This window comes from Pipistrellus hanaki (genome assembly GCF_964339955.1).
Source record: "Pipistrellus hanaki genome assembly, chromosome: 14".
In the NCBI taxonomy this organism is placed as follows: Eukaryota; Metazoa; Chordata; class Mammalia; order Chiroptera; family Vespertilionidae; genus Pipistrellus; species Pipistrellus hanaki.
In genome coordinates, this window is record NC_140516.1 from 6,596,257 (window position 1) to 6,740,435 (window position 144,179).

Consider the following 144,179-nt stretch of genomic DNA (forward strand, 5'->3'; position numbering starts at 1 on the left):
GTGCGGGTGCAGACGGGGCTGGGCAGGGGGCACAGCAGCACCGAGGAGCAAGGCATACCCGGCCCTCCCTGAGTCTGCTTCCCCAGATGTTTGAGCACCGCCTCTCCCCCAACTCCCCCATCTGCTGATGGCGCACTCTGCCGTCCGGGGAGCACTCTGCCGTCCGGGGAGCCCCGGCAGTTAGCCAGCCTCTGGCTCTGCCACAGCTTTCACCGCAGTGGAGAGGATCTCGGCTCTCCCCGGATGTCCTGTCCTCTTAAAATTCTCAGTTAACCTTGACGGGAAAACGGCTGCTTTCTGGAATGTTCTCCAAAGTGCTGACTCTTCATTGCTGAGTGTTTTGTCCAGCAAATAAAGACTTGATGACTCACTAAAATCAGAGCCAAGGACCCATTCCAAGAGGGCAGGAGGGCGCCATGAGGCATGCAGGTGGGCTGCCCAGAGCTGCCTCACCCATGGGTGCTGGCCTGGGGGGGGGGGCTCTCGGAGGCCCTCCTGGCCTGGGGAGAAGCTGTGGGCCCCTCGTGGCTCCAGCCAGGCCGCTGCCAGCCCAGGACCTGAAGTCTTGAGGAAACTTCTGGATTGCACTAATGAGGGGCCAATGACATAGTCCAATTTCTCTGCAGGCCGTGGCTTCCAGAGGCTGCTGTCACACGTGGCAGGCTGAGGGCCACCAGGGCCACAGAGCAGAGGAGGAAATTCCATGGAGCGACCCAGGGCGGGGTCACAGCAGCCGTCCCAGGAGGCACCGAGGCACAGGGTCCCTGAGCCCTGCTGGCTTCCTGGCCCCAGAACCAGCCTTTCCCAGCGGTCACATGTGGAGGCAGCTGGCCTGGGCACGCCCAGTGACCTGCATGCCTGCCCTGCCATAGGCCCGCCTGGCTTTACAGGTGGGCAGTGGGGGCCCGTAAAGGGCACGCTGAAGCTGGGAGTGGGCCTGAGCCCTCTCTCACACCAGGGGATGTTGGGGGAGGGGGGGAAGAGGGGGTAGGGGAATGAGCTCCACACTCGGAGGAAGAAGGGAGCGAGCTTGGCCTCGGAGCCTCAGTGCCCAGGGCTGATCTCTGCTTGTGAGGCTGCTGTGAGGACACAGGAACCCTGGCTCAGGTCATGGGATGAGGGCCGCAGGTGAGAGCGTCAGCTCCACAGGCTGGGCCCCGTGGCACTGCCACCTACTGGCCCGGAGGCCTGGCGGCTCTGCTCACCTCTCAGTGTCCTCAGAGGGAGGATCACAGGATTGATTTGAAGTCTGAAGTGATGGGATGTATGTGAAGCACCAAACACAGAGCTGGCCAGAGACAACGGCGGGAGAGGACAGTGGTTGTTGCTAATTGACAGTTGTCAGAAACACAAGACAGGGCCATTCCCACCAGAGGCCGAGGCCGGGCCAGGGCGGGGTGACTCGAAGCCTGCTCCCTTTGCTTTGTAGTCCAGCACCTCCTGCTAACCCAACATACAACTCCTGCTAACCCAACCACTGGAGGCTGAGGGATACACCCGAGGCCACTGTGCCACCACAACGCCTCCGGCCTTCTTCTCTAAGAGGCATAAATAAAGCTAACTTTAGTTTCCTGCATCCTGCCTATGGAGAGAACATTTTATGAAGGTTTGTCGATCACACACACAAGTGCAGGGACAAAGGAGCACACCAGAGAGATGACACACAATGGCTCGTCCTTCCCGTGAGCCTCCATCCCTCCATCCTTCCCACCCTGCGGGCCTCCATTGCTCCATTCCTCCACCCCCTCCCCCCCGTGTGCCTCCATCCCTCCATCCCTCCATCTCTCCCACCCTGCGGGCCTCCATCCCTCCATCCCTCCCACCCTGTGGGCCTCCATCCCTCCATCCCTCCATCCCTCCCACCCTGTGGGCCTCCATCCCTCCATCCTTCCATCCCTCCATCCCTCCATCCCTCCATCCCTCCATCTCTCCCACCCTGCGGGCCTCCATCCCTCCATCCCTCCCACCCTGTGGGCCTCCATCCCTCCATCCCTCCATCCCTCCATCCCTCCCACCCTGTGGGCCTCCATCCCTCCATCCCTCCATCCCTCCATCCCTCCCACCCTGTGGGCCTCCATCCCTCCATCCCTCCCACCCTGTGGGCCTCCATCACTCCATCCCCCCACCCTGTGGGCCTCCATCCCTCCATCCCTCCCAGCCCCTGTCCTACCTGGCATGGCCTTGTCACCTGAACCAGCCTTGTCCTGACTTTCCCACCTTTACACCTCTTCTCTCTCCTCCGCTGGTTCGGGCCCTGGGACCCCAGGAGTCCTTCCGGGATGCCTGCAGCTTTCTGCGTTCTGCTCTCGCACCTGGAGCCATGCACCTGCGGATGTGTGTGGACCTCACCACCCAGCTGTGAGAGGGCATTGGCCTCTCCACCTCACCTTCCTCACCATCCTTCCTCACTTGTACACACAGGAGCTGGAGCAGGACCGGCTCTGTCACATGGCCTCTCTGTCTCCATCTCCTTGTCTGTCCAATGAGGTTCCCCTCAGCCCGGACCAAGGGGAGCCTGGCTTAGCACAGAACATGCTACTGCCGCTGCCACAGGAGGGCCTGGCGTCCACCAAGCACCCGGCAAATGCTACTGTGTTTCCCCGAAAATAAGACATCCTCCGAAAATAAGACCTACTTACAGATTTCCTTCTGAGTGAAATATAAGGCATCCCCCGAAAATAAGGCCCCCCTAGGCTAAACATGAGAAATTTGGTCCACTGATTCTAAAAGAAATGGAATCACAAAAAATTCACCAGGAAATTCAGGAATTGGATTGTTATGATGATGTTCCAGAAGAGGATGACATGATTGTCATTGAATAAATGAGTAAATTCTTGATAGTGTAGGATTCACAGTTTGTCCGGTTTGTGTTGACAACTACCGTACTACCTACCGTATACAGGTAATAAATTTCCTTTATTTTCATTTAACAATAAATGTGTACCATATTCTTCATAGAAAAATAAGACATCCCCTGAAAATAAGACCTAGCGCATCTTTGGGAGCAAAATTAATATAAGACACTGTCTTATTTTCGGGGAAACAGCGTAGTGACCAAGAAGAGTGTCGCTTCTATGAGGAAGGGAGGGAGAGAGGACGGGGCAGCTGGGTGGCTTCTGAGCGTGGCCTTGGGGGGACAGGCAAGCGGGCAGGGGAGGGTGGAACTGAAACTGCAGAGATAAGGTGAAATTGGGGGCACCTGTGTGTTTGCATGTGCGTGTGTGTGTGTGTGTGTGTGTGTGCTGGGATAGGCTCTGAGTGCACTGTGAGGGTCAGAGAATAAGATCCCTCTAAACCAGTCAGAACCAGGTGACTGCCACCCCAGCACGCTGGCTCCCTTACTGCGGGCCAGGCCTCGGCCAGGCTCCGTGGAGACTCTGAAGGCAGGGCGTGCTTCGCGGTCCCTCTCCCAGAGCTGGGAGGGCTCTCCGCTCCGGTACCTCCGGAGCCAGGGGCCATCAGGTACCTCCGGAGCCAGGGGCCATCAGGTACCTCCGGAGCCAGGGGCTGATGGCCGATGAAGTCCCCAAGCCCCTGAATGGGCCCAAAGAGGCTTTGGCTGGCACCTCTGTTAAGCTGGGAAGGGAAGTGCAGGCAGGAAGAAGGGCGGGGCTGGGGGAAACCAGAGGAGGAGGATGGACATGGTGATGCCCTTGGTCTTGTTACTTAGCCTCTGTGAGCTCCAGCGCCTGGCCAGCAAACAGGGAGACACCACGCCTCCACTTCTAGTAGGAGGGCTGGGAGGAAGTTCCAGTCAAGAGCCTGAAAGGGGGCGTGGTGCATCGTGCTGGCAGGGATGGGGAGGATGGCGAGGATGGCGAGGAAGGTGAGATAGAGAGCCTGGCCCACTGGGGATGTCCGTGTCAGCCGGCCACGGGGAGGCTCCGTGGCAGGACCCTCATGACAGGAAGGCAGAATGCTGAGGCAGCCAGAACGTCCAGCCACCGGGCAGTTCCAGCAACGGCAATACCAGGACTAAGTGGCATCAGCAGGAGAGCAGAGCCAAGTGTTAAAGTTAAGTCCAGGTGACTTAGAAGAGTGCTTTCCGTGGAGGCAGCGAGAGGAAAGGCGTGCGGGTCCAGGCAGGCTCAGGTAGGTCCAAGGCCGTGGTCTGGCGGGTGAGGGCTTGTCTCCTCCCGAACCTGTGGCAGCTTGTCTCCATGGACCTGTGGCTTCAGACTGTGTGTGACCTCAGCGTTTCCCTTCCCTTGGGGGCATGTGCGGGAGAAGCCCCGTGCCCACAGTCACCGGGACGTTCCGTGGGGTCCTCACAAGCCCACGGGGAGTGCCTCCCCGCCCTGGCCCTCTGCTTCACCGCCGCCTGTACCACTGCTGAGGGGCACACGCCGAGCTGTTGTCATAGCTGCGCCCCATCACAGTTGAAGGGTTTTGTACTGTTTCCCTCTTCACTGCACCCCAAATTGGGGGTTCCTGTTGCTGTTGAATTGGTGCCAAGGAGCCCTGCGTGACAGCGCCAAATGCCTGGTGTCCCTTTAACTCCTCAGCGCCACTTGGGGAGCCTATAATGCACACATGTGAGCACACATAAGCATGCACACACATGTACATGCAAACACAGATGTGCGCACACAGTTATGCTTTTATGTAGACGAACCTCGGCTCAAAAATAGGTCCAAGTCACACAGCTACAGAGTGGCGGAACTCAGGTCTCTCACACCTGAGCTCTCCGCTGGGTGTTCTTTAATAACAAGTTTACAGAAACACGGGTTCCAGATATTGGGGCAATAAGACGAGAGGATAAAGGCCCGTTAAGCAGTTAGCCTAGCGCCTGGGAGCTGAAGCGCTAAATCAGCTATAACTACCAGGACTGGCAATTACTCTTCCTATTGTCAGCCTCTGGCGGAGGGAGTGGGGTCGGCCCCGCCCTCCCTCCCAACCAGACTGGGGAGCCCCGCCCGCCTGCGGTCCCTCAGCATCTGCTTGTCTGCGGCGCCCCCTGCCGACCGAGCGGAGCTAGCTCAGCGCGCTCGCCCCAAGTCTGACCACCGGCCTGGGGGGCGCCCCGCTCCTCCTCCCCCTCGCGGAGGAGGTCTCCCTCTCTGGGAGCTGGGGCTGTCCCCTGAACACACACACACACACACACGCACACGCACACACGCTCCCCTCCCCTGCTGGGCCAGCGGGGCTTGCACCGGCACCGCTTACTGTCAACAAAGGCCCAGCGTCCGGGCGGATGACCCGTTAGTTGGCGTCGTAGGGGGGAACTGGCCCAGAGAGAGGACGCCGGTGCCCAGTCCCGCAGCCTCTGGGGGCGCCGGGCCGCGGGTCAGGCCGCGGGGAACCTGACAGTGAGGTCAGTTCCCACCGGGAAGCCGGCCCGGCGGCGGGCTGCGGGCCGCGCACAGAGATCCGGGACGGTGCCCCTGGGCCGGGCCAGGCGCAGCCGGGACCTGGTCCGGGACTTTCGGGTTCAGTGGGGGGAGGGAGGGTAAGAGAGGGGTAGGGAGCCTCCGGAGGCTGTGTGCTAGGAGAGCCCGCGGAGAGGGACGCCAGCGCCAGGGGCGGAGGCCCTCTGGAGCTGAGCTGGAAAACAGGGTGAGGAGCTGGGACTCTCGGGCAGGAGCCAGCGGACCAGCAGGACCTGTCAGGAAGCAGAGAAGAGAGTATTGCTGGGGAGGCAGCCCGGAGTGCACCTGCCGCTAGCGCTCACGGGCCGGAGACGGAGCGCTCACCGGGCAGGCGCAGCGGGAGCCAAGGGAGACCTACCGTCCTGACAGCCCCTCTCCCCCACCCTTCAGCCTCCGCGCAGAACAACACCCTGGGTGTGTTCAGAGATCCGCTAACTCCAAAACGGAGCAAGTGAAGCTTTAAAAGCAGGAGTACCGATTGTAATATCTGTTTTCACAGCAAGATCTGAACTCGTGCCCGGCAGAGGACATGGGTTCTCAAACAGCGCGTTTGGAAACACTGACTCTGCTGGGCAAGCAAGGAGACCTGAACACCTCGCACTGATCATGCTCTTACCAGGTGGCAGTAAAACCAGAGACTGAGAAAACAATACTAAAAGTGCATTTTGGCCCTGGCCGGGTGGCTCCGTTAATTAGAGCGTCGTCCAGTGTACCCAAAGCTTATGAGTTTGATTCCCAGTCAGGGCACATACCTAGGTTGCAGGTTTGATCCCTGGTTGTGGGCATACAGGAGGCAAACAATCGATGTTTCTCTCTCATATTGATGTTCTCTCTCTCTCTTTCTCTCTCTCTCCCTCTCTCTCAAATCAATAAAAAACATATCCTTGGGTGAGGATTTTTTAAAATTAATTTTGGAGGCAAAATTAATTTCTTCAAAGAAATTTATAAAATGTTTGAAACTCAATGATAATAGGTGTTTATATAAAAACTAGAAGCCACTGCCCAGACCTGATGGGGGCCGATGGGGGCCGATGGGGGGCTGGAGGGCTCCAGGATATGTCCAGTCAGTCTCGCTCAGTCCCAGTTGGCCGGATCCCAGCAGCAAGCTAACCTACTGGTGGGATCGTCTGCCCCCTTGTGGTCAGTACATGTCAGAGAGACTGGTGGAACAGTCGAAAGAAAGGTCGAATGAATGATCCAACACTTAGCATATTACGCTTTTATTGTATAGGGTGATGGAGTCGCACCCTAGCTGGTTTGGCTCAGTGGACAGAGTGTCAGCCTGCGGACTGAAGGGTCCCAGGTTCAATTCCGGGTTGCGGGTAGGGGGCATGCAGGAAGCAGCCAATCAATGATTCTTTCTTATCACTGATGTTTCTCTCTCTCTCCCTCTCTCTTTCTTCTCTGAAATCAATAAAATGTATTTTAAAATTTTTATTAAAATGATGGAGTTCAGCAAAATTGGTATTTAAAAGGAATTTTGTATTCTCAAATGGACTTGTAATAAACAGGGTGAAAGGGGCAAAGGAGAAAGCTAATGGCAACTTGGGTTGAAGAGGAAATAAGAACACTAAAGTGAAAAACTCTTTAGAAACCGACTACAGTAAGAGCATGACCTATGGGAACCAATGAGATATGTCCAATACGTATTCAGGGGAAATTCTATACTCCTGAGTTTATAAGCAAATACTTAAATATACAAAAGACATAATCAAGCAAATAACACGAAAATCTCTTTTGAAAAAGAATAGATAAGACACAAACTAATTTAATTTTTAAACAATATAATAAAAATAGGCTTGATAAGTAAAGCCCCAAACCCATCCTTTGAAAACACCATTAAAATAAACAAATCTGCCTGGCCGCGGTGGCTCAGTGGTCGAGCAATGATCTATGAACCAGGAGGTCACAGTTTGATTCCTGGTCAGAGCACATGCCCAGTTGTAGGCTCACCCCCCAGTAGGGGGCATGCAGAAGGCAGCCAACCAATGGTTCTCTCTCATCATTGATGTTTCTATCTCTTCCTTTCCCAAATCAATGAAAGTATACATATTTTTAAAAATCAAACCTCTAGGGGCCAAGCAAAAAAAAAAAAAAAAGAAAGAAAGAAAAGGTACACATTTGAAAAGTGAGGTTAAAAAGGTGACACGACTACAGCTATAAAGCAGATGCTTTAAACTACGAGAAGATAAGTACAACTTCATTTTGGCCGATTTATCTGGATGAAAGAAAGATTTTCTTGGAATATGTATGGCACTGAAATGGCTTACCAGGAGGGAGAAAAGAACAGTAAACACAGGAAAAAACTAAATAAGTAACAAGGTGTCAGCGTGGGCCCATCTGCCTCCAGAGGCGGGGTTTCTGCAGGACGTTACCGCGTAGCAGGAGGATGCAGGATGCTCTCAGGCCTTCCTACAAGACCAGCAAACTGGACAAGGATGTGCCACACGCACACACCGCAATGATATAGAAAGAGCTCCCACGACACTCGTAATAGCCAAAGGCAGTTTCCAAATAAAACAATCCTATTTGTGTGTTTTTAAAGACTTACATGGAGGAGAATAATGGTGTGTGACAAAGTGCCTCTAGAAGGAATTTGATCGGAAAGATACACACGGGACAGACCAGCACCGTTAGCAATGAGATGAGAGTAAGGTGAGAGGTTTGGGGGAGAGTTAACGAGGAAAGTTATCTCTACACTATCCCTATCTTGCTGGGATGTTTAAAAACTAAATGTACTCATTTGTTACTTCAAAAATATTAAATTAAACTACAGGTAAACCAGTCAATAAAAGTAAGTAAGTATAACTGCTAATAATGATAATATTAATTTGAAAAGAGAAGAAACACTTTAATAATCGCTAATTAAATACTTTTAAGCTAAAGAATAAAAATTTAGAACATTTGTGGAAAGAGCTTTTACAATAAAAAGATATTTAAAATAGAAGGTCATTTTCGTAATTAAAAGAGGTAGGAATGATTCAGCCAAACCTAAAACCATAAAGGAAAATACAAAATTTGATTATATGAACATTTAAAACCACTGTACAAAGAAAGGCATTGTGGACTTGTCAAAGGACAAGAGTCATAGTAGAGAAAATATTTATAAGGTTTATAAACAGTCACAGCATTCATATCCGGAATATGAGGATCTTTTACAAAATCAATATGGTATGAAACCCAATAGGAAAATGAACAAAGGATATGCACAAATCACAAGAGATAGAAGGATGGCTAATAAACACTTGAAAATGTACTAACGCCCTCCAGTTATCTAATAAAAATGCAAATTTAAACAATAATGAGATATTTCTTGTGCCTGCCAGACGGGCAAAAATTAAAACCATGAGCACAGTCACCACTGGCAGGAACTGGGAAAATTCTGGTCTTTTTCAGATATTTTATCTACTGATCTCTTCCTCTCTTCCCAGCACTCAGGTAAATGTGAACGCTTTGCCTCATCTCTATCCCCCTTTAACCCTCCAGCTCATTGGCCCCTTCCTCACCTCTTCTATAAGAACCCCCAACGTGATCTTGATTCATTCACTTGTTCTTCTGCTCCATCATTTCGGCACTTACATTGTTCATACCCAATATCCCCTGCTGGTTCTTCTTCGTAATTATGAGGCCTGTCTAGCCTCATAATTGCAATATCTTCCTGAGGATAGTTATTATTCACAAATGCTTTTCTGTCTATTTATCTGCTTCCTCTGGTCTTCAGTTTGTGGTCTTTCTCCGTGTTTACTTTTCTTGTGTCTCAGTTTTTCCCTATGGCCACTCACTTTCCCTGGGCAAGGTCAACTACCGTGGTTAGTCTAGCACTAGAGGCTTAGCGCATGACATTCGTGCACGGGGGTAGGGAGATCCCTCAGCCCAGCCTGCGCCCTCTCGCAGTCTGGGACCCCTTGGGGGATGTCCGCCTGCTGACTTAGGCCTGCTCCCCAAGGGGTCCTTGGCACTGCTACAGAGGTGGAAGAGGCTCCCACGTTGAGCGTCTGTCCCCTGGTGGTCAGTGAGCATCATAGCAACCAGTCGTTCCACCGTTCGGTCTATTTGCATATTAGCCTTTTATTATATAGGATACTTGGGAGGAGGGACAGAAAGCTGTATCCCCAGACAATATTTTTCATATAAGTTTAGGGAAGGTGGCCAGGGTACTACTCCTGAGGTCAGAGTAAAGGGTGAGATAGTATGGTACAAGCATTCTCTTTTGCTCATCCTCGCTGGCCTATTCTGCCCCTCAGGAACTTCCCGTCCTTTTAGCCTAAGAAGAGTAGACTCAGGAGAGCAGTGTGGGCAGGCAGTCACCCCAAGCGGTGCAGGTAGGACAGGAGTTGCTCTAGCCTGACCCTGAGGGGGCTGAGTAGCCTCTTCCACTCCGAAATGTGCCTCATCCCCTGTCCTGACCACCCTGGGCTGTGCCTCCCCAGGGATTTCTCAGGGGTTTTCATCTTAGTTTCTGGGTTTTCATCTTATTAGGAACCAAAAGCAAAATTTAAAAACATAAATCTTCGTTAGATGTCTTCAGTGGGTGAAGAAAGTGGGGGCATGCTGACATACATTGCTGTAGGAATATACATCGTCATGCCCTCCTCAGGGGACATTGTGGCAACACAGGCTAAATACTTGACAAATTGCCTGGGCATTCCATGCGAGGAAGGTGTACACTCGCCTGTAGACTCCTTCCCGCTGAGGGTGACTATGTGCACTGAAAACATCCTACCAGACAAGCCCAGCAGGACTCTGAGGCGGACAGAGCACACAGGCTGCCCGGGAAGGACAGACTTGAGGAGTGACCCTGCACTGAGCTCTTGGGTTTTCTTCTCCCATTCTCTCAGTCCGGTTCGTCTGCTAAAACAGAAACACCAAAAACTGGGTGACTTAAACAAGAGACTTTCTCTCTTACAGTTCTGGAGGCTGGACAGTCTAAGATCAAGGCATTGGCAGAAGAGGGTGGGGGGAGAGAAAAGGGAAGGACTAGGCAGAGAGTTCTTAAATTTGACATCAAAAGTATACCCACATGTGAAAAAATTGATAAATGGGACCACATTAAATTTAAAATTATTTTGCTCTGCAAAAGATCCTGTTAAGATGACAAAAAGACAAATTACAGACTGGAATAAAATATTTGCAGATCACAAATCTAACAAAGAACTTGTGACTAGAATATGTAAGGAATTATCAAAACTTCACATTAAATAAACAGAATGGGAAATATACAAAAGATATGAAGAATATGAAGATATACATGACCAACAAGGATATACAGATGGCAAAAAAAAAAAAAACACGTGAAATCACCATTAGCCTTGAGGAAAGTACAAATTAAATCCACAATGAGACACAGCTATTAAAATTGTTTTTTAAAAGTGGTTACACTGCCGAAACCGGTTTGGCTCAGTGGTAGAGCGTCGGTCTGCAAACTGAAAGGTCCCGGGTTCGATTCCGGTCAAGGGCATGTACATTGGTTGCAGGCACATCCCCGGTGGGGGGTGTGCAGGAGGCAGCTGGTCGATGTTTCTCTCTCATCGACATTTCTAGCTCTCTATCTCTCTCCCTTCCTCTCTGTAAAAAATCAATAAAATATATATTAAAAAAAAAAAGTGGTCACACCGAATGCTGGTGAGGATGCAGAGAACCAGAGCTCCAGGTGTTGCTGGTGGGAGTGTGAAATGTACAGTCACTCTGGAAAACAGCTGGGCAGTTTCTTTTAAAACTATAAATGGACTTACCATATGACCCAGAAAATGCAATCTCAGGTTCCTATACTGGAGAAGTGAAAACTTATACAGAATACTTTATACAGAATATTTCACATGAGTATTCAGAGTAGTTTTATTTGTAATACCCCAAAATGGGAAACTACTCAATGCCCTTCAATGGTGAGTACTTAAACAAGCTGTGGTACATTCATATTATAGAATATTATCCAGTATTTACAAAGAACAAACTATTGCCGAAACTGGTTTGGCTCAGTGGTAGAGCGTCGGTCTGCGGACTGAAAGGTCCCAGGTTCGATTCGGTCAAGGGCATGTACATTGGTTGCGGGCACATCCCCAGTAGGGGGTGTGCAAGAGGCAGCTGGTCGATGTTTCTCTCTCATCAACGTTTCTAGCTCTCTATATCTCTCCCTTCCTCTCTTTAAAAAATCAATAAAATATATTTAAAAAAAACAAAAAACAAAAAAACAAAGAACAAACTATTAATACATGCAACAACGTAAATAACTCAAGAAAATTACGCCGAGTGAAATAAGCCAATTTAAAAAAAGATATGTACTAGTAGTATATGATTCTGCCTCTGTGAAGTTGTGAAATAACATAATTAGAGATGGAAAACAGACTAATACTTGCTAGAGATTAGAGCCAGGGTAAGGGGTGTGTGGCTATGAAGTAGTTACATGGCCATAGCTGGTTTGGCTTAGTGGACAGAGCATTGGCCTGTGGACTGAAGGGTCTGGGGTTCCAGTGAAGGGCACATGTGCAGGAGGTAGCCAATCAATGATTCTCATCATCATTGTTTCCCTTTCCATCTTTCTTCCTCTCTGAAATCAATAAAAGTATATATTTTTTAAAACTTAAAAAAATGAAGTGGTAGCATGGGTAAGCTACCACTTGTAGTAATGATATAGTTATGTTCCATGACTGTGGTGGAAGGTACCCAAAGCTATACACATGACAATGTTGCACAGAACAATACACACATACACACAAATGTGTACATGAATAGCTTGTGAAATCTGAGTAAGTTCTGTCGTTGAGCCAAGGTTGATTTCCTAATTTTGATATAATATATAGTTATGTCAGATGTGAGCACTGGAGAAAGCTGGGGAACGCACAAGGAACCTCCCTATACATTTTTTTATCAAAATTCTTGTGAATATATAATTATTTAAAAATAAAATGCACTTTAAAAAATGACCTCAGGACCTCACTTGTAGTCTATTTTAAGGAAAGAAAAGGGGGTGGGTTTCAGTTTAGGGGAAATGAAGTAAGCACATTTCACGCTGTTTCCCACTGACATGCAACTCTGAAATCTAGACAGAATGAACGGAGGAATTCGAGGTGTTTTAAAATCAAGTGACAGCAGAATTGTGGAAGGAGACAATAATTCAAAGTTAACTGAGTGGGTGCTGAGTTTTCCCATTTCCTTTCCCCACAGTCTCACAGCCTATCCTCAGGCAGCCGTAACCGTGGAGACGGGCATACGCCGGAACAGAGCCCAGCAAGGCCTTCCCCTCAGGATGAGGAGCAGAAAGGCGTCTCCAAATGCCCAGAGACCAAGGCATTGTCCTCCCAGCCCCTCTCTTCCTTATTCTACATTTTCATGCCCTAGTCCCCTGCTGCCACAAGCACTGCCTTTTCTGATTGGGAGCTGGCTCCAAGTAGGGTGGGTGGGCTTTTTTTACCTATTGTTTTTACTCTTTCTTTTACTGCCTTGACCCTGGAAGTGGGCACAGTCTTGATATGGAGTGGGATAAAGAAATCCCATTTCTCAGGTATAGGGCTGTACAGGGAGCACCAGGGACTGGGAAGAATCAGGAAAATAAAAGAGTGGGAAGATTTCAGGACATTGACTCCTGGGCTCTCCTCTGAGACGTGCTCGTGCAGATCCAACCCTAAACAGCATATCTTTTATCCTAGACCCGAGACATCAATGTCCAGGTCCCACACAGACCCTGGGCAGCACACACAGGGGACTGACCCAATTAACGGTGCCAGGGCAGTGTAGATGGAACTTTGTGACCACAAACCATAGAAGGCTGGTTGTGACTTGTAGCTAAACAATGATGACAGAAATATGTATTACATTAAATGCTTTTATTAGAAAAGAAGAAAAATCTCAAATTATTAATCTAAGCTTCAACCTTAAGCAATTAGAAAAAGAAGAACAGAATAAAATCACGGAATACAGAAAAACAGAGGCATAAAGAGGCATGAAATGGAAACCAGAAATCAATAAAATTACTAAACCTTCAGCAAGACTGACAAAGAACAAAAATAGAGAAGACACAAATTACCAATATCAACAACGAAAGAGGTGATAGCACTAAAGACCCCAAAGATAATAAACAGGTTGTAAGGGAATCCTAAAATTAATTATATGCCCCCAAAATTGACAACCTAGAGAAATCAATTCCCTTCAAAACCTGTCAAATTTAATCTGATAATCCCAGAGAGCTGATGAGTAGGTGAAAGCTACCCTCACCTCCTCCGGACCCCAAACCAGATATACAGCTAAATTATAGAGCCAGCAACTTCAATAACCAACAGAAGGCCAACTGAACTGAAATATTCTAACCAAGGATTTACAGAAGCAGCCACTAGAGACTGGTAAGAAAGGTGGACCTGGGAAGGGCTGAGAAGCCAGAGGGATATGGTAGATTCAAAATCCCTTTCCCGGGATTCCTAGAGCAATGCAGATGGGAAGAGGAGCCCACATAGCGTCTGGTGTCGAAAGTCAGTGAGGACTCAGGTCTAGGTCTCCCAGATGCCACCTTCCTAGGGATGAGCATTCCCATTGTTACGGCACCAGCCTGGGTGTGCACTGCTAGGTCCCCAGCTTGACACATACTTGGGTCCTACAGGGGTGTCTGCTGTCTGTGCCCAGCAGTGACTTCTTTTTCTGGGGAGGCTCTTGGCAGAGACTCGGGAAATGACTAAATTGTGTGGCTTTGGAAAGGCATAGATGGCGCTCCTCCCCTGACCTCTGAATTGCGTGGCCAGCTCTGTCTTGCTGAGTTCAGCCACACCTGGACCAGAGTGCTGTGCAGAGCTGGGACTTTCTGAGTGTCTCCTGGGGAAGCTTTTATCTAGGAATCAGATGGGCATTGCTACTTCGCAGGGTGCTCGGGCACTAACTTCTCTGCAATCCCAGCCTACGCTACCCTGGGAAGGGGAAAGTGTCTACCCCCTCCTATAGGCTTGCAGGCACCAATACCCAAGCCCTCTGGGCTCAGTTCTGCAAAGGGAAAGGAGAGCAGCTAAGAGCTGGGAACTTCAAAGTGCGAGTCCCTTGAGGCTATTGTCGAGGATGGGGATGAAGTGCTTAGACCTATTTTGCTGGCTGGGCCAGCATTACCCCAATGGGAGGCTCTTTTGATCTGTCCCCCTGAGCCCATTGGCTCTGTGTGGCTGAGCTTGCTCCTGTGGTGGGTATAGCTGGATGCACCCTACCTACACCTTCAGTGTGCTCCTCCTGGGGAAGCTAGAGTTGGAGACACTGACAGAGATAAGTAGGCCCTGGAGCAGGGGCTACTTTCTCCTCCTTAAATGCCTGACTGCATGACCTCCCAAGTAGACCCTCTAACCCTACCTACCCAACCTCGTTTGATCTACCCTACTGAGCTCACAACCTGTGGAAGGGTCTGTAGGTAATGGCCAGCCTGGGCCCACCCTACAGTCTTTCTTTAGAAGGCTCTGAAGGAAGACCAGAGCATCTCAGGGGAGGTGGAGTAGCTAGCTGACAGGTGGAGGCAGACCTCAGAGAGCCTCAGTCCTTCCACAGATCTGCCCCCAGCTCTAAGCTGGAGAAAGCTGATGCTTATACACAGATTGGCCCCTCCCACACACATCTGGGCCCAATAAACACAGCCACAAACAGCATGGTAGCTCCAGTTAGCCCAAGGCCTATTAATCACAATGTGTGACATCAACCTAACCTGAACCACACCCAAGTGGACACAAAACTAACACAACCAGTGGTGGGATTCAGATCACAACCGAGCTCAACTCAACTAGTTAAACAAGTGGCACATCCAAAAGAGGATTCCAGACCCTGCTGAGAACTACACCTCGGGCCTGCACTTCATGCACATGACCGAGGTTTACCCTTATAGCAACTAGCATGAAGGGTTAATTTTCACCCACAAAAAGACCAACAGCATTCAAGATGCAACTACAACAAAAGGATATACATAACCCACAATATTCCTGGAGCACCAAGCTCATGTTATCTGGAAGATTGTGCCATGGAACGCAACAAGACACCTACATCATATAGCCATTTTAACAAATTTGGAAGTCATAGCAGATCTACCTAATACTGAGAGAAAATGGAGAGACAAAGAACTATGCCCCAAATGAAAGAACAAGATAAATGTCCAGAAAAAGAATTAAGTGGAATGGAGGTAACCAAAATATCAGATGCAGAGTTTAAAACAATGGTTATAAGAATGACCAAGATCCTTAGAGGAAGATGGATAACCAGTGAGAACTTAAAGAACCAGTTCAAAATGAAGAATACAATATCTGAAATAAAGACTACAATAGAAGGAATCAACAGCAGGCAAAGGACTGAATAAGCGATTTAGAGGACAAGATAACAGTAAAGCATCAAAAAGAGAAAAGAATTTTTAAAAATGAGAAGTCTAAGGGATCTCTTAGACATCAAGCATACAACATCCACATCACAGGTATACCAGAAAAAGAAAGTGAGCAAGGGATCAAAAACTGAAGAAATGATGACTGCAAACTTTCCCAACCTAGTGAGCAAAGAAGTCAGAAAAGTTTAAAAAAACACACAACAGTCCCAAACAAGATGATCCTAAAGAGGCACACACCAAGACACATCATAATTAAAATGTCAAAGATTATAAGACCAATAGATTCTTAAAAGCAGCAAGAGAAAGCAATTAGTTACCTACAAAGGAGCTCCCAAAGCCTGTCAGCTGATTTCTCAACAGAAGGGTTTGGCATGAAATATTTAGTGGTGAAAATCAAATACCTACTACAAAGACTACTCTATCCAGTAAAACTAGCATTTAAAATTGAAGATGACAGCTGGGACCGGTTTGGCTCAATGGATAGAGCGTCGGCTTGGGGACTGAAGGGTCCCGGGTTCGATTCCGGTCAAAGGCATGTACCTTGGTTGCGGGCACATCCCCAGTAGGGGGTGTGCAAGAGGCAGCTGATCGATGACTCTCTCTCATCGATGTTTCTAACTCTCTATCTCTCTCCCTTCCTCTCTGTATAAAATCAATAAAATATATTTAAAAAATAAATAAATAAAATAAAATTGAAGATGACATAAGAGCTCCCTCCACCCAAAAAAAGCTAAAGGAGTTCATTGCCAGGATTGCAAGAAATGTTAAAGGGCCTGCTTTAAGAAGAAACAAAGAAAAAATAGGTATAAAGAATAAAATGGTAATAAGTACCTTTTAATGATAACCTTAATTATAAATAGATCAAATGCTCCAATCAAAAGACATAGGGTAGCTGAATGGTAAGAAAAAGTTGGTGTGGCAATGCTTATATCTGACAAGACTTCAAAACAAAGGTCATAACAAGAGACAAAGTAAGGTCACTACATAATAGAAATGGGATTGATCTAATGAACATATGTGCACCCAACATAGGAGCACCTAAATACAGAAAGAAAATTTTGTTGAAAATCAAGGAAAAGATCAACAGTAATATAGTCATGGTAGGAGATTTTAATAACCTACTGTCATCAAAGCACAGAACTTCCAAACAAAAAAATCAACAAGGCAACAGCAACCTTAAATGGCACTCTGAACTGGATGGATTTAATTGATACAGAACATTTCATCCCAAAGCACAATATACATTACTCTCAAGTAACCAGCATGAAGGGTTAATTTCGCCCACAAAAAGACCAACAGCATTCAAGATGCAACTACAACAAAAGGATATACATAACCCACAATATTCCTGGAGCACGAAGTTCACGTTACCTGGAAGACTGTGCCACGGGGTGCAACAAGACACCTACATCACATAGCCACCATAACAAGTTTGGAAGTCTCAAGTGCACATGGAACATTCTCAAAGGCAGACCACATGTTAGGATACAAAACAAGTCTTAAATTCAAGAATACTGAAATCATCTCAAGGATCTTCACGAACCACATGGTATAAAAATAGAAATCAACTACAAATGATTGAGGTCCTCAGAGTTTTGTATGGGTTGTAGCTATCAATTTTTACTACATAAGAAATTAGAGCTAAGAAAAATTTAATATTTTAAAAGAACAGAAAGTTTATTATATGGCAACATAAACAGCATATTCTTGTAAAGATATTTTTGAAAGCAAAACCATTTGTAGGAAAGTAACAGTTATACATTTCCGCAAGTCTCTAAGTCTGGCTTCACAGAAGCTGTTGGATTCTCCCCCCTGTAGCTGGGTTGTTGCACTATTGCACATCCTGTGGCCTGCAGGAAACTCCGCTGTTCTGTACCATTCATCCTCCTCCATAACTTTACTTTAAAGTTAACTTCAAGTTAACTCCTGAAGGTGATAAAGTATCCACAATCATCAGGCATCCATCCCTAATGAAAACCATTAAGCCAAAACTAAAATCTAATAATTTTTTATGTGCAAAAAACTTAAATGTGAATCTGCAAAACCACCAATTATATTGCTTTCTTTTTAAAAAATATATTTTTATTTATTTCAGAGAGGAAGGGTAATGGAGAGATAGAAACATCAATGATGAGAATCACTGATTGGCTGCCTCCTGCATGCCCCTTACTGGGGATTGATCCCACAATCTGGGCTTATGCCCTGACCAGAAATTGAACCCTGACCTCCTGATTCACAGGCTGACGCTCAACCACTGAGCCGCACTGTCTGGGCACAAATTATACTGCTTTAAATCTTGGCATAACCTAGATGTTGAGAATAAATAGGTATCCCATTAGCAGATTTCCATTTCTCTTCTCAAAGGCACAAATGAATCCAGCAAAGGGGTCTTTCCTGGGCTCCAGTGCCCCACCTGTCACTGACAAGCGCTACAGCACGTGAAACCACCCGTCCCTGCAGACCCAATGACAGTCTGGAGCTCATTTCAGCTGCTCCTTCGGCCCCTTCAGGCTGGACTTCTGATTTCTTTTTTCTTTCTGACCCTGAATTCGAAAGAGCTTCTTCCTGAGGTCCTTCTGCCGCTTCAGTTTCTCTTCCTCCTCCTTCTGCTTCGCCTTGAAGTGTTCTTTATTGTGCAGATGCCGCTGCTCCTTGGCCTTCTTCATCTTCTGACTATGCACTGTACTCAGAGCATCCAGCAGCGCAAGGACCTGAAAGGACAAAGCCCAATGAGCATTGTGCGTTCTCACACTTACTGCGTGCCTGCCTTCTGAGGGCCACAGTATCAGCACTGACTACAAAACTGGGATCCACTCATGATACAAATGAACGCTAAGCTAGTGAAATTTATTCTGGATTAGGAAATTATAATTTGCATGAAAATATATGTAGGAGTCTATTTATTTAGCAAAATACTTTAATAATGACCTTCACCACAAGTGACTACCTTCATTAGTCACTCTTGGATACTATGTACAACCAATTAACACAGAGTGATTCGTCAGCTGTGTGCCAACTCTTCCCACCAAAATGCATGAGACAGAGCAGGGCTGAACAGAGGAGGGGAAATGGACTCTAGTTTTCCTCTAACTTCCAGTTCTTAGGGCCCTTATTCTTCCTGAGGAAAAGTGAGAATACAGTGGAAATGCCAAGTGTGTAACCGAAAGCAGTATTTTCACATCTAAGTACAACGTGCAGTAAGCCAGTCGTTAACAGTACCTTTCTTTCATGAGGCTCCCGGATGACGGCCGGTCTCCGCCTGTCCTTTGGTATCTTGCCTGCCTTTGCTTGGGTCTTAGGCTTGGTCTTAAAGGGCAGGGCCTTCTGTAAGGCTTTCGGAATGTGTAGTGAATTAAAATGTTTCTTTTGCCTCACAATCGGCTGAAAAACAAACAAAAAAACAAAGGCTGATATAAATTATGATCTACATGCATTTAAAACTTGCATAAAATCTTCTCGATGGATTGTTGAATTTTTCCACAAGATTGGTAACACCAGAATCTGCTGACAATCAGAAATAAGGATTCAATCATACATCAAACATGGACTGCCTCAAAAGACATGCATAACTCTAGGCAAAACAGAGAAATATACAGAATATTTGCAATTCTTCCAAGAATTGAAATGTGCCTACTTCTACAATATGGACGATGGGAATCTTCACAGAGCAGATAAGAAGATTCAAAGTCTCCTCAAATGGAAAATTCTGCCCTTATCTGGGAAGCACTGAGGTGTTTTTTCTAGCCGAACAAGAATAATCTTGCTGTTCATCTTTACTATGAGCCTCTCTGGGCCTCAGGACATAGTTCTTCCTCAGAGCCAGTGTCCCCACCCAATTCTCACTGAGAGGTTGAACTTTTTTTTTTTTAAATATATTTTATTGATTTTGTACAGAAAGGAAGGGAGAGAGATAGAGAGTTAGAAACATCGATGAGAGAGAGTCATCGATCAGCTGCCTCTTGCACACCCCCTACTGGGGATCTGCCCGCAACCAAGGTACATGCCCTTGACCGGAATCAAATCCGGGACCCTTCAGTCCCCAAGCCGACGCTCTATCCATAGAGCCAAACCGGTCCTGGCAGAGAGGTTGAACTTTGTTCTGTTTCTAATGGAAGGCCAGCTAGAAAACTGAGATTTAAACAACAAATGAAGGCAGTATAGACTCTACATTCAAATTTTAAGGTAATCACAATTCTATGCTTAAATTCAGATGACTAAATTTGTTAACTGTCTCAGAACTAGTTAGTAAGTAGAGAGTTTTGCCCTATATCTTTAAAAAATATATATATTAATTTCAGAAAGGAAGGGAGAGGGAGAAAGAGATAGGAACATTAATGATGAGAGAGAATCATTGATTGGTTGCCTCCTGTATGCCCCCCACTGGGGATCGATGCCACAATCCAGGCATGTGCCCTTGATTGGAATAGAACCTAGAACCCTTCAGTCTGCAGGCTGACCCTCTATCCACTGAGCCAAACCAGATAAGAGACCAGATCTTAAGAGAGAGAAAGAAAATACATTTCATGTATAGAGAAAGAGCCAGTGCCTGGCTGGGAGGAATGCCCTCAGTTGCCCTACATCTTTACCAAGGTCAACATCAACTATATAAACAGTATTTCTGCTATGTCCTTAAATTTATTATTAAAAATATCATCTATAATAATATTCAATATTCTGTTTTAAGAAACTAAAATACTTTAGAATGAAAGAAATAAGAGAAATCACCTTCTCAAAAAGAGTAAGCACCACAGGCTGGACAAGAGATGCCAGGAGCTGAAGTGCAGCATATTCTAAAAGACATGAATGTCGCCGAAACCGGTTTGGCTCAATGGATAGAGCGTCAGCTTGGGGACAGAAAGGTCCTGGGTTTGATTCCGGTTAAGGGCATGTACCTTGGTTGCGGGCATATCTCCAGTGGGGGCTGTGCAAGAGGCAGCTGATCGATGACTCTCTCTCATCGATGTTTCTAACTCTCTATCTCTCTCCCTTCCTCTCTGTACAATATCAATAAAATATATTTTAAAAAAAAAAAAAAGACATGAATGTCATACGGTTCAAAATCTTATGAGCTATTTTATAGAAAAAGTGATGACCAAGCGTGGCCGGTGTGGCTCAGATAGCTGAGTGTCAGCCTATGAACCAGGAGGTCATGGCATATGCCCGGTTGCAGGCTTGATCCCCAGTTGAGAACCTGCAAGAGGCAGCCAATCAGTGATTCTTTCTCATCAAAATCTTCTCCCTCCTTTTCTTTGAAATCAATAAAAACATATTTAAAAAATTTTTTTTAAAAAGATATGAAGAATAATGCCCGGGAACCTTCTGTCTCAGGCAGAGAGCAGACTGATACCTTGAACTACAATCTTATTACAAAACAATTAAATATCCTGCATTAAAACAACTCTTTCAAATGTATTGTTAACCTGCAAAGAAAATAATGAACGTTTTGAGACCAAAATCTACATGAAAATGAGAATCCAGACAGGTATAAGAACTTAAAATAAAAGAAGTACTGACGAAGCCAGACTGGCAAGGATATGGACCAACCAGAACTCTGGCAGCTGTTAGCTGGAGCCTCACTGGGTCTGACTCCAATACTATAGGCATCATACGCTGAAGCAGAACACATGCTGCACCATAATCTGGTGGCCCCACCCATGGTGACCTCGGCAACAAAAATGGGTGTTCCTACACACCAAGCAAGTCGTACGTATGTCCTCAGAAAGCAGTTATAATGGCCAAATAGTGGAATTAAAGTCCATCAGTAAATAAACTGACATCGTCATATGACAGAATTCTCCTAGATAATAACGACAAATGAATGTCTGCTATACAGAAGAACACGGGTGAATTTCATAATACTTCCGGAAGAAGCCAGGCCAAATATATGCTCTATTTTATAAAACTAAAAACAGGCAGACATAATGTACATGTGGGGGGTCAGAATCAGACAGTGAGTGCTCTGAGGCGGAGGAGGAGTGACTGGGAGAGGTCATGGAGGGTCTCAGTTCTGCTGTAATGTATTGCTTCACCCAGGTGATGGCAAGCTGAGTGTGTGAAATCACTGAGTTATACACTTCTGATCTGTGTACTTTTCTGTATGTATGTGAATATCTCGATAAAAACTTTCCCCTAAACCCACATTGCTTCAATAAGAACTAGCACATTATTTTTAGAAGTAATAGTGTATATGGTGGAAGAACAGTCCAAAAGAATAGACAATGAAAAGTTTTAGGTCTATTTTCCAAATCACAGAAGCAATTATTACCGCTGTGCAGTTCTTCTACAATAGTCTAGGAACATACAGCACATTCATTCAAATGTAATGTTAGACTCTCTACTTGAAAATTTAAAGCACAGGAAATGTTACATACAAAGCATCTGGACAACCCATCTACAGAGCACATGTATGACGGTACCTTATACAGAGAATCCTTGTTGGGCTTCAGTTTGACACGATGGGCGAGCCGGAGTTGACCAGTTGTCCGCATTCCTGACCAGGTATCTTTCTCACCAACTGGTTTCAACAAAGATGTTACTGGGTTATAGAAGGCTGGAATGGAGACAGGATACCAAGTTCTCATGAAGACAATATCTGGAAAGAGAGGACATTTACTTTAACATTTTCAGAAGAAGGTTCATATCCTTATGAGTAACAAAGAACAAAACATTCATCCCAAACTTCTCACGCTGGTTGCACAGAATTTGAAGACAGATTTTTACCAAGTGAATTAATCTTGAATATCACAGAACTTTTACCGGTGTGAACCACATGACTTCAGATACAGCGTGACTGGGCACGCTGCAAAGATGCTCCAACTAGGAGAGTTGGAGCTGATCCCAGCTTTCTAAGACCTGAACTGCAGCGTCTAACCCACACGAGACGGAAATCAATAGAAAGGCATTTACCGCTCATCAGCAACTTGTCCTCAAAGGTGGCCCGGAAAGCGCCTTCGGGAGCTCGGAGCGCTTTCTTGATCTGCCCCCTTATTCCACTGACAGTGCGAATCACAGCACCTTCAAATTTGGCCACTTCTAAGGCAGAATTAAACATTCCCTACAGGTACACATATATAAAAAATACATACACACAAAATCAGATACTTTACTTCTTAGTTCATAACTACATCCTTGGTTATAAAACATAGAACTCATTGAAGGATGATAAAGGTAATAATCAAACTATTTCCCCCCTGAAGTGGAATTACTAGATTAAAAAGAATACAACTGCTTTATTTTCCCCAAAATAATATTAAGACTCTATTGTGGGCTCATTCATTATCATGCTTATCACTGATAACGAATAGAAGTTATCTTGTTAGTCTGAACTAGCCTGGACAGCCTCTGTTGTCTAGCTCATTTCCTATTACTTACTTAGGTGCACACACTCAGCAAATAAAGAGCTAGATAAGTGCTATATTATAAGAACATTTTATAATCATCTTAGCTCTGTTAGTGGAAGCACCCCCTCAATGAAAATTTGAATGTCATTCAAACCACCCTCCAATGTTATATCACGTGAGTATCCATCTCTTATACCCTTGTCGACAAATTAAGAACGGCTTTGTCTATTTTTCTACTGATCTGTCTGATAAGTCTATGATTTTAATTTTAACACAAACCAAAAAGGCAGGAAAGAAAGCCCAATGAAAGATTACACATATTAGCTTTATGACAGTCTCATTGGAAGTAATAGCCTCAATTACTAAATATCTCTATTGTACTTCACCTTAGCATTGCTGAGCATGTTTAAGCAACACAGAAACCAACAGAAAAAAGTACACTAAAAATACCAAAGACCAAGTTAATTTAAATTCCTTTTCTGAAAACATTAGACCTACATTTTAGAAGTATTTCACTGATCCTTTAATAATACAAGGAGGAGGCAAAAGTAGATTGTTATAATACAAATAAATAATATAATAATACAATAAACTGTACATTCACAACTGTAAACCTACTTTTGCCCATCCCTATAATATACGTTTATAAATATGTAAATATACAGACCTTAATGAATGAAGTATTCTTGAAAATTTTATATGGAAAACCAGTTAACTTTAATTTCTTCACAATTTTTATGGATTTATCCAAATCAAGAACAATTCCTGTGGCAGCTATCCGGAAATCAGGCTAAAAATGAAACCCCCAAAATTAGAATACAGGAATAATATCAGCAAGAGAACAACTACAATTCTCTGTGATACAGTAAATTAGCAAAGTGCACTTCCCTTACAATGAGCTAAGAAAAAAAGAATTTCTGAACATGCAAAACAGTATTTTAACAAAAGCAACCTGAAACTATAATGAACATAAGGCAAACTAATGTTGATGTCTTCAGTATTTTCCTGAATGAGGGTGATTTCTTAGTGACATAGTTTCACAACAAAGACTTATCTGAGATAAAAAGGAACATGGAAGTTTGGTTATAATGTTTAAGAAATTAAATTTCAGACCTCAGGGTGCATTCCATCTGTTCACTATTCTGTTTTCTTTTCTGATAAATGGGGCCAATAAAACCCACTTTGATCGATCACATGGAGTTGGTGTGAACATATTTTTCTAACCCAACATTACAGGGTGTAGCCTTATGTCTAGCTAGTATCTGACATATCCCCAAAACCTAGTATAGTACTTAGCACATGGTGAATACTGCTTACATATTTTTAGAAAACCACGCCCAAAAAGTGCATAAAAATATAAAATGTCCTCAGTACCATTACAATTCTTCTACCTCCCTCTTCTTTACTCTCACAATCTACTTAAAAAGATGCAGGAAGATTAAAAACAAACAAATTTATTATACACACTAAAAATGAGCAATTTTCCACTTAAATTATCATGCACACATTCCATATTTAAGATAGATCTCAAACACTATATATAAAATAAAACACCCGAGATATTTACTGTTGTGCCGTCGACAAACTGTACTGCCAAGAATCCAGTTCCTTGTGGAGTAATAGGACCTTGAATAAAACAGTAAAAAATATATAGTGAACCACAAAATTTAGAATCTTTTTACATGCATATATATTCTGATCCAAAAGAAAGAGAATTGGGATTTCATAAAATGAAAACTATAATGATAAAGCTTACATGTTTAAATTAACCTAAAGGCCAATTATTCTAATCACATTTTACCCCAAAAGGCTGCTCCACAATGCATGTGCTGAGGGGTGTATTTTAGAAGCCTTTGCCTTCCATTGTGGTCTTCGATATAATACAGTGGGATGGTCTGAAACCTCCTCCACCCCACAGAAAAAATGATTGGGTCTCGGGACTTGAGAATTTTCTTATACCAACGATGTTTCTTCAGACGCATCTGAGGGGAGAAGAGATTTCAGTAGATTATTCAGTCAAAATATGTCCCAAAAAAACTCACGATCATATCACACACAAAGGGTACCTACCTGTACATATCCAACACTGCCCTCACTATTGCCCAAACCACCCAAAATAATTGGGTAATGAGGGTCAAAGTTAAGAACGAATTCACAGGGGACATTCTCTATCTCAATTCGGACATACATCCCAGGTCGAAAACCCTCATATTGAACTCTGGCTTCATCATCTTGGTCTTCAAATTCTGCTCGGTTAAGCTGTATAAGAGAGGAGGGTACAACGCAGTAAGAAACCCACAATACTATCATCTTCATAAATGTAATTAATATATAAAAAATGAGCTATTTCAAAACAAACAATCTATAAACAGATTTAGACTTTATCCTAATTAAAAATAGCATATATTCTATCTTCAGTTTGTTCAGGATATGTCCCAATAATTTTCTTCTCTGCTGTTCAAACTTATCGCAAACGACAGCAACTCAAAAAGGAGCCGTAATGGTGATCAGCAAACACCCTCAATGTTCCCAGAACACACTTTCTCTTTTATTCTCCAAATAATTAGTTCACACTTATTCTCTTTTCTTCAGTCACCCAATATCTAACCGCTCACTCTCATTCTTAGCTGCTGTTTCCTAATTCACTCAAAAGTTAAGCATCTTCTACACTCAACCTCTACCAGGGTTTATACCCATGTCTAACCTTTCATTATAGGTCTACACTGTTCAATATGGTAGCCACAGATGGCTTTTCAAATTGAAATTATTGAAATTAAATTAAAAAAATTTAAATTCAGTTCCTTGGTCACATTTCAAGTGGCCAGTATCAATATGTGGCTAGTGGCTACAATACAGTACAGCACAGAGTTCTACTGGGTGGCTATATATTATACTAGAGGCCCAGTGCATGAAATTTGTGCACAGGTGGGTTCCTAGGTCAGTGATCAGGGTGGATCAGGTTCCCTGCCTCCTCTTTCTCTCGCCACCCATGTCCACTGCCATCCACCCCCAGTTCCCTGTCCCAGCCTGGGGCCTGGCCCCAAACAGGTGATCAGGACCTGTGGGGGTGCAGGGCGGCCTGGGAGGTGGCCTGCTGGCCTGGGGGAGGGGACCAGGAGGTTGGCACGATTGGGTGATATCTATGTATAGATACTGATCTGTTCAATTTCACTTATACACTAGGAATCATCCACTCCTGGACTTCATTCCAATATCTTACCTATTATTTCTCTCATCTTAAAATTTCCCTTTGACTCCACAAACTAGATTCCCATTTTTCTGCTTCTTTTGGAAGAAAACTGGCACAGAAGTTTTCTATAGTTGCAGTCTCCACTTCCTCCTCTCCCATTCCCTTAAATTCCCTAAAACCGGACTTTAACCCACACTTGATAAAAATGTTTGCAATCACATAAAGGCCTCAACATTCCTAATCTAGTGGTCCATTTTGTCTTAATCATAGTTAACACATCAGCAAGATTTGAAATAATGTCTCATTTCCTTCTGTAGTAGCTTCCATCATGCCTGGTATTCCCCTAGATTTCTTAGGTCTCCTGAGCACGGCTCTATCTCCACTGCTGCTCTTCCTCTGCCAGCCTTACAATGGGACACCCAGTGTCGGTACTGGTCCTCTCCTCTCCTCTCTACTCTCACTCCCTCGTCATCCCATCCATCTCATGGCTGTAAGCAGCATCCAGCTCTAAGTCCCTGGCCCCAACCCCTCTCAGCTTGACACTTTCCTTGTCTGAAAGAAAACCCAAACCTAACATCTTTACTTTATCTCCCCAGACAAACCTATACCAACTAAAGCTTTTCTATCTTACTTATGAAAACTCAGTTCTTCCAGTGAGTCATCCTTATTTTCCCTCCACCCCCGAATTTCACATACAGGAAATCATATTGGTCTACTTTTCAAACAAAGTATACTCAGAATTTGATTTTCTTTCACCTCCACCACCGCACACCTCACCATCCCACAGTGTGAGTTACTTTAATCTTAACAAACTCTTGCCAGAGCAACCCTCTGGTCACACACATGTATCCTCTGCTCAAATGGGCCCCATTTCACTGAGTAACTCAGTCAAGACCTTTACAATGGCCCATGAGGTTCTAGGTGAGTTAAACTGTAAATGCCTGAAGCAAAGCCTTCAGAACTAACTTTATATTTCTTAGTCATGGTCTGTATAAGGTCAGTAGACTGGAGACACTATGTTAATGACGAACCAGCAGATCCTTTTGACTAGATGAAGGTCTAGGTTGATCACATTTTCACAAATGATATACTAACTGGCATAAGGTACAGTGTGTTCCAGTTTAGACAGACTCCTGTGCCCACTTGTCAAAGCACTCGCCATCAACTGCGCACACATCTTTGTGTCTTTCAGAGTGAGATCAGCATCCCAGGCAGGAGGGCTAGACTATCTCCCTTTTAGCATCCCACATGCCCTCTTTGTCTCCATGTCTGACCTTAACTCAAAATACTCCTGAACTCTGACCGCGGCGAGTTTCAGGCAACCCTTCCTGAAGACACTGGTGTGTGCATCCACCACACAGGCCCAGAATCACCTGTCCATTCAAATGATTTTGTTATGGTTCTAGGGAGCAGTAATATGAATGCTAAGGCAGTGCTGGCATTTAAATAAACACTCTGCCTCAAATAACTACACAGTGAGAGCCCCAAAAGTGGCGGCAAGTGTCTCAGCCATTTCTGTTTCCTCACACTTAATTCTTGGGACAAAATAGGAACTGGTATCTTCTGATTTCTTGCAGAAACAGAGGACTGCATAAATAAACATGAATGCACACACTCATCTTCACCTCAACCTTGGAGTCCAAACGAGAAGGCACAGAGGTAGATCAGGGAGCAGAGAGCTAAAGGAGTTAAGGATTCACAACACTGTATTACAGCCCTGAAATGAGGCTGATAGGGTCTGAGTTTTCTTACCTGTGCTTGTCTATGCATTTCTCCTTTAAGATCATCAAAGTACGTGCTTTCTCCTTCATCATACTCTGCATCAAACATCTCCTTCAATTTTCTCTTCTTATCCAAATGCTTTTTCTTGGCACTTTCCTCTGCAGAGGAGTCAATTTCTTCCTTAATTTCTTCCTCTACATCTTCAGTCTTAAATTTCCAGAGAGAAAATTTTTTAAAAGTTTGTGAAAATATTTTCTTTAGCTTTAAAGCAGGCTTAAAAAGTTGATTTGCCAAAATCTAGGTTATGATCATCATGAAACAAAACACGGCCTTGAGCTCTAAATAACATGTATTGCTACAAGAGACATTTAGATCTGCATTACAATGAACTGCAATTCCTTAGTCTGTCTGGGAATGCCATATGTGAATAAAATAGCAGCAAGTGTCCCCACCCGGATACTGTTATAAAAAAATCTTAGGGAAAACAGAGAATTGGTTTTTCTAAATGGCCTTTTTTTGGAGGCTTAGATATGAATATTTTCTTCTTTTTCTCTTTCTATTGAATTCATTGGAGTGACATTGATTAATGAAATTATGTAAGTTCTAAGTGTACACTTCTATAATACAAATTCTGTATAAATTTTGTATATTGTATTATGTGTTCACCAACCCAAGTCAACTCTCGATCACCATTTATTTCCCCTATTCCTTCTTCTACCTACCCCCACCTGCTCAACACACCCTCACACCCCTGACCCCTTCCCTCTGGTAAATACCATACCATTGTCTGTGTCCATGAGGTTTGCTTTTTTTTTTAATCCCTTCACCTTTTTCACCCAGCCCCTGAATCCCCTCCCCTTTGACAGCTGTCAGTGTATTCTTTATCTATGAGTCTGCTTCTATTGTTTATTTTGTACATTAGATTCCATATGTGATTTAAGAACAGGAGAATGATGGCAAAAATAATGGTGGAGAGGAAGACAGTGACCTACGAGCTGAAACTTTCAATGACTGAAGAATCATAACATCAAGAAGAGGTAATAGGTGTCACTCCAAAAATCAAGAATAACAAGTAGCCCAGTCTCAGTGTAGCTCAGTGGTTGGGCATCAACCCGTGAACCAGGTCAAGGTTCAATTCCTGGTCAGGGCATACAGCCAGGTTGCAGGCTCGATCCCCAGTAGGGGGCATGCAGGAGGCAGCTGATTTTTTATTCTCTTCCATCACTGATGTTTCTTTTATTTTGTTGTTAATCCTCACCAGAGGGTATTTTTCCATTGATTTTTAGAGATTGGGAGGAGAGGAGGAGGGAGACACACAGAGAGAAACATTGATGTGAGAAAGACACATTGATTGGTTGCCTCCTGAAGGCCACCCAATCTAGGCCCGGGATCTAGCCTACAACCAAACTATGTGACCTTGACCAGAATCAAACCCGGGACCCTTCAGTCCAGGGGCCGATGCTCTAACCATTGAGCAAAATCAGTTAAGGCTCACTATTGATATTTCTCTCTCTCTCTCTCCCTCTCCCTTCTTTTCTCTGAAAATCAATAAAGACATTTCATATACAGAAAAAGAAAGAATAACAAGTAAACCAATAACCTTTGATGAGCTCCCACCCTCCATGTTTTCAGGAAGGAATCCATCCGGTCTCTAATCTACACGGACAACAAGATTAGAATGTGTCAAATAGGCCTATCTCAGAATATACTGACCCGTTACAGGACCAGTGGCTGACAGCGGCCTGGCGAAGTCATACCTGAGTGTCCGGGCCTGATGCTCCCTTGTGCACGTCCCCTGTTTCCAAGTCTTCAAAGTCACCATAGAGCTCCTCTGGGAAAAGAACATCCACATGACTCACCTCTGAAGAGGGTGCACATGACACTCTAGCACTACCAGCCCCAGGGGGACAGTGTGTTCTGCACCCAAACTTTACTGTTACTATTCCTATCACTATGCACCCCAGAAGAAGGCAGGACCGTTAGACCTTATTACACCACATGTTCAGTTTAAGTAAACAAGCCCAATCCACATTTCCATACTTTCCTTCAATACCCCACACAACCAAGAGCTTTTTCCAGTAGAGGTAATTGACACTGCAGCAGAGATGTACACAGGCGGCATGAGTGGCCCTGCAGATGAGATCCTCAAAAATAAAAAATTTCAAGTGACTTGAAAAGCCATGGCTTAGATAACAAGCACATGTGAGAAAGAATCTCACCAATAGCTGAACACAATGGTGACAAACCAAGGGAAAAATCTTAGATTACAAAAGAGTAGTACCTAAAACAGTGCTGAGCCCACATGAAGAGCCCATTCATTCATTCAGGTGTTTAATTATGAATATTACCCTTAAAAGAAATAGACAAGTTAAAAGTCCTCTGGGAGGCAACTTCAGAAGGTATTAAAACATCCAACAGCCGAAACCGGTTTGGCTCAATGGATAGAGCGTCGGCTTGGGGACTGAAAGGTCCCGGGTTCGATTCCGGTCAAGGGCATGTACCTTGGTTGTGGGCATATCCCCAGTAGGGGGTGTGCAAGAGGCAGCTGATCGATGACTCTCTCTCATCGATGTTTCTAACTCTCTATCTCTCTCCCTTCCTCTCTGTACAAAATCAATAAAATGTTTAAAATTAAAAAAAAAGAAAATAATTAAAACATCGTACATAATAAAAGAGTAATATGCAAACTGACCCTAAGGGAAGAACGACTGGGAATGATCCACTATGATGCCCACTGACCACCAGGGGCAGATGCTGAATGCAGGAACTGCCCCCTGGTGGTCAGTGGCTCCGCTCAGCCACAAGCTGAGCTAATGGCTGCAAGCACAATGGTGGTCTCCTGCCTCCTCTGCAGTGCTAAGGATGTCTGACTGCGGCTTAGACCCGCTCCCTGAGGGAATGGGCCTAAGCTGGCAGGTGGACATCCCCTGAGGGGTCTGGGACTGCGAGAGGGCTCAGGCTGGGCTGAGGACCACCCCCTCCAGTGTACAAATTTCTGTGCACTGGGCCTCTAGTTTTCACATAAGAAAGAGCCAAAGAACCAAAGAGCCAAAGAAAATATAAGAGATGGGAATATTCTATTGTAATAAAAAACAAAAAACAGGATATTTAGAAATAAAAAATGTACAAGATCTTTAATAAAGGCTTTACTTTGTTACCAAAGGGCACAAGGAATAACATTAGCTAACACTTTCAGGTGTTTTACATTCCAGACACCGCTCTAAGTACTTTACAGTCTTAACTACATTTTTTTAACTTGACCCAGTGAAGAAGGTATTACTGATATTATCTACTGAACAAATAAAGAGTACATGTTTTTGGGAAGGAAGACTCAATATCATTAAGATGCCAATTCTCCCTTCAACACAATTACAATACAAATAGCCACCAAGAATTTCTAGGCTGGAAAAAAATGAGTATACATGTTTCTTTTTTCTTCTCAGCTATCAATAATAATAAAAATTTAACCCTTTGCACTCTGAACCATTCTGGACATTGGCTACCAGCTACTCGACGCTACTTTGCGGAAACATGCGTTGAAATAACTCAATTCCCCGTAATCACTAATAAACTGCAATGTCCCCTGAGAGGGGACAGCGGAGTGCAAAGGGTTAATATGCTAATTAGACCAGACGTCCTTCTGGATGAAGTTACGGCTGCAAGGGAAGCCCGGGTCCCGGGTGTCAGAGGGAAGCCGGGCCGGCAGCCAGGGGAAGGAAGGCCTACTCTTACATGAATTTTGTGCCCCAGGCCTGTAGTGTATAAACAACCAACTACAGAAATAATAACTGAGTACAAACAATCGAAAACCTCAGGGAAAAAAACTGGAGAAACAAATGGAAATTATAGAACCAAAAAATACAATTAACAGAAAAGAAAAGAGCCCAGCCAGTGTGGCTCAGTGGTTGAGAGCTTGAACCAAGAGGTCACGGTTCGATTCCCCATCAGAAAGTATGCCTGGGTTGCTGAATTAATAATCAATGATTCTCTTATCATTGATGTTTTGCGCGCGCTCTCTCTCTCTCAATCAATCAATCAATAAAAAATATATATATTTTAAAATATATTTTATTGATTTTACACAGAGAGGAATTGAGAGGGACAGAGAGCTAGAAACGTCGATGAGAGAGAAACATCAACCAGCTGCCTCTTGCACAACCCCCACTGGGGATGTGCCCGCAACCAAGGTACATGCCCTTGACCGGAATCGAACCCGGGACCTTTCAGTCCGCAGGCCGACCCTCTATCCACTGAGCCAAAGCGGTCCCGGCCAATAAAAAATATTTTAAAAAATAAACAAAAATTTTTAATTAAAAAAAAAGGATACATCCCTTTACTTACCATCTTCTGCTAAGATCTTGGCAGCATCTTTATCCTCTTCCCACTTCCCAGTCACAAAGCAATCTCTGATACTGTCCATCACCTTCACAGAAACATCAGCACTTATTAGATAGGGAAAGGCCTATTACCCACTGACCTAATAAACAAACAGACATTTACTAATTCAACAGATTTTCAAAGTTTACTAGTGTTCTTAAGGCAATGCAATTAAACAGCATTTTTAACTTACTATTTGCTACTCCAGACTTATTGTGGTTGTTTGGCTTTCAACTGAATCATAATTTTGGTTATGTCATGTTTTTCATACACAACCTAATTCTCAAAAAGTAGCCTTGAGGCTAGCATGATTACAATGCATGCAAAAGCAAGTCTATTCTTTTACTCATTCCTTCATGCCTACACTCACTCACTAAACATTTACGAACACATCTATTTTATGCCAACAAGTTCTGTAGGCAAGTTGTTCCCAGATGATCCTTATTTCATTAAGCTTAATAATTGACTTAGAGGAACAATAGACCAAACAAATAAAATAAAAAAATTAGAACCTCCATGAAAAACACACAACTGACTAGGAACAGAAGGAAATGTCTTCAAAACAATAAAGGACACCCATGAAAAACTCACCACTAGCATCATATTTAATGACGAAAGACTGAGAGCTTCCATCATCAGGAATAAAATCAGGAATAGGAAAGTCTATCTGCTCTCACTTCTATTCAACACTGTACTAGGCGTGCTAGCCACAGCAATTAAGCAATAAACTGACATAAAAGGCATCCAGTTTAGAAAGGAAAACTGTCTCTATTCACAGGTGATATAATCTGGTTTACAAAAAATCCTAGGGAATCCAGTGAAAAACTATCGGAACTAATCAATCAAAGTTGTAAAATACTAGATTAATATAGAACAATAAATTACTTTTCTCTATATTAGGAATAAAAAATCCAAAAATGATAAGAAAACAGTACCTTTTATAATAGCATCAAAAAGAATAAAATGCTGCGTATACATTCAACAAAAGTGCAAAGCTTATACTCTGATAACTACAAAACATTCTTGCAAGATATTTAAGATCCAAATAAATGGAAAGACATCCCATGTTAATGGATCAGAAAACTTAATATTGCTAAGATAGAAACACTTTCTAAAGTATAGATTCAGTGCAATCCCTATCAGAATCCCAGCTGGTTCTTTGTAGAAATGGAAAAGCTGATCTTAAAATACAGAAAACCCAAGAGATCCAGAATAGATCAAACAACTTAAAAAGAAAACAAAGCTGGAAGATTCACACTTTTCAGTTTCAAAACTTAACCATGAAAGGACGGTAATCAAAACAGGATTGTGCTGGCACAAGGAATGACATAGATCAATGAAATACAATTAAGAGCCCATATATAAGCCCACATATCTATGGTCAAGTGATTTATTTTGCCCAGGGTGCCAAGACAAGGCAATGGGAAAGAAATAGTCTTTTCAACAAATAGTATGAGGACAACTGATTTCCATATGCAAAAGAATAAGTCATATTCATCTCACACCAAGTACAAAAATTAAATAAAACTGAAAATTTAGTTTTTCTGTCCCACTAGACATATAAAGTGCTCAATAGCCACACTGGACAGTTCATATATAACTTATTTCCATCATCACAGAGTTCTATTGCTATTTCTCTGTACCACTCTATAGGAAACACAGAGGACCAAGGAGCCAGATAAACTGCACACAGGGTTACAATGGAATTCATAAAGTCCATAATATGAGAAACTACACACCAAATACTTGGTTTCTTAAACAAATTAAATGGGAGGCGAGGGAAAGATGGGCGGAGAAAAGGAAAGTATATTTAAAGTTTTAAAAAGCACAGTGAGTAGCTAGTCGGGGTCAATAGGGGAATAAGGGGGACATATGTAATACTTTTAACAATAAAGATTTTTTTTAAAAAGGCACAGTGAAAAACAACCCCCCAAAAACCTGGTGAAAGAAACTATGGTGCTTATGATGCAAACTTGGAGGACGAAATGAAGGAGATGATTACCACAGAGTCATGTTCCTTCTGCAAGGGAGGGAAGGACCATGGCTAGGATGGGCACACGGTGGTCACAAGAGTCCTTACCTGGTACCCATTCATTAAGTTAACAACTATTTTATGTGGGCTTCTAAAACCTGTATTAAATTTTACCATAAAAAATGGTTATGGTTAATACACTTCATCAAGTACATAAATGCTATTCAGTAAATTACAATAGCCAATGTGATAATAAATGACTGGAGCACTCTGAGGAGTGACATTTTATGATCAAAAGTAGCCAGCTTGGGAAGAACATTCCAGAAGAGAAAACAGAGGGGAGTAAGCCTAGCAAGTCTGAGAACTGAATGAATTCCAGTGTAATCAGAGAGTGGTGAATAAGAAAGAAAATTTACCAACAGCGTAATACATTTATGTGTTTGTAAACAGCAGAAATTGCAATTGCTAAGGGACACTAGTGCATTCAAATTATAAAACAAAATATTTTAAATGTATAAAATTTATGTGCAATGCTTCAAATACTATCCATACTAAAAGCTGAGCATTTTCCTTTTCTCCATAACACAGGCACATGGTCTAAAAGTTAGACTCTAATCAAACTCAGAACATTTTACTGTTTAGGATGCATGAAATACACTCCAACATCTGGGAAAATATCCTGTTATCTTATAAAGTAACAGGTAGGCAACATTAAAATCACATGATCTTCTTTTAGAACAATTTTCTCATAAATTATTATTCACATTTTCTACGTATTATTCACATTCGGTCTTACCTCCTCTAAATCCCAATCATGGGGCACCTCCAAGTGAAATCGGGAGCAGTCCAAAGAGTCAGCCTTGTACTTACACTCTCGGGCAGGCTGGCTGACACGAAACAACCCTCCAAGCTCCTCCCCGGCCTCATCTTCTTCTTCATTGTCCTCTGTCACTAACGAGACCACCAAGATGGAAAAGGGAGAACAAGTCAGCACGCAAGAGGACTTGGGGCTGAGGGTCCCTGTTTGTGGCAGGAACGGTGGCGCCCCTAAGCACATTGAGTCAGAGCGAAGCCAGGGAACTGCTGCTTATCGTGCCTGGAAGACTTCTATCTCCCTGCAGGCAGCAGCAGAGAGTCCATTGAGGAGGGAGAGTAACGGGGGTTGGAGCAGGGAAGGGATTTACAGGCAGAACGTCCAGTTATCACAGTTTATCTGGAGGAATGCTAAGTCCCTAGTCACTAAAAGAACTTAAGCAAAAGCTGACTGGAAGCCAGTCCACAGCCACCTCCTGATTCGATGCTCCTAGCTCACATATACACTTTTGGCCTTGTTCTAATCACGTACTAACTAGGGACCACAATGTAAAGTTCAGCACTTTCTGTTTTCTTGGTACTAAATTCTATCATATAAGAAATTCTCATAGAAGACTTTGTATAGAGACAGAATGACACAATGAAGACTATTCTCATCAAAAGTTTTATGGCAAACCCAGAAAACTATTTCATAGGACCAATTTATGGTACTCATAAACTGAAGATTAAAAACATCTGACAAATGCAAACTATGACAGCAAGAAATACCGTATAGATATCACAAGTACCACTCAAACCTCCAACCAATTTCCTCACTGCCTTTCCAGAAATAGTCTAAGGAACAACGATGCTTCCAGATATGAACCAGAGCTTTTACCTGTCCCATAAATCAGCTTTTGGAGATTTGGCGTTGCTTGTTGCTGCCTCAGGAAGGCCTCAGCTGCCTTCCGGGAAAGGTCTTCCTTCCATTTGAGGGCACCTGGAAGGACCAATGCAACATCAATAAGGCTGTTTATCTGTTGTCTCTACTTCAAGCTCACTGCTCATTCACCCTGAAATCCTTTTTTGAAGTATAATATTTGAAGTTAAGAAATATCCAAAACAGCAGACTCCCATTTTATTTGTAAAACTAGAAGCCCAATGCACGAAATTCATGCAACAGTAGGCCTTCCTTCCCCTGGCTGCTGGCACTGGCTTCCCTCCGGCACCCGGGACCCGGGCTTCCCTCACAGCCCCCGGCTGCATCCAGAGGTCGTCTGGGTTGATTAGCATACTATGCTTCTATTATTATAGAAGACAGTCAGTGCCAAGTTTAAAAGGGCAGTTAAATTAAATTTAGGCATACCTGAAGTTTCTGTGGAATAATTACTTGCTTCCTTGTACTCTTCCTCCTCTTTGAGTAAGTCTTCTATATCACTGGTCTCATCAATTAAGCTCTCTGACGCCCGTTTCTGACCACTGACCGCTTGAGATGGCTTTGGAAACTTCTTCCTAACAAGCGCTTCGTTTTCTGAGTCCTTTTCCTCTGTGCTGAGAGAGGAGCTTCCTTCAGATTCATCTTCAGAGGCAAATGCCTCTTCAGCTGTGCAATGACCGGAATCTGAAGTAGTGAGGGCTGCTTTTTTCATTGTCTTCTCCAGATTCAAATGGTCACTCAGCCCATTACTGTGTAAAAGACCTGCTTTACTGCCTTTTCCTATAGTCTTAGGTTCTAAATTATCCCTCTCTTCTGCATCGGAGCCCTCTTCTTCACTGCTTTCATCAGCTTCCTCTTCTTCTCCTTCATCCCCTGAACTCCTCTCCAGGTCATCATCACTGTCAGCAAATGCTGGCAAGTCCATCTCACTGTCTTCTTCCATCTCAAGTCTCTGCCGTTTGGCACCTTTGTCAGCCATGTACACTTTACCGGTCACTTCAGCATCTTCTTCCTCTTCTGTTTCATCACTAGAGCTATTTTCCATCCTGTCACCTTCAGGCATTTCTTCATCGTCTTCAGGATCACTATCCCCAGACTCATCTTCCTCATCTCCAAAAATGGCTTTTCGACGTACTCGACCAGTTTTTAAATCCACCTGCTTTTCCTCTTTTGGCATCCACAGCCTGTATTAACAAGTAAAGCAAAATAATTCAACATGTAAAACAATCTGCTAATCTAGAAATGGCAAGTCAATAAATACACAAAGCAGAAAATACTGTCAAGGGACGGTTTTAAGTGACATAGCACAGAAAGGAATGATTTAATAAATACTAAAATAGTAAGCAAACTCATACACAGTTCCCTAACACCTTAAAAAAAAAAAAAAAAAAAAAAAAAGACAAATTTTAGGGAAAAACTGTTCAAAATGGAAGCGAGTACTTAATAAATCTTTTAGAAGACCAACCACTCCAAGCTTTCACCAGATGAGCTTAGGAAATGGCTAGCTACAGGTCCCAGGCAGGGAAGTACAAAGTGGCCGGGCACACCCTGTGTGTCAGCAGCCAGGAAGTGCTCAAAGAGCAAGAGAAATGTGCCAAAATGACACGAGACAGACTGAAAGGACAACAGAGGCACAGAAAGAATAATGATAATAACAGGGTAATAACAAATGAAATTAAAAAAAAAAAGTCCTTTTTTTTTTTTAAAGCAGTAGAAATGAAAGCTCCTTGTTAAAGCATGCCAGCTAACAAATTAAGAATATTGCCATTTTGCCCTGGCCGAGTGGCTTGGTTGATTGGGGCATCATCCCATATACCAAAAGGTTGCAGGTTTGATTCCTGATGGGGAGGCAACTGATAGATTTTTTTGCATATCAATGTCTCTTTGTCTTTCACTCTCTCCTTCTCTCTCTCAATGAAAAAATATCTCAGATGAGGATTTTAAAAAAGAAAAAGAAAAAATATTGCCATTTTGAAACCACCAATGCAATACTTGATAAAGAATCATCATCAACATGCTAAACCCAGCCCTGGCTGGTGTGGCTCACTGGGGTGTCACCCATGCACTGGAAGGCTGCCAGTTCAATTCCCAGTCTGGGCACATGCGGGGGCTGCAGGGTCGATCCCCAGTTGGGGCTGGGCAGAAGGCAGCCAATCGATGTTTTTTTTCCTCTCTCTCTCACGCTCCCTTCCTCTCTCCCTAAAAATCAATTTTAAAAAATCTTAAAAAACCACACAAAATTCACAAAATAAAAGCTTATAAAGCTATTTAATGTAGCTTATATAAAATTGTGAAAAAAATATTAAAAATTGTACTAAGATAAATTGTCTAAGTTAGATATACCAGTGTTTTTCAACCTTTTTTGGGCAAAGGCACACTTGTTTCATGAAAAAAATCACGAGGCACACCACCATTAGAAAATGTTAAAAAATTTAACTCTGTGCCTATATTGACTATATATAAAGTAATTCTCTTGAATAGGAATCAAATAAACACAAAGAAAGTATTTTATAATTACTTTATTATGAAATATTAAGTAAACAAAATAGTGAAAAATTATAAAATTCTTGTCTTGTCTGCACCTACGGCACACCAGGCAACATCTCGCGGCACACTAGTGTGCCGCGGAACAGCGGTTGAAAAACGCTGAGATATACCAATAACAGTGATGATTATATAAAAAGACTTCAGAAAAAAGAAATGCTCACAATATACACAGAAATTTTATACAATCATGACTGTAACTACGTTAGAGTGTCCATGTAGACAAGGATGACTAGAATACTTAAAAATGAAAATGGCTAATAACATTGACTGTAACAGGGATCTTTAATACTTGTTTTCTGCATCATGCTAGTTTATGTACAGTATTGCATTTAATAATCATAACTCCTATGAGATGATAAAATTGAGGCTTAGAGATGCTTTTCCCAAATAGAAGAACTATTGCACTTAACTTAGCTAGCTATACCATCTGCTAGCTAAGAGGCAGATAACATTTTTTTTCCCCATTTGTATTTATAACTAGAGGCCTGATGCACAAAATTCATGCAAGGGGCTTGGCCCTCGCAGCTACAGCGCCTTGTCTCAGACCTCACAACCCTGCAACACAGGCTTTGTCCAGAAGGTCATTCGGCTGTCTGGTCTAATTAGCATAGTATGCTTTTATTATAGACTAGAGGCCCAGTGCACAAAATTTGTGCATGGGGGACATGGGAAGGGCGGTTGGTTGGTGTCCCTAGGCCCAGCCTGCACCCTCTTTCAATCCGGGACCCTTGGGGGATGTCCAACTGCTGGTTTAGGCCCGATCCCTGTGGTCCTAAACTGACAATCAGACATCCCTTTCCCAATCCGAGACAGCTGGCTCCTAACTGCTCGCCTGCCTGCCTGATCGCCCCTAACCGCTTCTGCTCAGCCCCCGCCACCGCAGCTTGGTCCAGGACATCTGGAATTACATCTAAAAGGTCATTCAGCTATCCAGCCTAATTAGCATATTATGCTTTTATTATTACAGACTAGGGGCCCAGTGCATGAAATTTGTGCACTGGGGAGGGGTCCCTTAGCCCAGCCTGCCCCTTCTCACATACTGGGAGCCCTCAAGGGATGTTCTACTGATGGCTTAGGCCCGCTCCCAATGGGGAGCGGGCCTAAGCCGCTGTCTGATGACTGGGCTGATCAGGGAAAGGCGCCAGGCCCATTACCCCGCTGCTGCAGCCACTGCCAGTTACGGCAGCCACCATGGTATTTTCATCACCACAGACTCCAGTCCCTCCATATGAAAAAATAACTTTCTTTAGGCACTTTTAAGATGTGTCTTTCATGGGATATAATATTTCTTTATTTTTCTTTCTATCCTCACCTGAGGATATATTTCCATTGATTTTTTCCCCTTCCCTCTGATCTCAGACTCGGCCCCTTTTCAAGCCTAAGCCTCTACCCAAGGCTTTCGGCTTGGGAAGGGGACTCCCCACCCCTCTAATAGCTGGCTGAGATTGACCTGGGTGCCAAGGAGGTTCCCGGGACCCAGATATATATGCAAATTAACTGCTATCTTTGTTGGGTTAATTTGCATACTCACTCTGATTGGCTGTGGGTGCAACAGAGGTACAGTCAATTTACATGTCTTTCTATTATTAGGTAAGATAAGCTATAAACTAGATAATCTCAATCTTCTTCAGAATGATTTGTATTGGGAGTCACAAATTACTACAATAAAACTAAAACTACGTACAAGGTATACAAATTCCCAACCCAGACTGAAAATAATTTGTATAAGCCACACATTAGTGGAAATCACCCCACAGGAGATACTACAATACAATGTAAGTAACACTTTCAGAGACAAAATGTGTGGATTCTGGACAGCCATGTGCATAAGCTCTCTGACTACTTGCTGCACTATTTTGACCACTAAAAGGAAGCTAAGTGGCTCAGGTCTCCTAAGAAGCAATCTATGAAAAATGTTTTGTGATAGCTGAGGAATATTCTGGGTCTGTTAAAAACAGAATTCTCCACATTGTTTTAAGAAATGCCATGTTAAAAAAAAGTCATGTAATGTGACCTAGGGAAGAGCCCTCAGAAACATATGCACATACAAAGCAAAGCAAAACAAAACGCCCTGGAATGAATCCCACCAAAATGTGTTATGACAGCAGTTTTGGGTGATAGAATCTTCTGTAGTAACATTTTTTAAAATTAAAAATAGAAAAATAGCAAACTTACCCTTGATTATCTATATCCTCTGACCCCAGTGGTTTGGAATCAGAAAAAAGTGTCACTCTACTTGAAGCCATCTTGGCATCAATAGTGGAATGGGTGGAAATGAGACTCTGGACCAGTTCATGGGTGGGACTCTCCTCATCCTGCCAAGGCAACCAAGAAAAGGAAAGTGAGGAATGTGAATAAAGACACACTGGTTTCAATTAGTTTCTCAAAATTACCCTAAACACAGCTCCTGAAAACCCTTCCTCCTGGCTCAAAAAGAAAAGAAAATTCTTATTGAATTCTGTCTTCATTAAACTTTTTCAAAGTTCACGGAGTACATAGCCTGATAACCTAAATATTTTGCTAGAAAAATTTTAGGTGCTGAAGCTACAGAATGTACTCACTTTAGCCCAATTAAATCGCATTTCAGAACGGTAAAAGAAATAAAAGTCTGGAGTCCGTTAAGAAAAAAATTGCTATCTTTGATGAAAAATTTCACTTCAAAGAATTTACTGCAAAGGAAGATCCCTCCCAGTGAACAAAGCTATTGTACATGTACAAGGACTCGCTGCATCCCTGTTCAAACTAGGGGACAAGCGGCGAGCCCATCAGCACTCCGAAGACTGCTTCAGTAAATGAGGGGTCTTCATACAATAAAATACTACACAACTGTCAACAGACAGAAATAGCTCTACAAATACTAACAGGGAACAACAGATTCACATATTCCTAAGTGCCAAATCTTGTAAAAGCATTTATAGTTAGATCCCATATAATATTACCTCTCTTTCTCTCTCATACACACAGATACATTATAGCATTTATAGATAACATATAATAATCTAAATAAACATTATATGTATAAAGAGAAAACAAAAGACCAGAGAGAGTCGGGGCTTAAAAACACACTGATTCTATATAAGGAGGTGGAAGTCAGGCCCCACGCTGCCTCCAGAGCTCATGCTGGGAGGTGTGGGATCCTGTGCACCTGCAGCAGGGAGGGACAGGGGACATGCTTTTACTTTCTGCTTGGCGCGGTTAAATATGCTGCCTATTTACAACAGGCATTATCATAACTATGAATACAGATTACAAAGCTCCAATTGTATTAAGCCTGTGACTGTCCTCACCGGTTCCTGGAAGCCGTGGCTGCCACCAAGGTCCACGTAGACAGCATCTTTGTCATACAGCACCCCGCCAACTCCAGAGAGAGGCGCGTACACCAACTTCTCCTTTTCATTCAAGCAGCGCTTCTTCTGCTGTTCAGGAAGGGCACAGGGGTCTGGTAGGAAACTGATGTCACTCACAGCGAAATCTCCTACACCTGGAAGAGACAGGACATGGCTTCAGCTGACAAACCTGCCGTCAGCAGGAATGGCCCCCGTCGGAAGGAAGGCTTCAGCCACAAGGGCATCCTCGACACTGGCACTGTGTCTCTCCAGCTGACAACAGAGCAGAGGAGACGAGGCAACTCGGTGTTTGCTGGCCAAAGCAGAGCTGAGTTACTCTTAAAACCTCCAGCAAGGTGGCTCTCCCTTGTTTGGCCAATTTGAAGTTTTCCTCAGAAGATAAAGAATACCTGGCATGTGAATTTGGCTTTTATTTTTCAAATGTGCTCCTCTTAAATAACCATAAAGAGACACCTTTCGGTCGCACTTGGCATTTGTTCGGATATCTTCTGGGTTTGTCAAATCTTCCATCCTAGAAAAATAAAACCCAATCACATGGCAGAAATGAATGGCAAAGCTTGTGTACTCCCCTTCATGTGTCATTAATTCACCACCTTCACTAGTTCACTCAACACGTTTAGATAATTATAGAAAACACAGAAATAAGGAAGCACGGCTCACCATCTACCAGAGGAAAAGAAGCAAACACACGATTGCACCTTAGGCTCTATGAAATATACATTCCATAGGACCGCAGAAATGGGAAATGCATGTTCCTGTGGTCAGGGAAGGACAGGCAACATACCCAGAAGGAACCCTTTATGGAAGAGGATTAAGCTTTGATGTGGGTTTTTTTAATGTGGGTTGGGTGCTGGCAGGTGAAATAAGGATACTCCAGGCTGAGAAAACAATATGGGAAAAAAAAAAAAAAAAAAAAAAAAAAAAAAAAAAAAAGGCATAAAGGAAAGAAAACACAGGACACACCTGAGTGACTGGAGCACCAAGTAAAGGTTGGAAAAGCAGGATGGAGCCACCTTCTGTACCCTTAAATGCTTCAAAATCCTCTCATTTTTCTAAACATTTCATACTTTATTCTCAAAGCCACACCATTTTTATGTTATGAAAAAAAGTAGATATTTTCCCTCAACTACATTTCTCCCTCCACTATTCATAAAGAAACACAAAATAAGCTTTATTACTGTTCTTTTTCTAACCTCCTTAGCTTTGAAATATCTGGGCAAGGAAGAAAAAGTGACATTCATTTTTACCTGTCTGCCAGGATGTAAGGGTGAGATGTCTGCCATGTCAGAGGCCTAAATTTCATAACTGTAATGAAACGGCCCAGATTGTGAATTTCTTGGTTTTGATATTCTCCATGTACCATTCCAGAAAGGTAGAACAGCTTGGCACCCTAAACGTGAAGAAAAATAAATTAAATTTCAACTACATTCTTGTCAATACTGCACTAAAATAAAGGCCTCGGAATAAGCAGCAAGGCTAAGAGAGGGACACTTCCAGCAAACCCCGGTGCCAATGCTTCCAGAACCTCCCCGGTCTCTGAGGAACCATCTTGTAAGGGCTTCGTAAGGACAGGACTGCAAACATTTACTGTCAAGACTGCTCTGCAGTCAGCAGTGGCACCTGTCTGGAGCACAGTGAGGCTCCTGGGCACCAAGCATCCTGGGACCAATGGCCGCATCAGTGTGAGGGGAGGGAGGAGGGACAGTGTGTGTGCACTCGTTCTTGGTCCCGTAACTACGAGAACCTTTGGACACTCTATTAAGTAGAAAATCCAAGACACTTAGAGCCAGACCCTGCCTGGTGCTGGGGGACAGAGACAAATGAGGCACACACTAAGAGTGTAGTCTGTCCAGAATAAAGACTATCCTGAGGAAGTATGCCAGGGACTATCAACAGACATAAAGGAGGCGAGTCCTGTAGAGATGCTTAAGATCTCCCACTCACGCAGTCTATTTCTAAAGGATTACAGGGTCAGTATTCAATAATCAATTATCTTCCCACCGGGTAGACTTCTGTCCAGAACCTGTGTTTCAATCGCTTCTTCGCCTTCTTCAGCTGCTTATTATACTTGAAGGAATCTAGATGAGTGAGAACGCCCATAATTTTAGGAAAGCCGTGTACTTGACAGATGTTTAGAAACTCAAATGTTTCCATTTCAAACCCGAAGCTGGCATCTATGAGCATCAGAACCTAGAAACAAAAGACAATTTATCAAGGAAACTACCCAAAACAGACCATCAGAAAACTAAGGCCTGCGGACCAAATCCCAGCCAGCACCTATTTCACAACTAAAGTTTTACTGGACTCCAGCCATCTTAATTCACTTATGTATTGCCTACATCTGCTTTTTTTTAATCCTCACCCAAGAATATTCCCTCCAATGATTTCTAGAGAGTGGGAGTGGGAGGAGGGGGAGAGATAGAAAAGCATCAACATGGAGAGACACTGACTGGTTATCTCCCACATACGCCCTTACTGGGGCTGGGGTACCTGCAACCAAGGAACGAGCCTTTGAGAGGAATCGACCCTGAGACCTGTTGGTCCATGGGCCTACGCTCTAACCACTGAGCACCGGCCAGAGCTCTACACCTGCTTCTAAGGTACAACTGCAAAGTTAAGTAGTTGCAGCAGAAACTACAACCCAGAGCAGAGCAATCAACAAAAACCAGGTTAAATAAATTATGTACACACAATGAAATATTAGGTCTAGTAATAATTAATGTCGTTTTCTAATACTTTTTTAAATCGAATTTATTTAAACAATACAACAAAATTTAATCAACAATATAGTTGCCGTTGTTTTCTACTACTTGTGCCCAACGCTCAGGAAGCATTTTAATCCCTCTGTTGTAAAATTCTTGTGATTTTGATGCAAAAAATTCGGTCAATGCATTTTTGAGGCATTCTTCATTATTAAATTTTTTTCCAAGAAGAAAGTTTTGCAAAGAACGAAACAAATGGTAATCGGAAGGGGCAATATCAGGAGAATATGCAGGTTGAGGGAGAACTTCTCATTCCAACTGGCGCAGTTTTTCAGCAGTGATTCTTGCAGTATGCGGTCGTGCGTTATCGTGGTGAAGAATTACTCCCTTCCGATTAATCAGCGCGGGTTCTTTTTCTCTTAAAGCTTGGGCTAACCTTTCCAATTGGGCACTATACACTGCACTTGTAATGGTTTGGGTAGATGGTAAAAGTTCATAATGAAGAATTCCTTTAAAATTCCACCAAACACACAACATCACTTTTTTTTGCATGCAAGTCAGGTTTTGGCGTGGGCTGCGGGGCCTCATTTTTGTCCAACCATTGAGGCCGCCTTTTCAAATTAACATACAGCACCCATTCTTCATCTCCGGTAACAATTTGCTCTAAAAATGGCAAACGGTTTTGACGAGAGAGGAGCGAACTGCAAATTGTGACTCTTTGATTACGGTTGTTGTCGGTCAACTCATGAGGAACCCATTTTCCAAACTTTTGGACTTTGCCAAGTGCACGCAATTGATTGGAAATTGTTTTTTGTGAACAATTTAAAGTTGCCGCAAGCTCTTGTTGGGTAATTTGAGGATTTTGCACCAAAAGAGCTTGAAGAGCTTCTTGATCAAAATTGGACACACGGCCTCGACCACTCTTGTCATCTAACGAAAAATTTCCCTCGCGAAATTTCTCAAACCAATGCTGGCATTTTCTGGCGCTAACTGCATCTTGACCAAGAGCACTACAGATGTTTTTTGCAGCCTCACTTGCTTTTCTTCCTAATTGGAACTCGTAAAGCATGCAGTGCCGAATATGCTCTTCATCCGCCATCTTCATAGCCCTAGTTTTGCAACAAAAACCAAACCAAACACAAACTTTTTCAAGCAAAACTTGTTAATTGCACTTCACATGTTCTGTAGATACGTGTTTGAAGGTTATGTCAATACAAGTCAACGCCAAGCAAGATTTTAAACGAATGTTGGAAAACGACATTAATTATTACTAGACCCGATACTTAGTAAGGCTGAGCTACAATACTTATTTACCTCCAAGAAATGCTAAGTGAAAAAAACACAAAGCACCTGAGTATAATAAACACCATGTGCTTCAAAAGGGATTATGTGTATGTATATACATTATCTGAAAGGATGCGCTGTGAGGGAAACTGAGAGAAGCAAGGAAACAGAAAACAAGCATTGTTTGCACCCAATAGTACAGTTTGAATATTTTACCAAATTGATGTGTTCCTTTTTAAACTAAAAAAAAAAAAGTAGCCGAAACTGGTTTGGCTCAGTGGATAGAGCGTCAGCCTGCGGACTGAAGGGTCCCAGGTTTGATTTGACTATTTTACCAAATTGATGTGTTCCCTTTTAAACTAAAAAAAAAAAAAAAAAAAAAAGTAACCGAAACTGGTTTGGCTCAGTGGATAGAGAGTCAGCCTGCGGACTGAAGGGTCCCAGGTTTGATTCCGATCAAGGGCATGTACCTTGGTTGCGGGCACATCCCCAGTAGAGGGTGTGCAAGAAGCAGATGATTGATGATTCTCTCATCGATGTTTCTAACTCTCTATCCCTCTCCCTTCCTCTCTGTAAAAAGTCAATAAAATATATATTTTTAAAAATGTATAGGAAAGGCTTATTTCTTAATATGTGTATGCTTTATAAATTATGGTTTGGGCCCAGCCAGCATGGTTCATGGTGTTAAGCATCAATCTGTGAACCACAAGGTCATGGTTCAATTTTGGTCAGGGAACATGCCTGGGTTATGGGCTCCATCCCCAGTGTGAGATGTGCTGGTCAATTATTCTCTCTCATCACATATGTTTCTCTCTCTCTCTCTCTCTCTCTCTCTCTCTCTCTCTCTCTCCCCCTGCTGCTCTGAAATAATAAAATTAGGACTTGGAATCTATATATATAAAAGATTAAGCAACCATGGCATCCAAAATTGGTCGACCAAACAGGCTGTGTGGGCGACCAGGCTGCAGGGGGGTTAGTGAGGGGCAACCAAACAACAGAGCAGCAGGCTGATGGGGCTACCAGGCCCACAAGAGGGGCAGTTGGGGGTGACCAGACTTGCAGGGGGGTAGAGGGGGCCATGAGGTGCAACCAGGCCAGCAGAGGAGGGTAGTGAAGGGCAATCAGGCTGGCAGGGGGGCGGGGGAGGCAGCTAGGAATGATCATGCTGGCAGGGGGTGCAGTAAAGTACGACCAGGAAGGTAAGGGGGCACTAAGGGGCAATCAGGTCGTTGGGGGTGGGGGGCAATTATGCCTACAGGAGGGGCAGTTAGGTGTGATCAGGCAGGCAGGCAGGTGAGCAGTTAGGAGCCAGTGGTCCCAGATTGTAAAAGGGATATTTGGCAGTTGGACACCCCTCGAGGGGTCCCGGATTGGAGAGGGAGCAGGCTGGGCTGAGGGGACACCCCCACCTTCACCCCATGCACGAGTTTCATGCACTGGGCCTCTAGTATTTTACATAAAAGAGAAACTAATGACTCATTTGCTAAGCTTTCAATCATTTCATTTGTGTAAGATTTAATAAGTTTATACTATTCTGTGCTGATAATATTTTTATTAATGGTAGCATTACATGTTGAAAATTTGAATAGTATTTATCTTTCTGATATTAAAATGGGATAGCCATAACATCGTATTAAATTATTTTTCATTTCAGAGGATTTCCTGGGCTAAAGAATAAAATTTTTAGCTCTCTCACCAAACAGCTATCCAGAAAGTTGAATGAAAAAAACCCCCAAACAACAAGGTATCTATCTATTACCACACATTTTCTAAGCAATATGGCTTAATTTTTTTTGGGGGGTGGAGGCTTTATTTTTGCACAGTAACATTTCTGTAAATGCAATGGAGGCTGCAGTTTCCATATGCTGAATACTGTAGAGATGTTTTATTTTAGACTCTGACAACTTCTCATGGGCAACCCAGAGATTTGTTTTATCATAATCACTTAGAACGGAGGTTCTGGCATCATCTAAGAGGAGAGTTCCCACCCTCTGACAAATCATTTAACTTCTGGGAGTCTTGATTCCATCGAAATTGGAGATAAGTAATAACTATTTACCTCTAAGGCATTCTAGGGGATTAGATGAGCTATATTTGTAGAAAGCTGTTAGCACAGTGCCCACTAAGGGTCCAAGAAATGGACCATTACTACTGTTTCATGTACATATTTATGCATCTATATTATGCATAAATTATTATGACCATCATTATCAAGTACATCTATTGCATCCCTCATAACACTCACCACTTCCTTAAAAACCGTAAGCCTTTCTTCTCTTCAACACGAGATAAATAACCCACAACCTGCTCTAAGTCCCCGTCAGAAACCCACTGCCCACACTAACTTACCAAATCTGCTACTTTAGCCAGGTCAATCATCATGTTAATGTCACATCCACATTCAATAATGGTGAGTCTGCGCTTTTTACCTTTAAGTGAAAAGATGAAAATTGTACTTTTGAAAAAATATATCTATTAATGCTAATTAACATTTTTAACTGCATCAAGCACCTTATACACTTATAAGCAGTATGCCAGAAATTCACTTTATAGGAGAAAATTGATAAGGTATATTTCATCTTGGTTTTCTTGCTATGTTCTCTAATTTTAAAATATCAAGACTACTCAAATGAATCAAGTGCTCAAACAGGTACAATCCTGACTAGAATGGACAGACAAGTGGATTTCATGATGACCCTGATCCTGCTGTTCAGTAATGGGCCAGCGCTTCTATCTCTATCAAAGCTTCCTGTGTTCCCACTATAGCTAAAAAAATCCTCAAACCTAATACAACAGAATGTTCGTGGAACAATCATTTCTAAAATAAGTGTAAAGAAATCATCACCATTACAAAACTGTCTTAAAGACAAAGAGAAGCCTCAGTCCAACTATAGCTGACCCTTGAACAATGAGGGAGTTAGGGATGCCAACTCTTGTGCAGTAGAAAATTGCATATAATCTTTGACTCCCCCAAAATTTGAGTTGTCCTTTGGTATCAGCAGGGATTGGTTCCAGGATCCCCGTGGATATCAAAAGCCAAAGGGGCTCAACTGCTTTACATAAAATGACTCATAACAATGCATCGAGTTGGCCTTCGCATATGCAGATTACCAACCACAGATGAAAAACACTCTTTTCAATCCACAGTTGGTTGACTCTGCAGAGTGAAACCTAGGGATACAAAAAGCCAACTATACACTTATAAGACAAAAAATCCAGATGGAAGTGGACCCATGCTTATTGTTGCTATAATGAGAAAGTTCAGATTCTACCACTGTCATTTTGGGAATTAGTTTCATCTTCCCTCAAATTTAGAAAGGTCACCATCTTCCAAAGCAGATAAATCTTACAGGAAAGAGGAAAACTCTGTTACTTCCACAAGAAAGGGAAATACTTGCTATCTGTTCACTGAAGGTGCTCACCATGACCACGCCAGCCTGTCCAGGCCAGCAAGCCTTTCAGAGGAGCATCCTAGCAAACCCATACTGCAGTCAGAATAAGGTATACATCTGTATCATTATTATCTCGAGGAATTTATCTTTTTCTGAAATTACAGCCAACTTAGTAAAACTACAAGAGAGGTAACATGAAGTGACAATATTACTTTAGCATTTACCAGAGGGGAAAACAAATTTCAACAAGGACATGCATGCTTCTCAGACGACACCACCTGCATGTCAGTCTGGGCAGCACCGCCTACCTGACACAATTGTCACAGGGCCTCGGATCTCTGTTAGCTTCTGCCTGGTGAAGTTCCGAATGAGGCACTGGATCAAAGTGCTCTTGCCAACTTTTGGAGGCCCCATCACCACCACCACTATTGGTGGGGGCTCTAGTGGAGTTCGATCAACCACTGGAATATGATGCTTTTTTGTCTTCAAATCCTGAGTCCTATTTGTTAATAAATAAATAAATAAATAAATTCATTTTCAAAATTTAAAAGGCAGTATTCCTGTATGTAAAGATTTTAAGGAGAGCAGAACAGACAATATATAGATACAATAAACATGTTAAAACTATTGGCGCCAATCCAAATAACCACTTTAGTAAATAGAAAAACAGATTAACTTTAACAGTAAAAAAATGTTGAAAACTATACAAACCTTAAATCTTATTGCTTTATTAGTTGATTACATTAGTTTAAAGAGGAAAAAAACAAACAAACATAGAGGCAGTATATCATAATGAATAATGAATAAGAGCAGAGGCTATCGAGTTAGATTTGGCTCTTCTACTGGGAGAATATAATTCACTAATGTTTAGCCCGGGCAGTGGTTAAACCTGACGATCACTGGTTCCATTCCTGGTCAGGGCACATGCCTGGGCTGTGGGCTCCATCCCCAGTGGCAGGTGTGCAGGAGGCAGCTGATCAATGATTCTCTCTCATCATTGATGTCCCTATCTCTCCCTCTCCCTTCCTCTCTGAAATCAATAAAAATATATTATTTACAGAAAAAAAAAAAAAAAAGAAAGAACCACTAGAAGTACCTAGCTAAACATACCTGTGAAAGGATCGAGCCATCCGCACGGCCGACTGGACCGCAAAAGCTTTGGGGTTTCTCTTCCGGGCATCTTCCTCATCGCCGAGCTGGAGGTCTTGCAGATGCCGTTTCTTTTTCTTCTCAGCTTTGGGCCCACTGTTTTTCTTCCTGTGTTTCTTCTGGTCCTTGGTCTCCATGGTGGCTCTTTACCAATTCACAAGTAACCTACATTGAATAAGGTGGGGGTGGAGGAAGCATTTTACAATCCAAACTATACCCAGAGAAAAACGGTAAATTTATTTCTTTAAAAAGAGATACTTACATATATGTTCACCCAAGAAGGGTAGGGACTACTTAATATGCCAAATTTCACTGCTCTGCTATAAATTAGTTACCTCTGCTTAGATTACTATCTATTCATCTTAAGTCTTTGCATTAGCATTGTCCATTTCTGCAACGATGGAAACATTCTACTACTTATTTTTCTACTCATTTTTAACACGGTAGTCACTAGCCACATGTGCCTAAGGAACTTAAAATGTACCAAGTGAAACTGAGAAATTGACATTTTATTTTAATTAATTCTAAATTTAAATAGTCATATTTGACTAGACTATTTGGACAGCTCAGCTCTAAATAGCAACTGAACTAATAAAGTGGCTTCCAAACTTAAAATATTTTAAAGAGATTTTATTTAAAAAATTAAAGCATTTTAATAACCCCCAACATGATAGCAGTATTACTTTTAGTTTGATATTGTACAATTTTTAAATTATAAAGACCCGCATACACTTAAGAAATAGTAATATCTACTAGTGTGAGATGACTGGTTGTGGATGATGCCTGGAAGACCACACATCTGCAGAAACCCTCTGGATTTCTGAGCATCCCAGAAATTCATGGCCCATAAACTGGGAACCACTGGATTAAGTTTTTTTTTTTTAAGGAAGTCTGGCTGCATACAAAAAAAGGGGAATGGGCAATCAAGTCATCCAATGAAGGTACTATTGTAGATTGAGATAACTTCCGTTCAATAAATATCCGTGTCTGCCTATGATGTGCTAGGCACTGTGCCAGGAGATGGCCACCATTAGATGACTAGTGGAGGAATTCCAAACTAATGTCTCCAGAGCCATGCAGTCAGGGCCACAGCAGAAGGTGCATTGTGGGAGATCGGTCCGATTCCCCCACACACAGCGGAATAGAAAGTCCACATATACCAGCATAACGTCAAGAATTATTAATCGGGAGTTAGGAGAGCTGGGTTCTAGGAGCACTTTGACACTAAACAGCTGTGTGATTTCACGACATGATTTTTCTACTCAGCTGGACTTTGGTTTCGAACTTGCATGTGCTTGATGCCTTTATCCTTTGGGGTGGCGGTTAGGTGGAGAGAGAGGAAACACTTTCTGGAATTAACGGGCCTGGCTCAGGCCTGTCACCGGCCAGGATTACGCCGCAGTGAAAAGCCCTCCCGCTCTCCGGGCCCCCTCTCTCCGGGTCCAGGCAACGCGAATTCCTTAGCCACTCCCCCAACCACTAAGGTGCACTTCCCAGGAGGTACGAACGGTGCCTGCCCAGCGCCTCAGGGACTCCCCGGGGGCAGGCTGCCCGAGACCGAACGAGGACCTGCCCGCGCTCTCGGCTCGCGAAGCTCCCGGAGCCCCCGCCACCGCCCCCTGCCCCTGTCCACGGCGCTTACCAGCTCACAGCGCCGCCGCTCACCCCGCGTGGCCCGCGCCGGAACCGGAAATGCGGTCTGCGCACCCACTCCACCCGCCGGCCGGAAACAAGGCGGGGACCGAAGAAAGAGACCGGCTGGGGGAAGACTTTCCGGGGAGAGCCGCAAGGAAGGCTTGTGATTGGCTAGCGGAGGCGGCCGATCTCCGGGGGCTGCGGCCCTGAGCTAAAACTATTTACTCTTCTGGGTTTCCGACCTGCGTGCGCTGCGAATGCCCCAGCGACCCCGGAGGCCGTGGCCACAGTGCGGCCTGACACCGTTCCTCGCTGCGGGGCAAACGCAGGAAGTAACAGTTCTGGTCACCGGAGTCCCCTTGCCATCCACGGCGGGCCTGGTGGGATATCACGGGGTGGGGGTGGAGGGTGAGGTGAGGAGCCGCTGTGGCTCGACCTCTCGCTCCGCCTTAGGGAGGAGGGCGCCTGGCGGGTCTCGGGCTCCGGGCGTGCTGTAATTCTCTTGCCAGGAGCAGCAGACTCAGGGCAGGGACCCACTGACCCGAAGTGGACTGCCTCGGCCTTCCTCTGATCCTGGGAAAGGACTTGCCATGGGAGAATGCAGCTTCTTGCCATTGTCTTCTAGCACAGGTTTGCCCATTCCCACCCGCAAGGGCTGCTGTGGATTCATCTGAGCCCATTTCGGGTGAGCTAGATGCCTTTGCCTACAGAGTTTGTATCCCCCTCTGGTCTTGGAGGTTTTCCTTTCAGTATCCTACCAGTGCCACCCCTACCTCCAGGACTTAGATCTGCCTCATAAAACCAGGCACACTGTAGTAATTGAGACCCCCTATCCTCGATGCCCTTTACAGCAAGCTCAAGTTCTCCCTCAGTATCCTCAGGCATTCGCTCTGCATCACTATACACTGCCATGCCAGGGAGGCTACCCTCCAGGGCACACACCTCCTCATCTGTGAAGAGCTTATGATTTTGTAACTTTAATGCTAGCCCTCATACTTGGAGATTTCAGTATACAAGTAGTAATCCTTCTAACATTTAGTTGGCTCCGTGTGTCCCACTCTTATATTCTAACCTGGCACAGCCTCGGTGCCCTGTGATCACACCCTAGAACACATGTGTCAAACACAAGGCCCGCGGGCCAAATCCAGCCCGCCAGGCCTTGCAATGTGGCCTGCACCGCGCTGTCATCACTGCACTCCGCTGTCGGTTTATGACATTGTCAGTTTATGACTGTTCAGTAAACCAATCGGCCCGCAATTTAGGCTGGATTTTAGATTTTGGCCCCTTCTCTGATTGAGTTCGACACCCCTACCCTAGAACATGTCAAGTCTAAAGTCTGCAACCCCGGAAGCACCCCACTCTGATGACCGCTTCCTATGTTTCTAAGTTATTCCCTCTAATGCTCCTAAACCAAAACTCCTGTAAACTAGTATCTCCAACTCACCTCTTACTAGTTCCTCCCTTGATGAGTTCTCCCTCCCTAGTGTGCTGCTAGCTTAAACTCATGGTCATCCTTTATGAGGAGCTTAACTCCCTCATCTAGTCACCTCATCGTATCTGCTTGGTAAAATGAGAACCCTGGAGAAACCCAATTCTCCATCTACATATGACAGCAGTGCAGCTAAATGTGGCTAGAGGAAAACAGAAGCATCCTGACTGCCCTCACTTCAATAATTCCAACATTGCTTGCTCTGTGCCATTCTTCCAAATGAGGATCTCACACCTCTCTTCAGTCCTTCCCATCACCTTCCCCTTCCATCCTACTTTACTAAGAAAATGCAAGTGGAGACTCCCACCGCTGCAGATTTCTACCACCATTTCCACCAATGCCTCCCTCTGTCCCCTGCCCGTTACTGTAGATGAGCTACCTGTGTCCAGGGCATCACTCTAGCCAGTCTGTTCTCTCCCCGACACCATCAGTTTTTGCTAGAGTATTCCCCTCATCATACAACATGCAGTTATTTCATCTTAAAATAAACTCCTCTTTACCCCATTTCCTATACCTTTTCTCCGTGTTTCTTTGTAGCAAAACTTCACTAAAGAATTGTCAGTATATTTTCCGGTTTCTCCTATTCTCTCTTAGATTCACTTTGCTCTCCGCACACCATCTACAGACCTGGGTTTTCCTTCTCAGTGGCCTTTGTTTAATCTTTCACTCCACTGGGTGCACTGACTCTAAGCCTCCTGGGAGGTGCAAGGTCAGCCACCACCTGTGCCCTGACTGGGGCCACCCAGCACGGGCTGGACAGTGATCTGCAGATGGCTGCTACTTGTGCTGGGCTTGCAGGTGCCCAGGAGAGTCCAAGATGGGAACCAATACTGGCTGCATTAGTTCCAGGCCTGAGGCCTCTTAGTGAGAGGTACGAGGCATGCCAAGGCTAGATGCTGCTTGTTTGCAATTTGTGAACCTTTAAGAGATTTTCAGGAAAGTCCACAGCAGGAGCTAAGATTGGCAGTTTGTATAGAAAAGCTACTGGAAACAACATGGGTAGCCTCAGGGGATCAAGGGGGCAGGGCCAACAGTATGAGCCAGGTTGATGGAGACTCAGATATGGCGCCTCCCTAAGGGCTTTGTAGGGGGAGGGCTTATCAAGGGAACTAGTGTCTCTGCCAGCACTTTTGTCTGACAGAAAGCTGCCCCTCCAGCTCTTGCCCTAATGCTGGAAAATTCAGTTCCTCCCCATATGTCCCTTGTGCCTTTGGAGCTGCTGCCCCAGTGCTAGAGTTCAGAGGGAGCAAGTCCGAGTCAGTACAAAGGCCCTTTAAGAGGAAGTGCTTGGGACTCTAGCAGCCTCAATTCCTCTCAGCTTCCATCTCCTTCAGTCACCCAACCCACTGGTATTTAAAGCCAGAAATTATAGGGTTTTTCTCATCCTGCCACTGGAACCCTGGGCTGGGGGGGGGGGATATTTAGTGTGGCGCTAGGGTTCCTCAGGGGGGTGCTCTACAGCCAAGATATACCTTCTGATTTTTATCTGGCACATGTGGTTGCGGGACAAGCTTGATTCCATATCTTCACCCCTCCTACCAGTCTCAATGTGGCTTCTTTTTTAGATCCCTAATTGTAGGACTTCAGTTCAGCTAGACTTCAGGCATTTCTGAATGATTGTTTTGTAGTTTATTTTCATTTTGATGTGGTTGTGAGAGGATTCCAGTAACTGCATTTACCTACACCACCATCTTGACCAGAAGTCTCTGTTAATTTTTTTGTACGTTTTACTTGAGTTTTGTTGAGTTCTGCGGTTCTTTATATATTCTGAATATAAGTCCTGTGATGGAAAGGGATTTGCAAGTATATTTCCAAATCAGTATCTTGGCTTTTTGTTTTCTTCACAATATTTTTTTTCCAGCTAAAGTTATCAACTTTTAAAACATTGTGTTTTTGGTGTCATGTCCTATAATTCTTTGACTCCTGGTTGAACTCGTGGTCGAGGGGACAATTTGCATATTAGCCTTTTATTATGTAAGGTATACACTGAGTGGCCAGATTAATATGCATTGAGATCATAATAATCTGGCCACTCCTTGTAGATTGGGAAATGTTGCTTTCTTTTGTATTTTTTGGAAGAAAGTGTGTAGAATTGGTGCTATTTGTTCTTTAAATATTTGGTAGAATTCACCAGGAAAACCAACTAGTTTCATATATTTCTTTGTCAAAATGGGTTTAATTATGAATTATGTGTGATTATAAAGAGATCTTTATGAAAGAGATCTTTATGTTAATGGAATAGTTCTTTAGCTTGATTGAGGTGGAGGTTACATGTGATTAAATGCATCCAATTAGCTTTGTGCGAATGCTAATATTCTGGTTTTATATTGTTACATAAGATGTAACTATTAATGGTAATTTGGTGGATGGTACACAAAACCTGTCTGCTATTATCATTTCAACTTTATGTGAAATCTAAAATTATTTTAAATATGTTTTTTATTGATTTTTAGAGAGTGAGGGAGAGGGTTAGACAGACACATCAATGAGAGAGAAACATCATTCTGCACAAACCCCTTTTAAGGATCAAGGCCACAACCGGGGCATGTGCCCTGACTGAGAATCCAACCAGCGACCTCTTGTTCCTGAGTCACTGGCTGAACCACACCAGGTGGGCTATAATTTTTATTTTTTTTTAGGTTTATTTTTTTAAATGTTGTAGGAGGTCTTGGTTGAGGTTCACTTTTTGTAATTATAAAGAGCTGCTGTAAACATTCATGTCCAGATTTCTGTGTGAATGTAAGTTTTTATTGCAATTATTTCATCTTGGGTGAATTTTGGTTGCTTGTGGTTTTTGAGAAATTGTTCTTTTTCATTCAAGTTTTTAAATGTGTATGCTGAAGTTGTTTGTAGTATTCTCATTTTTTGTAGTATTTCTTTTTTTTATCTACCTAACATCTGAGAGGTCTTTGGTGTCATTCAATATGTGTGTATACACACACACACACGCATTTATTTAATGTCAGGAGTTTATCAATTTTATTCACTTTTTTTTCAAAGAACCATCCTTTGTTTTACTTTCTACTGCTTTTTAAAAAATATATTTTTCAGAAACCAGCTGATACAAACTATGAATAAAACCATACAAAGCAAGGAAGCAGACAGCTGTACTCTATTGCCTCTTTTCTCTTTCTCTTCTCTTCTCACAGTCTTTGCCCAGGTGTCACACCGTTGCTCATGAAACCTCTGTGCGTAGCCAGTTACCTGTTTCAGCTTGTCATCATTCTTCTCTTCCCTGGCCTTGCACCCCACAAGGATTGAGCATTCAAGAAATGACCGTTGTGCCTTAACTGGTTTGGCTCAGTGGATAGAGCATCAGCCCGCGGACTGTAAGGGTCCCAGGTTTGATTTCAGTCAAGGGCATGTACCTTGGTTGCCAGCTCATCCCCTAGTAGGGGGTGTGCAGGAAGCAGGTGGGTGATATTTCTCTCTCATCGATGTTTCTAACTTGTATCCCTCTCCCTCTTTGTAAAAAATCAGTAAAATATTTTTTAAAAATAAAAAATGATTGTTGACCCAGGCCAATATATATATATATATATATTTTTTTTAATTTTTTAATTTTTTATTTTAGAGAAGGGAGAGAGATAAAAAAAATCATTGATGAAAGAGAATCACTGATTAGCTGTGTCCTGCATGTGCCACACTGGGAATTGAGCCCACAATCCAGGCATGTGCCCTTGACTGGAATCGAACCCATGACCCTTTAGTCCACATGCTGATGCTCTATCCAGAGCCAAACCAGCTCGGGCATATGGCATCTTTATTTTAAAATTCTCCATACATATGGCAGAAATATATTCACATAAAGAAAAGCCAAATACTACATTATAATGATTTTGTTGCCACTCCATTTGTTTAACAAAACAGTGGTGAAAGGTATTCATGCTGTGTAGGTGGGAGAGACTGCAATGCCTGATGCACAACTAATCAGGATTTGGATAACAATCAAGATGGGGAAGAAAAACAGCAGAAAGCTGGCATTGAAAGGGAAGTAAGAAAACCCTGAAGAAGTTGAAAAGAATTCTTATTTACACAATTTTGGACAATATTTAAGTGTGAGTATCACATTATTCAATGATGGCACCTTCAAGACAGCACCAACAGTTATTTACTGTGCATGGTGTAGCACTGGGTTACACTATGACATTGATTCATGCCCTAACAAAGAGAAGACAAGTAGTCGCTTACATATATTTGCACCGGAATGAAATCACATTAACCCTTCATTGTGCATGCTGGATTTTTTGAGATTGCAAACATGAATGCTGTTTGACTACTACCAAATGCAAGTACAGAAAAGGATACTTATTTTGCAAGTAAATGACAATACAAAGTGACTCCGGTAACTGCATCTATGTTGCCTGGACTTCCCTTTGTGCCTTGGGGAATGTAAATAAAACTTCAGTACATTGTGGAGAATGCAAAAGTAAGTTTAATAACCTAATAGATTTTGTTGAGAGAGGGTACCTCTGTGGAAGGTGTAACAGGCAGCAGACCAGAAGCTCCAACCAAGAATTCTATCAGAAACTTGGAATGTATACAGATCAGTACTGAAGGCTGATCATAGGACAAACCACACAGTGGACGGGTGGCACAGCAAATTTCAAAGCTGATGATGGTGTATTATCCTTCAATTTATTCAAGTGTTTTAAGATAAACAGCAAAGCTATAAAGTTACCAGCCAGGTTTCTGGTGATCACACTCAAATATAGCCACCAGTTTAACAATGATACCAACAAAATAAAATCTGTATAAACAAAATTGTTAACAGATATAACAAATATAAAATCAATAATCAGGTTGATATATTCTTTTAAAAAATGTTTTTATTGGTTTTTCAGAAAGAGGAAGGCAGAGGGAGAGGACAGAAACACTGATGATAAAGAATCATTGATCGGCTGCCTCCTGCACAGCACTACCAGGGATTGAGCCCACACCCAGGCATACTCCCTGACCAGGAACTGAACCAGCAACCTGTGGGTACGTGGGACAGTGCTCAACCCACTGAGCCAGGCAGGTTGGTATATTCTTTAGAGCGATTGCTCATGGACTTTACAGAGTAACTCTGCCAAACTCCATGGCAAAGAAAAACAAGAATAAATATGAAACCCCAAATTCATCATAATAAAAATAACAAAATTTTAACAAATTTAAATTATTATTTAATGAATCATGGGCCAAATGTCTCAATGGGCATTTTGGACAGGACCAAATATCAAGGACCTTTTGGCATGGACCAATGTCTCAATGGATGTTTTGGACAGGCTCAAATGTCCTGCAAAGATGTAATAAAAATGCTGTACCAGAAAGAATAAAGGTGAATTAAACTGCAGGAACAACTGGATTATTTGGAAGAATAGAGAGCTGCTTACCTCACACCACATATAGCAAGAAACACTACAGACGGATATATGAATAATGCAATTATACATGTCTGCTTCACACACATTAAAGGAGAGACATACCTACCACAGGACTCAGTTCCAAAAGGAATTTACTGTGACAACAAAGGAAAAACACAACTCTCAACTAGGAGAATACATTTCTAATACTGAGCCTTTACATAGGAATTTACAAGAATTAAGAAACACTGAGCTGCTTGTTCTCCATTGGCTCCAACCGGCTTCTCTGTGCCCTCTGGGGCTTATCTGCAGATGGCATCTGCTTAGGTTCTCCCTAAGGAGACACCAGCAACTTGGCGTCACAGTTCTGGAGGTGGCCCCTCCATGAGAGCAAGTCTCACTGGGCTCTGGTAACACTTGCTTTCATCCTTTGACCCTTTAGGATTTAGAATAGTGAAGGCTTCCTATGATGCTAGTCTCTAGGTGATTCAATAGCCCTTGTTTGTGGTCCACTGTAAGTCTGCTATTAAAATCTTCTAGAATTGTTTTTCACCAGAACCATGCTGACACAAGACCTACCCCATATTAATTTGTCAAAAGAAAGAATTCTTCCCCAGCCCGACCAGCATGGCTCAGTGGTTGAGCGTCAACTTATGAACCAGGAGGTCTCAGTTTGATTATTGGTCAGGGCGCATGCCCTGGTTGTGGGCTCAATCCTGTGTGAGGTGTGCTGATCAATAATTCTCTCTCACCATAGATCTGTCTCATCTATCTTTCCCTCTCCTTCCTCTCTGAAATCAATAAAAAATATCTTTTTTTAAAAAAAATAATTTGCCCTAGCTGGTTTGGCTAAGTGGATAGAGCATCAGCCTGTGGACTGAAGGGTCCTGGGTTTGATTCCAATCAAGGCCACATGCTTGGATTGCGGGCTTGATCTCCAGTAGAGGGCATGCAGGAGGCAGTCAATCAATGATTCTCTCATCACTGATGTTTCTTTGTCCCTCTCCTTTCCTCTCTGAAATCAATAAAAAAGTATATTTAAAAAAAGAAATAATTTCCCCCCAAATTCACTGTATAGACTATAAACACTTAGAAAAGAATTCATCTCTATTGGGGGGAATGCCTTCAGCTAAGGAATAGCCCTAAGAATAAATGAGAAACCATTATTATCACAGTAATATTAGTCCTCATAGAAGGTCCATATAGAGTTGCATATCTTAAAGCCAGGGTTTACTCATCTCGTGTGCTGTTATCTTTGAGCTATGGCCCTTTAGATCCATAAACTATAATTTGATATACCATACAGACATGAAAAAGTCCATTACAATAGCGACAATCTCTTCTCATGTCATGACAATATTTGATTGCTGAGATCTTTCCCAGAAGCACTACATAATATTTCCCAATCATCTCATATCTCACATATCAACCAACAAAATCATTAGCATATCCATGACTAACTCAGACTGATCTGGATTTACCCTTATATTATCTGGGTGAGGGATAGACAAAGACAAAACAGAGCCCAAAAAGTAAGAAATAGAGTCTCTGTAAGTGTTTATCAATATGTTTCAAGGAATCATAGGAAACAATTGAACAAAGGCAAAAGAGACAGTATATGACACTATATAATATGAAAAACATGTAATTCCTAGATTACATACAACTCAGGTTACACATATCAAGCCTAAATAGATACAGCAATGAAATACCAAGACTATGAAAGGTATTTCATTAAATACCACTATTTTTTTATTTGTACAGTACAGTATTACTGTTTACAACAAATATTAATCTTTGTAGAATTTATATATCACAACAGCATTTACAGTATTGACTGACCAAGAGGCTGCTTTAAAAAACTCAGAAAAATATTTGGCTTTTTAATGGAAGTAGTTCAGTAATAATGACCATACTCGTTCATAGATGAGGAAAGGTAGGTGATGTGGCTATATAATAACATATACTGGCCGTACTCTAAAGAGACTTGGTAGTATTGAGGATAGAAATGATGCAGAGGTGGTTAAAAACCTCATAGAAACATATTTTATCTTCTTTATTGAAGAGGCAGTTCAGCAATGATAACAGTCATGTATTTATGTCAGGAAATAGGAGAAAAAGCATGTTGTTTTCACTTTAACTCTTCCAAATATATTTTCTTATATCCATAGTGGTGTGCCGGTAAATACTTGACAATAGGTTATCTAAGAAAATAACTAATTTGTAGTTTCCCAATTTCCATTGTATAAATACTCACACTAAAGCCAAGCTACCAACATGATGGTACTGAATGTAGAAGTGGAAAGAAATGTGCATTTGCACACCATTACTCAGTATTTTCTCCATGCAGACTCAATAATATAAGTAACTTAAAGAATAGCAAAATATCTATACTAATAAAAGGGTAATATGCTAATTAGATCTCCCCTCCAGACAAAGCCACGGTGGCGGGGGCCGAGGCAGAGGTAGTTAGGGGGATCAGGCTGGCAGGGGAGAGCAGTTAGGGGTGACCAGACAGAGCAGTTAGGGGCAATTAGGCAGGCAGGCAGGTGAGCAGTTAGAGGCCAGAGGTCCTGGATTGTGAGAGGGATGCCCGACTGCAGGTTTAGGCCTAATCCCACTCAGGCCTAAACAGGTAGTCAGACATCCCCCAAGGGGTCCCAGATTGGAGAAGGTGCAGGTCGGGTTGAGGGACCTGACAACCCTCCCTCCCCACCCCACATGCACGAATTTTGTGGACCAGCCTCTAGTTATAAAATAATTAAAAAGTAATGAGTGTTGAGTATTTATTACCTTTGTTTTCAACATAATTTTATGTAATTTAATTATGATTTTATGTAATTTAATTTTTAAACGACTGTGTTTAACAACTGGCTCACAAAATTCCTGAAAATTTAAATCAGCAGTATTTCCAAGCCAGTCTAAACTTATTCTAGCACATCACTATTTGTGTGTATAAATATATTTATATGTACTTATGTAATTATGTCAACCTACAAAGATACTGGTGGTATTTAGTGTGGGAAATATTAGTGTAGACCACAATAGTTGTTTAACTAAGTGTTCATATTTTCTCTTCACAATTAATGTTGGGCTCTAATGTATAAATTAAGCATACCTCAAACTTCTATTATGTTAGAATACTTACATAGGCCTGAACATATTAGGGATTCTTCACATAAATGTTTAATGTTACTGTCATTCAACATTTTTTTAAGCTTCAAATTATACTGTGAATATCAGTAAAAGAGACACATTATATTTACAATAAAATTATGGTATCACATTTGGAATATGATACTAGACAACATTAATTCTCTACAAATATTTTTACCACATAACTTAAATGAACAAATTTTTCCTCAGTACAACTTTTCTAACAAAAATTTATTTTTTCTTAAAAGCTTCCAAATATTTAAAACATTAATATGGTCTTATTTTAATATTAATATGTTAAGCGCCCAGTTACCAGTGACTGACACTATACTTTCTGTCTGGAAGACAAAACAGGCTGGATACTTAACATGTTAATTATCTGAAGTGCAATAAGACATAACTTTTGAGTAACTTGTGATGTTCTTTGGGTTTCATTAATCTTATTTTTAAAATTGAATAATAAATTTGAAAGGGTGGACAAAGGTTTCTGAACATTCAGGATGCTGAAAGACCTTTCACCCTTGTGTGAATTCTCTGATGTTTAGTGAGTACTGATCTCTGACTAAAGGTTTTCCCACATCCATTACACTCATAAGGTTTCTCCCCTGTGTGAGTTCTGAGATGCTTAGTAAGAGCTGATTTCTCACAGAAGGTTTTCTCACATTCATTACATTGATACGGTTTCTCTCCCGTGTGAGTTCTTTGATGTACAATGAGGTTTGACTTCACACAAAAGGATTTCCCACATTCATTACATATGAAGGGTTTCTCTCCTGTATGTGTTCTCTGATGTACAGTTAGTGCTGACCTGTGGCAAAAGGATTTTCCACATGTGTTACATTCATAGGGCTTCTCTCCTGTGTGTGTTCTGTGATGTTCAGTAAGGTTTGACTTCACACAGAACGTTTTTCCACACTGGTTACATTCATAAGGTTTTTCTCCTGTATGTGTTCGTTGATGGTTGGTCAGGTGTGGTTTCTGACAAAAGGATTTCCCACATTCAGCACATTCATAGGGTTTCTCTCCTGTGTGTGTTCTCTGATGTTGAGTGAGGTTTGACTTCTCCCAAAATGTTTTTCCACATTCAGCACATTCAAAATTTTTTTCTCCTGAGCGAGCTCTCCGAGGTTGTATGAGATGTGACTTCTTGTTGAAATTATTTCCATTCTCCTTGTGCTCATAAGATAATGCTCCCACATGTACTTTCTGATGTTTAAAGAGGGCTGATTTTGCCCCCATTTTGTGACTTACTTTATATTCATGGGAAATTTTCCCTGTGTAAGTTCTTGGATGAATAATGAAAGTTGAATTGTCACTGAAAATTTGATCATATGCATTATATTCATAAGGATTCTCCCCTGTAAGAGCTCTCTGCTGTCCCAATGTTAAATCCATACAGAAGGAATTACCACAAATACTGCATTCATAAGGGCCCCTTTCTACATGAGTTCTCTGAGATAAACTGAGCTTTAAATTTTGGATGAAAGTTCTTTGACATTCATTATATTCACAGAGTGTCTCTCCTATCTGAGCTATCTTGTTTGAGAAAAAGGCAGCCTCTTCTTGTAATCCTTGTCCATTTTCATCATACTCAGAAGGCTGGTCAAAAATTAACTGAGTAAGATCCTGGCCATGACTAAGGATATTCCTTTCTTGATCATCGTTATAAGATTTCCCTCCAGTAGTTTTCTCATGACTAATATCAAGGAGCAATTTCTCATATAAATTAAACTTAGCAGGTTTTGTACCAAAATAGTTCTGTCTACTAATAATTAAGTCTGAAATATTCTTCAAACTCATTTCACAAGAGGCACATATCTTATATGAAAAATTTCTTAAAGAAACACAGTCTTTACCCAGATTGAAAGTTTTCCTTACTCTATCACCATGTATATTTAATGTTTTGTTGGTGGTGAGAGCAAATTGCCAAAAATGTCCATCTTCATTTTCTTGGCTGCTCTCTATTAGGTCATCAACTTTCCAGTCTTCTAGAAATGAGAAAAATAACCACATCTTATGAATTTCAGTACATTTCTAATGGAATTGGACTTTTACACAAAATGCCCTATTATACGATGAATCCTTTGTTTTAGACCCAGTTTCCTGGTATGAACTAAATCCAACTATATATTTCCTTTACTGGTCTGGTTGGAATGGAAAATATATGCTGCAGTGAAAGCAGGGCAAGGAAAGTGGCAATGACATTTAGCACTTTATAAATATATGACCTTCAGAACTAAACAACAAAAAGAAAAGGAAATAAAATTCAAAGCACTAGGGAGTGGCTGATTCTGAAACAAAAAAAATGCAAGAGAATGGGGTGAGTCCAAAGGAGACATTAAACATGGAATAAAGGGACAGTTAAGGTGAGTAGACAAGGGCTTTCAGAGGATGAACTGTGTTTGGTAGAGAGAGAACAATTTGGTCCTAATCCTCTCGTACACAGATTACTGGGGTAGGATTCCAACTAGAGTACGTGACTTCACTCTACGCATGCAACCAAACTAAAGTTCTAAAAACACCAACTTCCTTAGGTCCAAAAGAATAGTCCTATAACCCAGGATCTACATTTTCCTTTGATATAATTCACAAAAAAATAATTATTTTAAAAAATGTTTTAAGAAGAGCAAGTTAGAGAAGGTGAAATAAACTGAAGACATGGTGAGATTTTCTGACAGTTGTTCATTCAGAAAGCAAGAAACTCACAACTGGGTGAATTCATAAAAGGGAAGTTTTTTGTGTTTTGTTTTTGTTTCTAAGGAAAACAGACTAAAAAAAAAATTAGAGAAAGAATTTGCTTTGGCAGAGGCAGATCATGGTTTATGTCCTTACCTTCTCACAACTTTATTACTGTGGTAAGATCCTCACTAATGCATGTTGCCATTCCTCTCTCTCCACATTTTATGTCAACATCAAAATAAATCCTGAAATCATCTATTTTCTTATGCATTAAAGAACACTGCTTTACCCGACATTCCTACTCTCTTGCTAGCTGTGATTCACAACACAAATGTTCAACAGGAAATACAACACAGATGAGGTGCAGGCCATCTCTGCAAAAGGACCAGGTTCATTTTGTTTTCTCACAGCTGTTAAGGAAACTGGCCAAGCCAGCAAGTCAGATGTTCCTTCACCTCAATCTGCTGGCTTTCTTCTCCACAAAATAATTTTGTTTCTGAGGCAATGTTGATTTTTAAGTCTGATTTTATTTCTAGGTTAATCTTTTATAGAGTTTTTATTTTTTATTTATTTTTTATTTATTTTTTATTTTATTTTTTAAATATATTTTTTATTGATTTTTCAGAGAGGAAGAGAGAGGAATAGAGAGTTAGAAACATCGATGAGAGAAAATCATCGATCAGCTGCCTCTTGCACACCCCCTACTGGGGATGTGCCTGCATCCAAGGTACATGCCCTTGATCAGAATCGAACCCGGGACCTTTCAGTCTGCAGGCCGACACTCTATCCACTAAGCCAAACCAGTCCCGGCTAGAGTTTTTAGTTTTTAATACCTTGAGCCTCATCTGTGGATTTTACTTAACTGTAATATCCATAATGATCACATTTCTCTATGTGGTTCTGAGACCTTAAGTAGACATTATCTTAATATTTTTGGCTAGACTGGCCAGCATTACTCAGTGGGTGAGCATCGACCTATGAAATAGAAGGCCATGCTTAGATTCCCGATCAAAGCACATTCCTGGGTTTCGGGCTCAATCCCCAGTAGGAGGTGTGCAGGAGGCAGCCAATCAATGATTTTCTGTCATTGTTGATGTCTCTCTCTCTCCCCCTCCCTCTCTCTCTCTCCCTTCCCCTCCCTCCCTTCCCTCCCCTCTCTCTTTCTCTCTCTCTCTTCCTCTCTGAAATCAATAAAAATAGATTAAAAATTCTTTAGAAAAGCAAGGACCTATAACCAAGATTACTCTACCTATAATTTAGAAGGACAAATAAAAGAGCTTCTAAGACAAGGAAAAGCTAAAGCAGTTCATCACCACCAAATTAGTGTTGAAGAAGAAAAAAAAAAGGATAAGAAGTATGAATAATAAAATGGTAATAAGTATATATCTATCAACAATTACTTTAAATGCAAATAAGTTAAGTGCTTCAATCAAAAGATATATGGAGACTTAATAGATAAGGAAAACAGACCCTTGCTGTGTACAAGAGACTCATAGACCCTTGCTGCTTACAAGAGACTTACTTCAGATCAAAAGACACACAGATTTAAAGTAAAGAGATGAAAAGGCTATTTCATGGAAATGGAAACAAATAAAAAGCTGGGGTAGCAATACTTACACCAAACAAAACAGATCTAAAAAATAAAATAAACAAGTAGAACAGAAACAGACTTGCAGATACAGGGAACGTTTTGAGTTGGCTGTTGGGGGGATGGGTGGAAAAGGTGAAGGATTAAAAAGTACAAATTGGAAGTTACAGAATAATCATGGAGATGTAAAGTACAGCATCAGAATATAGTCAGTAATATTGTAATAATTATCTATGGTGTCAGATGGATACTAGATTTATCAGGGTGATAACTTAGTAAGTCATATAACATCTAATCACTGAGTTGTACACCAACTGCAACTGAAAAATAATAAATTACTTAAAGTAAAAAAAAAATTTATAAGTGAAATTTAGGACATAATATAGTATGGGTTTTAGTGTAAATTCTGGAGAGCAGAAAGAAATTAGGATAGGTAGAACAGGACCACAGTAGAGCACTTGTGATCTTGGTTCCAGCATGTCATCATTTTAGCTCAAATAAATTCTTATATATATATATAAAAAGAATAGGACCACACTGTAATAGTCAATGAAATACTTTAATTTTATTTATTAATAAAAAGCTGCTTTGTCAGGCTAGGAAAAGATACACTGGATGCTTTAGGTTAAAAAAAATAAAAGCCATTTATTAGGTAACTCAAGCCAGAAATGAAAAATCACAGGCAAAGTTCTGGTTTTATGTGGTATCAGTGAAAAGTGAGAAAATGAAGAGATGTAGCTGATGGTTTTGAAAGGAAAACAACAGGAGTCTGAAAAGACTAGTAAATAACAGACTTTGTACAGTGACCCATGGTTGCCACTTAAGGTAGTAAAAGGATTGTAGAATGTCCCTTAAATTTGACTCCTAGAAAACCAGCCTCTTTGGTTTTCATGTCACTTCTTTCTGAATCTCCTCTAATGATGAGATTTAACGGATTTACATGTGATAAAAATGTATTGTCCCAAGACTACTTCTCTCACAAAGAACCACTCTTTAGAAAAGGAGTCAGCAAACTATGACTACAAGCAATGAATGGTTCTTGAACTAAGAATATTCTTAACATTTTTAGAGGGACAAAGTAGAAGAGTAATAGGGAAGAACAAGGATAAGAAGAAAGGAGGAGAATAAATAGGAAGAGAAGGAGTGGAAAGAGGAGGAGCAGCATCAGCAACAACCATGCCCGCATGTGGCTACTAACCCTAAAATATGTACCTTCTGATCTTTTATTAAAAATTTGCCAACATCTGTTCTAGAAGATCTCCTCTAACCCCATGCCTTTGACACCACCTGAAATGAATGCCTTTCAAATGGATACTTCTAGTTCTGTATTCCATACTTGTACACTCCAACCTCCAATACACAGACTAGATTTTAACAGCTATCTCAAGCTTCTTGAGTCCAAATTTAAATTTGTAATAACTCCCCTATAATCTCTCCTCCCTAATTTTCTCTATCTCAGTAAATGACACCTTAATTTATCCAGTTTCTTGAGACAAATCAATGGAGTTATTCATGAGTCCTCTCTTTCGCACACTATTATCCAATCCAACAGCAAATCCTCTTAGTCTCATCTTCAATACATCTGTACAAATCTACCACTTTTGAGCACTTCCAACATAGCCTTAGCTACTATCTTCTCTCCTCTGAAGTACATAATAGCCTCCTAATTGGTGTTTCTTCCTTGCTAATGCCTAAGTACCACCCACCCAGCACAGTTTATTCACTGACTAGAAGTCAGAAAGACTTTTAAACAGTAAATCAAATTTGATGATATAATTTGATTTACATTAACTAAAAAAACAAAGGATTTCTCACATCACTCAAAACAAAATTAATGTACCTACCATGGTCTATGCTACTTCTTACGATATCATCTCCTATCTATCTCTCCCTCACCCACTGGTCTCCAGCCACATTGGCCTCCTTGCCATTCTTCAGTCTAAGAATACATCTGTCTGAGAAGTTCAACACCTGATGTTTTCCCTGCCTAAAATATTCACGCTTCCACTTTAATAGTCTTATCTCTATTAACCTCATTGAAAATTTTTCCTCACTTTCTTACCAAATATTACATCACTCTCCATTCCCCTTTCCACTGCATTAACAGTACTTACCATCATCCAACACTGTGTGTGTATATACATGCACATATATCTATACACACGCACACACATACACACAATACACAGGTATGCTTTGTGCCCCTCACTGTAATATACACTACATGACAGCAGGAACATTACTCTTTTAATTACCTAAAAACATAACTGGATTATAGTGAATGCTCACATATATTTGTTAAATGAATATATAGAAGTACTGCATGAAAACACACCAGCTAACACAAAGTCAATAGAGGGAAGGTGAACAATTCTAAAAGATACACTAACAACAACAAAATACATCAACCAAGAAAAATTATCTAAGATGAACCCAACTAAGTTTGGCTTATGGGTATAGATAAGCCACCCTTAAAATGTAGAACAAAGGAAAGCACTTATGGGTGAAAGTGACGTGGAGGAATGTGATTAAGGTAATAAAGGGATGTGGGCCAACTGTCCTTAGAACTTGCGAAGAGGTCTGGGGCTACAAAAAGAAATATCTGAAAGGTGATTAGCCCTAAACAACGGCTTAAGATCTCACTTCCTGTAGCTTCCATCTGCTTGTGAACTCAGGAACTCACCTGGGTGGCCCTGGCCTGGGAATCCTTGCTTTAATATCCAGGGCTCTTCTCCTTGTTCTATCTTGGTGATCACTTCTGGCTTAGTAATGCAATGCCCTGATAAGAGAAAATAATACAGTACGATGGCTCAACAGCCTGATTTTAGGGACTCTGAAAAAATGATGGGGGGAAAAGGTACAGCTTAAAGAGCTGTTCAAAGAAGGAGCCCAAATCAACCAATCCCTGAGTAGGGAAAAACACATTCTTTTTGCTAGCCCAAATCTCTAGCTATAAATCAGAAAATTCTTACAGGAAGTTCATGTTTCATCAACTAAGAAATGCATGCAACTGGTAGTCACATGGAAAAAATTCTTACCTATTGAGACAAGGTGGCTGTAAGTTTCCAGCATCATGTCTCTGTATAGTATCTTCTGAGCAGGATCCAGCAGATACCACTCTTCCTGGGTGAAGTCCACGCACACATCTTTGAATGATACTTGTTCCTGTAACGGTATATTCTTTTTCTATATGAAGCCGTCAGAACTATATAATGAGGAAAAAATTTGAAAGAACTAATTTCTTTAGAGCTTACTAAAAATTGTCATATAGGATGTCTTCTTAAGGTAAAATGTGTACAAACTGACTTTCCACTAAGGGCTTGGAACTGTCCTAACTGCTACAAATACTATTGATGAAAGCAAACACAGTTTCTGTTCTCAAATGCTTGTGATCTCATAAGGAGACATGTACATTATCATTTATTAAATTACACATTGTAGGAGCTAGCATTATTCACAAAATAGACTGGGGTTACCAAGGAAAAGTTAGTTCTTTTATATTATTATATTTTAAATGCTTAATAGTTTTATTTTTTTTAAATATATTTTTTATTGATTTCAGAGAGAGAAAGGAAGAGGGAGATATTATAGAAACATCAATAATGAGAGCAAATCATTGATTGGCTGCCTCCAGCATGCCCCCTACTGGAGATTGAGTCTGCAACCCAGGCATGTGCCCTGACTGGGAATTGAAGTGTGACCTCCTAGTTTACAGGTTGATGCTCAAACACTTAGCCACAACAGCTGGACACCTTTCATATTATTAAGTTAACCTTCACTGAGGAAGTAAAACTTTCAGTTGTTAAAATGAATAGTGGATTGAAAGGAATATGGTGCAGGCCCTGACCAAGTTCAACTTACGATTGAATAAAGTGACCAGTCTTGCATTCTACCTGCCCACCAGAGAAAGGATATATCCTCTCTGTTGAAAGAGATAATTTTCTGGAGCCTCTACCATTTTTTAAATAAATATAATGTCTGGCATCCAATAAAAAATGTCATGTTCTGTGAAGATAAGGACCAAGAAAAAAATCTCTATATATAAAGAGCCAGGGTCTGTAACAATTAAAATTACCAAAGGGAAGACCGAACGCCAGGCTGCTCGTGCAGCAGGCTCGGGTGGGCAGGGACTGGCAAGGGGGCTGAACTGCTGACCTCTTAGAGAGAGAGAGAAAGAGAGGCGAAGCTGATCATCAGCTCTTGCCTCTCTCTCCGGGCCTCGCCAGCAGCCAAGACTCTCTCTCTGAGAGGTCAGCAGTTCAGCCCCCTCACCAGCAGCCTGGGGTGGCTGCTGATCAGCCCCACCTCTCTGATCAGGGCCAGAGACACTGACTGGCATAGAAACCAACCAACCAGGAACAAATCTGGATGAACTGCAAGGAGCTAATGGCTGCCTAAGAGGCGGAGCTTTTGTTGCTGACTGGCATAAATAAAAAAAAAAAACCCCAACCAATTAGAACCAAATCTGGGTGAGTTGTGAGGAACCAATGGCTGCCTAGAAGGTGGGGCTTTTGATGCTGAATGGCATAGAAACTGACCAATCAGAACCTAATCTGGGTAAACTGTGAAGGCAGAACCTAAGGTGGGGGCTGAGGTGGGGTTTTATGGGCAACAGCTATTGGGTGTAAGGTGTTAAGACAGTGGTTCAATTTTTTAATTTGCAGAGGGTGATGGAGAAGCCTTGAAGGGCAATAGGGGTCGGTGCCAGGTGCCACAGCAGGTACAAGCAGTGGTCTAGTGCTGGTAGTATGTGCGAGCACCGTGCAGGACTGCAGCTTGCATGAGCAAAGAATTTTCAGTAACCACCAGAGGCTCATCCCAATGACAGTGACTGGTACCTCGCCTTTGCCTGGCACCCCCACTCACTTGCTCCACCATCCCACCACAGCCAATGCCCTGCTCCTGAGAGGCAATTGGGGCCGGCAGCTACCTCTCATACCTGCTGCCAGTGATAGCCCCACTCGCTCCCACTGTCAGCGGGCTCAGCACCGTCAGCGCATGGGAGCGGCAGTGGTGGGAGTGGGGCAGCTGGCAGACGGGGGGCCAGGGAGCCATGGTGGGAGGGGTCAGGTGGGGGCATGGAGAATTGGCCGAGACCCGCCCCTGTGCCCACCACAGCCTGGCAGCCACAGTTCCTTTCAACCTGCGTGAATTTGTGTATGGGGCTCCTAGTATAGGATAAAAGCTGAGTGACCAGAATGGCGGAACAACCAGAACGATCAGTGGCTATGAAGCACACTGTGGCAGCCAACCAGCCTGATCCAGCCCCAATTCCCCCCCCTACTCTGGCTGGCACGTCCCCCGACCAGTTTTCTACCCTGATTGGAGGTGGGGCCTCTAGTTCTCTAATAACAATGCTTCATTGAGTCTAGACTGGTTATGCAATGTAGTTTATGTTGTACATGTGCATTCTATCTGGTGCCTGGGACTTCATGTGCTAAGCACAGAGTACCTATGTAACTAATCCTTGATAAAAACTTTGAGCACCGAGCTTTCCTGGCAGATATTTCATGCTTGTTGTCATAGCTCATTGCTAGAGGACTAAGTGTGTCCAGGGAGAAGACTCTTACCAACTTGTGCCTGGTTTCCTCTGGTTTCCCATGTGCCTTTTCCCATGCTGACTATGCTTTGTATCCTTTCACTTATATAAGTCATAACCATAAGTACAACTCATAATGAGTCATCCCAGTGATTCACTGAACCTGGGAATGCTCTTGTGGCCCTCCAATACATGTATATATTTATACACATGTACTAGACTCTCACACATACATTAAAAGGGCATTCTAGAACTGAAACTAAGAACTCATTAGATGGGTCAAAATCATACCACAGAAAGGAGACAATATGAAACATGTACATATCTAACAAAAGGATATCAAAATATAAACAACAAAAACTGAAAGGAGAAACAGACAGATCATAGTTGGAAACTTCAATGTTCCTCTCTCAATATTGAGAGAGAGCAGGCAGAAAGTCAGTAAGTATATGGATGACCTGAGCAACACTATCACTCAACATGATCAGTCTTTAACCAAAACAATAAAATACAGATTCTGTCACTCTGTTCTAGCTCACATGGAACAGTCACCAAGACAGAACATAGCCCAGGCCACAAAACACATCTTTTTCTATTTTTTTAAATGATCCAAATACTTTTTTAAATATATATTTTATTGATTTTTCACAGAGAGGAAGAGGGATAGAGTCAAAAACATTGATGAGAGAGAATCATCAATCAGTTGCCTCTTGCACACCCCCTACTGGGGATGTGCCCGCAACCAAGGTACATGTCCTTGACCGGAATCGAACCCGGGACCCTTCAGTCTGCAGGCCGACGCTCTATCCACTGAGCCAAACGGTTTCGGCCACAAAACACATCTTAACGAACTTAAAATAATTGATCATACAAAATATGTCCTCAGATCATAATAGAATAGAAATTAATAAGCTAATAACAGTTGGAAAATCCCCCAAATACTAAATGTGTTATTAAACAATACATTTATAAACAACTTATAGGTCAAAGAAGAAGTCTCAAAAGAAATTTTAATATATTTTAAATATAATGAAAATGAAAATAAATTAAATATAATGAAAATACTTAAATATAATGAAAATGAAAATACCTTAATATATTTTAAATATAATAAAAATGAAAAAATGATGCAGTGCATAAAGGGAAATGTATAGCATCAAATGTATAGGTTAGACATACAAGTTTTTAAATTGGTAACCTGTGATGTCAGAGGAATGGTGGTGTGAGAGATTCCCTTGGTCTCGCCCCTTGAAGTTTCAATAATTTAAGCAGCTATAATTCAACAAAGAATTCCCTGTTCAACCACGAACATGTCTGAGAGATCTGCACATTGAAACATCTAACGGTGGGCAAGTGGGAGCCAACCAAGGTGACAAGAAGGGAGAAGAGTTTAAAGGAGCCATGGACACAGCCCTGCAGCCAAGAGCTTTTGTGAATGGCACTCCCTTCAGCCAAAGAAGCAAAGGGGTTTAGTAAGCATTCCTGCAGGAGTGGGCAGTCTGAGCTCCAGCTGAGCCCAGTGTCCAGGGCAGGGACAAAGCACAGAGATGTGGCCATGGTTGTCTGGCAATTGGCATTCCAGACAGAGACTTCCAGACCAAGCCCAAGAGCCTGGCCACCTTTCTTTAAGCACCCAGAGCTCGCCTCCCCTCACCCTTTGTGTTAGGTTGCAGAGATATTATCTGCAAATCTGAGAAATGTTACCACAGAAACACTTTTTCTCTGAGCGAAGGGTGCACTCTGTGACTAATCTCAGGGATGGGTGGAGGCACAAAGGGGACTCCATGCAGGTCCACTGGTCACCATTGCTGGAAGGGCAAAGCAACAAAGGAGGCAGCCAGGTCTCATCAACTCATCTCACCCCTAAAACCACAAAGAAACACAGTCTTATTGAATACCCTAGAGGTCCGATGCACAAAGATTCGTACAAGAATAGGCCTTCCTTCCCCTGGCTGCTGGCACCGGCACCCAGGACCCGGGCTGCTTCACTCAGGCCGCTGCCGCCACCCACTGAGGGTGTGCTCGGAGCTGCAGAGCACACCCCTACCCCTGGTGTGTGTCGACTGGGGTGGGGGCGGCATGCAATCCCCTCCCACCCATCTGTGCTCACAGCTCCTCCAGAGCCAGTGGTGACGTCTGGCTAATTTGCATACTATCTGTGTGTGTGTGTGTGTGTACACACACACCGTATTTTCCGGCGTATAAGACGACTTTTGAAATGAAAAAAAGTCAACCGAAAATCGAGGGCAAAAGACCAAAACTGCACAAAAATTACCAGCAGATCTTGAAGGCAAAGTCTTTTCTTTGAAGTGGGGGGTTTCTTATACAGCGAATATAGGCCTAAACCTATGTTTTAACTGTAAAATTAGGGGTCGTCTTATACGTAGGAAATTACGGTGTGTGTGTGTGTGTGTGTGTGTGTATAGTGACCTGTTGCAGGAATATTCTTGCAAGATTTCCAACAAGCTTCCCTCCCACTACCTCTCCCACTGTGGAGGGCAGCGTGGGGTGGGCAGGCAGGATGGGTGCCCCACCCGTCCCACTTGCCCCACCATGCCCATGGCCATAGCCACCACTGTCTTCAAGGTTGCGCATGGGCGCTGTCACTACCGCTGCACAGCTCACCCCGCACGCCCAACCTGCCTTGCCCGCTGCTGCTGCTGCCTCCGAGGCTGCACAGCGCCCGCTGCGCACCCTAAACCGCCTCACCTGCTGCCGCCTCTTAGGCCGTGTGCATTACCGCTGCATGCCTCGCCCCGCCCTGCCGTCGCTGTCAGTGCTTTCCCTCAGCTGCAGCTGCCTTAATTTCCACTCTCCCTCCCTCTTCCTTCTATGCTGTCTTCAGTCTTCACGCCTCCCTCCCTCTGCACGCAAATTAACCACCATCTTTGTTGGGTTAATTTGCATACTCACTCTGATTAGCTGGTGGGCATGGCTTGTGGGTGTAGCAGAGTGGTGGTTAATTTGCATACTACTGTATTATTAGGTAGGACACTCTATTATTAGGTATGATAGATGATCTAACAAAAATTTACATCCATGCAAAAATCAACATGTGAATGTTTCTCAAAGTTTAATTCAGGATGCCAAAAACTGGAAGGAAAAATTCTAAAATCACTTATACATGTATTAGTAAGCTGAAACTAAATAATTAAGTGAAAGTCAAATGGTGGTAGCCAGATTCTCATTGTTAGAGTGGGAGATTACAGACAAGTAAGGGGAGAAGGCTAGATAGAATGTTCCATGTGCCAATGATTACAGCAAGAGACATCAATATGAACTAATACTTACTGTAGATAGAGATGGTTATATACTGAAATATTTATAGATATGTATATTAGTTAGTATAGACATATTTCCTTGTTCAGTCGTCTGAGAGGGTGTTTACAAGCAATGATGACACATTAGCAGCAACAGCCTCCCAATCTCGGTTCCAATAAAAGAAACCAGAGAAATTATCAAAAGACAAATAATATAACAAAAAGTAATAGTTTGTCACGTATATAATAAACAAGCATTAGTAGCTCTAATATATATAATAAGAGCTAACTAGACACTGAAAAAAGGAAGCCAGAAACTTAGAAGCAAAATGGGCAATAGGTATGAACAGATAGTTCACTGAAATATAAATACAAGACAACTTTTAGATACATGAAAAAATATTAAGTCTCACTCATAATTAAGAAAATTGCAGACGAAAACTATATAAAATATCACTTTTTACTTTTAGCTGCCAAAAGTTGAACCAGATAGTGACTAAAGAATAGCTGATGAGAAACAAGCACTCTCATGTATTGTAAAGGGAATGTAAAATGATATTATAATTCCACCAAACTAATCAAATTTATCTATTTGTATTCACCCTTTGATCTGGCAACTCCACTTATGGTAATTTATTTGATGGAATAAATCTATACTTACAAGGTCATTCATTAAAACATGGTGTGTAGCCGAAACCGGTTTGGCTCAGTGGTAGAGCGTCAATCTGCGGACTGAAAGGTCCCAGGTTTGATTCCGGTCAAGGGCATGTACATTGGTTGCGGGCACATCCCCGATAGGGGGTGTGCAAGAGGCAGCTGGTCGATATTTCTCTCTCATGACGTTTCTAGCTCTCTATCTCTCTCCCTTCCTCTCTGTAAAAAATCAATAAAATATATTAAGAACAAAAACAAAAACAAAAACAACATGGTTTGTAGCAGAAAAAGGTTGGAAGTAGTTAATACTTGGTTAAATAAACTATGGAACATTCACAATTGAATTACTGTACAGTTATAACACAAAAACAAACAGCAATCCATGTTCTGTTATACAGAGTTCTCTGGGACAGTATGAAAAAAGTGAAAAAAAAATGTCGAAAAGGGAAAATAGTGTATAGACTTGCTATTTGGTGTGTTAACTTTAACAGCAGAATCAGCTTCATTTGGGAGGTTATTAAAATTACAGAATTCAAGACTCCACCCAGCTCTACTAACTACAATACATAAAAAATCTGCATTTTAACAAAAGGTTCTGCCTTAGTACTATGCTGTTTCCAACAACGAAACAAAAATGATTATAGGCAATAGATGCATTTATTTCAGTGTTGTCATTAGAAAGACCAGAGAAAATTTTACAATAACTTGGGTAACTGTAAAATTAACCATCTTGCATCTGGTTTTACCAACTGTCCATTTGGATTTACTACTGTTGTTACATTTCCCTTAATGTAAAATTTTGCCTATTATTTGAAATATGGTAGCAATCATACTTGGGTAAAAACTACTGTTTGAATTTTAACCCTACTATTCTGACTTCGACCTTCACTTACTTGCTTTATTCATCGCGCGATAAGCTTAGGGAGGATGAGTTCAAGTTCTAGGCAAGGTTACAGGCAGAGCTTTCTTTTTCATTAAAGAGCCAGCCCTATGTACACTTAGTGGTTATCTCGATGCTGGCCTCGAAAACAATGCTTTTCTATCCAATTAAAAAAATGCACCTGGCATGGTTTTGAGATTGTGGGCATATCTGGTCTCTGGCCTGCAAGGTCAGACAGCTAGGTTTGTCTTCATCGTTCTTCAAAGGGGCTAAAGCAAACTAGAAAGCAATATTTTATCTAGGAAGAACAGCAGAAAATTCCAAACAACAGTTTGTTGCAGAATGGGGGTTTTCCTTCCAGAACCTTTAAAAAGAACTACCTGCCCCTAAAGCGGCGCAGTCGTGTAGGGTCCGCCTACGTGCGGTGCTCTTGCGGCTGCCCTGGCCAGTCAATAAATCCTTGTTTGCTTTTTAAAAAAAATAAATTATCAGCCTCCGGTGGTCTTATTTTGAACCCAGGGTTCGACCCCACAACATTTTTACTTTTTCATTTTAAAAATATGAACCCTTATAAAACTTAGAAAACACATTTTAAAACAAGTGGGAATAAAAAAACAAAAACTCACCTGTGATTTCTTCATTTTCTGTTCTTAGTGGAGGAGGCAGTGCTAAGAAAGAAGGAAGAAGGAAGTCAGGAGAACTTGACCTGCTTTGCAGTTCCTGGATTTACCTGCCTACACAGCTCCACACACAAGATACTTACATGTCCACGTGTGGCTCCAATATATGTTGAGCTTAGACATGATACTTTTCACTGAGTGAATGTAATATTTGTTTCTTACTGATTTATTACCAATTTAGGTTCTGTGACACAAAAATTAAAAACATAAGAAGATGAGTTTAACAGAAAACAGTAACCTAAAGAAGGAAACACCATGGATTTGTTAAAACTTATGTTGTAGAGGAAAAGAAACCCTCAAGCCATACTGTTTATCTATTTACCTGCTAACAACATTAATCCTTTGGGGTCAAAGGGGATGGGGATGTTTAAAGACCAGGTAAAATTTTTAATGTTCGTTCTAACCTGCTTACAATTTTCATAAAGATCTTTCAATAAGGAACCAACTTTGACCTAACAGTTGACAAAATGAGCAGAAGCTCAGGGATCTGCAGACCTACCTTTTCATCTTGGCTCCACCACTAACAAATTGCATGATCTGAGCCAGTCGCCTTCTCAGACTCACTTTTTAAAAAACCTTTCAAATAAGGTCCAACTACTAGATCATCCGGAAAGGACTTGCCTGCATGAGGCCCGGAGAGTGGGAACCTCAGCATCTTCTCTAGATGCCATCATCCATCCATCCTGGGAAGAGCGGACCGTGAGCCCAGAACGAGAGGCTTAGGGGGTATTTAGGGAGGAGTTATGACAGAATTTCCTTAGCTGTGGCCGGTGAGCCTTTCAGCCCTACGACAAGGCCACGAACTCTCCCAAGGGTGGCATTTCCTGTAGAGCCTGTGTGCCCAGCCTGTGTGCCAGCCACAGCCCAGCCCCGCAGCTCCAGCTCACCCCTCTTCTTAGATCTGTCCCAGGTCTTCCCGTCACACAGCCTTCCCGGCTTCAGGAGACCGTGTCAAGATTACTAATCCATAACAAATCACAAGCGAACACATCATAAATACTAACTTGGGATCTGGAGAACGCTGGAGCCAGGACGGGGCCCGGGTCGCCAGCCAGTCCGGCCCTTTCCCGCTTCTGGTTCCCCAAGGAGTTAACTGGGACAGGAGGCCCCGAGGGCCGGCCCAAGCTCCCGCCGCACGTGCCGCACACGCAGCCAGTGTACACAGCTAACAAAACGCAGGTGCTCGGCACAACACGGCGCGTTTTATGGAAGAAAAAGCAGGGTCTCTCGCGGGTTCAAGTACCGCCAACCGCCGGCCCGACGCGCCCTCTTCCTCGCAGGCCCGGCGCACACGCCTGGCACGCGCACCCGCCGCGCACGCGCACTCCTCCTTCTCAGCCCCGCACCCGCGCACCCGCTGCGCATGCGCACTCCTCCCCGCTCGCCCCTTCGCTCTGCGGCCCGGCGCTCCCGTCGCGCACACGCGCACTCCCCGCCGGTGGCCACCCGAGGGCGCGGTGGCGCGGGGGCTGGACGCCGGGGAGGTCGCCAGCCCCGGCCCAGCTGGACCGAGAAGCCCCCCCGCCCAGCGTCCCTCAGCCTCAGGTGCCGCAGACGCCAGGGGTTCCGCCGGGGTCGCAGGGCTCCTCCTCATCACCGGAGCCGCCGCACCCCAGAGCCGCGCGGGACCCCTCGGCCCTCGCTCCCCCCTCTGGGCCTCACCCGCAGCTCCCTCGCCGCGTGGACCCGCAGCCAGGGATGGTCCCCCCGGAGGGCCGGCGGCCGGGAGGAGGCGGGGATGCACATGCGCAGAGGGCGGCTCCGCGGCGGGCGGAGAGTGGGGCTGGGCCCCTGACAGCTGGGGCAGCGAGGGCTGGAGAAGAGGCCCGGCCGGGGGAGGCGATGCTCGCTCCTAGATTGTAAACCTAAGCTGGTAGCGGGGCCCACCTAGCAGGGTTTTTATGGATACGCATCGCAGGCATCTACACGGTAAAAGCACTTAGGACGGTGCCTGGCACGTAAATTGTTAAGTACATTTCTCAGGATCCCCTCCCCAGTAAGCTCCACGCCCGCTCCGCTGTGTCTCATCTCCAGATGCCTCCTGTGGGAAAAGTCCAGCCTTGTCTTCATCAAGTCCAGAAGGAAGACCAGGGTTCAGAGATGCTGCCATATTAACCCTTAGGAGTACTTTGTAACCTGCGTGGTCTGACATGGGCCCCCAGTGGCTGCTGGCTCACATAGCTGCTATGAACAGCGATTTTCAACTGGTGTGCTGCAAGAATCTTTAAAACATACAATAATACCTGACCCTTTAGTTATTTACATTTAAATAAATATAAATATCAATAATTGTTTTAGTTTAGGTTCTTCAAGAGAGCAAACTTTTGGGGATTATGTATCCCCAAATTGCCATGTGCTTGCATGGGCCACGCCCTCTGTTTCCAGGTGTGACTGACAGAGTCTTCCCTGGTCTCTTCAGCTTTACTGGGCATGCATCTGTCTCCTCTTTGTGGATTCCTGAGGAGTGTGAAACTGCAGCTTCCTGGCTAAGTTGCCCAACTAACATGCATTGTGATAAAGCCAATTTATTAAAAAATTAAAGCACGTGAGTTTTTAAAAATTTATTTTTATTTATTTATTTTTTTAGCATGCAAGTTTATTAAAGAAGCAAGGCAAGCAAATCTATCATTGGCATAATACACTGCTGCTGGGCTCTCTCCTAACACATTTTTATTGATTTAAGAGAGGAAGAGAGAGGTAGAGAGAGAAAAACATCAATGATGAGAATCATTGATTGGCTGCCTCCTGCACACCCGCCTTTGGAGATCAAGCCTCCAACCAAGGCAGATGCCCTGACAGAGAATTGAATTATGACCTCCTGGTTCATAGGTCTATGCTCAACCACTGAGCAACACTGGCTGGGCCAGGCTTTATTCTTTTTGTTGTTGTTGTTGTTAATATCCAAGGATATTTTTCCATTGATTTTTTAGAGAGAGTGGCAGGGAGAGGGAGAAACAGAGAGAAACATTGATGTGAAAGAGATTGGCTGCCTCACATACCAGTCCCAACTGGGAATGAGGGGTAGAGGTGGAGGGGCTGGGCATGGAGCTTGCAACCAAGGTGTGTGACCTTGACAGGAATTGAACCCTTGACCCTTTGGTCCTCAGGCCAATGCTCTATTCACTGAGCCAAACCAATTAGGGTGAGCCAGGCTTTATTTTTAATAGATTTTCTAGTTATTGGATTGTCCTTGGAAAGTACTACTTAAATTTTATTTGTTGTTAATCCTTACTTGAGGCTATTTTCTATTGATTTTTAGAGAGAGAGGAAAATCACTATGAAAGAGACACATTGATTGGTTGCCTCCCACAGGAGGCCCGACCAGAGCCGCATACTGAGCATGCCCCACACTGGGGATCGAGCCCGCAATCCTGGCATGTGCCCTTGATCAGAACTGAGCCCTGAACCCTTCAGTCCACAGGCCAATGCTCTATCCACTGAGCCAAACTGGCTAGGGCGGTACTAATTAATTTTTATTTAGTTGTTGATTGAGAAGCCTGAGAAAGTTAGAAATGCATTTGACCTCGCAGCAGGTAGAAATAAAGAGCAATTCTAAAGGCATTAAGGTTCCTCTTAAAACTCTATCAAGATGGAATGCTCCTCAGAGCTGATTACAATATTGGTGACTATTTTACCATGGAATGTCTTATTCTTAAGATACAAGCAATCACTAAATATCATCACCCTAGGTGATCATTAGTGTAAAACAGACAAATCAGAATGAAGCATGTTTAAAAGTTGAACCTCATTGAAAGTCATCACTAAAAAGGGGAAGGTGGCAGGACTTAGATTGGAGCAGCATTTAAAGTTATATGAAGTATGGGCAATAAATTAGTTTTATTAGTAATATAGTACTAGTAAATTACTAGTAATGTACAGTAGCTAGTGGAATTGGGTATTGTGACTTTTTTTGTGTTACTGGGTTACATTAGTTAAGTATGACATAAAGATGGCATTTTATCATGAGATAGTGAAAACCTATAAAATGATACAGGGAAAACTTGCTATTGACTTGGAACATTAATAATGTGGACAGGGATCCATTAACAATTCAATTCAATTTTATTTAGACACTGTTTATTTTGTATATTTACTGCTACATTCCATCAGAAAATTTCTTGATGTTTTGAAAAATCATCAAGTAAAATACATTTATTTGAAAAAATTCTAATGTTTAGTCTTTTCACATGTAAATACTAGTATGCTACACAAAATAGACAGCACAAAACTACCCCAACACAAATTGCTGTATGCACCATTTCTGAAACACATCCCAAATAGAAAAGTGCCTTTACATTGGCTGTAGTGCTTTTAGCTCTAAGGAACAGGAAACAGTAACTTTGTAAAGTGCCAGGTAGGAACTGTCTTAGGCTTGATGGGCCATGAGGTCTATGCTGGGACTACTCAGCTCTGCTCTTGGAACATGAAAGAAGCCACAGGTCAAGCAGAAATGAACGGTTTTTGTATCGGTGTTCTAATAAAACTTCATTAGAGGGACACTGAAATTTGAACATCTCATAACTTTCACATCACAAAACATTCTTTTTTTCAGCTATTTAGAAATGTAAAGCCATTCTTAATTTGCCAGCTGCAAAAATGGGCGTGGGCCAGCTCCAAGTCACTTCTGGGAAAATGTACAAACAAACCAAATGGCTCTACAGCAATCAAGTTTGGGATGAATGTTGGCAGCCAATCCTTTTCTTCAGCATAATTCAAAAAAGACAAATGACAATGATGATAATATCTAACACAGGGGTCTTCAAACTTTTTAAAGTGGGGGCCAGATCACGGTCCCTTGGAGAGCTGGAGGGCTGGACTATATGAACTACTAATTCCTACTGTAACACCTTGGCTGCGCTCACTGCCCAAAAAACCTGGCGGGCAGGATCAGACTCCCCTGAGGGCTGCATGTGGCCCGCGGGCCGTAGTTTGAAGACCCCTGAAACATATAGCTATGTTTCCATCTCAGAAGCTAGTCTAAGTGCATTAAAATAACCCATTTATCCCCAAAGCAATCATAACATATTATCATTTCTCCTATAAAAGTAAACTGAGGCATCGAGAGGTTGTGTGGCCTGCCCCATGCTGGAATTTGAGCCTTTGCCATGTTGCATCTGCCAGAAATAAACAGGCAACACAGCACATTTAAGACATCTACAAAATAGAAAACAGATAGCGCTGCACCCTGCTAAAACATCAACAGTAAGGTAGATAACAATTTCTTACATAGACTTATTTGTGGTTACTGTATAGAGGTTTATCAGCTGTTTAAAAAAATAAACTCGAGGTTTTCTTATAAACGTGTCCCTAATGTAAAATGTAGCTCACAGTTGAAAATTTTACAAAAACATTTTTAACTTCTTTCTGAAGGATTAGTTAGTAACAACATACACATTCATTTAAAAATGACAGAAAACAGGAGAACAAGATGCATTATAATTAAAAAATTACTTAAATACAAATTGACAGGAGTCACTGCTGAAACTTAACCACATTCATCACATTTGTAGGGCTTCTCCCCTGTGTGTTTCCTTTGATGTTTAGTAATATCTTTGTGTACATGAAAGCTACTGAACTAAAGTGATATATTTCCCTATGTACAATTTTGGGTTCCACAGGCCCATCAAACACCCATAGGCCGTGTTTTGTAGCACACTCACACACATAAGTCCCACATACTACAGGGCTCTACCTGTGTTTAATGACGTTGCCTGATTATTCAATTTATTTGTACTTTTCAAAATCTTAATATATCAAGACAGTTGTAGTTTTCTAAATACACACACACACACACACACACACACACACACACCTTATAGTCAAATCTCTGTGACATGACTTCTGGTACCACTATTTCCCTCCATATAGTTTCTCTTTGAATTTTCTTGTAAAGCTTTCGTATATTTAAAGGTTCTATCCCAGTATCAATAATTCGACGTTTGCTAAAACATCACTTCTGATAGAAGTTTCTGGCTCTGTTTCCATCTTTTCAGTCAGCCTCTCTGAGTTTAACTGGGGTAAAAAGACTTCTGAATGATCAGGAATCTGACAGGAGTCTCTCATGTGAGCTTTTGGATGTCTGGTGATGGCTGTCCTGCCAGAAAATTTCCTGACATTCATTTTACTTACAGGACTTCTCTCCTGTGTGATTCCTATGTTGTACAATAAAGTCTGGCTTCTCAAAGGTTTCCTCATGTTTTGCAGTGTTTCTGTCATCAATGTTGTCTGACATTTAGTCAAGTCTGACATATGGTAAAATTTTCACTTGTAGAATTTCTCTCTGTATTTCCTGTCTGTGAAGGATTGTGGCTAAAGTTCCCCATATTGATGGTATATCTAAAGTTTTTGTCTTGTGTAAATTATCTTATTATTCTGAATGGTACACTCAGCCAGAAGTTCCCAATTCATACTATTTATTAGCTCTTTCTCGGTCTGTGTATCTTTTGATGTGCAGTGAGTTCTGACTTCTGGATAAAAGATTTCTTACACTCTTGACATTCATAGGGTTTCTCCCCTGTGTGTTTTCTCTGGTGTATGATAAAATGTGACTTCTGAGAGAATAATTTCCCACATTCCTTACATTCATAAGGTTTCTCTCCAGTGTGAGTTCTTTGATGTAACCGCAGGACTGAATTCACAGAGAAAGATTTACCACATTCATCACATTTGTAGGGCTTCTCCCCTGTGTGTTTCCTTTGATGTTTAGTAAGGTCAGATTTATAGTAAAAGTGTTTTCCACATTTATTACACTCAAAGGGTTTCTCTCCTGTGTGAGTTCGCTGATGTACTGTGAGGGCTGACTTCTGGTAGAAGCATTTCCCACATTCAGTACATTTATAGGGTTTCTCCCCAGTATGAGTTCTCTGATGAGTTTTGAGATGTGTGTTTCTAGAAAATAATTTCCCACATTCCTTACATTTATAAGGTTTTTCCCCTGTGTGTGATCTTTGATGTACTGTAAGGTGTGATTTCTGGGAAAAGTGTTTTCCGCATTCCTTACATTGAAATGGTTTCTCCCCGGTGTGTGTTTTTTGATGTACCATTAGGTATGCCTTAACATAGAAGAACTTCCCACATTCAGTACATTCATAGGGTTTTTCTCCTGTGTGTGTTTTCTTATGTTCTGTGAGGTGTGGCTTCTGATAGAAGGACTTCCCACACTGATCACATTCATAGGGTTTCTCCCCTGCATGAGTTCTCAAATGTCTACTGAGAGATGACAGGTGGTAGAAAGTTTTCTTACATTCTTGACATTCATAAGCTTTCTCTCTGGTGTTAGTCTTCTCATGTCTTGTGAGGTCTCCATTCCTAGGGACAGATTGCCCATCTTCATTGGGTTTGTCCTTTGAGTGAGTATTCTGATGTACTGTAAGGATAGACTGCTGGTAGAAGGACTTCCCACATTCATTGCATTTATAGGTTTTCTCTTTGGTATGCGTCTTTTGATTTGTGGATTCTCCAGTCCTAGAGAAAAAATTTCAAATTCATTAATGTGTAAGTCTTTTTTATTTGTCTGCTGTCTATTTTATAGCTGTGTGGTAGGCAGTTAGATAGCCATGAACAGAGTGAGGACACTGGGCCAGGGACAGAAGGTCACCAGGGCAGAAAGCCTCAGGTTTCCAGCAATGAGAAAAACTGGGAAAAGTACCACCTCATCCACAGTGTAACCTTTCCTTCCCTAGCATATCACTCCCTACTCATGTGATTTAAACCTCTTGACCTTTCATTTCTGGTTGTATAGTCCAGATGTTCTCCAGACCTTTCATATCACTTGTCATGTGATTTAGACCTTCCCCTGACCTTTCCTCTCTTAGCATGTTGCTAGTCTTGGGATAGACCCCTTAGAGGAGGAACAAGGGGCCTCATGCAACTCCTATGTAGGCCCTTGCACGATCACTCCCTTAAGCATCAATCCCTGGGGATAACATCTAGCCTCAGTTATGTTTTAGCCTGAAGTCCAGAAAAGTAGCAAAACCAGACAAATGATGCCATGGCTGACCTCAGGACCGACAATGACTAATGACCCCCTGCCTTTGTGCCAACCAATCAGTAGAGACCATGACCCTCAAATGACACACCTGGAAAGCTTATGAATATTCTATTGGAATCCTCCCCTGAGACCTTCAGATAAACACCCTCAAGATGGATGACCCAGGGTGGCTCCCCCTCTTGGAAGCACACCCAAGCTTTTCCCCTCACCCTCTTCTTCCCATCAGATAAAAGGTACTTTTACTTTTCTCCCTCCTAAGCACCAAGGGCCCTTGTTTTGCTCCTATAACATGTTTAATTTGTTTCCTGAGCCCATTTATTCCTCATCTCACTTCTGCTTCTGTGACTTTCTAGATACACTTTCTCTTACAGTTTGAGTCTTGGATCTGAATTCTTTCTTAGCCAGAACACAAGTACCGAGGTTGTTAAACTAGGGTCTGGTCTGACTTCACCAGTCTAACACCTAATGCCATTCTCACCACCAAAATAAGAACCAATTTCTACAAAATTCCCCATATTAATTAGATTCATAGGGTTTCTCCACTATGAATGCTCTCTGACATACACTGTGGTTTACTGTTTGATAGAAGAACCTTCACTTGCATTATATTCATAGGATCTCTCTACTTAACTCTACCTTGTATAATAAAACCTCCCTGATTGTGTAACTCTGAAGAATCAGAAGACTGCTTCAATAATTGTGCTCCCTGATCTTGAATAAGGTCTCCATTATGAAAAAGGGCTTTCTCATTTGCATTAAGTTCTTTGCAATTTGCTCCAATGTTAGTTTTCTCACATGTAGTATTAACTAGGACAGTCCCAATTCCAGTACCCTCATCTAGACCCTTTCCTATAAAACTTGTAATTTTAAAACTGAATTCTTGAACTTGCCTTGACTTTTCAGCTTTGCTTTCCTGGTGTCTTTCTTCTGACTCATGAATCTTCCATAGGTCTATAAAGGAATCCAACATTTAATACCATGTAAATCTTAAACAATAGCATGGTCATAGGGTTGGGTTGATTCTTAGGCTTCAAGTCAATCTCTGTAAATGAAGGAACTCTCAAATGTAAACTTCCTCTATGTCATTGGTTTAAAAAATAATAAACACTAAAAACTGCAATAGCAGAAAGGGGAAGGAATGTGGTTATAAACCCAAGCACCAATGACACTTTACAAATAATGACCTTAAAAACTTGGAGGATGCCATAGCCGATTTGGCTCAGTGGATAGAGTGTCAGCCTGAAGACCAAAGGGTCCCCAGTTTGATTCTGTTCAAGGGCATGTATCTCAGTTGCAGGCTCCTCCCAGCCTAGTCAGGGCTCATGCAGGAGGCAACCAATCTATGTTATTTCTCTCACATCAACATTCTTTTCTGTCTTTCGCTCCTCTTCCACTCTCTCTAAAAATCAATGGGAAAATATCCTCGAGTGAGGATTAAAAACAAACAAACAAACAAAACAACAACAACAAACAAACAAAAACATTGGAGGAGAAAATTAAGACAAAAAAAAGGACAGGGAGAGAGAATAAAAAATACTTAAAGTATTACTTAGCAGGAATGTGAGATTCATAGAGAATTCTGTGAGCTCATGAAGGACAAGTAACAGTAAGTAAGGGTGCTAAAAATCAGTACACAATCATATTCACTGGAAACATTGGGGCAAAGATTAAATTGTATGAATTAATGAGCTAAATACATAGGTTATTTTATCTGTTCACACCTAGTATATTGTGTTAGGATTCCTAGTAGTTAGCAGACTATAAACTTCTACTTTCTTTCCTCTTTACCTGTACACAACAATCTAGTTGTCAACACTAAAGTGACTTTTTCAGAACATCAATTTCCTCGTATTCAGAGGAACAGTCCTATAGCTTAGACTTAATTTTCACTAGGACAGAGGACTCAGAAAGTTATATGTCCAAAAGGAAAGATTTTTTTAAAAGCAGAGCATATATCACCCATATAGCAGGAACAATTCCCAGTTATAACACCAGCTGTGTTCACCCTGACCACTAAATACTGCATCTCTAAAGCAATATTACCTATGACTCAACAACAGTCTTATTCTACTTTCATATCTTAGCTCTCACATCTCTGCTCCAATTTACTGCATTGTCTTTAGATTAATGGTTCAACATCATTCTAGAACACTTACTGATCTTCAGCATTCATGTTTAAATGCTTAACAGAAAGTCAAAGATTATGAGCAGAGGCTTGTGGTTGGGAGTTCATGGCATTTGTAGGGGAAATATAAAAGTTATTTGACAGGGACTTTGCAAGGTTAACTTGGATATACATGAAATAAGATTCTATTTATGAAAGATACTTCAGAGAGTAACTGAAGTAATGATTAGCATGTGTTTGGGGAGTCATGAGGAGAAACAAGATGTAGTAGGCCAGAAAGAGCTAGACTAGTTCCTGACAGAATATTAACTTAGCTGTATTTGGTAATCGTGAGCCAGTGTAAGTTTACCATGATAGACTAGCAGCAATGTATGTTTGCAGCATTACACAACTACTATGAACATTTAAATTAAAAATTAGCTTTCAACACTAATAAGGCATTTAGATCAGTGGATCTATCCTATAGGATGGTAAAATATGGTACCAAAATACAAATAAAATGAAGGTGCTGGAGACATCAATTTTAGGAGTTCTCAGCCTAAAAAACAAAGTGTTGGTCTAGAAAAGCGAAGCCCTGGCAGAAGTTACTACACAGGGCAGAGGACAGAGTGTGTCTCATGTTAACTGAAACAGAATCTTTCAAAAAATATCTAGTGAACAACTAACATACATGGGAAGGCATTTGTTGTTAATAAAAGGAGGGAAATGGCATTTGAAAAAATGTATAAGCCAGAGTCATAAACACTTTAGGATTGATTATAGCTGCATACTTCGATGGCAGAGAGTAATCGAATTCTAGAAAAAAAAAAGTTTAAGTCAAGGTTAGTATATAGGAAAGATAGGTAAACATAAAAATGTTGAATTTTTATGGGGTGAATTTCAGTGAAGAGAATGAAAATTGGAGGTGTGATTTGTGTTGCTTACATATGCTGATCAAGCATCCTCATTCATTTCCAGATCTCTAGGGCACTTAAAAAAATGATTCCTGAAAAATAATTCAAAAGGCAAAAGGCACCAACAACCTCAATACCAATCACCAGGGCTCTGACTGCTCACTCACCAGTGTAGTTCTGAAGTGGAAACTCTACTTCTAATATCCATGGCTCCTTTCCTTGCTTCAACTTCAAAACTGCATTTGACTTATTCACAAAATAACCTATGAGTGAAAGAGATAGAGAAAACAGAACTTGCTTGGAATTTAGGGTCTCTGAAGAACCAAAAGTAGTTTTCGGAGCAGAACAATGAAGGTCCTCCTAGGTTTGGTAAGGTTAGATTTTTTTCAATTGGGAGGGTGGAGACACAAATATTATTTCTGGTAACCAAAATGGACTCATCATCTTTGACCCCTGAAAAATATTAGTATTATTCAAACCTACAGATACCTTACATGTTCCACAGCTGGGAAAGAAAATGCAAATTACTTGGAGTCACAGAGCGGGGACTTTTTCTCACCCACTGCGACCAGGTGACGGTAGTTCTCCAGCATCACTTCCTTGTACAGGGCCTTCTGACCTTCGTCCAGTAATTTCCACTCCTCCTTGGTGAATTCCACAATGACATCCTTGAATGTTACTGATCCCTGTAACAACATATTTCAGCTCTATTTTGAAGTGATCAGAATAGAGTAGTATTGAAAAGACATGTAAACTAGCTTTTAATGTGCTAACTATAGAATTTACCCTGGCAAGTTAAGATACACTGAACCCTGCTTTACACATATACAAAGTATTTGTTCACTATATATTTACTGAGATATCATTGGAAGCATGGATCTCTGCTGGGGATACAACAATGAATGAAAACAACTATTTCTGTTATCCTGACAGGGAGGCAAAGATGTAAATACTTTTTTTTTTAAATCCTCACCTGAGGATACTTTTCGATTGATATTCAGAGAGAGTGGAAGAGAGGGAAAGACTGAGGGAAACAATGATATGAGAGAGAAACATTGATTGGTTACTTCCAGCATGAGCCCCAACCAGGGCCAGGGCCAGGGCCAGGGCCAGGGAAGAGCTTGCAACCAAGATACATGCCCTTGACCAAAATCGAACCCGGGACCCTTCAGTTCGCAGGCCGACACTCTATCCCCTGAGCCAACCGGCAAGGGCAAAATGTAAATTCTAATATACAATATGCACAGCAGGTAGATGTATACAAGATGTAAGATGGTCACAAGTAGGAAAAGTTGTTTTGTATTTTGTATTATCAAGTTAGATCTTATTAGGTGGTCCAACTGACTATGCAAACTTCAGGAATTAAGAAATCAGAACTGGCAAAGGCACATATGCATTAAAAATGGCAAATTTAGGAAACTACAAGTAAGAAAGTATAATGAGAACATAGTGTAGGACCAAAATTAGTTATGTGACAGTCAAATCAGGTTACAAAACATGGAGTAATTCTGAATTTGTCTTTTGAGACATTAAAATATATTTTGCATACCCAATTAATGTCTTATACATCACATATTTACATCTATTCATTTGTTTACTAAAGTTGACAAGTTTTCTTTTCGTATTTATAGGAAAGAAAAGTATTGCCATACCAGATTTGGCTCAGTGGATAGAGCCTCAGCCTGTGGACTGAAGGGTCCCAGGTTTGATTCCGGTTAAGGGCACATGCCCAGATTGTGAGCTCAATCCCCAAGAGGGGTCGTGCAAGAGGCAGCTGATTAATGATTCTCTCTCATCATTGATGTTCCTAACTCTCTCTCCCTCCCCCTTCCCCTCTGAAATCAATAAAAACATATCTAAAAAATCAAAAAATTAAAGCATGTGCAATTAAAAAAATATGAATTAATGTTCTACTATTTCACACTATGTGGACTGTCTCATACTTCTTTGGGATGTTCACTCTTTTGCTTTGTAGATGCAAATACGGATAATGGGGAACCACTGAAGAGATAGATGTAACCACTAGAGTTATGTGAGATTAGTAGTTTAGAATAAAACTAAAATAGAAGAGGCAAATGGCACATCAGAAAAATGGAGTGTTAGAAAATTTAGAGACACATGTAAGCAACAAACATTTACATACAAGTAGCAGCACTGGGGGAAGAAGCATAATGCATCTTTGTGACTAATTGGAAATTAATAACTACGGGGAGAGAGGGGGAGGGTAACTCATATACTAGCAGTGTCTATATGGTTTGGTAACGGCTAGAGCCATAATGCTAATTATTTTCATTCTTGAGTTTTTAATGATAGAACTATTTGAGGCTGTACAAATTCCTCTGATAATTATTTATATTCCATAGAATCGGAAATGTAATATTTTTAAAAATATATTTTAATTGATTTCAGGGAGGAAAGGAGAGAAACATCAATGATGAGAAAGAATCATTGATTAGCTGCCTCCTGCACACCCCCAGTGTTATCAAATCTGCAACCATGGGAACATTCCCTGACTAGGAATTGAACCATGACAGACCAGGAATTGAACCATAACCTCCTGGTTCATAGGTCAACACTCACCCACTGAGCCATGCCAGTCAGGCCAAATATTTTTTAATGAACTAATAAATAAAATCAAAACTTAATGTTTTCTATAAATTTATAACTTCCTACATATTCTAGCTCCTTTTACCTCTATGATTTTACCTCTTATCTTGCTTCCCCTAAGTCACTTCTCTCTTGCTTTGAAGTCCCAAATACTGTTTCTGAAACATGCCTTGGGGTTGCATGTACTTGCTATTGCTCCTATCTAGAATGCTCTTCTGCTGTATTTTTTCTTGGCTCCCTATCTTATTTAATTCAGAACTTTCCTTGAATATTAACTTTTAGAGTGGGCATTCCCTAACCAACTTACTCCCTGTTCCTCACTTCACTGTTTCCCTCTGTCCTGTTAAACTGCTTGAGTTTGCCTCTGAGCACACAAATCAGAAATACCAATCAAATGTTGATTGATATAATTAATCATTATATAATATACATTATTATATTATTCTAGGGGCCTGGTGCATGAATTTGTGCACATTGAAAGGAACTGTGGGCTGTTAGGCTGTGGAGGACACAGGGGCGAGTCTTGGCCCATTCTCTGTGCCTCCACCTGGCCCCTCCTGCTGCAGCCCCCAGTCCTGTCTGCCTGCAGTGGGTGTAAGCAGGGGGAGGTGGAGAAGCCCTGAGGGGCAATTGAGGCCTGCCAGCAGCCCCCACCCTGCTCCCTCAGCACTTGGGAGCAGTGGCCCCACCCCTGCTGCTGCTGCTGCCAGTTGCTGTCTTTGGGGCAATTGGGGCTGGGCCAGCACTGGCAGCAGTTGCAAGCACCAGGTGGGACCACAGCACACAGGGCTGACACCCACCATGTTCCACGTGTGCCCCCGAGTGGTCAGCACATGTCATAGCGAGAGATCAAACTCCGGGTCAAGCGCCTGCCTGATGGGATAATTTGCATATTAGGCTTTTATATATATATATAGATAATGTGTTATCTTTTCTAATATTACATACTGTATATAAGTGTATAATACCACATTTGTTAGTATCCTCACCAATCTCATCAGAAAAGTCTTTAAGCATTAGAAGTTGTCAAGTTCATAGTGAGGGATACAAGTTTTCCAAAATTCTCATTTTCACTTAAAGCTTAAATTTAACATTGTAAACAAATAGAGACAAATGTTTTCAGTGACAGGCTCACTTCACTCACTTTTGAGAAAATGTTTGTTAAATATCTGTCTGAATAACCAGGCTGCCTGCCATGTGCTCTTCCAAGGAAAAATAGCATTCCATGAAAAAAGTGGCTAGATGAGCTCACAAATCAAACAGCCCCACAGTGCTTTTCCCCCTTCAAGACAACCAACCTTCATAGTCCAGGTGCAGCAGAAGTATTTTATGTGAGCTTCCTATTTCGTCTCCCTGAATGTTAAAAAGATGTGTACCCAAGGGTCAAAATTTAATAAACGGATTTTGACGATTTCATTGAAGATATCCGTAAGTAAAGGTGAGTACACTGCAGATGGATGCAATGGCATTGGTGTCACTGTGTTAATTCATGCCAACCAGGCTGCAATCTCCTCACCACAGGTGCGAACGTCAACAGTGTAAATTGGATTTTGCATTTTATTTATTTATTTATTTATTTTTTTGAAAAAAGTTTTTCTTTTTTTTTTTTTAATATATTTTATTGATTTTTCACAGAGAGGAAGAGAGAGGGATAGAGAGTTAGAAACATCGATGAGAGAGAATCATTGATCAGCTGCCTCTTGCATACCCCCTACTGGGGATGTGCCAGCAACCAAGGTACATGCCCTTGACCGGAATCGAACCGGGGACCCTTTAGTCCGCAGGCCGGACGCTTTATCCACTGAGCCAAATCGGTCCAGGCGGATTTTGCATTTTAATAATACATGTTCACTCACAGATCCCTTGAAAAGGTCTTGGGAACTGCTGTGCTAGTCAAACCGTATTTTCCCTAAAGGTGATTTTAAACTATTTACTTTTTAAATTTAATAAAAGGACCCTATTTCATAAAAATCATTGAGCACACACACAGTAAAACAAAGTAAGGACTAAGTAAATGACTCACCTGGGGTTTGTCCATTTTCAGCTGCTTTGGGGAAGGGACAGAAACTAGGCAGCCAGAATAAGGAATGTTGTAAGACAGAAGTCATGAGACTTATCTTGCAGCTCGGGAATGACCTGTCAGAAGTTTCCAGACAACAGTTTAGTAAAAAGTAAGCCTCTGGAAAACATTCCTTGGAACCATGAGAAGGAATAGGAGGGGCCATGATAAAGGAATACCCATCAGTCTACTGGTGACTCTGAAAAAAATCTTGATAACCTTGGGACATTTTCGAGTGAATTTAAACATTTCTTTCCTACTGACTGCTTTGAAAATCATGTGTCTATTTACCAAATACCACAAAAGAATTGAAAACATAAACATCCAATATTAGATTAGCTAAGCAAGGTGCATAATATATATCCAAAGCATGGACCCTTGTGTTGGTATTACAAATGACGATGAAGGAAATATTTGATATGGAAAAGTGTTTACATTACAGGTCATAACAATTTTTTCTGTTACTACTATAAACCCCACAAGTTCAGAAAGTCTTCAAAGGGTCTCAAAAATAAGATGTTTCTTCTCCCTAAATTGCAGTTTCTTAAAAATCACTTTTCCAAGAACCTTGTGCTGACTTAACTGTGGCGGACCTGGAGGTTCTGGCCCACGCTGGGCTCTGCTATTAACAAACCCAGGGACTGCCTTATTTTCAACGCCATTATCTTTAACATGAAGGAGAAACAGATAATTTTGAACGACCCTCCATGTATTGTTCTGATTCTGTAAGTCTTGACCCAGAGCCACAAATCCAGACAGTCCCTCCAAACGTGGGCTGGGCCTGGGGTAAAGGTTAATTAGGCAGTAATGAATCCTGACAAGGCCATCTAATGTGTTGACAATGACGCACATCTAACTTCTAAAATAACCATTTGGTCCCATCATCCCCAACGAGGTACTTTAGTGTAGCAGCAAAAGGTACCGGACTCCACGGCGCTGGCATCTTTCCCGTGTGCAGCGGGAACCCCCTCCCACGGGCCTGGTGCTTGGCGGGCGCTCCGAGAGCCAGATGCACAGCCAATGGCAGGCAGGTGACATCACTTCCATACCGTGGAGCAAGATGAAACCGCATTTTCATCTTTTAACAATGTCTGCCTCACTTCCCCTCCCGACGGGGTAGGATTTGCAGCTTCTCCCATAAAACCTAAACGTCAGAGCTCCAGTTATGGTTTCCACGTACATGTTTTAACAGCTTTGTGAGAACAGGGACGGGTAGGGGAAAGCAGCTACAAAGTTTTGGCACAAGAATTCCCAGGAAGCCCCACAAGGGCTGCAAATGGAACACTGCAAGGTAAATTAGGTTGTCCTAATCCACTACCCGCTGATTAAGTGCTGGGACAACCGCTGTGCCCAATGCAAATGTTAGTGAGGGACCCAGCATGAGCCAAAGAGCAAACAATAGAACGCAAAGCCCATGGTCAAGGCTGCACAAACAATGGCTCAACCGAACCGTTAGCGCTGGGGTTTGTTGAAATGGAGGGGACTGAGAGCGACGGGAAAGGATGGGTATGAGGATGGAGATGATGGAATCAGCCAACCATGAAAAGAGCGGCACCCCCGGTGATAACAAAAGCAGCCCGTCGTTACCGAGTCATCACACTAAGCCTTGTAAAACAGCCGGGAGGCTGGTACCGCCAGCTCACAGACGCGAGCTCATCGGCCCGAGACGAACTTGCCCGTGGCCGCGGGCGCCGGGCTGGGGCTCAGACCCCCGCGCGGGGCCGCTGCCCGGGCCGCGATGGCTCTGCCTTCCCGCCTGCACCCCGCTCCGCCCGACCCGGCCTCCCTGTCCCGCTGCCCCGGCCCGATGAGCGGACCCCGGCCTCCGCGGCCCTGCGGCTCCCCACGGCGCCCTCGGAGGCAGCGCTCAGCCGGGCGGGCGGGGAGGGGGATGCGGAGGGAGGGCGGCTGCCCGGTTCTTGCCCCGCGCCTCGCGGAGAGGCCGCCCGCCCGGCCTTGACCGCCAGCCAGGCCCGGACGCACCTGGCGCTCCCTCCGCCGCAGATGCCGCCGACAGCCGCGCCGGAGCCGGGGTCCCCGCGGCGCCACGGAAGATGGCGATGCCAAACCCAGGGTCCGAGTGCGCAGGAGCCGCCCGCGCTCGCGTCCACTCGGACCCGCGGCCTCCGAGCCTCCGGCGACTCCCCTCCGGGTGACGTCAGGGCCTGGCGTGCGGGGCCTGAGCGTCTGCAGCTGCGGCGGGTTTCTAGGGGCCGGGCCTCCTTCCTGTCCACTGACAGCTATTGACAACTCAGCCCAGGAGGGCTGGCCGTCAAACACTGCTGTGCGCTGACCATTACACTGCCCTCCCGCTGACCATTACACTGCCCGCCCGCTGACCATTAGCACTGTCCCTGCGCTGACCATTAGTTCTGCCTGCCCGCTGACCATTAGACTGCCCGCCCGTTGGCCATTAGCACTGCCCGCCCGCTGGCCATTAGACTGCCCGCGCACTGACCATTAGCTTGCCCACCCGCTGGCCATTAGCACTGCCCGCCCGCTGGCCATTAGACTGCCCGCCCACTGACCATTAGCACTGCCCGCCCGCTGACCATTAGACTGCCCGCCCACTGACCATTAGCACTGCCCACGGTCCTACAGTCCATGTTGGAACTGCCCGTGGCCATGTGGTGCCTGTTAGAACCGCCTGGGGCTCTGCAGTGAATATTCGTAACTAAACAAAGAACTTGGAACCAAGTGTATCGTATTCCAAGAATAATATCTTGCAGCAGCTGGCTTTGTCTTAGGACTGCTAGCTTTCAAAATTATCCAAATGATACTGGACATTTGTAATAAAGAAAAGCTTTGGATAAGCTAAAAAACACAAGCCACTTACAAAGAGGGGGGAAAAACGCTTAATTAGGTGTACACTCTTATCAGATTTTTACTAGTTTTATCCCAATGGTATACTAAAGTGTTTCGACTGTCATTTCACTAAGGACCATATGCTGATTTCCTAGTCAGTAACTTTATGACATCAGTTTACTCTTGTGTGAGCAGTAGACATGAGTTTCCATTCAAAGTAGTTACAAAAATATTAAGTTTTTATAATAAAATGAATTTTAAAACAATTTATAAAGAGGAAATATGTGCATACATTTGAGTGTGTGTATACATGTACAGGGTGGGGCAAAAGTAGGCTCACAGTTGTAACCACGGGAAACAGTTTATTTTTGTATTATTATTTATAAATTATTGCATTTTTTTCCATACAAACAACTACTTTTGCCCCACCCTGTATATGTATGCGCTGGTGCAGACTCACACACACACACACACACACACACACACACACACACACCAGTTTCTAGATGAGAGGTATTGGGGAAATAATTAAAAATGTCTCTTGTCAACCCAAAATATCCTCTTCACAGATGGAGAAAATAAGAAAAGTTTTTTTTAAAAAAAATATATTTTATTGATTTTTTACAGAGAAGAAGGGAGAGAGATAGAGAGCTAGAAACATCGACGAGAGAGAAACATCGACCAGCTGCCTCTTGCACACCCCCTACTAGGGATGTGCCCGCAACCAATGTACATGCCCTTGACCGGAATCAAACCTGGGACCTCTCAGTCTGCAGACCGACGCTCTACCACTGAGCCAAACCGGCTTCGGCAAGAAAAGTTTTTATTATTGAATAAGCATTAAAGGAAACTGTGATAGGCATCCCAGGTCATCTGCTAATGAATTTGCAAAGACAGAATTATATAGTCAGGTATATATTTATAATAATAAAAGCATAATATGCTAATTAGACTGGACAGCTGAACTATCTTCCAGACATCATTCTCGACATCCTTTCGGATGAAGCCTCGGCGGCTGGGGCCGAGGCAGAGGTGGTTAGGGGTTGGTCAGGCAGGCAGGCAGGCAGGCAGGCAGGCAAACAGGGGTGATCAGACAAGCAGAGGCGTTTAGGGGCAATGAGCCAGCTATCCTGGATTACGAGAGAGATTTCCGACTGCCACAGGGATTGGGCCTGAACCAGCAGTCAGACACCCCCTGAGGGGTCCCAGATTGTGAGAGGGTGCAGGCCTGGCTGAGGGGACCCTCCCTCCCTCCATGCACGAATATTGTGCACCGGGCCTCTAATATATATATATCCCATTCAAGAGGACGGTCCATTTGCTACACATAGTTCACCTTAAATCCACCTGGTAAACAGAGTGATTATCTCTGCTATATACATATCAAAGACATAGCTTCAAGGCCTTTAGAAGGAGGTTTACTGGGGCTGTAAAAATAATCAGGCTTATTCACTTTTTAAAAGATTTACATAGATAGGAAAAGGACAAAGAAAATATTTACTATTTTCTCAAGGAAATACTCTAAGAAAAGAGAGGAGCCATGGTCTTTTCCCCTTTTGCACCAGGAAAAATTCTATTGTTTTATATTTGAATTTACTGTTACAGAAAATTCTATAAAATTTAATTTCAATCAAAATCACAATAAAAAGTTTTGATGAAGAGTTTGGTTTTGTTCTACTTGACAAATAATTTTAACCTTACCAGAAAATGTATAACCTTAAAGAATAATACATATTCTTTTGGGGATGTTAAATAAAGAACTTGAAACCAGGTACTTTGTCACCAATGTGTATAATTACAAATGTGTAAATGATGTCACAAATGTGTATAATTATAAAAATAACTTAAAAGTGTGGTGCTGGCTTCCAAAAAGAACAGAAACAGATCTAAATATACATAAGAATTCAATATATGTTAAAATTGTCATTTCAAGCAATGGAGATAATATATAACATTCAGTTGTTGATGTAAGTAATGTCCAGGCCTGTAGAGAATTTTTATGCGTTTGTATGAATCAAGCTGATAATTTCCAGGAAGCAAAATCGTAATGGGTTGAGAAAATGCTCCGGAGAATGGCAATTTTATAGCTAATCTTAAACATTAAAATCAAAGGAAGAGACCTAAGGAGAATTGCATGAAACCCATTGGTGGTAGACTAGGGAGGCAGGAGAAAGCCAGGCAGGGAATCCTCTGAGACTGAATAAGAGCAAAACGGAGAGACACACACTCCTTTTACATGGCGGTATAGGCTAGTTAACATTTACCAGCACATACAGATGGTATTCAGGGAACGAAATGACAATGTAGGCTTCATCGAAGAATTGTTAGTGGGAGTCGAGTCCTTGGGCACCACTGGAATAAGAATTTTCAGAGCCCCCCACGGGAGGATGAGATGTGGCACAAAATAAACCAACAACGAAAAGTGTAACCCCAATAAATTCAACTAAAAAAAAGAAATGTATTGCTTACTTTCAACACTTTTTTAGATTTTGCAGCTTTCTCGCTCATTTCCATTGTGATACCTTTGTGTTCAGAAAAGACACTTGGCCTGATTTCAGCCTTCTCAGATTTGCTGACTTGCTTTGTGTCCTCTCATCTGCTCTCTGCTGGGGAAGTTCTGTGGGCATTTGAGAAGAATGTGTGTTCTGCTGGTGAGTGGAATGTTCTGTAAGTTCTTCTGGTCCAATGTATGTCTCAAGTCCAACTTTCCCTTCTTGGTTTTCTGTCTGATGGTTTATCCTTGCTGAAAGTAGAGTACTGAACTTCCCTACCATTATTGTGTTGTCTATTCTCTCTTCAGATGTTTTTGTATTGGCATAATGTGTTTGGAGACTCTGATTTTGGGTGCACATAGATTTGGAATTATATCTTCTTGATGAATCGATCCTTTACTATGATATAATCTTGTGTGTTTGTTACCATTTTTGGTTAATATCTATTCTGTTTGATATAAATATAGCACTTCCTGTTTTCTTTTTTTCTTTTCTTTTCTTTTTTTTTTTCTTTTGATTTTGTACAGAGAGGAAGGGAGAGAGATAGAGAGAGCTAGAAACATCGATGAGAGAGAGTCATCAATCAGCTACCACTTGCACACCCCCCACTGGGGATATGCCCACAACCAAGGTACATGCCCTTGACCGGATTCGAACCCAAGACCCTTCAGTCCCCAAGCCGACGCTCTATCCATTGAGCCAAACCGATTCGGCCCTGTTTTCTTTTGATGTCCATTTGCATGGAATCTATTTTTCCATCCCTTGAGACTACTGTCTTTTTGTCCTTAAAACTGATAATGAGTCTCTTGCAGGCAGCATATAGTTGGTTTTTGTTATTTATTCATCCAACTGCTCTCTGCATTTTGACTGATGAATTCACTCCATTTACACTTGGAGTTATTATTGGTATGTAAGGACTTAGTGAAACCATCATATTAATTACTTTCTGGTTGTTTTGTATTTCCATTTTATGACCTCTGTTCTCTTTTACCTTTGTAAATTGGTAATTTTCTGTGCCGTTATACTGTTTCCTCTTTATCTTTTGCAAATTTATTGTAGGTTTTTACATCTTGAGTAACACAAGGCTTACATAAGACATCTCACAGACAATAAAGCCCATTTAAAGATAGTAACTTTGATTGCCTATAAAGACTTTGCTGCCGAAACTGGTTTGGTTCAGTGGATAGAGCGTCGGCCTGCGGACTGAAAGGTCCCAGGTTCAACTCCAGTCAAGGGCATGCACATTGGTTGCGGGCACATCCCCAGTGGGGGGTATGCAGAAGGCGGCTGGTCGATGTTTCTCTCTCATCAATGTTTCTGGCTCTCTATCCCTCTCCCTTCCTCTCTATGGAAAATCAATAAAATATATTAAAAAAAAAAAAAAAAAAAAAAGATTGCTACCAGTGGATGAACTTCCCCTGTCATTGGGGGGGGGGGGGGGTGAGGTTTAAGGGGTGTTTCGGAAAGAAACATTTTCAGAAGCTCCCACCGGAGGATGGACTGTGTAAAGTGACATTGCTCAGCTTCCAAAGTCCCCTGCCCTTTAAGCCAGTCCTGGAGGAGGGGCAGCTGGGAGTTCAGCAGAGTCAGACACCGGCCAGGCCAGTGTCCCGAATTCCCGATCCAGGTTGCAGCCGGTGTGGTTCGGCATTCAGGCCAGATTAAAGCCCACTAGTCCGCGTGTGCAGCCCAACCTGGCAGCGGCCATGTGCGCGGGAGAGCGCAGCCCCGCAGCAGGAGTCCCGAGAGAGAGCTCACTTGTTTGGTTAGAAGTTTAAATACTTAGGTTTTGTGCCCTTGCAGTGGCCACCCCCATCCTGGCCAATTGTTTACAGGTGTGATTGATAGGTAGTTAGCCTCCCACTTCATCAGACCTCACTGGGCAGGAGTCTAAATTGCCTTTGTCTAGTCCCTTTCCCCATCAATGAGTGAGGAACAGACTTGGAGAGTTTAAATGTAGCTTTTTGGCAAAGCTGTATGAATGGCATGTCTCTAAATAGTCTTCCCTTCTTTCCCATTAAATAATTACCAGGTTATTACAACGGCATCAGCTTTACACTTTCACTTGTCCCCTTTTATGTTTTGATGCCACTTTTTACCTCTTATTATATTGCATATTTATTAACAAATTGACATATCATTCTACTACAGAATTTCAGTTTTCTAAGTCTGATTGTATATTTTTCTTTACCAGATGGTTGTATATTTTTACATGTTTTCATGCTGCTAGTTCGTGTCATTTCCTTTCAGCTTAAAAATCTTTGCAAGGTATGTCAGTGGTGATAAAACTGGCTTTTGTTTATCTGGGAAAGTATTCTCCCGCCTATCTGAAGGACAATTTAGCTGGATGGAGTATTCTTATCTAGCATGTTATTTCTTTCAACTCTGTGTTATTCCACTTTCTCTGGGCGTGTAGGGGTTCTGCTCAGAAATCCACCGACAGCCTAATGGGGGTTCCTTTGGAAGTAACAATTTCCCCCCCCTCCTCCCCTCCCCGTGCTTTTTTTTGCATTCTCTCTTTATAGTTGATATTTGACAGTTTCATTATACTGTGTCTTGGGGAAGGTCTTTCTGCATTGAGAGAATGGAGTGATCTTTTGGTTTTGTGATTTTTTTTTTAAAAGTTTTTGTTTGTTTGTTTGTTATTGATTTCAGAAAGGAAGGGAGAGGTAGAGAGAGAAATAGAAACATCAATGATGAGAATCATTGATTAGCTGCCTCTTGCATGCCCCAACTGGGGATAGAGCCTACAACCAGGCCATGCCATGACCAGAATCAAACCAGGTAACCTCTGGGTTCAGGAATTGATGCTTTGAGCCATACCAGTGGGGCTGGATTCCTGATATTTTATGTCCAAATCTCTCCCTAGGTTGGGAAATTCTCAGCTATTATTTTTAAAAATATATTTTCTTCCTCTTTCCCTTTTGGAACCCAAAATTATTTTTATATTTGTACTTTTAATAGAGTGCCATAGGTCACATAAGGCTTTATTCATTCTTTTTTCTTCTAGTTGGTTTATTTCTTTTTTCTCACTTATACTTACATTTGTTTTTGTTTTTTAATGTTTTTATTTATTTCAGAGAAGAAGGGAGAGGGAGAGAGAGATAGAAAAATCAATAATGAAAGAATCATTGATTGGTTGCCTCCTGCACACTCCCGACTGGGGATGGAGCCTGAAACCAGTAACTGGGAATTGAACCATGACTTTCTGGTTCATGGTGGACACTCAATCACTGAGCAACACTGGCTGGACTGCTTACATGTGATTTACTCTTCTATAGAAACTTTCTATTGCATTTTTAATTGCATTCTTTGAATGATTCAGTTCCAGGATTTCTGTTTTGTTACTTTTTATGATTTACATCTCTAATAAAAAGTTATTTTTTCTATAACCATTTTGTTCATATCTTTCCCCCCACTCCGATTTCTTTCTGAGTTTTGTCGTACCTCCTTGAGTTTCTTCAAAACAGCTATTTTGAATTCCTCACCTGCTCCATCACAAAATTCATTGAACTTGGTATTTGGAGAATTATTGCTATCTTTAGGTGATGATATGTATCCTTATTTTTTAATATTTCTTATAATTTTGCATTGCTGCTTTTGCATTTGAAGTATAGGCACCTCTAGAGAGTTTATGTGAATTAAACTCACAATAGAGGTGCCATAACTGTATTTTAGTCTTAAATCTTATCAAATCCTATACTTGAAAATGGTTATTTTTTTAAAATAAATTTCTCAGATGGGAAATAATTAAATTCCAATCACCTGGGGACTAGGTAAGTGAAATGTGGTAAATTTATACCCTGTAATAGGACTCAGCAATAAAAAACAAATTCGTTGGGCCCTGACTGGTGTGGCTCAGTTGGTTGGAGCATTGAGAGCAGGTTTGATTTTAGTCATGGCACATACCCAGGTTGTGGGTTTGGTCCCTGGTTGGGGCACATGTGGCATGCAACCAATCGATATTTCTTTCTCACATCGATGTTTCTCTCTCTCTCTCCTTTCCTCCCTCTAAAATCAATAAACACATTCTTGAATGAGGATTAAACAAACATACAAAAAGCCAAGTTTATTGGTACATGAAACAACACAGATAAATCTCAAATGCATTGTGCTGAGTAAAAGATACAAGATTCATAAGATTAATACTGTTCAATTCCATATACATGACTTTCTAGAAAAGGAAAACTTACTGGCATGAAGAATAAATAGTGGCTGCCAGAGGTTAAGAGTGTAAGAGAGTTTAACTTCCAAAGAGTAGCATAAAAGAAATGTTTAGGCTGTGATGAAATCAATTCTGTTGTTGACTATGGTGGTGGTTACACAGATCTATGCATTTGTCAAAACATATAGAGTGAACTTTGGTGTATATAAATTTAAAAAAGTAAATTAAATATTTTAATCCCAATAAATATCTTAGATGTTTTTACTTAAACATTTTCATTTTTTAATTTTCATAATGGAATTTTAAATAAAAATATTCATTTGCATTTTCTTTCTAATTTTATTACTGGTCAGTTCTTTTTTTTTAAAATTCTCACCCAAAGATTTTTTTTTTTTTTTTTTTTTGTAAATTGACTTTTAGGGAGAGAGGAAGGGAAAGAGAAACATCTATATGAGATTCATCAAGATTGCCTCCCACTGAAGAAGGAAACCTACAACCTACACAGTTGCCCTGATTGTAATCAAACTCACACCTTCCGGTGTAGGGACAGTGCTCCCAACGATTGAGCACCCAGCCAGGGCTATTACTGGTCAGTTCTATAGCCCATTCTAGGTTTTTCTTTCTATTGGTTTAAAGATATCCTTATTTAATTAATATGTATTTTCTTTCAAATAGTAAACATATAATTTTTTGGTTTACTTACTTTTAACATTTTAAAATTAGGATTGAGTTATTTTTTTCTATAATAAAATGTATCAGATATTACACTTATGGTTTCTATCTTTGGTGTCATACTTCTTGATCTCATTTATTGTTTTCAACTTAGTGGTTTAAGCATTTCAAATCTTGAATCCACATGAATTCTATCACATATAATTTATGGATATAACCTTTATTCCAAATTATTGGGAATGACTTGCTGTTTGGAATACTCCATTCTTTCTTTCATCGTTTTGAAGTGGTACATTTATTACACTAGATTTTTAAAAACAATCTTGGCCTTAGTGTTTCCATTAAGCAGATGCCAAACTATTTTGAATAATAGAGTAATTTATTAGTATTTCTTAGGTATTTTTCTTCTTTTTAGAATATTCCCTGGCTGTTAATTTAGATTTTTATTTAATTGAAGATGAAGTTAAGGATACTTTTGTATACTACACAATATATTAAAAATCAAAGAGAAAAAAAAGTACATACAAAAATTTGTTGAGATTATTATTGTAATTTTGTCAGAGAATATTGATCTATGAAAGGGTATATCTCTATTTGTCAAGTAACTTTGTCACAGAGGAAAGAATATTTATAATAATAAAAGCGTAATATGCTAATTACACCAGACAAGCTTTGGGACAAACCAGCAGCGGCCAAGGCAGAGGCCAACACAGGGGCGATGGGGCGAGCCCTTTTCACAAATTTCGCTCATAGGGCCTCTAGTATTTATATAAACGAATAAAGGTATTTATTTTCTTTTGGATTGTGTCTCTTTCTTGATTTACCTGCAATTTTCGTTCATTGCTTGCATGATTTTGATGGACTAACTTTCTTGCTGCTTTCCCTCCCCCAAAACACACACACACTCTCCCCCGCGCCCTGCAATCTGTGATGGGGTTGGATTCGATTCTTCCACTGCATTGCCAGGATTTGAAAAAGTGAAATTGACACGCAGGTGGCCTCTCCTTGCAGCTTTGTGTCCGCATTGCACACTGGCTGCACAGAGAACCTAGCTGTTATCCGTAACGTTTCGGGGAGCCCGTGACGGAACCAGGGAGCTATCCAGACCGCCCCAAACTTCCCCAGCGGAGGTGGCACTCCCGCCCATCCCCGAGGCTGCAGCGCGGACCCGACGGGAGGCCCGGGCTCAGCGTGCGGGGCTTCTGCGCATGCCTAGGCCCGCCTTCTCCCCCTGCACCGTAGCCTTTGGCTTTTGCTGTTTGTCTCTGGCCTCGCTCAGGAGGCGGTTCTGGGGTCCCGGAGTCTCTGCGATCTCGGGGGCCAGTGTCCCCTGAGGAGGGAGCCCTGGTGAGCGCAGGAGGCTTGGAAGAGGACCGAAGGGCTCGCGCGCAGCGCCTGGGAGGAGCGCTATGGTCCCCAGGGCGGCGGGACCGGCGTCTCCGGAACTGGACCCCCCCACGTGACCCACCTCTGCGCAGAGCGGGAGATGGGAGCGGGGAGGCGCGAGGGGTGCATCTGGTCGGCAGGGAGGGCGCGGTGCTGCGGTGCTGCGGGAGGAGCGTGTGCGTGTGCATGAAGGTTTCCTTGGGGAGCTGGGTGTGGGGTGAAAGGCTCCCAGCTGTCGCCGCTAACTCTGTTATTCCTCTGCAGATGGACAGTTTGCTGGGTCCCAAGTACCCTTCTGGATCTGCGGTGCTGGCCAGTCTGCCCATCCCTGCGTCCTGGTAGGTGCGGGGGCGCTGCCCTGACCTGCACTGGCACTCAGGAAGAAGTTTCAAGGACCAGCTCTTTGTGCCTCGTTTTTCCTCCGAAGGTTAGTGACTCATTCAGGAGGACAGCTTTGTTAGCGGTGCAGACTAAAAGCCAGATCTCCGGACTCCTCAGCTAGTACTTACTGTCTTCTTTTCCACACAAGGGAAAGAAGTTTTGTATAAAAGATCCTCGTGAGAAATGACAACAAAGATAAATTAAAACAAAGACCTTTCCTTAATAGCACTGCTTTTTATAGCCTTCTTAGGAGTCACTAACTAGATAATTTAGTAATGGTAATAAGGGACATCGATAAACAGCTTATCCCTCAGTGTTCTTCACCACAGGTTTGGAGAAGGGTCAATATTCCTTCCTTAGGTGTGTTATTTATTTTAATCAGGTTTGTCATTTAAATTTTTTGTGAACACCAACGGAGACTTAAACTACCCTGTTTCCCCCAAAATAAGACAGTGTCTTATATTAAATTTTTCTCCCAAAGTTGCGCTAGGTCGTATTTTCAAGGGATGTCTTATCTTTCCATGCGCTAGGTCTTATTTTTGGAGGATGTCTTATTTTCAGGGGGAAAAAATCCATAGGAAGCAAATATTTATATTAACTCACTAAACATTTTATGCCCCAAACTATCTATATATATAAAAGGCTAATATGCTAAGTGTTCAACCATCCAACTAGTCACTATGATGCAGACTAACCACCAGGGGGCAGACACTCAACGCAGGAGCTGCTGAGCTGCAGTGACTTGGCAGTGGCAGTTCCTGGGTGACGCACCCTGAAACCAGAGAGGAGGCAGCCTGATTCCTCAGCACCCTGCACAATTCTACCGTTAGCCGTGGGCTATGTTGTCGCTGGGGCACTGTCGGCCCAAATCTGGTTTACTGCACACCTATGTTTTCGTTCCATACCCTGTAAGACAGCAACTTTGTAGAGTGCCCTCTCGAACTTCAGAACCCCTGGGTGGATGTCAGAGAGCCGGTTTTGGCCGGATCCCCACAGGCCAGGCTGAGGGACCCCACCTGCCAAAAGGACTCTGTTCACTTCACAAATGCCAGAGAGGACAGGGAGGGACCTCAGGGAGGTTGGCTTAGGGTGTGTCAGGCCCATCTCTCCTGGTCCTGCCCTCCCGGCTACCTTCTAATTAATTTCCTTTCAATGTTCAGGAATCCGTGCACCAGTATGATTATATTGAGCCAAATAGGTTGTCTTTCACCATTTCCCTCTACCTTGTGCAGGTCAAAGGGATATTGACATTCCTCCTGTCTGCTGGGGGATTGGGTGTGCTTCCCAGGGCAGGAGAAGTCAGGAGCTGCCAGGCAGGCCAGGTCTTTAAAGATCCATTCTTCTTCTTGTAACCCAGCATGTCTTCAGAGTTGCCTACACTTTTCCAAGAATGCCAGAAAATGACCAAATCCCAGGTAAGTTGTTTGCTTGTGTCCACTTTATTTTACAACAGACTTTGTGTGATTTCAAAGAGTCCGTATGTTAAGATGGGAAACCAGTAATAGATAAAAGTCAAACTTCACCGAAAAGGCAAAGTATCAGATCCCCACCACTGGGCTGTAGGTTTATACAGATTGTTAAAATATATTAGAGTTTCCAGGTTGACTTGTAAGTGTGTCTCTGATGTTTCTGGTAAGCATGGTAGAAAGGGAGGTACTTGGATACAGGTGAGTTCTGTTCACGACCCAATGAGTGCCTCAATCTGTTCCTCACTGGAAGCAAAAGGGTCCAAGAGGTGGTTCAAGCAGTCAGTTTTATGATGGCCTTGTTTGTTCCTAGCATAAAACCTGGTATGTTTAGACTCTAAACTTTAGAGGAATGAATGGCCTGCATGCCTATTGTAAAAACTCTTCATAACTATTTAATCTTAGTTGGGCTGTGTATGTAAGGCATGCAGCAAATGGTTAAAAGCTAGGTTCTCCAGTAAATGTTTCTGGGTTTCACAGTCAAATTTTATCTCGTAGCATTCTGCCTTGGCTCTTCCTCTCCACTTTTTAGAACCTCCTCAGGCGAAGGTCACCAGTGACTTAACTGCACTTATCTATCTTGAACAACAGCTACGTTACCCTGCTGACGACTTTCTCCTGGAACGACTCCTTTGTCTTCTTCTCATACAGCTCTGCTGACGGCCCTCTTTTGGAGTCTTCTCACCGTGTCCCTCCTTTAGTTCTAAGTTTTCATCCTTGTTCATTAGTCTTTTCATTTTATCTCTATATCTCGTTGAAGAAATAGGTAGATAGTTGAACAATAGAGTTTATTGTTTTTGGGTGCTTTAAAAATATATTAATTATCTTAATGGATATAAGATACACATTTTTTCCCAACTCACCATGGTATGGCAACACTGTATTCTAAATATTCTATTTTATTGGTAGACACTTAAGTAATTTCTATTTTTCAGTAATATAAATAATGTTGCTGTGAACATCCTTTTCATTCTCTTTGCACAAATGCAGACTTATCTCCAGACTCTTGAGCAGTGCTTCTCAAGTGAGGTTCTTTGACCAGAAGCAGCAGCATAATCTGGAAACTTGTTTGAAATCCAGATTCTTATGAAATTCTGGGACAAGGCCCAGTGGTCATGTTTTAATAGGGCATCCATGGGATGCTGACACCTACTAAGTTTGAGAATCACTGCTCTTGGGTCTTATGATTAATACGAGAGGCCCGATGCATGAAGACTCGTGCAAGAATGGGCCTTCCTTCCCCTGGCTGCTGGCACTGCCTTCACTCTGGCCCAGAGCTGCCTTTCCACCTTCCCATGCTGCCCAGAGGCCCATAGTGGCTGGGGTGGTGCAGAACACCTGTGTCGTCGCCATGGTGAGGACACAATTGTCCTGCCTCGCCCCTAGATACTAGGTGCCTGCATATGCAAATCTTTGTTGGGTAAATTTGTATACTTACTCCTGATTGGGTGGTGGGTGTTGTGAAGGTAAGGTCAATTTGCATCTTACTCTTTTATTAGTGTAGTTTTTGAATTGTAGAATTTGAGGATTTCTAATTTTTCTAGGTATATTACTATTGATTAGGTATATTACTTTTCCTCCTTCCTCTCCAGATATAAAAATTATTTCTACACTAATATATGGAAAACATCACTGTTTAGTTTTCTTGTGTCTGATCATTGAAGTTGTGAAACTGTCATAATTTTATGGCTTTTCAGGTATTCTACTGAGTTTTGTAAAAATTCTCTTTTCTCAGTATGATTTTTTTTCTTTTAACCTAATGGTATGCTTTCTGAAACTTTTATATTGTGATATATCCTTTTGTGTCTTCAGGTTTTTTATTCTTATTTTCCTTACCCCATGTGCCTAATGAAATTTCCCAGTATTTTGTCTAAAAATACCAAATTTGTTTTAATATTTAGTACTGTAATCAATCTGGTATCTTTAAGAGAGAGGTGATGAAAGGATATAATTTTATTATTTTTTTAAATCCTCACTTGAGGACATGCTTAGAATGAGGAAGAGCAAGAGAGAAAAAGAAAGAGAGAGAGAAACATGAATGTGAAAGAGAAATATCGGTCGGTTGCCTTCCCTACGCTCCCCAACTGGAGAGCAAATACACAACAACCCAGGTATGCAAACCATTTTGCTCATCTCTGAACAGTAATCAAATTAAGGATTAGTTCCATACATCTTTTTCCACATTACCTAATTCTGAACATTTCACATTGATCAGAAATTCCAGGCATCAGTGTCATTTAAGGATGTGACTGTGGGCTTCACCCAGGAGGAGTGGCAGCATCTGGACCCCACCCAGAGGGCCCTGTACAGAGAGGTGATGCTGGAGAACTACAGCAACCTTGTCGCAGTGGGTAAGGTCTGTTCACTAGGCAATTCTGAACGGCATCTTAAAATCCTCCCAATCATGAAGCACAGGGACAATCTATAGAGTTTAATGATAGTTACGATTAGAACTCAGGAATCAATGCTGATTGACCACCTGTGGGCACCAGGAAGATATTTGTGTTTACCTCTCCAGTAAAATGTTCATGGCACCTCCATTGACCAGCTCCGGAAGCTTCCTCCCCTTTTAGAGTTCCCGACGTCTAGGCTTCCCGGTCCAAGTCCTAAATTATTTCACTTTACAGGCTATTGTTTTACCAAACCAGAGGTGATCTTCAGGTTGGAGCAAGGAGAGGAGCCATGGATACTGGAGGAGGAATTCCCAAGCCAGAGGTTTCCAGGTGAGTTAGTGTGTACCGTACAGATGGATATTGAGGGATCTGTTATTTCCCTTTAGTTAATCCAGAGGTTGACAACTTGGAAATATTTTTTCAAGAATACCTCTTTAGAGGTCCCAATCCTTGGAAATGACTGAGAATGCTGATTCATGAATCAAACATCCAGCTATCACTCTCACAAAAAATGTTCTTTTTTAATTTACTTTTTGAATTTTACTCTAATTTTTGCCCATTTCCATCTTTACATTGTTTATTTTAGTTACTGTATATTTTTCAGAACAATTTCAGCTTACCTCCACTGCCCTACTTTCCTGCTGTTATCAGGCATTCTTTTAAACACTCATTTTTTTTTCTCAAATAATTTTAAAAATATTTGTACATATATTTATTTCAGAGAAGAAGGGAGAGGGAGAGAGAGAAACATCAATAATGAGAGAGAATCATTGATCAGTTGCCTCCTGCATGCCCCCCACCGGATATTGAGCCCTCAATCCAGGCATGCACCTCTGGCCAGAATCAAACCTGGGACCCCTCAGTCCGCAAGCCGGTGCTTTATCCACTGAGCTAAACCAGCTAGGGCTCTCAAATAATTTTTGAGTACATGCCATGTGCCAGTCATTTTCTTTATTTTTACTTAATATCTTTTATTTTTGAAATTTTTACATATAAAATAAAGCATACAAATCTAGAGTATATAGTTCAATGAAATTTTATATATTTATATGCCTGTGACCAACAGCCAAATAAAAAGCATGGGCTATTTTCATCATCCTAGAAGACCCCTCTTCTCTCTCCCCAGGCAGTCCCTTCCCTGCCAGGTGTGCTCATGGTTCTGATCTCTATTACCCATAGGTGCATTTGCCCTTGAATGTCAGACCAATGAAATTTTACAGGATGTACTTTTTTGTCTGTCTTCTTTCAGCCACCGTGGTGTCTAAGATTCAGCTGTATAACTGTTCACTGTATGATAGATCCCCATTTGTTTATCCACTCCGTTGCTGATGGAAACCTGAATTGTTTTCGTTTTTCTGTTTTGCTATTATGGGTAAAATTCTTGTACATATACCTTTTGTGGACTTAACTCTTATCTTGGATAAAAGTATGTAGTAGGATTAACTCAACCTTAGGTTAGATGTGCATATTTCTTAACTTTTAGAAACTGCCAAATGAATTTTTTTTTTATTTTTTATGTTTCATTTATTTATTTATTTATTTATTTTTTAAATCAATCTTTATTGTTCATATTATTACAAAGGTTCCTCATTTCTTCCCCCCTCCACCAGGTTCCCACCCCACCCTCTGCCCCCTTCCCATCCCCCATTGTCCTCATCCATAGGTGCACAGTTTATGTTCAGTCTCTTCCTCCCTCCCTTTCCCCGATAGTAAATCCCTTTTCAGATAGTAAATCTGTTACTTAGCATTTTCTCATATCAATAATACCTCCACATGCCCAATGATACACTTCACACAAAAGACATTTTCAAATAGATCAACCAGCCTCATCCAGGCCCCACCCAAGGCACTCACAGATCAACACCCCAGCGCTATACTAACTCAACACATCCAGATCTAAGCCTTCATCACTTGATTCAGCAGACCCTCAAGTTCCCGCAAAAGTTTCCAGCCATGTCTGAGAGGCAGCCGTGGGCAGGTACAGGCGAGGAGCAAGCTGTTTCGGGCCTGGCTGCTCCGGGCCTGGCCTCTGTTGCTCTGGTTCGTTCCACAACCAGCTGCTCCGGGTCTGGTCACTGCTGCTCCCGACCTAGTTGCTGTGGACTTGGCTGTTGCTGCTACAGGCCTGGCCGCACCCGACCCGGCTGCTCTTGGCCCGTTTGCTCTGGTCCCGGCCGCTCCGGGCCTGGCCGCTCCCAGCCTGTCAGCCGCTGCTCCGGGCCTGGCCGCTCCCAGCCCGGCAGCTGCTGCTCCGGGCCTGGCCGCTCCCAGCCCGGCAGCTGCTTCTCTGGGCCTGGCCGCTCCTAGCCTGGCAGCCGCTGCTCCGGGCCTGGCCGCACCCAACCCGGCTGCTCCGGGCCTGGCCGCTCCCAGCCCGGCAGCTGCTGCTCCGGGCCTGGCCGCTCCCAGCCCGGCAGCTGCTGCTCCGGGCCTGGCCGCTCCCAGCCTGGCAGCCGCTGCTCCTGGCCTGGCCGCACCAGACCCGGCTGCTCCGGGCCTGGCCGCCGCTGCTCCGGGCCTGGCCGCAGCAGACCCGGCTGCTCCGGGCCTGGCCGCCGCTGCTCCGGGCCTGGCCGCACCAGACCCGGCTGCTCCGGGCCTGGCCGCCGCTGCTCCGGGCCTGGCCGCAGCAGACCCAGCTGCTCCGGGCCTGGCCGCTCCCAGCCTGGCAGCCGCTGCTCCGGGCCTGGCCGCACCAGACCCGGCTGCTCCGGGCCTGGCCGCTCCCAGCCTGGCAGCTGCTGCTCTGAGCCTGGCCGCTCCCAGCCTGGCAGCTGCTGCTCCGGGCCTGGCCGCTCCCAGCCTGGCAGCCACTGCTCCTGGCCTGGCCGCACAAGACCCGGCTGCTCCGGGCCTGGCCGCTCCCAGCCTGGCAGCTGCTGCTCCGGGCCTGGCCGCTCCCAGCCTGGCAGCCGCTGGTCCTGGCCTGGCCGCACCAGACCCGGCTGCTCCGGGCCTGGCCGCTCCCAGCCTGGCAGTCGCTGCTCCGGGCCTGGCCGCTCCCAGCCTGGCAGCTGTTGCTCTGGGCCTGGCCGCTCCCAGCCTGGCAGCCGCTGCTCCGGGCCTGGCCACACCAGACCCGGCTGCTCCGGGCCTGGCTGCTCCCAGCCTGGCAGCTGCTGCTCCGGGCCTGGCCGCTCCTAGCCTGGCAGCCGCTGCTCCAGGCCTGGCCACACCAGACCCAGCTGCTCCGGGCCTGGCCGCTCCCAGCCTGGCAGCCGCTGCTCCGGGCCTGGCCGCACCCGACCCGGCTGCTCCGAGCCTGGCCGCTCCCAGCCTGGATGCTCCGTGCTTGGCTACTGCTGTTCTGGGCCTGGCTGCTCCCAACCCGGCTGCTCTGGGCCCGGCTTCTCCGGGCCCAGCCACTCCGTGTCTGGGTGTTCCTGGACTGGCCACCCTGGGCTTGGCCGCCTCTGCCTCAGGCCTGGCTGCCACTGCCCCAGGTCTGGCTGTTCCAGTGCTGGCCGTTGATGCTCTTGTTCTGGTTGCTGCTGCTCTGGGGCCTGGCCACTGCTGCTCCGGGCCCAGCTGCCACTGCCTTGTGCCTGGCCACTCTAGGCCTGGTTGCCACTGTTCCAACATTCTGTCCCTTTTTTCTCTTTTTTTTTTCTTTTTTAAAAAAAACACAAAAACGCATTTATGTTGCAATGTTGGCTGGTGCGTTGAGTTCTGACTTAGTCTTTGATTTTTCAAGATCTTCTTTGTATTCTTTTTTAAGTAATTTTACTATCATTTGCTCTCACTTGATTTCTTCACATTGAGAACTTCTTAGGTTTCTTCCTCCTTGTCCTGGGAGCTCAGCAGGTTTGCCTGTGGCACCCCTTTGTTCTCCGCAGGCTCCCGCGCTGCTCCAGCCTGTTGCCGGGGTCGGCGCCGCCCAGGAAGCAGCCCCTGTCCTTGGCTCCGTTGCCCATGCTCAGCAGTTGAAGGCTCAGGGGCACCACCCCCCCCTGGGGGCCCCGTCGCCCGGCTCCTTGCTGGTGCCCGGCTGGCCGGTGTCTGGCAGGGGCTCCTGCTCCTCCTCGCGTTCCTCCAGTCTGGAGCTTTCTTTCTCCCTCCCACTAGGGGAGTCCAGGATCAGAGTCAACAGACTGTCCTCTGCGCACAGTGTGCGCGACTCCGGGGGCTCAGCCTTTCGCCGCGTTCCCAGGACTCCACCTCACAGCCCCGTCTCCCCCTGCCCGAGCCTGGGTCCCCAGGGACTGGCCCAGACCTGGAGTTCGGGGCGGTCTGGACTGAGGCTCAGCGCCGCCGCCAGAGGCTTTGTTTCTTCCGGCTAGGGTAATCCAGCATCAGGATCAACATTCAGTCCTCTGCGCACCATGTGCGCGTGACTCCGGGGGCCCCGCCTTTCGCCGTCCCCCGGGATTGTCTCCCCCTGCCGGAGCCTGGGTCCCCAGGGTCTGGCCCATAACTTGGGGCTCAGCGCTGCCGGTTCGGGGGTTCAGCCCAGGCTGGGGGTTCTATTTCCTTCCTGCTAGGGAACGCCAGGCAGCACCCAGCCCTCTCCTCCTCTCCGGCTGCGACCTCTCCACGCGCGCGTGCGTGCGAGCGCGCCGCATGTCTCCGTACCTTAGGCTTTTTTTCAGCTCCTCTGATTTTCCTTCTGGTTTTCTCCCTCCTTCCTATTGTAGAGTTTTCAGTCAGTCGACTACCTGTAGCTCTGGGCAATGTCCACTCTACATTTTAGTTGTATTCCCTTGAAATTGTTGTGAGCTGCTGCGGCTAGGTGTCTACCCGAGCAGCCATCTTGGATCCTCCTGCCAAATGAATTTTTAAAGTGGTTGAAATAATTTACCTTTTCATCAGCAATTGTCTTGCATTCTGGTGAACATCAGGAGTGTCTTACTCATTTTTGAAGCCACACTTGTGGGCATGTAGTGGTATTTCCTTGTGATTTATTTTTAATTTTTCTTTTTCTTTATTGATTAAGGTATTACACATGTGTCCTTATCCAACCATTGCCTCCCCACCTCCCGCCAGTCATTTTCTAAGAGCTAAGAGTATATTAGTGAAAAGAAATGTCTCTTAATGAGTTTAAAAAAGTGGCGCGAATGGCCACAGGTACACGAAGAGATGCTCATAATCATTAACCATCAAGGCAATGCAAATCACAACCACAGTGAGATATCATATCACATCTGTTGGAATGGCTATCATCTAGAAAACAAAAGGTAGCAAGTGTTTGCAAGAATGTGTAAGAAAAAGAATTCTTGTGCACTGTTGGAGGAAATGGAATCAGTTTAGCCTCTATGGAAAACAGTGTGGAGGTTCCTAAAAAATAAAAAAATAGATTTACTCTGTGATTTACAAGTCAACTCCTGGGTATGTACCCAAAGTAAGTGAAAACAGGATATTGAAGAGATGAATGAACTACCACATTTATTGCAGCATTATTCACAACTAGAGGCCCAGTGTATGAAATTCGTGCATGGGGGTGTGTGTCCTTCAGCCCAGAATCTGGGACCCCTCGAGGGATGTTCAATTGCCCGTTTAGGCCCGATCCCTGGCAGTCAGACATCCCTCTTACAATCCAGGACTACTGGCTCCCAACTGCTCGCCTGCCTGCCTTCCTGATTGCCCCTAACCACTTCTGCCTGCCAGCCTGATCACCCCCTAACTACTCCCCTGCTAGCCTGATTGATGCTTAACTGCTCCCTTGCCAGCCTGTTTGCCCCTAACTGCCCTCTCCTGCAGGCCTGGCCACTCCTAACTGCCCTTCCCTGCAGGCCTGGTCCACCCAACTGCTCTCCTCTGCAGGCCTGGGTCCACCCCCCTCCCCCCAACTGTCCTTCCCTGCAGGCCTGGTCACTCCCAACTTCCCTCCTCTGCCGGCCTGGTCACCCCTAACTGCCCTCCCCTGCAGGCTTGATCGCCCCCAACTGCCCTCCCTTGCAGACACAAAGATTTACCCCTGTATTTTAAAAAGTAAATAGTTCTTTCATTTAGGTCTGTGACCCATTTTGTGTATGGTGTGAGGAAGGGATTTATATTCATTGTATTGTGTGTAGACATCCAATTGCCTCAACATCGTGTTGAAAAGGCTATATTTTCACCATTGAATTGTGTTGTCACATTTATTTAAAACAAACTGAATGTATTTATTAGAATTTATTTTTGGACTCTCAGTTTTATTCCATAGACTTATACTTATGCTAGCACTGCATTGTCATTTTTAGTTTTTAATTTTACTTATTGGTTTTTGAGAGAGAAAAGGGAGAGAGAAACATCAATTTGCTGTTCCACTTATTCATACATTCATTGGTTGATTCATGTACATGCCCTCATGGAGATGGAACCTGCAACCTTGGAGTGTGGATGACGCTCTAACCAACTGGGCTGGCTGCCTGTCCAGGGCCCTGCATTGTTTTGATTACTGTAGCTTTGTAGCATATTTTGAAATTGGGAAGTCTGGATCTTCCAACTTTATACCTTTTTATCAAGATTATTTTGATCATTTTCAATTCCTTGAATTTTCACATGATTATTTATTTATTTATTTACTAACTTATTGCTGGAAAGCCCAGAGCTCAGGCCCCAGGCACACAGGTGTAAGAAAGGGACCTGGAGCCCAGAGATTGGGCTTCAAGCTCAATACTGCCACCTTCTCGCTAAGGCAATAAAATAAGTCTCCTGTAGACCACATCCCTGTCTCAGCCCCCGGGGCTGCTGGAACAGAAAGGTTTTAATACACATCAGTCTCTTTTCTCCCCTCACCTTCAACCCCAGCTGCCCTGAACTCCTCAAAGGGAACAGGAAGACAGGTCTATGAAACTCAACCCAGCTGAGGTCCGGGCCCCAGGTGGTGGGGGACAAATGAGGCCCTCTCCACCTCCAGCCTCTTACCCCTGCACCTTTCTCAGGCCAGGCAGAGGGCCTGGGGTCTCTGTGCTTCCCTGAATGTTGAGAAGAAATGTCCACTGGCAAATCTGAACGCAGACAGGCTTGAACGACAGGTGTCTTTCTGGCTTTGGCCTCCTCAGTACTGTGACTGGGAGGATCGCTTTTCCTCTCTGGGGATTGTCTGTCTCCCTGGTAATGGCTTCTCTGGCAGACACTGCTGTCCCACCCCCACCCCGCAGTTAGGCGGGAGACAAAATGAGATCATGCAGGGCTTGGCTCAGATCCTAGGAGGCCCACCTGCTCTGCTCCAAGGCCCAGCAGCCGGGAGAGCAGAATAAGATGTCCCTAGTCCTCAGCTTCCCATGCTCCTTGCTTTTGGGAGGCCCAGGATGCAGCATTGCCTGAGGAACCCCACACCCCCTCACAGGAATATTTAGATCAGCTTGTTAGTTTCTGCAGAAAGGCAGCTGGGATTTGATTGGGGATTGCATTCAATTTTTACATCAATTTTGCAATGATTTCATGTTAACAATGAAGTCTTTTGATTCCTGAACATGTGATGGAAGGTATCGTGAGCATAGCTGCTTTTCATATGTTTTTCTAGTTTTATTTACTTTTTTATTAGTTTTATTTTTATTTTAGAACTTCTTCAGCTTTGGTTTGTGTTCCCCTGTCACCAGAGAGCTGATTACTAGATAGTTGTTTGTAGGCTCAGAGGGAAGCTCATTCTTTCTTATTAATTTCTATTTTATTGCCTGAGTATGTTATCTCTGTCAGTTTTTGTTAATGTTTCCTACGCACTTGACATAAAACTACTGTGTGTTTTTATTATGTTTTGATATTTAAAATTAGATATGGATTAATAATACATGTCATATTATTATAGTTGTCTTTTCTATCCATCATTTTTTGCTTTGATCTGTCTTTTTTCTTTTAGTGTGTTTCTATTTTTCTCTCTTCTCTGAGTTCTGCTTCATGAATGCTGTTTGGTCTCTAGACTCTCATAACTTATTTATCGATGCAAAGTTGTGGATTTTAGCACTTTAAAGTGTTTCTTTTTCCTTCCTGGCATCAAATTACTCTGTTTTCATTTGTTTGGAACAATATGTTTTATTCCTTTGTTTTTAGGCTTTTTGAATCATTTTTTTTATAAGGTTGTTTAGCCTTTACGGCATAAATTTGGGTTTTGTCTTTGAAAATTGTTTTAATTGGCGAGTTAAGCCCATTTACAATTATTGATATGACTCTTGTTTATTTTATTATTTTTTAAAAATATATATTTTATTGATTTTGTACAGAGAGGAAGGGAGAGAGATACACAGTTAGAAACATCAATGAGAGAGAGTCATCAATCAGCTGCCTCTTGCACACCCCCTACTGGGGATATGCCCGCAACCAAGGTACATGCCCTTGACCGGAATCGAACCCGGGACCCTTCAGTCCCCAAGCCGACGCTCTATCCATTGAGCCAAACCGGTTTCGGCGATATGACCCTTGTTTAGTCTCACTTCTGTCATATCGTTACATTTAATGAGTATATCACATTTACTGAATTTTTCTATTTTGTGTCTTCGTTCTTTTTAGAGAAAAAAGTTAGCAGATTTTGACGTTTTTGTTCCAGTAGTTACTTTTATATTGATATTTCTTACATTTGCTTTAGTTGCTTATTTTGTTACTTAAACCTCGATTTATTTTTCAGGTTTTAGTAACAACTTTTAGACTGTTATTTATGCGTCTGTCTTTGAACTTATTCTTATTTCCTCTTTTTTATCTTCCTAAAGCTTTTTTAGTTGCATTATTTTTGCTTCAATAGAACATATAACACTCACATATTATTTTCTGTCCTGTTCTAATTTTTATTTTGGCCTTAGATCTACATTTACAATTAAATATATTCAGTACTCAATTTTTTTTTTGGGGAGGGGCAGCGATTTCTATCAAATCTTGGTTGCTTGAAGTTTATTCTCTTCTAAAAGGTTTCATGATTACACTATTACCTAAGTTCTTGAATATCTAACCTAGTTTGCCTTTTTCTGATACTTTGATGCTTAAAGGGTAATGTGACTGGACATAAAACCCTTGCCTTCTACTTTTTTATTTCTTGAAAATGTTGCTCCAGTGATCTTTCTTTTGTTTATTGGTGACAGAAGTCTATTGCCAAACCTGTGTTTTTGTTTGTTGAAACTTTGTGTTTTTGCCCAGAGGGCATTTTCTTAATTTTTAAGGTGTAGTAGTTTTATTAAGGTATACCTTAGAGAGGACTATTCCAATTCAGCTTTCCCAGGCTCATGTTGGTCCTTCTGAGTACGTGGATCAGGTCTTCTTTTATTTTTGGAGTTTTTTTTAGATTATTGTTTTTAATACTAGATTTACTCCATTGTTTTGTTTTCTCTTTTTAGGGATTACAGTCACATACATACATACATACATATAATTTCATTTAACATTTTAAAAAATGCAGACTGCTTTCTTTATCCAGAACATTTTTTCTCTCCAGTTTTCTTCTTTATTTTGTCTTTTGTTTTTGTTCATTTTTTTGCTTTTATGACCCCCCTCCCCAATGCTTACTTATCAAAATTGCAGTTACATCTGTTCTCTCTTTGGATTTTCTATTTGTCTACTTATTTTTATGTTTGGACTTCTGTAATAAAATACCTCAGACTGGGTGGCTTAAACAACAGAAATTTATTCTTTGACAGTTCTCGAGCCTGGATGTCCAAAATGAGGATACTAGCAGGCTTGGTTTCTAGTGAGGCCTCTCTCCTTGGCCTGCAGGTAGTAGTACCTTCTCTCTGTGTCCTCACATGGCCTTTTCTCTGCACGTGTGGAGAGCAAGCAAGTTCTGCTGTTTCTTCTTGTTCTAATAAGAACACCATTTCTATTGGATTAATGCTCCACACTTATGACCTTATTTAATCTTAATTACACCCTAAAGGCCCTATCTTCAAATACCATCACATCTGGGATTAGAGTTTCAACATATGGACTTGGAGGGGCATAATTCTGTCCATAACAAGCTCCTTGTAATTTAAATACTATTTTCTAAGGTAATTTTGTTGTTTTATAGTTTTATTCTTCACTTCATTCATCTCTTGTCTCCTTAATTCTCTCTTTTGGATTTCCCAGTAGTCTTAGCTTATCACTCAGAATTAAAATATCATTTTAGCATTTTCCCACTGACCTGGGACTTTTTCTTTCTGGGAGCAATTTTATTTTTACTTAATTATGTTTAAACTAGAGGTCCAGTGCATGAGATTTGTGCACTGGGGGGGGGGGGGGGGGGGGGGGAGGAGGAGGGGGAGGGTTGTCCCTCAGCCTGGCTTGCATCCTCTAGCAGTCTGGAAACCCTCTGGTGATGTCTGCCTGCTAGCTTAGGCCCGGGGATTGGGCCTAAGCTGGCAGTTAGACATCTCTCTTGCAATCCGGGGCTGTTGCAGTCCAAGATGCCTCACTCCTTACTGTTCTGCAGTGGAGGTGGGAAAGGCTCCCACCACTGCTGCTGTGCTCACCAGCCATGAGCCTGGCTTCTGGCTGAGCGGTGCCTCCCTGTGGGAATGCACTGATCACCAAGGGGAAGCTTCTGCATTGAGCATCTGCCCCCGGTGACCAGTGTACATCATAGCAACTGGTTATTCTGCCATTTGGTCAATTAGCATATCACACTTTTATTATATAGGATTCTGTCTCTTATTTTGCATGTGGTTGCTAAAGTCTCCAGCTAACTTTTTCCATAGATTTTATATATTTGAATATTTATGTCCTGACTTAGTGGTGATTGCACTAGTAGTATTCTGTATATCCTAGTTATGCTAAAGTCATGGGTTACTATAGTTAATTTTTTTGCTCTCATTATATAGATCCTCATCATTCTTTTGGAGGATACCTGGAAGATTCAGGTTTAAGCAGTTGCTATTATTCCTCAGACATTGGAAAAAAATGTATGTGTTCTAATAGCTAGTTTTCTCTCCCTTCTACCACTATTCCAAGCTTTTTTATTTATTTATTTTTTTTTCACCCGAATACCCCAAAATAGAAAAATATATGCACTTACAATTATTTTCATCCCTGGAGAGTGAACAAGACATCAAAGTCAGCTACAACATAAAGCATTTGTATATAGGTCACATTCATAAGAAATGTGCTAATATTTATGTGTAAGATTAATTTTTCTTATTTCTAGACATCTGGAAACCTGATTACATGACAGAGAGAAGCCAAGACAACCAGTTTCACCACGTGTGGAAATTGGTGTTCACGAATAACAAAACACTAATTAAAGAACAAAGTAATGTAATACAAAAACCATATAACTTGGATACAGATTTTTTTACTTCCAGAAAAATACTCTGTCAGTATGACTCATGTGGAATGAGTTTCAACTGTATTTCTGGATTGAATATCAATAAGAAAAACTACTTAGGAAAGAAGACTGATGAATTTAATGCTCGTGGAAAGTTACTATTCAATATTATACACGAGAAAACTCATACTAGAGAGAAAAGTGAATTTTTAAAAAATGGGAAAACTTTCAGTCATAATGAGGACCCTATTCAACATGAGAAGGTTCAAACTTTGCAGCAAAATTCTGAATTAAACACATATCAAGAAGCCTTTTTTGAAAAGGCAATATTTAATATGCACAAGAGACAAATCACAGGTGGGAATGACTGTGAATATAACAAATATGGAAGAACATCCTGTGAGAACCCATCCTTCTTATTACATCAGATAATGCCCTTAAAGGAAAATCACTATAAACTTAGTGTTTGTGGGAAATCCTTATGTGTGAATTCTACACTTTTAAAGTCTCATGGGTCATATATGAAACACTGTGATTATAATGAAAATGGAAATAATTTCAGGAGGAAATTATACCGCTCACAACTTCGGAAAACTCATAAAGGAGAGAAACACTTTGAATGTAATGAATGTGGGAAAACTTTCTGGATGAAGTCACACCTCACTCGACATCAGAGGATACATACAGGACAGAAAAGCTTTCAATGTAATGAATGTAGAAAAAAGTTTTGGGAGAAGTCAAACCTCACTAAACATCAGAGGTCACACACAGGGGAGAAACCCTATGAATGCAATGAATGTGAGAAAGCCTTCAGTCACAAGTCAGCCCTCACATTACACCAGAGAACACATACAGGGAAGAAACCCTATCGATGTAATGCATGTGGGAAAACTTTTTACCAGAAGTCAGATCTCACTAAACATCAGAGAACACACACAGGTCTGAAACCCTATGAATGCTACGAATGTGGGAAGTTCTTCTGTATGAATTCACATCTCACAGTGCACCGGCGAACTCATACAGGCGAGAAACCCTTTGTATGCCCTGAGTGTGGGAAATCTTTCTGTCAGAAGTCACATCTTACACAACATCAGAGAACTCACATAGGGGACAAACCCTATGCATGTAATACATGTGGCAAAGCTTTTTACCAAAAGTCTGTACTCACCAGGCATCAGATAATTCATTCTGGGTTGAAACCTTATGAATGTTACAAATGTGGAAAAACCTTCTGCTTGAAGTCTGACCTCACAGTACATCAGCGAACTCACACAGGGGAGAAACCCTTTGCATGTCCTGAATGTGGGAAGTTCTTCAGCCATAAGTCCACTCTCTCTCAACATTATAGAACACATACAGGAGAGAAACCCTATGAATGTCAGGAATGTGGGAAAATATTCTATAATAAATCATACCTAACAAAACATAATAGAATACATACAGGGGAGAAACCATATGAATGCAGTGAATGTGGGAAAAGCTTCTGCCAGAAATCACAGCTGACTCAGCACCACAGAATTCACATAGGGGAGAAACCCTATGAATGTAGCGAGTGTGGAAAGGCTTTCTGTCACAAGTCAGCTCTAATTGTGCACCAGAGAACTCATACAGATGAAAAGCCCTATAAATGTAATGAGTGTGGCAAATCTTTCTGTGTGAAGTCAGGACTTATTTTACATCAGAGAAAACACACAGGTGAGAAACCCTATAAATGTAATGAATGTGGAAAATCATTCAGTCACAAATCATCCCTCACAGTGCATCACAGGGCTCACACAGGAGAGAAGACTTGTCAATGTAATGAATGTGGGAAAATTTTTTACCGAAAATCAGACCTTGCTAAACATCAGAGATCACACACAGGGGAGAAGCCCTATGAATGTAACATGTGTGGAAAATACTTCTCGCAGAAGTCAAACCTCATTGTACATCAGAGAACACACATGGGAGGAAAATTTTATTATTGAAGTGCATATTAGAAATGTTGAGCCACAATTCAGCACCCAATACAACTCAGAGAGTTCAGATGTGGAGAAAGTTCTCTTGATATTCTGAATAAAGTAACCTTCATCCACAAACTAGCCTAATTTTACTCCAAAGTGATGATGTGGGACAAACTAATAGACTGCAACAAAAGGAGGATAGTGTTGTTAAGAAGTAACATTAATTGAATGTGAAGTAACTGCTGGTATAAAACCTTACAGATTTTTTGATTTTATAAAAGTTTTTAGCAAAAAATTCAGGTTGAACCTGGAGTAGGTTGTGTCAGGATTTATATTGGGGAGAAATCTGTCAATTTGAGACATATAGTTTGAAAATTTTGTTTAGATGTAATGTAGTAATAATAATTGTGTTTTTGTTTTGATGTCATAAACTGTAATGTTTAGATTTATATTGTATAATGTAAATCTTTAAAACAAAACAAAAAAGACATAGCAAAATGAAGAGAATCACAAGAAGTTTCAATAATAGTATATAGAAATCTCCTGTGCCTTTCCCCAAGCTTCTTCTAATGATTATATCCTACTTAACTATATTATGTTCTCAAGTAATTGAAGCCACCCTACTTTTATGTCAGAATCAGATCATATTCAGATTTCCCCATCTTTATACGTTTTTGTTTGAAGTTCTATGAAATTTTATCATTTTGAATAATCATCAGCATAGTCAGGTTACAAAATAAAAAGAAATATGAAATCAGTATTTCATCAGGTTTACAAAGAATAAAGATTTTACCACAAGAAGTTATCTTTTTTTTTTTTTTTTTTTTTTAAATTATACCCTTTGCAACCCAAATCCTGGCAACCATTGAATATGAAGCTTTTAGAAAGCAGGGATAAGTTGAGTAATGAGGGCAATAGCATTAAATGTATATGTGAAGCATCCTTTGAATTCACAGGACTTATATATGTAAGTGGTACGTTATACAAACTATGTGTTTCAAAATGCATAATGGAACTTAATATAATTGTGAATATGAAATAAGCATTTCTAGTTTAGTAGTGGTTACATCAGGTACATTCCCCATGTGTTTAGGGCCTGAAGCAATAGTTTAAAAGTGGGACTGCAAAGCTAATGTCAACCACTTAAAAAATTAAAAATAACAAAATGGTAAATAAAATGTATTCTATGCATTGGGATGTCTAGGTCCTAGTCTTATTGCCCCTTTCTTTTCTCATTCAGTTCATCTCAACCCAGGGGGTGCCTTGACTGCACATGTGTGATTACTTTAACCTTCAGCCTAAAGTTTGTCCAAACCCTCTGTAATTAGCAGTACCCTCCAAGATAGGGTACAGGAGAGAAGCCAAAGACAGACTTGATGACACTCAGGGGTATAAGTTGGACTATAAATTTAGGGGTCTGAGAGATACTGGGCCCTTAGAAACTTTTGACTACATGAGTAGGAGGGTTGACCCTGGAGTAGGGACAGAGTAGACTAGAACAGGGATGGATAGTGTAAAGGTGGTATACTTAGGTACATCATTAAGTTACACAAGTAATCTAAGATTATATAATCTAGTGGTTATAGATTACACAGATAGTCCAAACTTCCACCTTGGGAAACAAGAACAAATTAAGCAAAAACAAAAATAATAAGGATCAAAGTGGAAATCAGTGAAATTGAAGACAAAACCTATAAAGAAAATTAATAAAACCAAAAGCTGGTTCTTTGAAAGTCAATAAAATTGTTAAACCTCTAACTAGGTTAACTGAGAAAAAGAGGAGACACAAATTGCTAATGTTAGAAATGAAAAAGTGGCCTTAACCCCTTGGCTGTCTCTTGCACACCCCCTACTGGGGATCAAGCCCACAGCCTGGGCATGTGCCCTGACCAGGAATCGAACCAATGACCTCTTGGTTCATTGGTCTACGTTCAGCCACTGAGCAACACTGGCTGGGTTGGTTGATTACCTTTTTGTTTTGTTGGCAGTTTCTTTTGTGATCAACAAAGCTTTTTATTGTTATTGTCCCATTGACTTATTTTTGTCTTTACATCCCTTGAATTTGGGGTCAAATTAATAAAATCCTTTCCAAGACCAAAGTCCAGAAGTTTAGTACCCATGTTTTCTTCTATGTAATCATTGTTTCAGCTCTTAGATCTTGGATCTATTTTGAGTTAATTTTTGTATATGTATATACACTAGCGCATCCTTATGGTTAGAAGGGAAACATCCACCATATGGTATAGGAAAGTGGGACTTCAGCCCTATGAAGAAATCATTGCCTGAGAGGAGGCCCCTAATCTTTTTTTTCTTTCTATTTTTTTTATTTATTAAATTTTATCTGTGTACATATTTTAACATTGCCCCCCCCCCCCATACATACCCTCCCTCCCCAGAGTTTTGTGTCCATTAGTTGTACTTATATGCATGTATACAAGTCCTTCGGTTGATCTCTTATCTCCCCCAGATCTCTCTACTCTCCCCGCTGTAATTTTACAGTCTGCTTGTTGCTTTACTGTCTTTATATCTATCTTTTGGTTTATCAGTTTATAATGTTTTTTATTATCCATAAATGAGTGAGGCCATGTGGTATTTCTCTTTCATTGACTGGCTTATTTCACTCAGCATGATGTTCTCTAGTTCTATCCAGGTTGCTGCAAATGATGAGAATTCCTTCTTTTTTATGGCAGCATAGTATTCCATTGTGTAGATGTACCATAGTTTTTGGATCCAATCATCTGCTGATGGACACCTAGGCTGTTTCCAGATTCTAGCTATTGTAGATTGTGCTGCTATGAACATAGGGGTGCATATATTTTTTCTGATTGGTGTTTCTAGTTTCTTGGGATATATTCCTAGGAGTGGGATAACTGGGTCAAATGGGAGTTCCATTTTCAGTTTTTTGAGGAAACTCCACACTGTTCTCCACAGTGGTTGCACCAGTCTGCATTCCCACCAGCAGTGCACGAGGGTTCCTTTTTCTCCACAACCTCGCCAACACTTGTCGTTTGTTGATTTGTTGATGTTGGCCATTCTGACAGGTGTGAGATGGTAGCGCATTGTTGTTTTGATTTGCATCTCTCGGATAATTAGTGACTTTGAGCATGTTTTCATGTGGAAGGCCCCTAATCTTGATGATCCTGATTGGAGGCTTTCTGGAGGAAGACATTTATGAATTTGATCAGAGAAAAGAAGAACCCTCTGAAGTATACCAGTGAATCCATGTGGATCCATGACTGGCCATCTCTCCTTCACTGGACCTTTAGAAATCTTACTAAGGTGGCAGACCCTTGAGTTTTTGTGGAATTTATAGTCCAGCCTCAGACCATTTCTTATACAAGCAGAGACTAGAACTACTGATGCCTACAATGTGCTTATAAGAAAAATGTCAGTATGTGAGCTCCTTTTATTAGATCCAGTTTGTTAGTACATTTTATTCTAATTCCATTTCATGGTTAGTCCGAATAGTATAAAGTTTTTATTCCCTGTTACAAAATTGCTGACTTGTGGGTTTCTATATGCATATGATTCCCATTCCTGGTCCTTGGGGCACTTAAAGGCACACGGGAGATATAATACTCTGAGAAACTCTTGGCAAAAAAATTCTCTGCACTATGATCCCCAGCAAAGGGGGAGTGCCATTTGATGGGGACTTCTAAAAATAATTCCCACCAAAAGTTAACATTCTTCCTGTAGTTGTTTTTTGGTTGTTTTCTGCCTGTATAATCTTTTAATTTTATTGATTTCACACTTCCAATTACTTTTTTCCATTCATATTTCTGTCATGTTTTAGAATAAGGATTCACACTGTTTGATCGGACTGTTCAACTTCATTTTTTAAAAAGTATTTTTATTGATATTAGAGAGGAAGGGAGAAGGAGAGATAGAAACATCCATTCTCTATTCATCTTCTTCAGCAGAATTCAGTATGATCTTGAGGGGTATTTTTTTTTTTTTTTTTTTTTTTTTTTTTTTTTTTTTTTTTGCTATCAAGTTGTTGAGAGGAATACAATTTTTTTTCCTGATTCACTTTTATAAGAAAAATTGAATATTATCAGTAAAACCATATGCATCCAACATCAATCCCCTAAAATAAATGTTATCTACTGAGGAATCATTTTATGTAACTCATAGTTAGGAATTCTAAGACAGAATGGAAACTCAAAAAAAGAGGGGGGAAAGTCTTTGATACTGTTCCCGAGATATTTACAATCTTACAGTGAAATACATATATACAACAAGTGATATTTCACACATGTAATCAGAGAATGACCTGCCAGTGCAAATGGGCAGGTCAGCATAGCCCCTTGCTGGCACATCTCAGGGATGGCAGCTGCTAGTGTGACCAGGAAGCAGGAGAGAGGACCCCACTTATAAAACACTGACTGAGTGAAGGAAGGTGTGTCAGATGCTTCACCTCCTAATTCACGGGATGTGCTTAGCAGCCATGCAGTATTGCTCTCCTTCATGTTCTGGTGTGGATGCTCAGAGCTTTAATCACGAACCCGAGGTCCCACAGCTCAGACATGGTGAACTAGTGCTCAAACCCAGGCTGTCTGTCCCTGGATTGGCTCCCAGTGCCTTCAGGGTATGTGATCAAGAGTGAACGGTGTGCAGTGTGAAGTTGAGAGCACTCTCTGGAGTGACAAAGAGCAATTACAAAATAATGGATCATGGCTGCCTGTTTTCCCAGGAAACTATTTGTGGTGTGCCCTGTACCAGATGGGCAATGGGATAGATGGTGTGGTTATCTGAGAACTCACCTCTCTTTCCTGGATGTGGAAGAGGCTGATGTAGTCCTTTGACAGTGGCCCAGTTTTCAAGGGAATGCTGCTTTGCTGTCCTAAAAATGAATTCCACCGAATCCCCCCTTTCTTGGGACAGTCCGTGGTGAATGCCACTCCTCCTGAGGCCATCCTGCACACCCCAGTGTAGATTTTCAGCCTCCTACTGCCACCTCTGGAGTCCCAGCCTTCCACTCTCATTCCCTACCAGCGACTGATCAAATGCAACCTCTGTTTTGGTCTTTACCTTTTCTCCAGTTTTATCTCCTTGAGCCCTTCTGAAATCAGTTCTCCTGTCAAAGTGTAATGCTGTTAATCTCAAGAATGCTAATAGTTCTGAATCTTCTCCCAGAAACAAACACACACACACACACACACACACACACACACACACACACACACGAAAAAACTGTGTAGACCTGAGTAAAAAGTTTGTGGGAGGAGATGGGGCTGCCCTTCAAGGCGCCTTTATGCGCTGAGAGGCCACTGAATGCTGCCCGTGTGCAGGGCAGACTCCCCCTCGCCTGCCCTCTGTGTGGAACGCTGTGCTCACTCTTCACTGCTCAGGTGCTCCAGTTTTATTCTTCAAGAATCACAACGTATCCTCTACTTCACTCCCTCCTCGCTGACTAGAGCAATGGTAGGCAAACTCATTAGTCAACAGAGCCAGATATCAACAGTACAACAATTGAAATTTCTTTTGAGAGCCAAATTTTTAAAACTTAAACTTCTTCTAATGCCACTTACTCAAAATAGACTTGCCCAGGCCATGGTATTTTGTGGAAGAGCCACATTCAAGGGGCCAAAGAGCCGCATGTGGCTCGCGAGCTGCAGTTTGCCGACCATGGTACTAGAGCAAAGCTGGTTATTCACACTCCTTGTCCTGTCCCCATTGGCGGGCCTGTACTATGCACTCACAGGAATTGACAATCTGAAAAGCAATTGAAGAGTTGAATAAAAGGCCGAAACCGGTTTGGCTCAATGGATAGAGCGTCGGCTTGGGGACTGAAAGGTCCCGGGTTCGATTCCAGTCAAGGGCATGTAACCTTGGTTTCGGGCATATCCCCAGTAGGGAGTGTGCAAGAGGCAGCTGATCGATGACTCTCTCTCATTGATGTTTCTAACTCTCTATCTCTCTCCCTTCCTCTCTGTACAAAATCAATAAAATATATTTAGAAAAAAAAAGAGTTGAATAAATGAATATGAGATTAATTCTTGGTGGAGGTTAGAAATTGTGATTTCCAGAGAAACTAAGTGTGCATTGGTTCTTTTTAAAAAATATATTTTTTTATTGATTGCAGAGAGGTAGGGAGAGGGAGAGAGAGAGAGAAACATCAATGATGAGAGAGAATCATCGATCAGCTGCCTCCTGCACACCCCCTACTGGGGATCCAACCTGCAACCTGGGCATGTGCTCTTGACCAGGAATCAACCTGTGATCTCCTGGTTCATACATCCATGCTCAACCACTGAGCAACACTGGCTGGGTGGGAATTGATTTTGCCAGATCAGTAAGTGTAAGGACATTTTCTGGGTTTCCCTGACTGTCAGAGCACACAGCAGGAGCACCGCACAGCTCTGAGTGGCGGTGAGTCCATGTCTTCTTCTAAATTTTCCTTTCTGACTACACCAGGCCTGATACTTTTCGAACCCTGCCCACTGTATTAACTGTTGGGAACTTAGTCCAAGCTCCTCCTTTATCCTCTGCTCACTAGTGACAGGTGTTGGGTCTGAGCCCCTCTGCCTGGACTGGACCTCCTAGGACATGGGTCATAGATGGAGAAGCCAGGAGAGGTTGTGATTATAAGAACGAGTCTTTCTTGCAGAAGACTCACTGGGCCATATTGCCATCAGACAAGAACAGTCCTCACAGCAAAGCCCATACAAGACAGGCAGCTGGACACAGGCTGTTGAACATATATCTTTCCCATAAAGCAGCATCAGTCTCTATAATATAGAGTCTACATCCACACTATTATCTGAGCAGCCGCAGCTGCCTCCTAGAATCACCGCATCACATCACAGTGGCAGCAGCTTCTCTGGCTCAGCAGCTTCTCCTGTCTCTCCTGCCCAGCTACTCTCTCTAGCAGACTTCTTCTTACTCCATCCTCAGGTGACTAGACTAGTCAGAAACCTACTTTTCTACCATTTAGACAAAGAAGGCTTCGTGCCAGTAGTTACATCAATCATGTAACTGAAGGGCACAATGTACTGTGTGTCCTTGCACCCGCTCATGGTATCTTGGCCTGATTATGGCTCCAGGCTCAGAGTCCTGGGACATCCCATCTAGGCACATGCCCAGAGAGGCCTTTGGCCATTCTGGTGTACTGACAACAAGGCCTCTGTGCTCCCACCGGCCTTGACTATCCGGGCACCTGGCGTGGTTCCCACACTGACAAGTGGAAGAACACAACATTTTTTCTGGATCTTTCTTAACTCTCTTCACACTGTTTCTCAACCTCAGCACCATTGACCTTTGAGGCCAGATAACTCTTAGTTGTAGGGGGCTGTCCTGTGCGTTTGTAGGATGTTCATTGGCCCCCTGGGCCTTTACCCACTAGATGCCAGGAGCGCGTTCTCCACAGTCACCTTGGGTTGAAAACTCAACCCAACAAATATTTTATACTCAACAAATGTTTTATCTGGTTACCCTTGAAAAGGACCATTTTGTACAATCAGACAGTCTTGGACAATTCTTAAATCTGACTGATTTGGAAGAACTAACTGCCACGAACCAGTCAGGCTCTCTTGAGTGCTCTCTGTGCACCCCATCCAGTCCGGGGTTGGATGCTGCTCCTGGTGTGGATGGGAAGCAGGATGAGTGTGCAGACACTCTGCCCACGTGGCAGGTGTGGTATGTTCTCTGACCCTAATGCCTGATGGCAGGGCCTGCCTCCTACATTATTTCTGCTTTCTTGGCAAACATACAGTCTCCTGACATGTATGAGTGTGCCAAAGGCTGATGTTTAAAAGCAAGTGAGATGTATGAAACATGTTCAGATATAAAGATAAATACTCTGATAAATAAGGACCTTGAAAAAATAAATAGTCCAACTTACAGTAATCATAGACCACAAATATCAGGTCAAACTCTCTCCTCACCAGGTGTCCATTCAGTATATAAACAGACATGTTAGAAATACTTAGTCCAGTCCTAGCTGGTTTGGTTCAGTGGATAGAGCCTCAGCCTGCAAACGGAAAGGTCCCAGGTTTGATTTCTGTCAAGGGCACATGCCTGGGTTGTGGGATTAATCCTCAGTGGAGGATTTGCAGGAGGCAGCTGATCCGTGATTCTCTCTCATCATGGATGTTTCTATCTCACCCTCTTCCTTCCTCTCCGAAATCAATAAAAATTTATTAAAAAAGAGAAATACTTAGTCCAAATGACTGTTTTCACCAGAAGGTTTCTAATCAAAATATTATTTACTCTAATAAACATTTTAAAAAATCCTCATCTGAGGATATTTTTCCATTGATTTTTAGGGAGATTGAAAGAGAGAGGGAAGGACAGAGAGAAGCATTGATGTGAGAGAAACACATTGATTGGCTGCCTTCTGCATGAGCCCGACCAGGGCCCCGGCCAGGGAGGAGCCTGCAACCAAGGTACGTGGCTTCAGTTTTTGGGCTGATGCTCTGGCAACTCCAATAACATTTTAAAGGAATCAGTTATGACCCTTCATTACAAAAACACAGTCTTCAAAGGAAATAACCATACACTGTCAGAATGTTGAAAACAAACAAAAAAACAAACACATCTAGCTCTTCTGCCATGAGTTTGAGACATCAGCCCTCGTTTCCCTGTGTTTTCCCTCAGCAGAGCAGAGTCCCTCTGGCCAGAGCATCCTATGAATGTCGGAAAATAACTGCTTAGCATTTGTTTTCACATCTTGCTGTTTCTCTAGAAGTTCTAATAAAAGACATCAGAGTGCTAATGTGGATAATCATCAGTCCAATTGTTACATATTGAGGTAAGACCCTTCACTTTTGTTGTCAGATTGAATAAAACGTTTGAAAGGCAGCAGCCAAGAAAGGCAGCAGGATGCTCTCCGAAAGCAAGGCTTCTTTTTCAGTGGAATGTCGTTCCAGCTCTGGCATTCTGGAATGTTCTGTCACAACATGAGCACCAGCTGGAAATGAATAGCAAGAGTTAACAAGTTCGATTCTGACTATGCAAGTCTGAGAAAGTTCACTCCCTTTAGAGTCTCGATTGATTGCAGAGGGCTTGTTGACCATGTTTGATGTCCTCCACGGACTGAATGCTGAGCTAATTTAAAGACCCATCACCACCTTGGAAAAACTGGCTACAGCCTTGGCCTTGGCACCTGCCTGTGGAGAGGCTGTTCTCCAAGTCTGCTTTGCCACCTCGTGGCCAGTTCTGGTACTGCCTTCACCTGATCAACAAAACTCAGTTTAGCTCTTGAATCCTGTAATGAGTTATGATGGAAGGCAGGCACTTTTTTTTTTTCCCTCCCTCCCTTTCTCCCTCCCTCCCTCCTGGCCTCCCTCCCTCCTTTTCTTCCCTTTCTTGAATATATTTTTATTGATTTCAGAGAGGAAGGGAGAAGCAGTTTAAAGAGAGACACAAAACAAGCCCCTTTGATGTAATAATTACAAATAATTGCTCTTTTAGAATATTAACCATGTTTGATTATAAGCTGTAAATATATTGTTTCCTGGCTCTTCATAATTAAAGTGGAACTAACAGAAGTAGAATGGTATTAACATAGGCCTCTATAAAAAAGTGACTTACACATTTTCTACTAGTTCAGGAGGTTTAAAAATTGACAGCTCCAATCCTTTTTTTTGTGTGTGTGTGGGGTAGGGTTCTCCACTGGAACTCACCTTGGCCAGCCTAACACCGCCTGCTCGCCGGCCCCACACCCTGTGTCTGCCACTGGTTGCCTCCCTCTGCAGGGCGACCAGCAGGGCAATGGGTGGGAGGAGAAGCCCTTCTCACACTCACCTTTGCTGGCCTGCAAGCTGAGGGCAGCTCCTGCATTGAGCGTCTGCCCTCCTGGTGGTCAATGCGCATCATAGCAACCAGTCACTCCACTGTTTGGTCAATTTGCATATTAGGTTTTTATTATATAAGATGTTTTATCATTTTAAGTCTTTAATCCACTTTGAGTGGATTTTTATGTATGGCATAAGATAAGAATCCAGTCTCATTCCTTTGCATGTGGATATTTGTTGAAGAGATTATCTTTTCTCCATTGTGCATTCTTGGCACTCCTGTCAAAGATCAGTTGACCACATACACGTGCATGTATTCTGGGCTCTCTGTCCAGTTACACTGGTCTATATATCTGTCTTTAGACCAGTGCCATACTCTTTTAATTACCATCTATACTAATAATAGAGGAATATGCAAATTGTCTGGGACGCTATCACAGTAACGACCGAACAGCAGGCTGTGTGGGGCAACCAGGCCTGTGACAGGGGGAACAGTTAGGGGCAACAAGGTTGGCAGAGGGGGGCAGTTGGAGGCGACCAGGCTGGCAAGGGGGGAAGTAAGGGGCGACCAGGCCAGTGGGGGGGGGCAGTTAGGGGCAACCAGGCCAGCAGAGTGGGACATTTGGGGGCAACCAGGCTGGCGGTGGGACCAGTAGGGGGCTACCAGGTTGGCAGGGGGCAGTTAGGGAAGATCAGGCTGACAGGCAGGGGTGGTTAGGGGTGATCAGACTGGCAGTGGAGCAGTTAGGGGTGATCAGGCAGGCAGGCAGGTGAGCATTTAGAAAATAGTGGTCCTGGATTGTGAGAGGGATGTCTGACTGCTGGTTTAGGCCTGATCCCAACCTGAGGGGTCCTGGATTGGAGAGGGTGCAGCTGGGCTGAGGGGACCTTCCCCTACCCCATGCATGAATTTCATGCACTGGACCTCTAGTAGCTTTATAATACATTGTGAAATCAAGGGACGTGATGCAAATGTCAACCTCTCCGCCTCTCCCCCCTCCCCGCCTGCCCCCCTCCATTTCGCCCTTCCACTCAGTTTTCACCCTGCTCCAGGCCTTTACCACCTGTTTGTGTTGATAGGTAATGCATATATGCCTGTAAGATTTTTGGTTAATCTCTTCCCACTCACCCCCTTCCCTCTGAGATTCATCTGTCTGTTTCATGTTTCCATGCCTCTTGTCTATTTTATTCATAAGTTGATATTGTTCATTAGATTCCTTGTTTGTTTATTTTGATTTATTTTGATTTTTAGATTCAATTGTTGATACATATGTATTTATTGTCACTTTATTGTTCATTTTTCTTCTTCTTCTTCTTCTTCTTCTTCTTCTTCTTCTTCTTCTTCTTCTCCTTATTTTTCTTCTTTTTCTTCTTTCTCCCTTCTTCCTTCTTCTTCCTCTTCTTAAAGAATACCCTTCAACATTTAATGTAATACTGGTTTGGTGGTGATGAACTCCATTAGCTTTTACTTGTCTGTGAAGTTTTTTATCTGACCTTCAATTCTAAATGAAGGAGAAATAAACAGTTTCCCCAAGAAGAAAAAGTTAAGGGAGTTCATAAAAAAAACCAAACCAGCATTATAAGAAATGTTAAAGAAACTTCTTTAAGAAGAAGAAAGAAAATAAAGAAAAAAATAAATATAAATGATAAAATGTAAATATCAATAATTACTTTAAATGTAAATGGATTAAATGCTCCAATTAAAGGACATATGGTAGCTAAATAGATAAGAAGACCCATATATATGTTGTCTAATAGAGACACAGCTTATTTCAAAAGACACACACAGACTGAAAAAAAAAAGATGGAAAAAGATATTTCATGCAAATGGAAACAACAAAAGCTGGAGTAGCATTTATATATCAAACAAAATAGACCTTAAAACAAAGTCTATAATAAGGACTTTAAAATAAAGGCTATAATAGAGACAAAGAATAACACTATCTCTCAGCTTCTTTCTCTGGATTTACACTTCATCCCTTGCCACGACCAGGAATAATCTGAACGATTGTGATGCTACCCCATGTCTGGAAAAAGAGGTTATTTGTGCTCTCTTCAAACATGTGATCCATTTCAGAATCCTCTTTTGCTCCCCGGTACCACTTACTGTATTAGCATCTGGTAGGAAACAGATGGTACATTAAAAAGAGGCTATGGAAGAATCTAATGAAGGCACTCTCTAAAAATGTGCGTGCTGGGATAACAAAACACGTGGGGATAGTCAAACGCCCTGGAATCATAGCAGGTGAGGCTGTTACCACTCTGGGCCTAGAGGAACAGGAGAAGGAATGGTCAGTGGATGTTGGCAAGAGCTGCAGGAAAGGAGAGGGATCACCAATCAGGAGCTGTGACTACCGTTAAACCGATGGTGTGGCAGGATGGGAGCCAGGGGATAAGTAGTCCAACGTCTCACCTTCTAATCACCTGCTATTGCCTCCCAGTGACTGGACTCCATGCTAAGCCAGAGGGAGGGGGATGATGCAGTCCCCAGAGGTCAGCCTTGCAGGCCAAGGCAGCGGGGTGGGGGGTGGGGAAGTGTGGAGAGTGAATCTCAAGGTTCTCATATGTTAGAGGCTAAATTGTGTCTCTGAAAAATCATATGCTGATTCTCTAACTCCCAAGGTGACTGCATTTGAAAATGGGCCTTTCAGGAGGTAAAGTTGAATGAGGTCATGAGGATAGGTCTTAACCTGATAGGGCTGATCTCTATCAGAAGAAGAGCAAACCCCAGACCTCTCTCTTCTTTCCCTCACCTTCACCTGAGGACACAGTCAGTGGGTAGTTGTCTATGTAGCTGTCTATAAGCCAGGAGAAGAGGTCACACCAAGCACCCAATGGCACCTTTATCTTGGACTTTTAGCTTCAAGAATTGTGGGAAAATACTTTTCTGTTGCTTAAGCCACCCAGTGTGTGGTGTTTTGTTATGCAGCTGAGCTGACTAACACATCACCTATAAGATGAAGGTTATAATACATGTCTCGTGGGGTTCCTATGAGTATGAAGTGATACAACATTTGTGAATCAAGTTTCTGAGCTGAGTAGATACACATTAATTAATCACTCCATTATTTTTATTATAGGTATTAAGCGTTAAAACTAATCCCCATTTTATCACTTTTATTTTTAAAAATCTTTATTGTTGAAAGTATTACATATGTCCACTTTATTCCTCCATTAACCTCTTCTAGTCTGCTCCCACCCCCACTTTCACCCCAACCCTTCACTACCTTATTGTCTGTGCCCATGGGCTATGCAAATATGCATACAAGTTCTTTGGTTGATCTCTTCCCACCCACCCAACTTTCCCCACATTCCCACTGAGGTTAGACAGTTCCATGCTTCAATGTTTCTGGATCTATTTTGTTCATCAGATTCCACATATGAATGAGATCATGCGATACTTATCTTTCTCTGACTGGCTTATTTCTCTTAGCATAATATTGTCCAGGCCCATCCATGCTGTTGCAAATATGTTCTCAGTGAGCTTCTTTTTATAGCTCTGTAGTATTCCATTGTCTTTAAGTGAAACAAACAAACCTTAAATAGCCACGGCAATCTTAAGAAAGTTGGAGGAATCACAATACCAGATATCAAGTTATAACACAAAGCCACCATAATCATAACAGCCTGGTACTGGCACAAGAACAGGTATATAGACCAATGGAACAGAACAGAGAACCTAGTGATCGTCCCAAGCTATTATGCTCAATTAATATTTGACAAAGGGGGCAAGAGCATACAATCGAGTAAAAATAGTCTCTTCAATAAATGTTGTTGAGAAAATTGAACGGTACATGAAAAAAAAAAAGATAAAAGAAAGAAAGAAAAAAAAAAGAAACTAAACCACCAACTTACACCATACACAATAATAAACTCAAAATGGATAAAAGACTTAAATGTAAGTCGTGAAACCATAAAAATCTTAGAAGAAACCATGGGAAGCCAAATCTCAAACATCTCTCATAGCAATATGTTTACGGATACATCTCCTAGGGAAAGGAGAAAATAAACAAATGGGACTACATAAAAATAAAAAGCTTCTGCACAGCAAATGAAACTGTCAACAAGGTGAAAAGAGAGCTCACTGTGTGAGGACATATTTGGCAATGATACACCTGGTAAGGGGTTAATTTCCAAAATTCATAGGGAACTCATACAACTTAACAAAAATAAGACAGACAATCCAGTTAAAAAATAGGCAAAGGACCTAAATAGACACTTCTCCAAAGTGGACATACAGATGGCCAAGAGACATATGAAAAAATGTTCAAAATCACTAATCACCTGAGAGATACAAATCAAAATGACAATGAGGTAACACCTCACACCTGTCAGAATGGCTATTGCGAGGCTGTGGAGAAAAGGGAGCTCTAGCACACTGCTGGAGGGAATGCAGACTGGTGCAGCCACCGTGGAGAACAGTATGGAGTTTCCTCAAAAAGTTAAATAGGGAGCTGCCATTTGACCCAGTGTTTCTACTTCTAGGAAGATAGCCTAAAAAATCCGAAACACCAATCAGAAAGAATGGATGTACCTTATGTTCATAGCAGCACAATTTACAACTGCTAGGATCTGGAAACAGCCCAAGTGTCCATGAGTGGATAAAAAGCTGTGGTACATTTTATGATTTTTAGATACCATTCTCTATGTTTTTTTTTAAATTTATTTTAATTTCAATGATTTTTCTTGAGGTGAACCAAATATGTGTTCATGCATTATAGATATGTGGCCTAGGACACCTTTTAACATTTTATTTGTAATCTGCTTTTGTTAATGTCTCATTTCCCTCCCTCACCTCTGTAGCAGGTTGGATTAGTGTCTCATTTTAGCAGTTTTTAGTGTCTTCTTTACTGGTGTATAACAGATGGTTCTGGGCTCATTACTCTATCAATGTAGATTATATTATTTTTCTGAGTGAATTACTTTGTATCAGTCCCTGCTGAAGCTCACGTGGCACGTTTCAAAATGTTCTTGTCAAATAGCAGACCCAACACTATTTTCATTTTTATCTTCTGTGTTTTACATTTTGCCTTACTTGTCTTTTTAGTACATAAAAGCTTATGGGCAGAAAGCATTCATTTTATATGTCAGTTTCAAGCACCAAATGCACTGATAGTTTAAAAAAATAGTGAAAATACTCTTGGGTAAAAAAAAAAAAAAGTAATTTTAAGAATTATTTAGATTTACTGAAACATAAATGTGCTTGTCATCCAGACACTTCTGTGCTGGGCCACATGATCAGAATCTAAAAGTGTGAGGCCCACATGAATCTTTAAAAAAAGATAACAATGGTGAAAAGATAACAATAGTTATTAAGATCATACTATTTTAACAATAACACAAAAAGTAGGACAAAAGAATCATTTAATAATAGCTTTGGCTTATTGAATTCTACTATGGGTAGACATTACTAGTTGTTGGCCATTTTATAATTATTATATTGTGAAATAGTTTCAGAGGCTTGACCCTGCCCTTTCCCTGTTTCTTCCCCAAAGGAATTAAAATCACTTGATTAGGTTGAACTGGGGTGAACTTTTGTAGGTGAGTTTATAGGCAGGTAAAAAGGGCAAGCGAATTGAATTTTCAAGGGAGAGATTAGATTGATGGACCATAGGATCTAGGCTGGTCAGGATGGATGTGAGAAGGATGAGAGAAACAACGGGAATAGCTAATGGGTTGGAAGTTTTTGAATTTGTAGAGTTGCTGATTTCAATGAAATGAGGAACTAGAAAAAAAATAAGGATATTTTAAATTCAGATTTTAGAGGAATTGAAAGAAGTGTGGTTATAGGTAATGGCAAGGTCATGAATCTGAGATATGGTAGAAAAAGGTGATTCTAAGTGATCAAGAGCTGAGAGGTCTAGGTATTGGCTGGATCTCCCACTGGATGCACTGAGAATGGTGGCAGGACTAGGGGTGGAGGGGAAGGCAGGTGTGGTAAGTACAATAATAGCCCCTGAAAAATGCCCGTGTTCTAATTCACAGAGCCTGTGACCATGTTACCTTTATGGCAAAATGGACTTTGCTCATATGATGAAGGTAAGGACCTTCAGATGGGGAACTTTTCCTGGATTAAGGAGTAACTTAGTTACAATGTCCTTGTCAGAGCGAGGTAATAGCATCAGGAGATGATGAAGAAGATAGAGGTTGGAGTGATATGGGTCAGGGGCCAAGGAACATGGGCAGCTCCAGAAGCTAGAAAAGCCATAGAAACAGACCCCCGACCCCTCAAGGCAGCACCTGCAGGAGTGTAGGCCTGCTGGAACTGGTTTAGACCCCAGGACATGAGATGGTGAATTCATATTGTTTTAAGGCAGTCAGGTTGTGATAATTTGTTAGGGTAGCAATAGAAAATGAACATAGTAGATATTAGGAATTAGGGAGAGAGATAGTAATGGGTAGGAGGTAGGGTGGTAAATGATAGAACTAAGAAGGTAATGCATGATACACACATTTAAATGTTGCTGAGGTTTTAGAAAGAGGAAGGAGTTTTATAGGTGACTAGAGGCCCAGTGCACAAAATTCGTGCAAGATAGTCTTTCTTCGACATCTCCCCTCCCCCACCCTCCGCTGGCTCCGACTTCTCATGCAGCCTCTGCTTTGTCCAGTCTAATTAGCATATTATGCTTTTATTATTATAGATATATCATGTGTTCCAGGGGTCACGATGGAAGGTGAGGAATAGGATCAGATTAGGGTAGATCCAGATCATACTAGGGGTATGTTGATGAGGAATCTGGACAGTTTGGGTTTCTGGTGGCAGCGGGATAAACAAAGCAGTGAGGTGAGAGTCCTGTAGGTCTCTTATCCCCAGGTAGTTTCATTTATATATTGAACACATTTGTTCAATACCTTCTATGAGGGGGGTGTCTATTATGGGTACGAATAATCTGGTGGCCCACGGGCAAGTTAGTGCATCTGACTGACATGAGCTTTCTTGTCCACATTAGGTTCTGGGTGTCAGGAAATGATGCCTTTGAAGCTCTGAAGGAATAAAATTGAGGACCTACAATTTTGTTCAGCTAAGCATACACACTGAGTGTGAGTGAGGGCAGGAGTTTGCTCTGAGATGGATCCCTTCCTTGCCTTTCCCTGCTCTGCTCTGTATTCTGGGAATGGGCTCTGTAGGCTGCAGGTCCCAGGCTCCTGTATTGGCTTCTGTCTGGGTTCAGGCAGTGAGAGTGCAAGAGGAATGAAGAAACTAGGATCTCATTTGCCCCAGTTCTTCCTGTCCTCACCCCTCTGGTGGGACCTGACTTTTGCTGCCTGCTCTCTGTAGCCCCGGTTTCTCCTGCGTGACCTGGCCAGTGCTGGGATCTGCTAACACCACTTCTTGCTTTGTCCCTCCAGCCCAAGCATGGCTGTGAATGCCCATGATCAGTAACACACAAGCTGCCTTTCTCCTTGTTTGGTTTCAGTTCTTCCATTATTTATGCACTCAATGTTCTCCACCACATTTCCTCACTGTAAATGCTTATAGTGATTTCACTTTTTCTATTGGGAATCTGAGTAATACAGCAAGATAAGACATTCTCAGAAATTCATGGGATCAGCAAGCATAATCCTTCTCAGGGAATTTCATGATGATATACTCTAGGAAAGCAAGGGAGGAATTAAAAAAAGAGGCAGGATCCACTCAAAGAGGGCAAGAGGGGGCAGCTGGTCCAATCCTAGAGGGCAGTGAGGGAAGACCCAGGGCAAGAGCCATGCCACAGGCCCGTAGCACAAACATCCCAGCTCCAAACAGGAGTACAGAAAGTTGCAGAAGCAGGCAATTCCACCCCCACCCCCAAGTGAAATCCAGGCGAGATCCCAAGCTGTTGTGATCCAAATTTAAAGCCCAATAAATATGTAAAGATTTTAAGTACAATTGATAGAATGTATGAGAACCCTTGATGCCAGGATCATTTTTTAAAATCATAGTTTTATACTTGGCCTTGCAGTGAAAAATATTTTTGTCAAATTAAAAAATAAATATAATAAAATATGATCATAGTTTTATACTTGGCCTTTCACTAAAAAATATTTGGTCAGATTAATGTAAATGCTGTTTATTGATTTTTTTTAACCTCTTAAAGCCAACCTAAATGCAAAGAATAGAAGGCTTGAATGTGGCAACAGAGAATAGAAATGTTCACAGCCTTGGACTTACTGTAAGAGTGAACGTGCAATTGTAAAAGGTCGGGGAGGGCAATTGAAAGCAGGTAAGAGGCGTTAATCTCTCATTTTTGTAAGGGGAAGGATGAACCAACTAACATTGCTAGAAACATTAGAGGATTGCTATATTTTCTAAAATGATAAAGCTAACCAATAGTAGTCTTTGAAGCAATACTGTAGCTATCAAATGAGGAGAAGGAGGGTGGTGCACCTGAAATCATAGATTTTTGCCTCCAATTGTCAAATGAGAAAGAGCAGCCTTTGGGGTGGGGACTGGGGAGCAGGGATGTTTCTTTTCAGCCTTTAATCTCTTTTATTCTCTAATCCGTTTTTACGATATTTTAAAACACACTTGAATAAAACAATAAAATGTTAATAGGGTTTGTCTCCAGGAAGTAAAACTCTATTTCCTTCTTTCTTTTTGCTTTATCTCTTGAGTTATCTATAATGAGCTTTATTTCCTTTTTCATGGAAACTTCTGTTTACTTTTAAAAAACAATAACAATTGGTCCACCTTTTTTCATCTTGGAGAGAACTGAGTCCAGACTCCTTACTACCAGGCAGTAGAGGATGGTGGTTCTGATGGTTCACACACCATTGGCTGTGGACACGACCTCTGTCATTACATAACCTCGCTGCACTTCAGCCTCTTATCTGTAAAATCGAGACGTTAAATATGGCACCTGCCTGGAAATGGCTGCTCTGAGGATGACATGAGGTAATCTGTAGAAAGCTGTGGACCAGTGCCAGGCACCTGGCAGACATTATACAAGTGCTTACTACTTTATTACTCTGCTCTGGGGAGATGCTTTATGCTCTGGCTCCGGGGTATCCTCCCACATGTGTCCCTCTCTGCTTTCTCTCTGAGCTATCTGCTATTCTTCATTCACAAATTGTATTTTCCCCTCCCCCCTCTGTTCTAATCTCTTTATTTACAAATCAAGCTCTTTCTTCAAAGTTCCGCTCACAGGTGTACCACTGCTCCATGTAGCTTTCTCTGATCTCCCGCCTAGAATACCTTCTCCCTCCTCTGTACACTACAGCTCTTATCTGAGCCCTGAGAATGGAAGTTACCAAGGTTGTAATTTATGTCAAGGGAACAAAATGGAAATGCAGCTGAAGAGATCGGCCTTATGTATGTCTGAACCACAAACTTATAAACTCTTTTTTGGAGAGATGGGACCCTGACCGGAGTCCATCAGATGTTCAAGGCCCATGTGCCACAGGCATGTGCAAAGGCAATGAATGACACAGCAGTTTTATTGTAGGCTCTGCGCAGGTGTACCTTTCTATAACCCAAATACTGATGCCACTCAAGAAGCCCGTTTTGTCTAAGTGGGTATGAAGATGTGTTGCTGACCAGCTGGTGCTGCTTTGTGGTGCGACTTTGAAGAACTGCTTTGCCTGAAGGCTCCCGTGTCAGCAATGGCTACTTTGTCTTCACTAGAGTCTCTTCTATATGCTTTTGGCCACTCATGTCTTCTTCCAATTCCTGGCGTCCGTGGAGGTCCAGCCCCTGGCAGAGGGGCTGTGACCCAACAGGGGGACACGGGAGGGGGAGCCAAAACAACGGTTAGTCTTTATTGGAAACAAGACACGTTACAGCACATTTTGAATGAGTTAGTGTTGGGGCTCAGGGGACCAACCAGTGGGGCATAGCTTCAAAAGTTAGGGCGCTGCTGGTGTTTCTTTGTGCAGCAGAACCAGATGACAGCTCTGCTGTCCTCTTCACAGATGCAGCCACTACTTCTTGTTGGGGATGGAGGGGCCTGGATTAGGGTGCTCCTTGGTGCCTGAAGCTGCCTTTGGGGCTAGCATATTTATGGGTCCAATGTCTTCCGCGCAGCCATCACAACCTCCCCCTCCAGCCCATTGCCTGGTCATCATCTGTAGGAACACCACCTGCAGACTCCATGGAGCCTCATGGCTACCCCATGGGGATCTGGGCCCTCAGGCCTGGGTGACCAGTGCTGCAGCTCCTTGAATTAACCTTGAAACCCAAACTTTCTAAAAATTTAAACCAGCTGTGAAGCCATATCCAGAATGTTACTTCTTCCTCATCATGGACCAAAAGATGCATTCCTCACCTTAAAAGAGCCAAGCCCAGCCCTCCTTTCCATCATGGGCCTGACCAGCCCCAGCAATCCAGCCAGAACCCTGCATGGGCACATGAGGACCAGATGGGTAACGACACACATGGTTTATGCCTTTAAAAGCTTTGGCTTTCCTTGTCTTTCCAAGCACATGTGTTGGTTTTTTTCCTGCAGCTGTGACTCCCAGGTTCAAAACCTAATATGACCCTCAATAAATATTTATTTCACTTTGCAGCCTCAGTTATTTCCTGTTTGACAACCCCAAGGGTCTTATGGCACTCGATCCTTAAGGATTCTATCCTATCTAAAAAAGAGGGAATATGCAAATTGACCATCACTCCATCACAAAGATAGCGGTGCCATAGCCACAAGATGGTGGTGCCAAGTCCCCCAGACCTCAGGGGGGAGAGGGGACAATGGAGTGGCTGCTGAAAGTGGGCAGCAGGAGGGGCCTGGCAGAATGCTTGCTTTGTTGCCTCAGTGACGAGGCAAATGTTCCACCCTGGCCACGGAGGGCCTCTGGGCAGCAGGCATGGAGTGGCCAGAGGGCGGGTGGGGAGAACACTTGCATTGCCACCCAGTGAAGAGGCAAGTGTCCCTCACCTGACCATGGAGGGCCAATGGAATGCTTGCGTTGTTGCAAGCTGGGCTGAGGGGCTGCCCCCTCCTGTGCATGAATTTTGCGCACCGGGCCTCTAGTTATTTATATGCATCTGTGTTTATTCTTCCAATTATGTTGGATAGTCCTAAAGGACAGAGTGAGCATTTTATTGTCAAGTACCTGGCAGAAAGTAGATGTTCCCCGAATAATTTTTAATGTACGTGAACAATTTTGAGAAGAAAAAGACAAGCAATGTGGTATCTTAGTTAAAGCTAATGTCTCAGTGCTCCTTCCCTCTCTGGTAGAACTGTGCTTGTTTTACCTTTGTTCTTCTCTTACCATAGGCTTAGGAGCAGCCGTAGATGCTAAACCAGTTTCCACTTCTAATCAGTCTTTAGTTGCTCAGTGCTGAGGTTCATTAGGGCAGTTCTCTTTGTCACCGAACAAAGAGGACAGTTTCCTGCTCAGATACTGATGTTCCTTTGTGAAGTTTGATCCCATTCAATTGTTGCAGAAATAGCCTATTTGCTGACCACACAATTTTCCACTTTGTTTCTCTAGGTGGCGCTAGCTGTGCATGGTAAAGCCACACATTGGGCTAAAAACTAACCTTGTGGAGATATACTTGAATGTCCACTTGCTTTGCATTCTTTCTCTCAGGTTTTTTGCTTCTTTGTATTTATTTACTCTTAGAGAGTTTCCCCAACCAGTGTTCTGGGCATGCTGCTCTAAGATAGGTCTTTAAAATCAGGTCCGCAGGATCTTCTTCAACATCTTCAGGTAATTCATGTTTAAAAGAAAATATTAATAGTAAAGAGCCTTACATTATTTATAGTGATTCTGAATCTATGATGCCATAGCACTAATTTAGACAAATCATGTATTAATCACACCTGATTAAATGCAGAATGCTAATTATCCATATTAGTGGAAGTACTCCTAGCACTTAATATTTCATATTTCATGCCTAACCTCCATGCAGCCTTCTTACTACTAAGAATGCTGACATTTCTCTTTTCAATATGCCTTTTGTATTATGAATGTGAGCATTTGATATTATGCTTAAGGCGATATTTTATATTTGGAAAATAATTTACAGCAAGGATGTAAAGGTGAGCATCCTGTGCTTTATCCCATGTGTCCAAAGCCTAAAGCAGTGATTTTCAACCTTTTTCATCTCATGGCACACATAAACTAGTTACTGAAATTCTGTGGCATACCAAAAATATTATTACTTTTTTTTTTTTTTTGCTGATCTGACAAAAATATTAGGTATATTTATGATGCATTCAAACAGGAGAGCTATCTATATGTGGGCTTTGTCTTTTTAAAATTTTTTTTAAATTTGACCATCTAAGGGAAAAGAGGTCAGTGCCACTAAATAGTTGGGTATTGCATGTTTTAAAAATTCTTGCGGCATGCGGTTGAAAATCGCTGGCCTAAAGAAACTTCGCAGTGAGCTTAATGAGACCCAGTAAAGGAAAGTCAGTATTCTCTGCTTTTTTTCCTTCAAAATGTATTCCCTAGGGTCACACACACACACACACACACACACACACACACTATGTTAGTTTACTGAGAGTGGAGCAAAATCAGGGCGATCACAATGGATTCGGAGAGCAGTGTGGCCAGTATTTGTGGCTCTGGTTGCATCACATTTCTGTGGGCGTGTGGCCTATGCAGCGATGTAGGGCCTTCTGCTTGGAAGAATCCAGTAATTGT

The 144,179-nt window shown here is 42.5% G+C and overlaps 4 protein-coding genes and 1 long non-coding RNA gene across 13 annotated transcripts; 2 read left to right on the forward strand and 3 right to left on the reverse strand.

Annotated features, from left to right (window-relative positions):
• Window positions 1-17,454: 17,454 nt before the first annotated feature.
• On the reverse strand, window positions 17,455-69,086 carry BMS1 (BMS1 ribosome biogenesis factor). Of its 3 annotated transcripts, none has more exons than XM_084904761.1 (23): window positions 69,020-69,086; window positions 50,406-50,609; window positions 49,604-49,794; window positions 48,253-48,332; window positions 43,919-44,107; window positions 43,165-43,307; window positions 42,307-42,428; window positions 41,858-42,051; window positions 40,746-40,885; window positions 36,453-37,207; window positions 35,985-36,086; window positions 35,091-35,245; window positions 32,287-32,368; window positions 29,703-29,776; window positions 27,976-28,152; window positions 25,104-25,292; window positions 24,835-25,015; window positions 24,601-24,659; window positions 23,701-23,823; window positions 22,600-22,747; window positions 22,110-22,285; window positions 18,913-19,074; window positions 17,455-18,404 (listed from the first exon to the last, which is right to left on the reverse strand). In XM_084904761.1, exons 2-23 carry the CDS (start codon window positions 50,579-50,581, stop codon window positions 18,174-18,176), a joined length of 3,849 nt encoding a protein of 1,282 aa, XP_084760887.1. In that variant the 5' UTR covers window positions 50,582-50,609; window positions 69,020-69,086; the 3' UTR covers window positions 17,455-18,173. The 3 variants fall into 3 exon arrangements, with proteins under 3 accessions (XP_084760887.1, XP_084760885.1, XP_084760886.1); XM_084904759.1 differs by lacking the exon at window positions 69,020-69,086 and adding an exon at window positions 52,087-52,144; XM_084904760.1 differs by lacking the exon at window positions 69,020-69,086 and adding an exon at window positions 50,707-52,065.
• On the forward strand, window positions 52,232-57,088 carry LOC311632858. Its single transcript, XR_014796842.1, has 3 exons — window positions 52,232-52,764; window positions 56,022-56,179; window positions 56,718-57,088. It is a non-coding gene; the product is annotated as an uncharacterized lncRNA (long non-coding RNA).
• Window positions 62,082-79,102, reverse strand: ZNF248 (zinc finger protein 248). Of its 5 annotated transcripts, XM_084904772.1 has the most exons (7): window positions 78,354-78,683; window positions 77,433-77,533; window positions 77,296-77,337; window positions 75,797-75,867; window positions 69,375-69,501; window positions 69,020-69,115; window positions 62,082-64,057 (listed from the first exon to the last, which is right to left on the reverse strand). In XM_084904772.1, exons 4-7 carry the CDS (start codon window positions 75,806-75,808, stop codon window positions 62,565-62,567), a joined length of 1,728 nt encoding a protein of 575 aa, XP_084760898.1. In that variant the 5' UTR covers window positions 75,809-75,867; window positions 77,296-77,337; window positions 77,433-77,533; window positions 78,354-78,683; the 3' UTR covers window positions 62,082-62,564. The 5 variants fall into 5 exon arrangements, with proteins under 5 accessions (XP_084760898.1, XP_084760895.1, XP_084760894.1 ...); XM_084904769.1 differs by lacking the exons at window positions 75,797-75,867; window positions 78,354-78,683 and adding an exon at window positions 79,012-79,102; XM_084904768.1 differs by lacking the exon at window positions 75,797-75,867.
• Window positions 79,103-83,765: 4,663 nt separating this feature from the next.
• LOC311632831 (uncharacterized protein) lies at window positions 83,766-95,343 on the reverse strand (the record flags this gene model as incomplete). Its single annotated transcript, XM_084904716.1, has 6 exons — window positions 95,007-95,343; window positions 92,988-93,100; window positions 88,917-89,043; window positions 88,525-88,620; window positions 86,230-86,290; window positions 83,766-84,813 (listed from the first exon to the last, which is right to left on the reverse strand). The coding sequence occupies exons 2-6, from the start codon at window positions 93,000-93,002 to the stop codon at window positions 83,766-83,768; spliced, it is 1,347 nt and encodes a 448-aa protein (XP_084760842.1). The 5' UTR covers window positions 93,003-93,100; window positions 95,007-95,343.
• Window positions 95,344-104,383: 9,040 nt separating this feature from the next.
• On the forward strand, window positions 104,384-121,926 carry LOC311632553 (uncharacterized protein). 3 transcript variants are annotated; one of them, XM_084904201.1, is made up of 6 exons: window positions 104,384-104,504; window positions 104,808-104,970; window positions 106,282-106,339; window positions 108,606-108,741; window positions 109,018-109,113; window positions 119,807-121,926. In XM_084904201.1, exons 3-6 carry the CDS (start codon window positions 106,283-106,285, stop codon window positions 121,891-121,893), a joined length of 2,376 nt encoding a protein of 791 aa, XP_084760327.1. In that variant the 5' UTR covers window positions 104,384-104,504; window positions 104,808-104,970; window position 106,282; the 3' UTR covers window positions 121,894-121,926. The 3 variants fall into 3 exon arrangements, with proteins under 3 accessions (XP_084760327.1, XP_084760326.1, XP_084760328.1); XM_084904200.1 differs by having other exon boundaries at window positions 104,808-104,881; XM_084904202.1 differs by lacking the exon at window positions 108,606-108,741.
• The last annotated feature ends 22,253 nt before the right edge of the window (window positions 121,927-144,179 follow it).

What these genes read in the sequence shown, in the direction of transcription:
- BMS1 (XM_084904761.1), bottom strand. Translation starts at nt 50,581, where the DNA reads ATGGAGACCAAGGACCAGAAGAAACACAGGAAGAAAAACAGTGGGCCC. An exon ending in TCTGGACAGAAGTCTACCCG is followed by an intron (nt 43,308 to 43,918) that starts GTGGGAAGATAA and finishes CTTCACGTTTAG; the next exon opens with GGTGCCAAGCTGTTCTACCT. An exon ending in GCAGTGTTGGATATGTACAG is followed by an intron (nt 25,016 to 25,103) that starts GTAGGTACCCTT and finishes TTCTCCCCTCAG; the next exon opens with ATGCGTCTGAAGAAACATCG.
- LOC311632553 (XM_084904200.1), top strand. Translation starts at nt 104,808, where the DNA reads ATGGACAGTTTGCTGGGTCCCAAGTACCCTTCTGGATCTGCGGTGCTG. An exon ending in CTGCCCATCCCTGCGTCCTG is followed by an intron (nt 104,882 to 106,281) that starts GTAGGTGCGGGG and finishes CTTGTAACCCAG; the next exon opens with CATGTCTTCAGAGTTGCCTA. An exon ending in CCCAAGCCAGAGGTTTCCAG is followed by an intron (nt 109,114 to 119,806) that starts GTGAGTTAGTGT and finishes TCTTATTTCTAG; the next exon opens with ACATCTGGAAACCTGATTAC.
- ZNF248 (XM_084904769.1), bottom strand. An exon ending in CAGCCACCTTGTCTCAATAG is followed by an intron (nt 69,116 to 69,374) that starts GTAAGAATTTTT and finishes TTCTCTTATCAG; the next exon opens with GGCATTGCATTACTAAGCCA. An exon ending in CCCAGGCCAGGGCCACCCAG is followed by an intron (nt 64,058 to 69,019) that starts GTGAGTTCCTGA and finishes TCTCATTTCTAG; the next exon opens with AAGACTGGAAAGTTGATGAC.